This window comes from Ananas comosus, linkage group 3 (genome assembly GCF_001540865.1).
Source record: "Ananas comosus cultivar F153 linkage group 3, ASM154086v1, whole genome shotgun sequence".
Classification (NCBI taxonomy): domain Eukaryota; kingdom Viridiplantae; phylum Streptophyta; class Magnoliopsida; order Poales; family Bromeliaceae; genus Ananas; species Ananas comosus.
In genome coordinates, this window is record NC_033623.1 from 14,144,384 (window position 1) to 14,284,807 (window position 140,424).

General features: G+C 37.1%; 19 protein-coding genes and 1 long non-coding RNA gene across 36 annotated transcripts in view; 12 read left to right on the forward strand and 8 right to left on the reverse strand.

The window, feature by feature from the left end:
* LOC109706983 (phospholipase D delta-like) overlaps positions 1 to 3,928 on the reverse strand; it is a 13,919-nt gene extending 9,991 nt beyond the window's left edge. The window contains exons 1-3 of one of the 2 annotated variants that reach the window (XM_020228012.1): positions 3,823 to 3,928; positions 2,221 to 3,730; positions 828 to 944 (exon numbers count right to left, since the gene is read on the reverse strand). In XM_020228012.1, coding sequence (XP_020083601.1) covers positions 828 to 944; positions 2,221 to 3,132 — 1,029 coding nt within the window. In that variant the 5' untranslated portion in view covers positions 3,133 to 3,730; positions 3,823 to 3,928. Of the gene's footprint in view, positions 1 to 827; positions 945 to 2,220 lie in introns of both variants that reach the window. The other variant, XM_020228013.1, reaches the window with a different exon arrangement.
* LOC109706984 (hippocampus abundant transcript-like protein 1) lies at positions 4,076 to 11,906 on the reverse strand. The gene is made up of 14 exons (XM_020228014.1): positions 11,553 to 11,906; positions 9,741 to 9,852; positions 8,172 to 8,284; positions 7,794 to 7,916; positions 7,490 to 7,695; positions 6,512 to 6,587; positions 6,220 to 6,306; positions 5,985 to 6,065; positions 5,854 to 5,886; positions 5,606 to 5,659; positions 5,482 to 5,523; positions 5,071 to 5,149; positions 4,909 to 4,979; positions 4,076 to 4,569 (listed from the first exon to the last, which is right to left on the reverse strand). The coding sequence occupies exons 1-14, from the start codon at positions 11,715 to 11,717 to the stop codon at positions 4,480 to 4,482; spliced, it is 1,332 nt and encodes a 443-aa protein (XP_020083603.1). The 5' UTR covers positions 11,718 to 11,906; the 3' UTR covers positions 4,076 to 4,479.
* LOC109707988 (24-methylenesterol C-methyltransferase 2-like) lies at positions 20,240 to 21,676 on the reverse strand. Its single transcript, XM_020229543.1, has 2 exons — positions 21,102 to 21,676; positions 20,240 to 21,006 (listed from the first exon to the last, which is right to left on the reverse strand). Exons 1-2 carry the CDS (start codon positions 21,651 to 21,653, stop codon positions 20,437 to 20,439), a joined length of 1,122 nt encoding a protein of 373 aa, XP_020085132.1. The 5' UTR covers positions 21,654 to 21,676; the 3' UTR covers positions 20,240 to 20,436.
* LOC109708252 (24-methylenesterol C-methyltransferase 2-like) lies at positions 40,290 to 41,881 on the forward strand. Its single transcript, XM_020229922.1, has one exon. The coding sequence runs from the start codon at positions 40,331 to 40,333 to the stop codon at positions 41,450 to 41,452; it is 1,122 nt and encodes a 373-aa protein (XP_020085511.1). The 5' UTR covers positions 40,290 to 40,330; the 3' UTR covers positions 41,453 to 41,881.
* Positions 42,000 to 43,803, forward strand: LOC109708077. Its single transcript, XR_002215651.1, has 2 exons — positions 42,000 to 42,242; positions 42,467 to 43,803. It is a non-coding gene; the product is annotated as an uncharacterized LOC109708077 (long non-coding RNA).
* On the forward strand, positions 47,767 to 48,607 carry LOC109707965. Its single transcript, XM_020229515.1, has one exon. The coding sequence runs from the start codon at positions 47,980 to 47,982 to the stop codon at positions 48,364 to 48,366; it is 387 nt and encodes a 128-aa protein (XP_020085104.1). The 5' UTR covers positions 47,767 to 47,979; the 3' UTR covers positions 48,367 to 48,607.
* LOC109707940 lies at positions 53,361 to 54,354 on the forward strand. Its single transcript, XM_020229488.1, has one exon. It carries the CDS (start codon positions 53,630 to 53,632, stop codon positions 54,011 to 54,013), a length of 384 nt encoding a protein of 127 aa, XP_020085077.1. The 5' UTR covers positions 53,361 to 53,629; the 3' UTR covers positions 54,014 to 54,354.
* On the forward strand, positions 55,632 to 56,670 carry LOC109707119. Its single transcript, XM_020228211.1, has 3 exons — positions 55,632 to 55,968; positions 56,096 to 56,256; positions 56,347 to 56,670. The coding sequence occupies exons 2-3, from the start codon at positions 56,151 to 56,153 to the stop codon at positions 56,487 to 56,489; spliced, it is 249 nt and encodes an 82-aa protein (XP_020083800.1). The 5' UTR covers positions 55,632 to 55,968; positions 56,096 to 56,150; the 3' UTR covers positions 56,490 to 56,670.
* Positions 56,257 to 58,021, reverse strand: LOC109707117. 3 transcript variants are annotated; one of them, XM_020228210.1, is made up of 3 exons: positions 57,752 to 58,019; positions 57,408 to 57,538; positions 56,700 to 57,088 (listed from the first exon to the last, which is right to left on the reverse strand). In XM_020228210.1, the coding sequence occupies exons 1-3, from the start codon at positions 57,935 to 57,937 to the stop codon at positions 56,956 to 56,958; spliced, it is 450 nt and encodes a 149-aa protein (XP_020083799.1). In that variant the 5' UTR covers positions 57,938 to 58,019; the 3' UTR covers positions 56,700 to 56,955. The 3 variants fall into 3 exon arrangements, with proteins under 3 accessions (XP_020083798.1, XP_020083799.1, XP_020083797.1); XM_020228209.1 differs by lacking the exon at positions 56,700 to 57,088 and adding an exon at positions 56,257 to 56,392 and having other exon boundaries at positions 57,408 to 58,021; XM_020228208.1 differs by having other exon boundaries at positions 57,408 to 58,019.
* LOC109708156 (calcium-dependent protein kinase 12) lies at positions 60,041 to 63,212 on the forward strand. Its single transcript, XM_020229776.1, has 8 exons — positions 60,041 to 60,743; positions 61,143 to 61,286; positions 61,416 to 61,568; positions 61,957 to 62,072; positions 62,159 to 62,326; positions 62,429 to 62,556; positions 62,770 to 62,869; positions 62,961 to 63,212. The coding sequence occupies exons 1-8, from the start codon at positions 60,041 to 60,043 to the stop codon at positions 63,015 to 63,017; spliced, it is 1,569 nt and encodes a 522-aa protein (XP_020085365.1). The 3' UTR covers positions 63,018 to 63,212.
* Positions 75,381 to 89,570, reverse strand: LOC109707643 (15-cis-phytoene desaturase-like; the record flags this gene model as incomplete). 8 transcript variants are annotated; one of them, XM_020229072.1, is given in 15 exon segments in its annotated part: positions 75,381 to 75,595; positions 84,243 to 84,415; positions 85,175 to 85,338; positions 85,444 to 85,538; positions 86,452 to 86,605; positions 86,885 to 87,013; positions 87,094 to 87,184; positions 87,489 to 87,727; positions 87,906 to 88,063; positions 88,160 to 88,207; positions 88,344 to 88,398; positions 88,497 to 88,565; positions 88,784 to 88,890; positions 89,303 to 89,363; positions 89,459 to 89,570. In XM_020229072.1, coding segments are annotated over 15 exon segments (1,786 nt in total), but the record flags the coding sequence as incomplete, so codon positions are not given.
* On the forward strand, positions 80,520 to 83,542 carry LOC109707644 (NEP1-interacting protein 1-like). The gene is made up of 5 exons (XM_020229080.1): positions 80,520 to 81,000; positions 81,436 to 81,614; positions 82,652 to 82,735; positions 82,925 to 83,092; positions 83,173 to 83,542. The coding sequence occupies exons 1-5, from the start codon at positions 80,841 to 80,843 to the stop codon at positions 83,317 to 83,319; spliced, it is 738 nt and encodes a 245-aa protein (XP_020084669.1). The 5' UTR covers positions 80,520 to 80,840; the 3' UTR covers positions 83,320 to 83,542.
* On the forward strand, positions 92,368 to 95,346 carry LOC109707642 (CSC1-like protein At4g35870). The gene has a single exon (XM_020229071.1). It carries the CDS (start codon positions 92,601 to 92,603, stop codon positions 95,046 to 95,048), a length of 2,448 nt encoding a protein of 815 aa, XP_020084660.1. The 5' UTR covers positions 92,368 to 92,600; the 3' UTR covers positions 95,049 to 95,346.
* On the forward strand, positions 95,902 to 100,613 carry LOC109707854 (putative alpha-L-fucosidase 1). The gene is made up of 4 exons (XM_020229379.1): positions 95,902 to 95,921; positions 97,254 to 97,862; positions 98,371 to 98,607; positions 99,502 to 100,613. The coding sequence occupies exons 1-4, from the start codon at positions 95,902 to 95,904 to the stop codon at positions 100,274 to 100,276; spliced, it is 1,641 nt and encodes a 546-aa protein (XP_020084968.1). The 3' UTR covers positions 100,277 to 100,613.
* LOC109707640 (lysine-specific histone demethylase 1 homolog 3) lies at positions 100,991 to 105,151 on the forward strand. 2 transcript variants are annotated; one of them, XM_020229069.1, is made up of 3 exons: positions 100,991 to 102,776; positions 103,361 to 104,232; positions 104,810 to 105,151. In XM_020229069.1, exons 1-2 carry the CDS (start codon positions 101,030 to 101,032, stop codon positions 104,137 to 104,139), a joined length of 2,526 nt encoding a protein of 841 aa, XP_020084658.1. In that variant the 5' UTR covers positions 100,991 to 101,029; the 3' UTR covers positions 104,140 to 104,232; positions 104,810 to 105,151. The 2 variants fall into 2 exon arrangements, with proteins under 2 accessions (XP_020084658.1, XP_020084659.1); XM_020229070.1 differs by having other exon boundaries at positions 104,815 to 105,151.
* Positions 105,490 to 107,683, reverse strand: LOC109707647 (thioredoxin-like 3-3). Its single transcript, XM_020229085.1, has 3 exons — positions 107,333 to 107,683; positions 106,910 to 106,935; positions 105,490 to 106,010 (listed from the first exon to the last, which is right to left on the reverse strand). The coding sequence occupies exons 1-3, from the start codon at positions 107,489 to 107,491 to the stop codon at positions 105,791 to 105,793; spliced, it is 405 nt and encodes a 134-aa protein (XP_020084674.1). The 5' UTR covers positions 107,492 to 107,683; the 3' UTR covers positions 105,490 to 105,790.
* On the reverse strand, positions 109,200 to 113,295 carry LOC109707645. 5 transcript variants are annotated; one of them, XR_002215554.1, is made up of 7 exons: positions 113,192 to 113,295; positions 112,173 to 112,299; positions 111,714 to 111,969; positions 110,500 to 110,587; positions 109,919 to 109,985; positions 109,400 to 109,800; positions 109,200 to 109,319 (listed from the first exon to the last, which is right to left on the reverse strand). XR_002215554.1 is itself a non-coding variant. In XM_020229082.1 (7 exons), exons 3-7 carry the CDS (start codon positions 112,245 to 112,247, stop codon positions 109,747 to 109,749), a joined length of 540 nt encoding a protein of 179 aa, XP_020084671.1. In that variant the 5' UTR covers positions 112,248 to 112,299; positions 112,500 to 112,651; positions 113,192 to 113,280; the 3' UTR covers positions 109,211 to 109,746. The 5 variants fall into 5 exon arrangements, 4 of the variants coding, with proteins under 4 accessions (XP_020084671.1, XP_020084670.1, XP_020084673.1 ...); XM_020229082.1 differs by adding an exon at positions 112,500 to 112,651 and having other exon boundaries at positions 109,211 to 109,800; positions 113,192 to 113,280; XM_020229081.1 differs by having other exon boundaries at positions 109,211 to 109,800.
* LOC109707744 (probable xyloglucan endotransglucosylase/hydrolase protein 32) lies at positions 123,527 to 126,428 on the forward strand. Its single transcript, XM_020229259.1, has 4 exons — positions 123,527 to 123,853; positions 123,933 to 124,033; positions 124,124 to 124,341; positions 125,750 to 126,428. The coding sequence occupies exons 1-4, from the start codon at positions 123,637 to 123,639 to the stop codon at positions 126,105 to 126,107; spliced, it is 894 nt and encodes a 297-aa protein (XP_020084848.1). The 5' UTR covers positions 123,527 to 123,636; the 3' UTR covers positions 126,108 to 126,428.
* LOC109707745 (arsenate reductase 2.2) lies at positions 126,870 to 128,867 on the forward strand. 2 transcript variants are annotated; one of them, XM_020229261.1, is made up of 3 exons: positions 126,870 to 127,028; positions 127,135 to 127,273; positions 128,439 to 128,867. In XM_020229261.1, the coding sequence occupies exons 1-3, from the start codon at positions 126,946 to 126,948 to the stop codon at positions 128,604 to 128,606; spliced, it is 390 nt and encodes a 129-aa protein (XP_020084850.1). In that variant the 5' UTR covers positions 126,870 to 126,945; the 3' UTR covers positions 128,607 to 128,867. The 2 variants fall into 2 exon arrangements, with proteins under 2 accessions (XP_020084850.1, XP_020084851.1); XM_020229262.1 differs by having other exon boundaries at positions 126,875 to 127,028; positions 127,116 to 127,273.
* LOC109707105 (putative AP2/ERF and B3 domain-containing protein Os01g0140700) lies at positions 130,303 to 132,905 on the reverse strand. The gene is made up of 3 exons (XM_020228195.1): positions 131,532 to 132,905; positions 131,364 to 131,438; positions 130,303 to 131,205 (listed from the first exon to the last, which is right to left on the reverse strand). Exons 1-2 carry the CDS (start codon positions 132,634 to 132,636, stop codon positions 131,383 to 131,385), a joined length of 1,161 nt encoding a protein of 386 aa, XP_020083784.1. The 5' UTR covers positions 132,637 to 132,905; the 3' UTR covers positions 130,303 to 131,205; positions 131,364 to 131,382.

Sequence of the window (140,424 nt, forward strand, 5' to 3'; positions counted from 1 at the left end):
AGTATCAGGAAGCAAATCACAGTAAGCAGGGATTATCGAAAACGTAGTTTCCTAGTTATTTTGGTATCTACTATTAGGGAGTAAAACAAGTAAGAAATTTTCTATTTTTACTTGGTATTGGAGCAACAAATTAGAATGGTCCTTGCTTCAATGAAATATAGAGTTTATTCCACACGCTTCATGCCTGCTGTACTTCCTTGTCTGTAAAAACTCAAGAAATGCTTTATTGATTTTGCTAATAATTTTATTCTCCCAATATTGTTCTTGCTTCTTCATATTTCCATGTCAGGACTACCAATTTCTTGTCATCATTCATCTTCAAAATCTGAAATCAAAGACTCTTGCTTCTTTTAGTATATGCACACTGAACTAATCTATTTTCTCCAACACCTCTAAACTCTAAGGTCATAGCATTTACTGAATCCAGGAACAGTATAAGCACAGATTAATCTTGCTTGGATGAAGAAACAAAAGGAATCTTTTGACCATCCTATTCTGACGCTGCAACCAGTAAATGAGAAAATGGTCTCCTGATTGTCTTACAGCCTAAAGATCAACATTATGTAAACTGTAAAGCAGTAGCTCATGAACATGAGAAAAGTGAATATTCGAAGTCGCCAGCTGAATGGTAAAGCTAAGTTTAACCTGATATGAGTAATGATGGTAACTTGTCTCATAGGAATTGGAGTCAAATGCATGAGCATATTCTCAAGCAAATTGAGCACATTACTTCAGAATTAATGTAAGGATACACTGCCAGCTACAAACTATCTTGAAACAGTGAAATATTTCACTAGCATCAACAGAAAAGGTGTTGTCTGGCTTGCCTTTTGCTTAATTATGCTTAGCTTGCTGCTTGCAGAACGAGGTGATAGCACACAAATGACAGATGAATGCTTGAAATACTTTTTGGTCTCCTCGTCATGAGTTTGCATCACCCCTTCCTGCATAAAACTCGAAATATGTTAAACACACGGATCAAATCACTTGATTTGACCAGAGAATTATATTATATAGGGCATAAAACAGATTCTAATAATAAATTGTGCAGACAATATCCATCATTGGCATCACAAGAGTTCTACATACACTATTATGTAAATACACAAATGATAATTGGTAGCCAGAACATTTATCAAGGGGAATGAAGAACTAAATTATGCCAGAGGACAAGGCTACCATTGTTCAAAAACTTCGAATAACATTTTGAAAACACCTATTCTCAAATCTTAAGAAACTTTTTATACGCACCTGTAAAAAAGCCTACAAGGAACCCACTGGTGAATATTTCAAACAATATCTTCGGAATTTCAAGGAGCGTGAGGAAACCTTGTCTAAGAAATTATAACTCTACACAAGAACCACATAAAGAATTATAACCGTAAATGGCTAAATTGCACCAGCAGTCACCGCTTAGATCTCTAGCCTTTGCTTTCTCTCAGTCTTACCATTCCCATTATTAGATTCCTCCTTGAACTGGCCAGATATGTCCACAATCTTGCCATATGGGAAGTCCAAAAATCACTTACAAGCAGATACATTACAATTAAGCAGAAATTTTTGTCTAGTTTGATGGAGATGCTCAGCCAAAAGTCATTGGACTGCAGTACCATGCAAATTTTATCTACCGACTCACACTAACTACTAAATTAACTCTACTTTGGAGGAAGGTCGACACTTCTTAAAGCTCATGGTGAAGTATTCTGAACAAGGACCCTACTTTTTCTTTAAATAAAGAGAGAGCTACATGAGAGAGCTCTTTATAGAGAACTGATTGAATAGGAGGAAAGTATGGTGGCAGGAGAGACTATCTTATTAACAAAAGAACCTGCGAAATGTAATGACCATGAGGGGCAGTAAGATTTACAAAAGTGAAAGATAATACATGAAAAAAACGAGGAGCAAATGCCAGCTTTGTGACTGCCATAGAAGGTCACACGTGTGGCTAACAGAGCGCAAGCCAAATTTGCAAATTAGTCCAAATGCACTCAATAAGGTTAATCAGGGTTTTGCTCAGTCTATCAAAAGATCAGAATGAAACAGTGCAGAGGCCCGATGGCAATGCTGCAATTTACTCTTTCCCAAATAGTGGTCCTAGATTCTTAATAGCAAATACACAGACTAAGTAAAAAGTGAAAAGAACATGAAATTCAAAGAGACAACATCGAAGTACTAGCAAAGATCAATGAGAGAAAGCATCAAACAACAGAAACCTTTCACCTTCCTGAAAACATTAATGTCGCGGGAAGTCTTATCATCCCAAACCAGCATGCGCACCGGAATTCCCTGATCCGACTTGAACTTGAGGAGCTCCCCCAGTGTGAGATTCCCACCATTCGGCAGCGTGCTCGCCGACTCTCTCACCAGCCTGACCTTATGGTAGATCGACCATCCCACGATATAAATCAGATGGCGTGCTTCTAGTATAGCGCGACATATATCCTCCCAACATTTCTCGTGCTTGAACACCCTCTGATCATCCAATTTGATCACCGGGAGCTCCCCGTCCCGAACGTGCGCATCTTGGTAGAGCGTCACCATCCCGCCCTTCCTCAGGGGAAAGTATGTATCCCGCACGCCCAACTTCTCGGGGTCTCCCGGAATTCCCTGGTGGTAGAGAGCGTTTTCCCTGACCGGCACGAATTGCAACTCGACAAGAAGATCAGGACCGGGCGGGGGGCGCGAACGGCCAGGGGGTGGGATCACGGGCACCCAATCGCTGAAGGGTTCGCCCGAAGCAACCCTGGAGGCGGGGATGGTGGCGGTCCCAATGAGTTGCGCCCCGACGACGTCGTCGTCCTTGACGTGGAACTCGATCGTATCGGCGTAGTGGGCGAGGGGGATCTTGAACCGGGCGTGCCACCTGGGGTTTTGGACGTTGGGGATGACGTTGGTGCGGGCGACGGTGGAGCCAGCAACGAGGACAGCGACGTAGGGGTCGCTGGTGATGACGGGGGTGTCGCCGACCGAGCGGGGGGAGGACGGAGGGGAGCGACAGGGGAGCGGGAGGCCACAGAAGCCGAAGCAGCGGCGGAGGGCCTCGGAGAAGAGATCCATGTTGGGGAGGTTGCGGGCCTGGATGATGTGGAGTTCCAGGTCGCCATGGAGGAGGACGACGTTGGACAACGCCATGAGCTCTCAAGAGGTGGGAGATGAAGAAGAGGAAGTGCCATTGTTGATTGTTGGCTGAGGGGATATAAAGGAGGGACGAGGAGGATGAGGAGGGAAGAGGAAGGACGAGGAACAAGGGAGGAACTCGGTTCTTTTCTCGCCGGAGAAGGATCTTGGACCTTTTCAGGTTCTCTTGAATCTTGAAGGAAGAACTCGGGCGTTTCCGAGTACGCAACTAATTAATTGCGCTCTCGTTGGCGGTTACACATGTACAGCCCCGCCGTGAGGGTATATAATAATAATAATAATAATTTATAATTTATTTATTTGTGGGGTCCGCAGTGTCAGTTTACGAACCGGGATATGACCGTTGCGCTAGAGTCTGACGACCTTTGATCCGGTGCTAATGGGCGGGGCCCAGTGGGATTTTGCCCGCGCCTCGAACTCAGCCTTCAACACTTTATTCCACCGCCTTGTACCTTTCGTTCTGGAATAAAGTGATGGCTTTCATTCTCTGGCGATGTCCCGAATATCTTCTCTGCAAAAGCAGGCACAGAAATTGTTTTTCCAGCAATGATTCTTTCTGAGATAAATCCGGCTCAAAATAAAGGGAGTTCACCTGTAGTCAGCTAGTAATTATTTTCAAGTTAACTTTGAATGCACAAGGTTTCACAACTGTAGACACAATATGTAAACAGAAAGCCAATATACCAACGAGTGACTGATTTCTTGCAACACCCGAATGCCAGCAACTTTCCCACCAAATATTTTCCAAACATAAGCAGTGCACCGAAGGACTCCACTAGCATGATCAGAATTCAGAAACTTTGGTGTATGTTACCAAACCCTTCAATGGGAGCACGGATTGGTGCCGAGTTCTTGCAATAGCACCAATCCACACTCCTTCGACAAAGCTTTGCAAGTTTACACTACTCAGATGAACAAATTTGAAACAAAATGAACATTACGGTAAGTTTTATCAACAAAGTCTGCATATTTGCCTTGGGAGCTATTCTGTTTACAAAGACAGGTACATACTCTAAGATGATACGCTGAGAAAGCACTGAGACTAATTATAAAGGGTTTATAAAACATATTAAGGTACTTATAGCTGGGATTATCTAAACGGGAGAAAATTACATGAAGTGATAGGTGTGTATTGCCCTTTTTGGAGAAAAACTTCAACCATGGAGAGACTGCCTTCAAACAGGTGGACTCGAGCTTTCAGCACATCACAGCAGGCCCATCCGAATATAGGCATACGTAGATGGATAGCAGGATTTTCAACCCTCTGCGACTATCGTCTTTTCTCTTTCTTGTTTTATATGCTAACCGCAAACTATGTACAAGTTTCAGAGATTTACTTCATTAAACTTGCTCATGTCTGACATTGCTGAATTTCTGACCCGTAACAGAGTACTCTGCCCTCATTGTAATACTCATTGTGAAAGCTATCAACTGCACAATATGGCACTGGGTGTTGTCAATAACTAACCCCAAAAAATAGTCTATTAGGCATCTCACGTCATGAGCAACTTCTTACTTTAAAAAGCAGCATAACATTTGGCAAGGAAAAATCCTTGAAATTTTTCAGTAACTGAAAGCTGAAATGAGAATTTAGCCCAAAAAGCAGAAGTTGCAATTTGAAGCTTCTGCTGAAGCGAGGTGTAGGAGGGTTCTTTAATACAAAGTTGTTAATTTTTCTAAAACCTTTGTAGTCAAAGATCACTTTTGCAGAAGCTCCAATAGGACTAACCAAGCCCTAAATTGGAACTGTAAAAGAATGCAAGTGCTTACCGTTGCGAATCCAGCACACATGAGACTGAAACCTTTAAAGTCAAAAGGTGCAGCTTCCGATAGGAACCATGCTACAAGGAAGAGAAAAACATTGTCTATCAGTTTGTATGCATTTTGTAAATTCAAAGATCATTACACTGTTGTAGAATAACCAGTATCTACCTGTTAGAGGAGTAAAGACAAGAGGGGCAATAATGCTGGCAAATGAACTTATACCAGTTATACACCCTTGGGCCATTCCCTGATAAAAGTGTGTTGCAGTTAGAAAGAAGTAAACATTATATGTATAGAAGTGAAGCATCTTTATTTTCAGATGTGGTAAGAAAGCTTAATAGATGCATGCAATAAGTGGAGATTTTACGCTAGTTCTAACAACTTTTTGAGTACGCACAAAAGGAAAATTAAAGAAAGCCTAATTCATTTAACACTAATTGTGCAACCAATTCTAGAATATAGAAACTAAGGTAACAATGTTACAAATTTGTACGTCATTTTGTCTAGTCCACAACTATCGAACATTTTCAGCAGCAGATCTATGATAAGAAAGCATAGCGACAATTTTGAATGCATTACCTGCTCAGTTGATCCAACCTTCTTGGACACAATGCTTCTTATCTGAAGAAAGTGTTAAAAACTTTATTCTTTTCACTCCATATGACTCAACAGAGGAAGCAGAAAAGAAAAGTCTGGTACTCACACATGGGTTAACAAAGACACTTAGAATCACAAACATAGCAGCAAAATAAGGTACCTACAAGATCATGATAAACTGATATTAAGAAAGAAGCAAAAGACTAAAAAAATTCAGTGGTTCATTTTTTGGAAGGTACAAATTTAAAATCATTGCTCAACAGAATCAGCTACCCAATTAAACCAATTATAAATAGCATAATTCAATAAAAGAAAGTAGACAACTATGTAACCAGACGGGTGCTAAGAGAGTACCCAATATGACCAAGAGATGCTATATAGGAAAACCTGAAACATTTGACAAATTATTCAGCATCTGAAGAAAAATTATTAGCTAATTAGAAGGGGGAAAAAAATGATGATGATAAAAGAGATAGGGAAGTTACATGTGTGCAGCTTGCCAAAAGCCCTATAGTAAGCAGTTTCTCCTCGCCCACGCTGTGGGCCAAGAAGGGCATCAGAGTCAGCTGCATAACAAGTAAATCTTAGATGCAAATGGCAATTATTTTAACTGCAGCACAGACACCACAAGACACTTGAGTGCTGTGATAATACAAGTTTCAAATATGTTACAACTGCCAAGAGGGTGAAACAGCAATTGTGCTTCATGTAAAAGCGGACCTGTGAAAATGTGCCAGCAATCCCAACGATCAGCAACAAATCAGCAAATTGGTCCTTGTTAAAGTGGAACTGAGCCTTTAGAAAGTACTGCAGTAAAATCAAATCCAAACTGGTAACCAATTCAAGATCTGTACTTTGCAGTAAAATCAAATCCAAACTGGTAACCAATTCAAGATCCCCTCAATATAAAGGAAAAATTACATTCCTGAATAAAAGGAAAAAACAAATTTGTAATGATGCAATAGAAGATAAATAGCTGTCCGTTTATAGCACAGCGTTGAAAGAAAGGTACCAATAATGCAGTCTGCAGGCCACTTTCACCAAGACTGTAAAAAAATGCGACTACTGCTGCTCTCGATAAGGTCAAGCTGCAGGGAACAGCAGCCAAGTTAATAAAGCATGAGAGAGTTTATATTGGTCGACTAACATAACGTTGCTTTACTTGGAAAGTAACTGTTTGACGCTAATCTTCAGGCCAAAGCACTGTACTAGAACGAGTAAAAATTTTAATTGTCATATGAATAAAATTAATAGGAAAAGCACCACTAGATTTTTCATTTTCTATTATCAGAATGATGCCAACACTAGAAATATATTACATTTAGAGAGAGTATCCCTCGGAAACAGATATATAATAACATGGACGATAGCTATTATAAACTCCATTTCAAGACATCAACCAGTCTACATTGGCATAACACTTGGTCATCATTGATATCATAGAAGTTAAATAAATATGCTGTAAGTGAAAATGAACAAACAAAAGCAAGAGAAAAAAAAAGAAGCAAGACTGAGAAACATAACCAATTTATTGATCTGGGTTCACCTGCATAGTTAATTGCACAAAAGGAAGATACCAACAAAGAGGAAGACAATAACATGAGTACGGACCTCCCCATAGTTGATTTAAATTAGATAACTATTTGCATGTAACTCAGATGTCTCAGCGATTAATCTAGTTGCATGGGTCGAACAAGGATGTTATTGTGCAAAGCCACTGAATAATGTTACACCAATTCCAAGGCAAAATCTCATAGAAGCTCTCTTATTGTCTCCTTCAACCAGAAAAATCAGACATATACCATGAGTCTAACCTCAGATTGGCGACAATAAGAGTGCTAATAACGAATCTCATAAACAGCAAGAAAAAGTCATAGCAAACGCACAACAAACAAAGGTTCTTGATTCTTGAACAACTCCTCGAATCGACTCACGAATCAATCACCAATCACGAACTATAAGAAATTGATGCCATCTCAACACGCCTTACCTGCTCGTTAGAAGGCCGATCATGTCCGATACCGACGGGACCTTCCGCGTGAGCGACGGGAGCCGCGGCGACGAATCGCCATCGGAGGGAGGTGAGCACAGGGGTTGCGACGGATCCTCCTCGGAAACAGCTGCGACTCCATTATCGGATTCTTGTAGCAAGATTCTGAGATACGCAGCTGCGATCACGGCGACAATGGCGGAGACCTAGAAGAGGACAACAAGAATGGTGATGAAGCGAGAGAGAGAGAGAGAGAGAGAGAACGAGGAGGAAGGAGAGGAGAGAGAGAGAGTGTGCGTGTGACCTGGAACGTGGAGGAGGTGGAGAGGAAACGAGCGGTTAGGGTTCCGGAGACGAATCCCGCGGCGGAGACGCCGGAGAAAACACCGAACGCGGAGGCGCGACGCCGCTCGCCCACTTTATCGGCCTGAGAAAAGAGAGAGAGAGAGAGAGAGAGAGAGTCGGAAAGTGTGTGAGGTTTGGGTTCGAGACTCGAGTGGAATTGGAGGTTCGACGCGTCGTTTTCTAGAGCCAGTACCGAATGCAGTCCGAGTCGAACCAGGATTTATTACGTAGTCGACAAGTCCGACTCGAACTAGGATTTATCATTTTCTTTTTAAAAAAAAAAAAATGTTCCAAAAAAAAAAAAAAAAAACCAAATATTATAAGCCAAAAATTTTACCACATAAGCAAGGGAGAGGCATTGCATGCTTCCTTCGCAAAACATCCCTGCAAACATCCTGATCACGTAGTATGCATAGAAGTATGGCCTGGAGCGATTATATGCCAATATTGCTGCAAAATATTAGTATCACAAACGTAGCAGTCAAAATTCGAAAAAAGGTTTAAATGCCACTAAAAAAACAAATTAATTACGGTAGTATGTATAAAAAAAGCAGCGAATACTGATGTTAATTACATTTGTTCTTGTCAAAAATGGATACGGTTATTATATTGCTTTCTTAGCAAAAAAGTTAAAGTGCCTAAATCTCACCATCAGTCGAAAACAATTTCATTTATCACTCTCCTCCTGATCGGTTGATATGCGTCGAATCTCGCTCAGATTTTATCCTTCAAACTCAAATTTAATTGGTGGATTTGAAAGGTTGAAAAGTTTCGATATGGTTGGAGGGATGGTAGTTGGTATGAAAATGAAGTCGAGATGATTATTTTTGTCTATAGATTTTTTTATATTTTATTTTTTATTACGAGCTTGATTTATTCAGTTGTCGATGTTTAGACATGGGGACCTGTTAAAATATCTTCTCTTTTTTTTCTTTTTGGTTTGGAGGATCGTCGATCAATTCTTATTTTTCTTTCTTATCATGTTTAAAAAAATAAAATAAAATTTCCTTCCTTTGTGTAAAAATATGCTTAATTTATTTTTCAAAACTGTAAAATAATATAATCAAGCTTTGTTTTTTTTAATGAAATAGTATCTGACATCAATGCCTTGACTTGATTGATGAAATATTCTAGAAAACTAGAGAATTTTGCAGAGAAATCGTTTACTTTTTGACCCTTCGTACTCTCTAGTCTTTTTAATTCCAACAAGGATGGTCGATCTCATAGGTTGCACGAGTTATCCTCATTTGACAAATATTAGACATATTTATTGCGCCACATGAAAAGGTTTGTTTAGACCTAAATGGCCCCAGGTATTCAATTGCAGTTGTTTGCTTTGGAATAAAGGGTTTTTCCCCCTCTTTTTGACCTAATTCTGGGTTTGAGATATTTGTGACAAGGCAAGTGGTCGGTGGACACCATTTATGTCTCTGATGATGATATTCTTAAATTCTACACATCACTTTCGCAAAGGAAAAACATAAAGAAAAGATCTCCACAGGCACTCGTTCTAAATTTTTACCCTTTTCTTTTTTATTTTGTTTAGGATAACACCGTCGCTAGATTTATATTCATATATATCTAAATGAAGACCCGTTCCAGTATATTTAGTATGTTCATGAAAAATATCATCATGCATAAGAGAGTGTAACAGCACCGTTATATTTAACTCCACGTCTTCTAATAACCATTAAATTGTAACAGCACCGTTATGTTTAACTCCACGTCTTCTAATAACCATTAAAATTATAATAGTTCACTGGTAATATCCGTCACAGCTCGATTTTATGCTTCAGTGCTAGAATGAGGAGAGCGTGAAATAATGGCAGCTTAAATTAAATTGACTCTGCTATATCATATTATGTGAAAAAATAATGAAATAAATAGAATTCGTAAGTAAATGTACCTAACGGAACAATTGCAATTGTGGTGGGAAGTGTCAGCAAAGCCTTTCTACCATATTTGTCAGATAGATTACCAACAAGAGGAGTCAGCATGAGAGTTCCCAACCCTATTATCTGCAAGATGGAAATTACCACATTATACATGGAATACTCTCTTTATCAACTCCATCCATGAAATTATTATGAAATTATTATATAATTTTAAATGATTAATAATATTTCTACTTGTCGTTGTTGATCATATACTGATACCAAAGTGTGTCTAAAGCAGGCTTGAGAAAATTAAGTAAATAGCGATGCGATAAACCAACATCTTGAAAAAAAAATATGATAAGCGCACAATTCAACAAACGAATCAGATGTTACCTAGTCAAACCATATAAAATTGACCGTGTCAAAGCGCAGGTGTTACCAAATATGCTCAAGAGCCTCTAGAATTACAAGCTTCAATATTTAATCTCCAGTAAAAGAAATTAGATTCTAATAAAGATTTTAGCGCTGGATTCAGTATTCCGGCGTTGAAAATCACCTTCTTTACGCTTTCATAAATTATTTATTTAAATATTGCACAATTCTTTATATATACATGCTCATCTTTTCCCTACCAGGGGTCCCACGAGATACCACTTTATCACCGTCCCTATTTTCTTTTATTAGTATTAAAGATTTATTGATAAAGTGATAGATGGTAATAATCCTCATCTCACCGTAAATTTTATATTATATGTTGCTTATGTCGCAATATTACAAGGGTGCGTTTTGGTCGGTTTATCTTTTTGTGGCAGGTAAAAAGTTACATTAATTTTATTTGTTTATGTCTAACTTTAATTGCTCTTTTTCTTTTCAATTTTGCGATAGATATTATACATATTTAGTGGACTATGGATCCATCGCGACGAAAATAAGTAAAGATGAATTGTATTTTTCAATATATCTCTCACTCTTTCTATTTTCATGTTACTTAATTACTAATAAGAGATGAACTATTTTAACTTAGGATAACAAAGACAGGGCAAATTGAAAACTACCATTTCATAATACTATTTAGAAGTCACTGTGCGGATGAAAAATTTCCACAATTATACTACACGTATGTAGTACTTCTAAAGCTAAGTTTTTTTTTCTTTTTTTCTTTTTTTCTTTTCCTTCTCTTTGTTCTTCTTTCAATTTTTCTTTTTTTATTTAAAAAGGAGTAAACATTTTGCTCAACATGGAAAGAAGATCACAAAATGGATGTGGTTGTGAAGCAATGTAATGGCCCACAATAAAATAGTTGGTATATATCACTATATCGGTGATTTGCAAAACAGGGAGTGGATGGTGATGTTGTTGTCCTAAGACCAATACATAGTAAAATGTTCCACTTCAAGGGGGAAAAATAAAAAAAATAGTAGGTAACAAGCAAAAGTTAGAGTGTTTGTAAAAAAAAAAGAAAAAAAAAGAGGAAGTTTAGAAAAAAATAAATGTAAAGAATTGATCAAATAATTACAATTATATAATTCCATTAGCCCCATTCGACGCGGCATAAAGGGAAACGAACAAAGTTTAACAATATATTATATCATTAAAATAACCCATAATTGAATGATATATGTAGCATATTTGAAAAGTTTAGCAACAATATAACTATTACTCAGCTCGCATAATTGAACCATGCAGCAAGGATATATATATATATATATATATATACAATGTATGTGAAAGTGCAATAGCGCATGCACTTGATAAACCATGGTATCAAACTCTCACTACAGTTAAAATTATGTAGTACTTGAATTATTACTGAAACAAAGGGATGGGAGAGCGAGGCTTACGGCTTGTTGGAAGCCGCTGAGGTAGATGGCGAGGGAGCACTGGTCGTGGCCGGGGCAGAGCGCCTCTATCGTGATGTCGGTGATCGCGGGAATCACCATAAACGAAGAGAAGTAGAAGAGAAAAGCGCACACAAATAAGTGGCCCAAGGCATAAAGATCCTTCATTTTGATCTCTAGATGAGTAATTTTAATTGAAGTTCCTGCTCTATTGCGCTTGCGCACTCTCTCGGCTCAGTTGTGTGCACTAGAAGAGGAGGTACACTATGGAGAGCGCTGAGATGTTCCTCATATTATATGGTGGGATCGTCACTACTCACTAATGGGATATATAAAGACAAAGGAAAACATTACTTTGAAGAAAGGAGTGGAGTGTCGCGCCTTTACCTTTGCTTGGGGTGTTAGTTGATTCAACCCGGTAGGAGAAAATTGCATGGACCGCGGTCTATAGACCGGGACCACTGAAAAAAGCATACTCAGGGACATTAGAAATCAGGGGCAGGGACATTAGAAATCAGGGGCTTTCCTAATATACCCCTCATTACTCTTCAAAATATACCCTACTAATCCCCAATCCACATTATTGAAATTCTAAAGGGCATATTAGATATTTTTTTAAGTTTTGAAGGGTATATTAGCCTAAAAAATTTTGTTTAAACACTTCAAAGGAAAATAACTATTTTTTTGACTTTTTTACTGGTATAATGAATGAGGCCAATTAATGCCAAATTCAACAATTGGTAGATTTTTGAAACTGTCAATTGTCTTTCGCAACCGCTACTTGGCCTAAGATAATAGCCTTTCACCCTGTTTGGCACAGGGATAAAGGGGGATAAGGATTTATCCCCCTTTATACCCAACACTAAAGAGGCCGTTTAGTTGGGAGATAAAGGGGAAGACAAGGAGTTATCCCCTTTTTATACACAAATGAAAAAAAAAAAAAGAGGTGGTACAACAACCCCATCGCTTAACGGATTATTCCAGAATAACCTCTTAATGGATGGGATAGTTGTTCCCACTCCTTGTGGGAATAGGGGTGGTGTTCCCACCCCCTATTTTATTTTTAAAATTAAAATTAAAATTTGTAAATTTTAAAAATTTATAATTTGTAATTTGTAAATTAAAATTTATATTAAGAGTTTGTTTCCATCCCTATTTTTATTTTTAAAATCTAAAATTTAAAATTTTTATTTTTATTTTTATTTTTAAAAAATTTATAATTTGTAATTTCACAATTAAAATTTATAATTTTAAATTTAATATTTCAAAATTTTTAATTTTTAAATTTGATATTTTATATTTTCAAATTTAAATTTGATCTTAAATTTAAAATTTAAAATTTGAGATTTGAAATTTTAATTTTAGATTTTAAAATTTAAAAGTTAAATTTTAAATTTAAAAATATAAATTTAAAGTTTAAAAATTCAAATTCAAATATAATTAGAGAGGTAATACCATTATTTTCTATTTATAACTAGTTATTATTCTTCTTATTCAATCTTATTTATCCAAATACAATTTTTCTTAATTTCGAAAACAACCTAATTTTCATCCAAACGCAAAGTTTGTCTAATTCTTACTTATACCTAAGCTTTTATCTATTACTGAAATAAGCAGTTATTGCTTATATCCGAACCAAACGAAGCCTTTGAATATTTCTACTTTGTATGTGATAGTTCCTTAACTAGTACTACTTATATTTAGGGCGATGATGTGTATATATTAACTGATTAGATTTTGACATGGACAAATAAATTTACTGAATTTGGTTTCAATGCTGTTAAAGTTGATCAATGAAATTCATAATCTAATCCACACACACAAAAAAAATGTATGAGTAGCTTGAAGGCCCCTCACAAGCCTATTGATATACTAGGATACCTATTATGTGGAATTTGATTGCTTTACGTGTATACCTCAGAGCCCCAGGTGCATGTGCTAGCCAAATCAACAAGCTGGCCGTAAACACTGAAGATAGTTTACAACTTTAAATACGTTGAAAAGCATGTCTCTTTCGCATTTAAGATCTCTAACTTCGAGTGTTTCGAAGACTTTGGTCAGCCCATGGATGTAATGTATTGTTTCTGCTCCGCCGACTCTCCTAGCGCAAATATCAAAGAGCTTGAAGATGGGTGACTAAAATTTCAACTTCGAAGCCGACTCCTCCTTATTGGAAGTGCGTACAATGCCATACATTACACTATATATGTTTTAAAAGCCTCAGTCACCAATAGAAGAGCGGGATGGAATTTGGGGACAAGTAGTCGCTTGTACGCTGGGTTAAGGAAAGTGGCTTCTCATACACTCTACTGAGGGCATAATTTTTTATTTTTTTTTTTTTTTTTTTAGCTAGGTGGCCTTGGATGCTTCAGAAAGGATTGGGTACAGTTGTGGCGCTAATAATACAGAAATTATTATGAGGAGAGTTTGGATTTTTAAGGTGACAAGCTGTTGGTTGTCGCAGTCTATGATGTGATGTGTAGATATATATACAAAATGGAGTTTTCTCATCACTTGTACACTCAGTTTGAAAATATCATGTATGAATACCAGCAGAATTATGGCAATGTTTAAGAAACACAAGTATAAATTTGTTTTTTATATGTGAAATTGATATTACGTGGGCTTCAATAAATCCAATGCTCAATGCTCAAGTAGATTTAGTAGGACAAAGATATCTATAGAATATCATGAATTAAGAGTTCTTAATCCATGTGTCACTAATTCGACGGGGTGGGATGAGCCAGGTGGAGCTGCAGCGGGGTGGGATTTTTTTTTTTTTTTTTTTTTTTTTTTTTTTTNCCCGAAAAATTTGTGGAGTCTACGAGTCTGTGGACAAGTTTTTTTTTTTTTTTTTTTTTGTTCTTTATTTTTCTCTCCTTTCTATTTTTCTCTACTAATTTAGAGAGAGATTGATTTTTTTTTTATAATTCATATAATTTTTTCTTTCTCATTATAAAAATTTAAAACAGTTTTTCGAAAGGAGTAACATAAATGAAAAATCAGAGTTTACAATATTAAATGTTTATTTTAGAAGTTTGAGGGATAAAGTGAAACTCCGGTAAAGGCTAAGGGATAATAGTGCAATTTACCTATATTTTAGTTTTCAACTGGACTGCTATTATAAATATAATTTATTATTTCTATAATTTTTTTATTTTTTTATATTTTTCTTCAGTTTATTTATTTTTTTTATTTTTGACTCTTCTTTTTTTTTTGTTGTTTTCTTAATTTTATTTATTTATTATTTTTGCGATATTGACCCGCTACAATGCGCAGGTTCTTTCACTAGTAATTAAGAAATTAAGAATTTATTTTAGTACATATATAGAGAGAGAGAGAGAGTCTGGCTACAGTGCTATCGATAGCACCAGACACTTGATGCTATCAAGTTTTCTGCTGTTAAATCAACCTCTTTGACCACTTTCACCCATAAGATCATACTATTAACCTACCGCCCACTCTATCATCCTAACCGTACATCGCTTCATCCAAAGACAGAAAACTTAATAGTACCTATGACTTGGTGCTATTACTAGTATTCTAGCCTAGTTCTATACATGAGTTCGGCTACAATGCTATCGATAGCGCCAAGTACTTGATGCTTTCAAGTTTTTTGCCGTTAGATCAACCCCTTTGACCATTTTCGTCCGTTAGATCATACTATCAACCAACTGCCCACTCAACCCTAGGGGATAATTATCATCCTAATCGTACATCACTTCATCTAATGACTTGGTGCTATTACTAGTATTCTAGCTTAGTTCTCTCTCTCTCTCTCTCTCTATATATATATATATATTGTCAACACAAATATGTGAAGTTATGTAAATTATCACTCTAGAGTACTTATTGAGTGTGTACATTTGAAGTCGTATATTGTGCGGGCACCTCTGACTTCTCGTATATTTACATGTAACCCTTAAAAATTTAAGTCTCTTATGCATATGTAATCTGCCAGGGGGAGACAATTGCATGAGAACACGATCGTCAACAACGACTTGTGGATGATACTTATACAACTTTTCCATGTTCAGAGAGATAAATTATCTGTTCTTTTCAAAAAGCATGTACGCACACTATATAATCTCAAATTTGCATGACCATGAGATAGATTTTGGGACATTAATTAATTTGGGTGTCGCCAAGCAACAAGATGAGAGTTCATTAGGACTTTGTTTTCCGTCTGATACGTAGAAAAGGAGAAAACACCACCCACGTGATTCTTGAGAGTACTACATCTTAGCTAAAATTCTCGATCCGAACTTGAAGAGCAGCTAATTTATAGCTCTTCGAAGCATCATTTCAAATTGAATATTTCCAAATTCAAACTATTTTGCGAATTCGATATGATTAACGAAGCTGCAAACATTTTCTAGCTGCAATTGTAGGCACCTCACTGTTTCATGAGGTTAATAATTTGACAAATTAATAATAGTTGCCGTGGGCCTCCCAAAATTAAAAAAAAAAAAAAAAAGATGAGGCAAGGACCTGATTCTTGTATCGATGTGCACAAAACACGTGTCGATGTTCTTGACCTAGATTCCGGAAACACTGGGGCCTCGGTTTCTTTTCTTTCTTGTTCTTTGACAAATAAGAACATGGGAGCAAATTTTGGTGCAATGGGTCTTGTCCAATTTTTCTTTTTAGAGAAAAGTGATTTAATTGGGCCACCAGGGCCATAGCATTAAGATTAAGAAGATTCTTTTTCTTTTTTTTTTAAAAAAAAGGGCAAAAGATTGCAATTGTGGGGCCAAATCTCTTTCCTCGATATTAATTTAATCTAGTCTCATTGATGGAGCGATTGTCGTAAAGTTAAACAAAAAAAAGGGAGAAGCATTGGAGCCAAAAAAAAAAAAAAAAAAAAAAAAAATCTAATAGCAACAATCAATTCTGACTATTGTATAAACTATAGTTACCACCGGTAACTAGCCTAATTAAATGCGAATTCTATACTATTTTTCTTTTTAGAAGATCAGGTATAAGCTAATATTTTGATTTTAAGTGTATTTAGAAACAGAGCATACTCGAATAACCCATATCCTAGTGCATGTCATCCTAATCTGTAGTGCGCTAGTTGTTTCTTGCAATCTCACTTCTTGGAAGTGCGCCGTCCTTTTTATATCATTTTCAATCCACTAATAACAACAATCAACAAACACCACGAAGAGAAGTTGGCGGAAACAAAAAAGATGACTAGAAAATGGTACAGATCTATGTTTTTATTGATTAGAGCAAAATTCACCATTCAGTGCTAGGCTAAGTGGTGATAATATTCTTTCTCTGAAAGGAGTCGATACTCGATAGTTCTATTCAGAAGTGTAAAAGGTAAGACGTTACAATCACGGGGCTGTAGTTAATATGCTTTACGTACGTATGTATATATGGTAGTTAACATCAAGGGGCTAGGAGCGAAAATGATGCGGAATAAGCTAACCTATGAGAGTTGCCCAAAACTGTATATACTTGGCTATCTTGTGGCTCCGCGTTGCCACAAGCGTATGACTAGCTATTGAGATCTATTTTGTTCGACAATATCCTTCAACTTCAAAATTTGTCGAAATAAGCTCTGCAAAAACTCCGACTTAATTTGGAGCTATTGTCTACAATTAGTATCTCCGGGGGTCGGCGGCGCCTGTGTCAAAAAGTTTTGCTGAGTTGCTTGCTTTTGTGTTTGCAAACCACTATGGATAAAAAAAGTTAAGCCGAACAGGTCCTTAAGTGTGTCATAGATCAGGGGAGTCGATAGATAAAGAATTTCAAACACCCAAACCCTAGATTTTTGGCCTCTATAAAAACTTTCGGGCGCGTGCTCCATGCGATTAAAATGTAGCCCAAAAAGTCGAGCCCAAAAATGATATGAGGCCTTAATGGTCTTGGGCTGTACAAAAGGTTGACACAAATGGGGAACCGTGCCTAATAGTATTGGGCTTTATATGTTACTCCCTACCCTCTAGTCACTATTCGACTGTTATTATTCAAGCCAAATCCTTTAGGCATTGTTTGGTTGAGGGATAAAGTGGGAATAGACCACTTTATTTTTCTAATTCATCCAAACACTTCTAGAAGGCTTGATGAGTTTATTTAATCCCTCTCTTAACGGGTTATTCTAGAATAACCCGTTAAGAGTGGGGAATTGTTGTTCCACCCTTTTGGTGGAATAACAATTTCTTCTCTTTATATCTTTACTAATTTAATAAAAAATATTATTAATTAATATATTATATAATATTTTATTAATTAATTAACTAAATTAATAATTAACTTAGTAATAAAATATTGGCTAAATTAATAACTATTTATTAAAGTTTAAAATTTAAAATTTTAATTTTTTAAAATTGTAAATTTGAGATTTTAAAATTTTAAAATTTAAAAGTTTATATTTTAAATTCTAAAATATAAATATAAAATATAAAAATTCAAATTCTAATATAAAGAAAGGGATAATACCATTACTTTTTATTTATACTACCCACTTTAATTCTTATTCCATCTTATCTAACCAAACTAACCAAACGCTATTTTTTTTATTCCCAGGAATAACCCAATTTTCATCCAAACACAAAATTGATATAATCCCCGCTTATACCTTAATTTATACCTATCCCTGGAATAGCCACTTTTTGCTTATTGTATATATATAAATTCCAACCGACTGTCCCTAAAGTAAGTGGCAAAAGGCTTAGTAGTTGGTATCCGAGATTTCAAGTTCGAATTCTAATTGATTCACATTTCTAGCTAAGTTTATTTCTAAATGAAATAAACAAAGCGGGTAGCGTACTACCTATCTCTAAAAAATAAATTATATAAATTTCAAAAAAATATGAAATTATATTTTAAAGTTATTGATTCGGCCAATTTTACCAATTTTACCAATTTTTTTTTGTAATTTATTGATTCGGCCAATTTAGAATTAAAGTTTCTGGAAGAGCACCACTCAACCAAGCTGAGCCGAAAAGTTAGTTGAGTTCGGTAATTATTACAATCCGCGTGAAAAATATTTAAACGTCATAATTCTTTGCTCGAGCATCGGCAAAACCGTTCAGATTGAGTTTGAGACCTAAATTCAATTGTTACGGTCTCCATTTTTACATTTTCAGATTGTTTTAAAAAAATTTTATATCTTTTCTATTTTTAATCCGACTATCTTATTTTTGTTTAAATATTTTCATATTTAACGTTCCCCCTTATGTTTGGACTTGAGAGTCTTCGCTAGGCTCATAATATGAACTTGAATTAAATTAAAAAAATAATTAATAGTGTTACAAGGTTGTCGTGAGTTTCACGACTCGAACTCAAGACCTCCTACTTTATATCGTATGAAAAAGTCGCTGTACTCTAAAAACTTAAATTAATAGAAATTAAATAGTGTTCAGATATTTGTAATTTAACATGCATACATTAAACATGCAAATTGAGACAAGGAATCAATTTTTTCTTTCTTACTTCAATGAGAACTACACAATTATTTAAATTAACTGTAATGGCGGTGCTCATAGATAACAACAAAAGAGATGTGGGCCAATTGGAATAATCGTACTCTTTTATATCCAATTAGCGTTTGTTTGTTTGCACGGTAGTTGGATGGAAGTGGGGTGGAAGTGGGAAGAAAAAAGTGATTTTCGGTAAAAACTAATCACTTCCGTTATTTGGTTCACCATAATTTTCTTATGGCCGAAAGTCTAGTTTACCTAAAATACCGAAATTGACTTCGCCCTCTCATAGGGCGAAGCCAATTTCGGTGAAGTGAAAGGAGTGAAAGGAGGCAAGAGTGGAAACTCAATTACGGTTGATGTCTTAGGGTTATCCTCTTCTCAATTGTGGACGTAATTAAATTTTTTATTTTGATTATATGTCTAAAATATGATCAAATTTAGTTAGGTAATTTTCAATATATTTTTTATTTAATTTGTATATTTAGAAAATAATAAAAAATTAATTTGTTAAATGTTAATAATTTTTTAACTTTAAAATTTTATTTGTTGTATTATTATAATTTATATGCAAACAAATAATATAATTTTTTAAAATTTTATTTTATAATTATACAGATATATAATTAAATAGATATATAATTATATTAATTTTTTATTTCTTATAATTTATTATTCACTAAATTACAAAATAGACAATGATATCACTTAGGAGATAAGTATACCGGGGGTATAGGGATTATATAATTTTTGGTGAAACAAATGAAGAAAGTGCAGAACTGTACTTTTTACATTATCTACTTTCCACCAAACAAACAATAGAACCGGCAAATAAAACTGCACTTCCACGTTTAGAAACAAATATCAAAAGTGAATTAATTTTTACCTAAACTTCAGTTCAACCTAAAGTCTATTTATATTGAAACAAATATGTCCATTCAAACTATTACGAGATAATTAGAAAAAGTTAGATTTGACTGAAATATTTTATCTTGAAAAAAAAAGATTCTATTTGATAGGATAGCGAGTATAACTTTCATTATTCCAGCTTTATCCTCGAAATAAATGGTCCAATATGAATTGTGTTTCATAACTTTTCAAAATTAGTTTCTAGTGCTACCAGAATGGTACGTACTCTTCCCTGCCATGCAGCCATGCTACCAAAGTGGTACGTACTCTCCCTGCCCATGCACGTACGTAGCTTTGCTCGCATGCAAGCATACAGCCAACAACGATCCAATATAATTACGCGCCTCTTCTTAACACGATCTTAATTACGTATAAACTACGAGAAGTTCTTCTTAATTATTTGTAATAATACACGACCTCAGAAATTAAACAGCGAAATTAATCACTTCATTATAAAAACTAATCACTTCATTATAAAAACATATTAAAAGTGATCATCTTTGTCCCTCTTATTCGTAGATATTAAGACTCGCCTTAGTTTCCAGTTAATTTCCTGCACCATCGCGGGCCGCGGCGAGAAGCGGCTTGCGGCAAAGGATCATGTGCATGGGGGTGAAGATACCGGTCTCGCCGCCGCGGGTGAGGTGGATTGCGGTCTCGTAGAGCATATCGTGGACCTCGACGACGCCCCTGGGGGCGATGCGGAGGAAGGTGAGGACGGAGAGGAGGATGTGGTTCCGCCAGTAGGCCAGCCGGCCCATCTTGAGCCGGACCCACCAGGGCCCCGCCGGCGGCAGCGCCAGGTCCCGCTCCTCCACCACTTCAAACCCCACCTTTCTCGCCGTCCTGCCGATGTCCTCCTGCGCCCGTATTCCCGGCAGCGCGCTCCCCCTCTCGATCCCGTGGACGGTCTCGACGTGCCCCGCGTCGTCGGCCCGGTACAGCGGTGTGGTGACCCACTCGTAGGTGACATACATCCCCCCCGGCTTGAGCGCGCGGAAGATCTCCCCGTAGACGTCCTCGAGGTGCGGCGCGTGGCACGTCGCCTCAATGGAGTAGGCCGCGTCGAACGACGCGTCCTCGAACGGCATCTCCAGAAAGTTACCGCACACAACCTGCTCTCAAATATAAATACTCAAAACACCATTCAGAAAAAGAACATGTGTAATTTTTTGTAAGTTTTTAGAGAACAATGATTATTAATTAATACCTCGCACCGGCCATCGAGGCCGGCCTTGCGGTTGTGAGCACGGGCGCGGCCGACCTGGTACTGGTTGATGGTGATGCCGACGATGTGCGCCCCCGAGCGGGCGGCGATGGCGCGCATGGGCCCGCCGACGCCGCAGCCGACGTCGAGCACCCGGTGCTGGGGCCGGAGGGAGAGGAGGTCGGCGACGCGCTCCTCGTGGAGGCGGGTGGCGTCGCGGTGGGAGCGGGCGGGGACGGCGGGGGAGAAGTGGATGGACTGGCCCCAGCCCCACTCGGTGATGTCGGTAATGAGGTCGTAGTAGGTGTTGATGATGTTGGGGACGTTGGCGGCGGCGGTGGCGGAGGCGGAGAGCTCCTTGGGGCGGCGGAAGAAGGACCAGTACTGGGAGTACCTGGCGTGGACGTCGCCACGGGTGATGGATCCCATCTTCAGCTCCGCCGCCCGCTTCCCCTTCACCTCGGCCGCGCCCATCATGCACACGAACCAGTAACCCAACCCCAGCGCCACCACCGCGCCCGTCCATAACAACGTTGCACTTGTACTTGCCTCCATAATAATATTAATGTCGTCTACGTGCGTAGCAATATATATAGACGCACGTTAATTCCCGCAATGGACACACGTATATACAGAGTTGAGTTAAAATATTCTCAAAAGCACCAAACAGTAAGCGCTTTTGAGTTTTTAATTCTTTGATGGAGACATATAAGATTGAAATAATGGTGGTAGATGAAATAGTGTTTAATCCAATAGTTATTAGTAATCAAAGAGTGGATCCAAGTGCTAAAAATCTAGAAGCACCAAGAGATGATACTTCTAAAAGTATTCTAACTCTATATATATATATATATATATATATACAGAGAGAGAGAGAGAGAGAGAGAGAGAGAGAGAGAGAGTTGAGGTTGACGATGGATAATGAATAGGTGGTGGTAGGGTGGAATAGTATTTGATCCAAGAGATATTAGTAGATTATATAGTGGATTCTAAGCCGTTAGAACTTAGAAGTACCAAATGCAGTGGTGTTCTAAAAGGTTATTCCTAACTCCAACAGCTATATATATATATTATATAATATAAATATATATTATAATATATATATATATTAATAAGTAAAACTAATAAAAACGCTACTATATCTACTATGTTACTCGGACGCTCGTAACGTATATAGTGTTGTTCGATTTTCGGCGTTCAAATCAACGATCCACACCGTTAAAACTGATCTATGAGTATTTAAAGTTTTTAGAAATAAATTTTATATTTTTTTTACATGTTTACTTTATGATCAAAGCATTTTCAAAATTATCAATTTTCAATTGCTATTATAACGAGTTTGGAGTTTAACGGTGTAAAGAATCTAATTTCTTCAAATTTTGCATAGAGAAAATACTTTAAACTATATAGATTAAGGTTAACATTCTTGATCTTGAATTTAAAAGTCCTATACTCAAATTTTAAAGAGTATTCAATTTCCACCATCTATTTTGACATAATTTATTTACTAAGTAAACGATATTGAAAAAAACTAAAATTTTATTCCATTTCATATACCCTAAATCATATTTAACGGTATGGATCGTTGATTTGAACGCCCTAAGATCGAAAACAACACTATAGTACCGGAGCTCCGGTACTATAGATAATATAGTAACCTCTATATATATATATATATATATATATATATTGCAGGACTACTGTACTCTCAGGAGTACAGAGGTTTCCGTGCTCATGATTCGTTTTTTATAATTGAATTTTCGATTCGACGATCGACTCCGTTAGACTTGATTTAGCCTATTTGAAATTTCTAGAAAATATTTTTTGCAGCTTTTCGATATTGTTTATCTAGTAATCGAAATGGTTCAAAATCAATAATTTTTAATAGTTGATGTCTGCCGTTTTTCAGTTTAACGGTATAAAAATATTCTAATCAAATAAAAATTTGATATAAATTTTTTTATCTTATCCACAACAAAATTACTATTTGTAATAGAAAATTTTAATACTATATCACCACTTTTTATAGAATTTTTATTTTCAGCCGTTAAAAATTATTAATTTTGAATTCTTTCAATTGTTAGGTAATGATATTGAAAAATCGCAAAAAATAATTTCTAAAAACTTGAAATGTGCTAGACCAAGTCTAACAAGTCTAACAGAACTGATAGTCAATTCGAAAATTCTATCATCGAAAATAGCTCAAAAGTACAGAGTCTTCCGTACTTCTGAGAGCACAACAGTTTTGCGCTATCTCTCTCTCTCTATATATATATATATAATATAGAGGAGCAATGCTGATACACATTTAGGGCTTGTTTGGTTTATCCATTTTGGGTATAGAATGGGAATCGATTTGATCAAATCCGGTTAATTTTATTTGGTTCGCATGAATCGGTTTGGGATTCCTATTCCGGACTGGAATGGGAATGGCCCATTAGCCTTCAAGTTGATTCCGGTCTTTTAGCCCGGATTGAGATTTCATTCCGGAAGCCCACTAAGTTCTCGAAGCTCATGTGACCAACTCACCCTCCTTCTCTTCACCCTTTCTCATCAAAAAAAAAAAAAAAAATCTATCCTCTCTCAAAACTCTATCCCTAACCCACATCAATAAAAGTTTTTAAAAATAAATTTGATATTTTTTTTGAAAAACTTATTAGAGAATAGTATTATATTTTTTATAAATTTTAAATAATATAAATTTATATTTGAGAGTAAAATTAGTATTATAGTATCCTATAATTTTTTTAGTTTATACGAACCAAACAATGAAATGCGAATAACTTATTCCAATTCGCAATCCACAAATAAACCAAACATCTTGGGGGAGTGAGCCATTCCAATTACCATTCAAATTCATTATCATTCTATTATCCATTTCAATTCCACCCTTGAAACAAACAAGCCCTTACAATCATTTTATGATAATTATTATAATAAACTCATAGCAATGTCCATCCAAAAATTAAAATCAACGACATGTCCCTCGCCATACGCCAAGTTGCAAATGGGGACTTGTGAAATTATTTTTTTTAACAATTTTATTGACCTTCGTGTGGTTTTAATTTTATTTTTGTGGACAGATTATCAAAAGAAGCGTGTATTATTTTGATTGATTAAATTTTCGATTTTGCTGATGGCTTTATTAATAATTAATTGTTCCTTGTCATGAAAAGACCCACATTTTCTTGTTGAAATAAAAAAATGTTTACAACGTACAATAAAATTTGATGAAACTGATAATTAGTACAATTAAAATTTTACTTAGGTTAATTGAAAAAATTGAAATCAAAATAAACAAAAATTAAGAGAATGTTGTTAATAAAAATAAAATAAAATTTTAGGCGTAGAATTTTCAAAATTAAAGGGCTTGTTATAGAAAGATTGATTGTCGGCACGATGTTTCATGTTATACAATTTCTTTTCTTTTTTAGCTAATTTGATGTGACAAATGAAAGAGCTCATATATTACTATATTAGACGTGGGGCGTATATAGCATACACTCCATTTTGGGTAATATATCAGTGGCATTAATTTTTCTTTCCCTCTCATAGTAAAATGTACAAAACACCTCCAACTTTAGGTCTTTTCTAAATGTACGCCTAAGATTGTAATTTTGACAATTACATCTTCTAAATTATATCAATAATTCATTCGGTCCCTCTCGTCAAATGAACCAACTAACGTTTTGATTGATTATCATATACATAATTCTATAGGACTTCAAAATTAAAAGAAAATATTTTTTTTCTTCCAATTTTAATAATTAAGCATGATGAGTAAAGAACAGGGTGAACCAAAATTTGATTTTTAATTTTTTTACATGTTGAAATACAAGAGATACTTTTTGTTGTATTTCAAGGTTTACAAAATTATATGCAACATATACGACCAAAATAATTATTATAGTTAATAATTATAATTAAGAATAGCAGCCTATTGAACTATCTGATAATTTTTTTTTAAAAAAATAATTATCAAGATTAAAAATTTGAGTAATATTTTAATACACCACATAAATCTTGACTATTTATTTTTTAAAATAGATGGTTGAGAGGTAATATAATTCTAAAGCCGGCACATGTATCTATTTAAAGGTTATTTTAGTTTTAGAAAAATATTTGGCCTACAAAATCGATGTTATCTAACTAAGAATACTATAACCTTATTAAATACCTACAACAATAGTTGGAATTCAAATTACAACTAAACTGTAAATTTAAATACAAAGCAACATTTTTTTGAGTTGGATAACAAATTGGGTATTATCTAATTTGGTAAGTGACAAAACTAAATAAGACACATAATATTACAGGATGCTAACAAATTTAATATATACTGCTAATTTTTTTTTTCAGTATTGTCATATTAATTAATTCAAATCGATAATCTGTTCAATATGTTACTTTATGTAAAATAAAACTATACTCTTTATTAATTAAGAGTTTGATTTTAATACTTTAAGGCCTCGTTTGGATCGGGGAATAAGTCCCCACTATTTCTCCAAACGGAGTGATTTTTTGTACGGAAATTTTATTCCGATCAAACTTTACTATTCCCAGTTATTCCGGAATATCTTTAGATTTACTATTCCATTATTTTGGTGGAATAGTGCTATTCCAATACTTAATTTCAAACTTAATTAAAATTATAAATTAAATTAAAAATAAATTATATAAATATAATATGTTAAATTTCATAATAAAATATTTTTATTAAATTTAAGTTTAAGTATAATTTTAAAAAAATTTATAAGTTTATTAATAATAAAAATTATAAATTTAATAAAAAATTTATTTTTATAAAATTTATAAATATTATTTATAATAATTATTTTTATTAATTGTTTCCATCCCTATTCTTATTTATAAAAATTAAATTTATAATTTATAATTTGTAATCTAAATTAAAGTTTATAATTTTAAATTCCAATTTTTATTTTAAATTTTAATTTTTGATATTTTAAAATTTTGAAATTTTAAATTTGATATTTTATATTTTTCAAATTTAAATTTGATCTTAAATTTAAATTTTAAAGTTTAAAATTTAAAATTCAAATTTAAAATTTGAGATTTTAAATTTTAAATTTTAATTTCAAATTTAAATTAAAAGGTTTATTTTAAATTCTAAAATATAAATATAAAATATAAAAATTTAAATTATAATATAAAGTAAGGGATAATATTATTATTTTTTATTTATAACTACTCATTTTATTTCTTATTTTATCTTACTTAACAAAACGCTATTTTTTTTATTTCCAGAAATAACGTAATTTTCATCCAAACGTAAAATTAAATTAATTTTTATTTATATCTTAATTTATATTTATTTTTGGAATAATCATTTTTGTTTATTTCTGAACTAAATGATACCTAAAAACTTAAGTACTTGTTTGCAAACCTGCTAAAGTTTAGAGGGTGTCTATACATTTTGCCCTTCTTAATAGAAAATGGTTAGGGCAATTAATGCCTCACAGTTGGAGCAGTGGAGTTGAGTATGGGCTTCTACTGGTTGGCCTTATCCTCTTCTGTCATTTTCTTTGTTTTTTTTCTTTTTTATTTAACCCGTATTTAGAAATGTTTCGTATCGCTTTCGTATTTATTATGTATAGGGAAATTGTCTCAGAATTAAATAATTGGTTAGGGAGTAATCGCTGAATACAATAAGAGGTCCATATACCACCCACTTTTGTGAACTAGCTAGGGATAGCAACGGGGCGGGGCGGATCGGGGCGGATCGGGGCGGGGGGCGTTACCCGTTACCGTCACCGACCCCAGCAGTCTTTACACGCTCTCTTCTGATCCGGACCCTAATTAATGGACAGGAAAGTCTTCTCTTCTCCTTCCTCACGGCATTATAAAAAATTATTAAATTATTTTTTATTAATTTTTTAATTTAATATAATTTTAAGATTAAATTATAATTTTTTTTTGTAAAAGCTTTTTTTTTTTTTACTATTTTTTTGTTTTTTATAAATTTATATTTTGCTTTCTAAAAATTTTTAAAATATTTTAAAAAATGTACGGCGTTAATAGATCGAAGATGACAAACTGATTAAATTATTCTTACTTTTTTTATAAGAAAAAATAACTTTTAATACATTTTTATTATTTTCAAGAATATTTTTGACATAAATTATAAGAAATAAATAAAATAATAATAAAATTAATCATGACGAAGGCGGGTTAAATGCAACAACTTGAAATATTACGAGGATGAAATATAAGTTTAAAAGTTAGGGACAAAAAAAAACGAATAATTATAAAAATATTTCCTAACCCTGTCGAGGTCGTGACTCAGCCTTTTTTCTTTCTCTCTCTCCAACCCTCCTCCACTTCCTCCCTAGCAACGTCACGTTCTCTTCTTCTCATTTTTTTCTCTTTTTTTTTTTTCTCTTCAACCCACATCCACCACCTCGGCGACTCCCCACGACGATAACGAGTACAACGCCGCATTCTCTTCCTCCGCCTTTGTCGGCGTAAGCACCGATGTCAGTGCCAGAGAAGGATGACTTAGAGCGAGTGCGAGTGAGAGCAGGACCGAAAAAAATATATATAGAAAATAAAAAAAAAAATAAAGAATAAAATATAAAAAAATAATTATTTCCACAAGAAAAATAAAGAATCAAAGAGAAAAGAAGAAAATAATGAATTTACACTATTTCAGAAGAATGTTACACTGTTTTGGAGTAACGTTGTAATATTTTAGAGAAAATTTATACTCTTTGAGAGAAAGAATATACTTTTTTAGATGAAAGTTACAATTTTTAAATGAAAGTTGCACCATTTAAACGAAAATTGTACTATTTTGATAAAAATTATATTTTTTCTCTTCCTTCTCCTCTTCCTCTTTCTAGTCAAGTAGTGTAATTTTCGGTCAAATAGTGTAATTTTCAGTCAAAATAGTATAATTTTCAGCCAAATAATACAATTTTCATTCAAAAAGTGAAATTTTCGTTTAAAAAGTATAACTGTCATTTAAATAGTACAGTTTTCATACAAAAAAACTAGTTTAAATAGTACAATTTTCATACAAAAAAATATATTTTTTCTCTCAAAAAGGATAAATTTCTTCAAAAAAGTGCAACATTCTCTAAAATAGTGCAATGTGCAATATTCCTCTGAAATCGTGCAAATTCATTATTTCCTTTTTTTTTCTGATTTTTTATTTTTCTTATACAAAAAACTATTTTTCTTTATATTTTATTCTTTATATTTTTACTTTTTTATTTTTTGTATATTTTTCTTTTGGCTCCACTCTCATCCGCACTTGCTCCAAGTCCTCCTTCTTCGGCATCGGTGTCGATGCCTATGCCAGCAAAGGCGGAGGAAAAGAATGCGGCGTTGTTCTCGTTACCGGCGTGGAGGGTCGCAGACGCGGTAGAGGAGGGTTGAAGAGAAAAAAAAAAAACATGCAGAAAATAAAACAAGAATAGCGAAAAGAACGTAACATAACCCTCTGCTACTGTTGTAAAGAACTGGTAGAATGCGATGTTGGAGGGTCAGAAAAAAAAAAAAAAAAAAAAAAAAGAAGAGGGTTGAGGCGCGGTCTCGACGGGCTTAGAGGCGAGGAAGGCGAAGAGAGGGTGCACGAGCGAGGGCGAGGGCGCGCGGGACAGAGACGAGGCGGACCGCCTTTACCTTCACCTCCACCTCCACCTCCTCTCCCGCTTTTGCTTCCACCGCCCTCTTCGGAGAGAGAAAAAAAAAAAAAGAAAAAAGAAAGAGAGAGAGAGAAAAACAACAACGATATTTTGGCCAGTTTTCTGAAAATTCAGTCTGAATCTGTAAATTCCAAAAAAAGAGCTAATTTTGCGAAAACTGAAAACTAATGAATTTTTTATGCAAATTGGCAAATTATGAACTATATAATAATTAATTATCAATTGATAACTAATTAAGTTATTAAATTTGCTAAAATTTTTAACTTAACTAAATATGAAAACTCAAAGAAAAAAAAATTGAATGGTTTTTTTTCAAAATCGTCTATAATTAAGAGTTTTCATGCGTGATTACCAAATATAAATTCATTCAGATTAGATCCTGCAGGTTGACGGGCGCAGGAATTTTCTTTCTGCTGAAAGCTAGTAGAGATTGAATTAGATTAATTTGCATGAAATTTGGAGGGTAACGTCAACTTTTCTAAGTAAATATGAATTTAGAGGGTGATAGTTTTTAATAAATTTCTATATGATGATCATATTAAAATTTCTCACCTTGGCTTGCTCATCAAAATTACAAATAAATGAAAAAATTATGAAATCTCCTATTTGAGAACACTCCAACAAGCGAATCAAAAGAGCGAAAGGAGTCAACTGTCTCAGCCCAATCAATCAAACAATCAACGCCGGCCAGCGAGGTAGTAGTAAGCCGCTTTCAAGCCAATAATAGTAATCATATTTCTGTCTCTCCCTTTTTTCTCTTTCTATATTATCTTTCCCGATTTTGAACGATTCCACGCTCTTAGATGTGAACCCAAAAAAGAATCATTCAATGGCTCTCTACTCTAGTCTTAATGGTTGAAATATACCTCTAAGCAAGGTCATGATAATTAATTATATATCTATTCTAGTTATATTATTATTATATAAAAGAAGCTTCAATGAAAAGCAGGGCCACATGCGCCTACTCTCCTCTATCCGCCCATGCTTGGCACTAAATGCATGCATGCATGCTGAAGAATCAACCCTATTCTTTGTCGGGCTTTTTTTTTTTTTTTTTTTTTTTTTTTTTTTTTTTGCATTTAGCCTCTTTAAAAAATTTATTTTTATAAATAATCTTATCAAATTTATAATTATAAATTTGATCTTATTCCTGTCACACAGATGCCACGTAAGCATCACGCAAGTAAGAAAAAGTGCTGAAATAAGTTGAACAAGATAATTCATTCACCGTGTCTAAACACGATGAATGGTTCACCGTGTCTGAAAAAAATATAAATATATGCATTGCGAAAAATTATAAGTATTGAAAATGAAGAATATGATAAATATAAGTACGAAATAAGATGAATCATTCACCGTATTTGAACACATAAAACACGGTGAATGATTCATCGTATTCAACTTAACACCCCTCTATTCGGCGTGGTGGTGATGTGTCGCCTATGTAGCCGGGATAAAGCCAAACTTATAATTATAAATTTGATGGGACTATTTGTGAACAAAAATTTTTTTAGGGGAGCCAAATGCAAAAAAAAAGCCCTCCTTTTCTCTCTCTCTCTCTCTCTCTCTCTCTCTCTCTCTCTCTCTTTTTCTGAAAACAGAGGTTGCATTAGATTAATTCACATGCAGTTTGGAAGGTTACATTATTTTGTAACGTAAATATGAATTTGTAGGGTTTTTGTCGAATTTCTATGTAATTATACTAAAATTTCTAATCTTGGCTTGGTGATCAAAAGTACAAGCAAAAGGGAAAAAAATTGTGAAGCCTTGTGTGCAAGAGAGCAAAGTGATTAAAACTATCTACTACAATTAAGTTCAAAATTTGGTTAAATAGTGTCATTAGTTGTAAAACTTAAGCCAACCTCCGCTTAGACCAATAATTTTCTTATTTCACTTGGAACATAACTATTTATCTCTAAAATATTAAACCGATCACGTACATAAAATTTGAAATGAATAAAAGAAAAGAAAATAAGGCTAAAATTCTACGAAGATTCAAATTAAATTCATCATCCACTGCTCTAATATATACACCATGTTACTTAAAACACCAATTTTATTGAAAACACCGCAATATACTATATTCAACTGTGAGAGAAATAAACAGATTAATTTCATTTTGAAGCACATGATTCTATATATTTATTTTAATACCACATAAGCAAATTTTCAAAAACACAATGTGACGATAAAATGGGCCGCAATATGGGCCTTCAGGTCCAGTAGGCTTCAGGTCACGTGCCTGGCTCGCGGGAACTCCGGCACAGTCACGTGCCTCTGACACAGCAGGTTGGGGTCGTCGTGCTCGATCCGATCTAGGGTTTGTTGGTTATGAACCGCTTATAATATTTTTTTCCCCTTGCTTTTATGTGTCTACTATTTTGAATTTCAAATTTTCAATCGGAAATAAGTATGCAGTAGATTCGGATTGATGGAGATCACATCACCATTCGTTCCGAATGAAGCGCTAAGTAAAACTTAAAAATAAAAATAAAATAATTTATCTTGAATCCGTCCCAATCTATCAAAAAGTAAAGCTAGAGATTAAAAATCACTTTCTTCTTTTAATCTATCTCAATTCGTTAAAAATTCGTCAAAAATTAGTTAAAATCTGAAATGAAATACTAGGTGGGGATAAAAAAATAAAACAAAATTCAATTCGTTCCAAATTCATCATAACCCATCAAGAAAATTGGCCAAAAAGTGAGAGGCCCTTTTTGCTTCCAGATCTGTCTCATTTGTATTTCTAATTAGAAAAAAAAGGTTGTGCACAAATTACAGTAATTTTTTGAACATGGAACCTCGGGTACCAACCACCAAGTTCTTTACAACTTGCTCTAGCTTTGAAATAGCCTAGCCGGATCAACAATTTTTTACTTGACTACTCCGTATCATGTCATATCATGTGTAACCTTTATCAGTTTCTACCGACCGTCGCTAGCAGAAGTGATTCTAATTGATTGCCATTTTCAGTTAAGCTTATTTCTAAATAAAATAAACGAATCGAATAGTATACCATTTTTCTTTCAAAAAAAAAAAAACTTTTGTTTGTTATTATTACTACCATATATCATGCCATCTTTTAAGGCATATATTTTTTAAGATTACAATGTGTAATATTTTTCTAAACTATAGATTATTCTGATTTGACCATCCAATATTTTAAAATTTTAATTTTAGTGTCTAACCTCTCAATTTACTTGATTCAAGCCTTTAACTGCTCTTTCAATATTAAATTTAAGCCCGTTATTTTGATAAAGCTATAGTTGCATGAACTGTATAAACTATAATAATTATACTTGAAAAGACGAACCATATATTCAAATTTTAAAATTAAAAAGTCATTAATTGCTTCAAATCAAGTAAATTAAAAAGTTTGATTGCAAAATCAAAATTCATTAGATTGTCATATCAATATGGGTTGATAGGTGAGATAAATTTTATACATTTTTTTAATCTAAATATGAAGGTCTCAATGGCCAAGAAAATATGGGCTTTTGGGCCATCAATCACCAGATAAGGTTTTGGGCTTCATGTCATGTCTTAATCTGTCGAGAAAATTTTCACAAAACGCCGATCAAATCTTATTAGGCCTAGGTTGAGTTGGTTGGGCTTGTTTTTAACTCTAAGTCCTCAACTGAAATTGGTTGAGCCCAGTTGTTTTCTTTTTCTACTTTATTTTATAGGTGGAAACTAGAAACACAAGGATGTGCCTATGTTATTAGTTTTTAGAGTTAATTTCATACAATTACCTGTAAATATAGTGAATTATAAATTAAGTTCAACTTTTATATATTATTCCTACAAAAGTCTTGATATATGTTCCTATCGTTAGAATCTGTTAGAAGAATTTAGTAAACCATAGATTAAATACTTAACTCGGGTAGTTTTTAATACTTTTACTCCTCTTATATTATACTGGTACGGTTTTTGGAGGGACATATATGTGATGGCAAAATAAAAAAATATAAACATATTTCTAACGGTTCTCACACGGTACCAAACAAGAGGGACATATTTAAAAGCATCAAGAATTTTATAAGAACAACATATGAAAGTTGAACTTTGTAAAAATATATTTGTTATTCACTATGTTTCTAGGGGACCTGTATGAAATTAACCCCCTAGTTTTTAGTATACTCGGCGCAAGCCCAGGCAAATAAATATAAGCATTGTATAATTCTGAGTTGATAATGGGCAATATCCTTACAAAAATAATGCAATCAACTATTAAGCTAGGCTACTGTTTGACCATCGTGTTGTAAATGAAAAATCTAGATTGTAATATTAGATTTAACTTAAAAATTATTATTATTTTTATAAATTCAACTAATTTTCAATTTTAATTATTTTTAGGTGTAATGCATATTTGTCTCTTACTGTTATAGGGATCAGAGTCAAAGCGTAAAGTTCTAATAAATAAACAATCTAAATGCAGATAAAGACACGATTAGCGACGTTGGTTACAGCGTTGGTCTTCGACCGTATATGCTTGTCCTTGTTCTTCAAATCAAATACTAATTTTCTTTTTTAAGCCCCTAATTAATAATCCACCTCATGTGATCTTAACGTGCCTCCCTCTTACCCCAATGGGCCATGCACATTCGTTGGGTTATAAGTTCATTAAAAATTGATTTGGTTTGGTTTACATCACCTAATCTTTATCTATTCTAGGTTGTATATATTTATTACATTAATGCGACTAATTAGTTATGATTAAAACATACAAATGTTATTTGATTTACTATTACGGGACAAATTAAAGGGCTCTTCCCAGGAGACAAATTAAAGAGAGAGAGAGAGGGAGAGAGAGAAAGAGAGAGAGAAAGAGACAGATGCAGCTAAATAAATTTTACATACAAATTAAATTTTACTAAATAAATAAAATTTGTCTAATCAAAAATTTAGATGAAAAAATATTTTTACTCAATAATTAATGTAAAAAAATATTACATCTTCCTCTATTTATACTTATTTAACTTTTAATTATTTTATTTATATTATTTACGCAAATAGCTGACATTTACTAAATTTAATAGTAATTCAGTTAATGATCTAATTTTTTAATTTTTAGTAAATATAATTATGACGATTGATGACTATTAGCTAATGGAGCTATTAAATTTAATATAATTTTTAATTTAATTAAATAAAAAAATATCTAAAATTATTTAAATTTATGAATGTACTAAACAAAAAAGATAAAAATAAATTCATAATTGAGAGAGCACAATGTTAGTGCCCAAGATTTTTTTAAACAATGGATCAGTCGATCTACTTTTGAGATTAGCTGAAAGTATATCTTTAAATTTTTTTTATATATAAGGAACTGTTATGCAATTATGAAAAGTTGAGAGAAGAGTAGTATGCTACCCGCTTTATTTATTTCATTTAAAAATAAACTTAGCTGAAAATATGAATCAACTGGAATTCGAATTTGAGATCTCGGATACCAACCACCAAGCCCATTTCAATGTTACAATACATATATATCAGATGTACATATATCATATAATTAATCATTTATAAAATAAAAGAATGAAGCATAGAATTCTATTCGTAATAAAGAAATAATATTTACTATTTATTTTTTAGCATTTGGATGTTCTGAATTTAGTGAGAGTAGATTGAATAGTATTGATTTAAAAGAGTTAAAAGAATAGATAATCTATTTTCATATATTATTTTTTATAAAGTTTGTCGCGTAACAATTCCTCCTTCACCTCCCCTTCTCACTCTCTCATACTTCGCCTTTCCACCTCATTTCTATTCAATACTTCGTCTTTCCACCTTGCCATTTTTTAATTAATATATTCACATTATTTATTTTTATCTAAATAAATTGCTTAAAAAAAATAATATAAGATTTCTTCATACTATTTTTATCAATTTTTTTTTCTTTTTGCTTTTTCTTAGTGCACAAGTAGGGTTTAATTTTTATATTTTTCTTAATTTTTTTTCCTATTTTTTAAAAATTGTGGAAATTGAAATCAGGATTCCGAGAATTGCGTTGGCGCGGCGAGGTGAAATGCGATGGATTTGGAGTCAATGAGGGGGAATTAGCGGTGCGTGTGGGGGGATCCGTACGGTATCGATGTTGCCGTAATCAAGGAGAAGCTCGACGCCGACAAGCTCAATGCCGACAATGGCGGTAGAGGCAACACGGAGAACAAAAATCTCCAATATTGATAGGGCGATGAAGGTGTGTATGGAGTAGTAACTCCGTTACTACTTCTTTTATTATTGTCATATATAATTTATTTGTTATTATAACTTTTGCTGCATTTATACATATATGTTTTATATTTTTTATTTGCATATCTATTGATGTATCATGACAGTCAAAAAATTTTAAAATTTTAATTTTATTAATTTTTTTATCTTCTATGGTATTAGTTTACTGCAATGCGTAAATTATTCTTTTAAGGCCCAGTTTGGATTGGGGATAAGGAATGGAATAACCACTTATCCCCCTTTATACCCAAACGTTAATTTTTTATCTGAAAATAGTAATTTTCAGGTATCTAAAATAAGCTGATATAACTATCCCCACCAACACTTCTATTTTTCTATATATAACTACCAATTATTTTTTTTATTCCATATTATCTATCCAAACGCAATTTTTTTTTTATCCCGGAAAACAAGCCAATTTTCATCCAAACGTTATTTTTTTTATCCCCATATTTATACTTATTTATGTAATAACTAGTTCTTACTTATATCCGAACCAAACGGTAGCTTACGGTCAATAATATATAGTATTGCAGCCTGCAGGTGAGCTATTTTTTTAAAGAAATAAAAAGAAGAAAGGAAACGGCCGAGCAGGAAAATGGGCGGGAAAAGCCGATAGATCTGGAGCTGATCTCGGATCACGAGGTGAGGGGAGGGCGGTGGCCTCTTCTCGCTGTCTCTACCGTTCAACCCTCCTCCCGCGGGCCCCGCCGGTTACGCTGGACCACCACCACCACCACCAACGAAGCAGCGCATACATAATAAAGCCTTCTAGAAGCTCTTTAATCTCTCTCGGCGGAGGAGGAGGAAAATTTTACGCTCTCTAACGGTCGGATATGCGATTCGAATCAAGCATTTCATAAATATCTAACTTATCCTTTCACTGGGGATGTACATGTACTCGAGTTTTTTTTTTTTTTTTTTTTTTTTTTTTTTTTTTTTTTTTTTTTTNTTAAATTAAATAAATATAAATTAATTATGCTAGAAATGTGATGTTATCCCAACTCAATACTTTCTATTTTTATACTATATTAAATAATACAAAAATAATCATTATTTTTTTAAAAAAATTACACTAGTAAAAAAGTGCTTTTTTTATATATTTATAATTAAGATTGCTTAGGTACTTTCGGTGATTATATTACTTATTTTATATCTTGCTTATTTGTAATTGAAGGTTGGGCTAGCATAATTGTTGCAATAACAAAATAGAAATGAAGGCTCAATTTTAGCTATTTATTATATATCATGCCTCAAATAAAATTAGTATTTCAATATTTACACAGATGATGAAATTTTCAACTTTTTAGTAGACACTTCATATATGAAATCTGAATATTAGAATTTGCTTTTCTCACCGACCGTCACTAGAGCAAGCGACAAAGGGCTTGGTGGTTGATACCTGAGTCCCAAGTTTGAATCCTAGTTGATTCACATTTCCAGCTAAGTTTATTTCTAAATAAAATAAACGAAGCGGATAGCGTGCTATCTATCTCTAAAAAAAAAAAACTTGCTTTTCTCTGGTCTTATGTTTTTTTTTTCCACATAAAGAATGATTTTACCATTCATCTATCTATTAACCTATATGAATCCTTAATGTTTGTTGCCACGTGACAAGTTCTTCTACACCCTCACTAGCATGTGACCCTTCTTATTCTCTTCACCAAATCTTCAATATGCATTTTAACGGATTCACTGACTAAACTTTCAATTAGTATAATTAAATAGTCCACTACCTTCTACAATTTTATCGTTTCTATTTATAATTATTTATCATGACCATTTTCCTTTCCTCCATTATACTTTTAATTAATGCAAACGGTCTCATTACTAAATTTCTAATTAGTATGTTTAAATGGTCTCACTATCATCTACAATTCTAACCTCTCTAATCTCCAATTATTCATCATGGCATTTTCTTCCATCCGCCGGACTTTCAATTCTTTATTTTTAATTTACTCATCAATTTTCTACTCTCATATTTTGCTATACACCATCGCCTCCTTCCCGCGCTCCCTTCTTCTCTCTCACTAATGCGCGTCCACTTCCCCCCTCCGTCGCGGTTGGAGGGATCGTCGTTGCCTCGTCGTCGCCGTCACTATCACCATCGCTGGAGAAGTCATTATCAGACTCATATCCGGCGCCAACAGTGAGAAACCTTTGATGAATATAACAAATAAGATACAGAAGATAATGTTTAATATTTTTTATTACTAATTATTTTCTCAGGTTCTATCCGCTGTAGAACGCGGTTAGATGGTTCGGATTGTTTTATTATTATTATTATTTTTTAACTACGAAGCAATGGATTCGAAGGTGAAAAATTCTCCACCATATTGTACGAGAAAATGGAGCTCTTACTAATTAGGCTTCAAAATTGTAAAACAAAACACATTATTAGACAGATGGGTATTGTACAGCAAACACACATGTCATGTGGCAAAGTCCCCTTCCCTCTTAATATGGAAGCCCGTAAACGAGACAAGGACAAGAACAATACTGCACATTAAATTTAAAAATATAAAAATAATAATAAATTTTAAAATAACTACGCATTAAATTAGAATAACATGACAAATTCTAATAAAATAAGTTTAATTTTATTAACATACAATAACTTATTTTTTTAATTTTGTTTTGTGCGTAAGCGGAATGCGACAGATAAAACGAACACGTATTAATTTTGCTAGATTCAACTATTTATAACCTAGTTTAATATTAAAATCTGAAAAAAATAAGTTATGAAAAATATATATATAATTTTTTTACTATAGATAAAAGTTTGTTCCTGTTTGGGATCTCGCTGCGAAATTTTTTTTCGCGCGCGCGCGACTCCCAAAGCTCCGAAGCTCAGTTTCCCTGCACGTGACAGCACACGTGTCAGTACACTTTCTTTTCTTTTCTTTTTTTCGTTTCCCTTTCTTATTTTTATTATTACAAGGGTATTTATTATTCTGAATTTTTTTTATTAAGTAAAAAGAAAAGAAAAAGCAGACGCCTTTTTGCGGGTACCGGGTTCGGACAGCTTTGTGGTTAGCGGAAAAGAACCATTAGCGGGGGGCCCACCGCGTGACTCCCACGAGAAAAAGATCTGTCTTTTGGACTCCCACGTTCCGCTGCGGCCGCAGATTATTACTACATCCCGCCTATTTACCAGTAATTTTTTATAGGAAAAAACATTTAAATGTTACCTGAGTACTTGACCGATAATATAATAAACCATTTTGATTCACTCATATCAATTTTTTAAGAATTCTTTTTTGTATAAAAAATTTTCTAGCTTTGAAATTTTATAAAAGTAAATCGCTATTTTAAATTTTATAAATTCAAATTAAATTTTAAAAAAAATTTGATCAAGATATTTTTATTTCTTTTTCTCTTATTTCTCTCTCTCCAACTCTCATCGCTTCCTTTATCTCTTTCGCGGCTTTCGACAACGGTGACGAGGGCGGCGCCGCTTCCTCTTCTCTCGCCTGCCTTTGCCGGTGCCGGCACCGACGCGGGTGCCGAAGGAGGAGATTTCGGATCGAGCGCCGGTGAGGGTAGAGCAGACGTCCGTGATAAGGTCGTGACCAAAGCGGCGCTCGCTGTTGCCCGTGAGAGTGAGTACGAATACCGAATACGCGTCTGCGGTTCTCCAACGAGCAAAAAAAAATACAAAAAATTTAAAAAAATTTAAAATAAAAAATAAAGAAAAATTTTGTTTTTCTTCTTAAAATATCATTATGTATCGTCTCGAAGCCACCCTTCCTCGTCTCCCTCCTCACATTCCTCCACTGCAAAGGGCGGTTTCTTCTCGTGGGCGGTTGAGTAGACGGGGGTAGAGAAGGGCGAGTAATAGCCGCTTTGAGACGATGATCGGATGATAAGTCTTTATGGTAAAGAGGCTATATAGTGCAACTTTCATTCAAACAGTATTACTTTCGCCCAAAAAATATATTTTTTATTTTAAATAGTACAATTTTCATCTCAAAGAGTGCAACGTTTATCTGTAACGGTGTAATTTTTTTGAAACAGTGCAATTTTATCCTAACAGTGTAACTCCGCTGTCTTCTTTTTTATTCTCTGGTTCATGATCTTTCCTGAAGGAACAACGATAAACAACGATCTTTCAAGGAGAAAAAGATATTTTTATTTTTTTCGCTTCTTGAAGAAATGCTGGTGCATTTTTGTCCGCACCCTCACGGGCGATTGCGAGCACTGCTTCGGCCATGACCTCATCATGGCCGTCCACTCCCCCCTTGTCTACGCCCACTTCAAATTCTCCTTCTTCGGCATCGGCGTGGATGAGGTGGAGGAAGACGAGCGGTGGCGGAGGTGAATTCTCCTTCTCTCCATGACTAGACCTTTTTTATTTGTCTTATAATTTTTTTTATTTTTTAGCGAAAAGATTAACAAAATTTGTTAGATTATTAGAGGTTAAGAATGTAATATGTACATCTTATATAGAATGGACATAAAATATTTTCTATCTAACTACGAAGATTGATTGCTATCCGAACACTAAAAAATTGGATATAAATTTTAGGTATTATCTATTCAAGATCTAGTATTTTTACATTAGTTTCGTATGATATTGAATTTTTATTAGCCGATCTCTAGCATCTAATGTATAATCAATAATAATTTTTTTAATTAAAAAATTATGTTATTAAATTTGTATTTAAAAAAAAAAAATGATACATAGATATATCTAAATGCAACTGGTGCTGGTAATTATTTTTAATAACAAATCAAACTATTTGAAAAGTGAGGTAGTGAAAAAAGCCCAAGAGTCGTAGTTTAAGATATCTGCGCCCATGACAGATCGACGCGTTAGATGGATGTAACCAGTTTATACATCCGGACTCTGCATCGGATCCTCTGCAATGCCGCAACGATCCCCTGGTTCAAATGCTCAGAGTCGCAGTAAAAGAGGAACCCCAACAGTCCAATCGCGGTAGCGTACTCCGCCGGAACACTGTATTGAAGGTGTTATCTAAGCACCCCGCCCTTCATCAAACGACTACAATCTCTCGATCAAAGAGCTTATAGCCGTTCGATCCGATTGCCGTAATATTCGTGCGGTATTGTCACCGCTCGCACCGAGTCCCCTCGATAAAATCCCCCACCCCGGTCCCCTTCTCAATCGGCACTGATCCTCTCTCTCTCTCACTCTCTCTTTATCTGTCTCTATCTCTCTCCTCTCTGTGGTGGTGGTGGTGGTGGTGGTGTGTTTTGGTTAGGGGGGAAACGAAGAAGAAGAAGAGGAAGAAGAAGAAGAAGAAGAAGAAGAAGAAGGGGGGTTTGCGGAGGAGGAGGAAGGGTTTGAGGAGGAGGAGGAGGAGGAGGATGGAGGCGACGGCGATGGCGTGGACGGTGGGGGTGGTGGGGTTGGGGTTGCTGTACTGGTTCGTGTGGGTGATGGGGGCGGCGGAGGTGAAGGGGAAGCGCGCGGTGAACCTGAAGATGGGGTCGATCACGCGGGACAAGGTGAAGGACAAGTACACGCAGTACTGGTCCTTCTTCCGGCGCCCCAAGGAGACGGTGTCGGCGGCCGACAAGGTGCCGGCCTTCGTCGACACGTTCTACAACCTCGTCACCGACATCTACGAGTGGGGTTGGGGCCAGTCCTTCCACTTCTCCCCCTCCGTCCAGGGCAGCTCCCACCGCGACGCCACCCGCCTCCACGAGGAGCGCGTCGCCGAGCTCGTCCGCGCGGGCCCCGGCCAGCGCGTGCTCGACGTGGGGTGCGGCGTGGGCGGGCCCATGCGCGCCATCGCCGCGCGGTCGGGGGCCCACATCGTCGGCATCACCATCAACGAGTACCAGGTCGCCCGCGCCCGCGCCCACAACCGCAAGGCCAGGCTCGACGCGCAGTGCGAGGTCGTGTGCGGCAACTTCCTCCAGATGCCCTTCCCGAACGCCTCCTTCGACGGCGCCTACTCCATCGAGGCCACCTGCCACGCCCCGCGCCTGCAGGACGTCTACGCCGAGGTGTTCCGCGTGCTCCGCCCGGGGGGGCTCTACGTCTCCTACGAGTGGGTCACCACCCCGCTCTACCGCGCCGCCGACCCCGACCACGTCGACACCATCCAAGGCATCGAGCGCGGCGACGCCCTCCCGGGCCTCCGCGCCCAGGACGAGATCGCCGCCATCGCCGCCGAGGTCGGCTTCGAGGTGCTCCAGGAGAGGGACCTGGCGCTACCCCCCGCGGGGCCCTGGTGGACCCGCCTCAAGATGGGTCGCATCGCCTACTGGCGTAACCACATCGTCGTCTCCGTCCTCACCCTCCTCCGCATCGCCCCCAAGGGCGTCGTCGAGGTCCACGAGATGCTCTACGAGACCGCGCGCCACCTCACCCGCGGCGGCGAGACCGGCATCTTCACCCCCATGCACATGATCCTCTGCCGCAAGCCCCTTCTCCCCGCCCCCGCCCCCTCCCCTGCGCCGGAGGACGACGCGAACCAATAAATACCTCTCTCTCTCTCTCGAGCCCTAATCCTTACAATTATCACCGCCGCACCGCGCACAAGACGGAGACCAAGTGCTTGCTTTCGATCCGGAGGAGGAGGAGGAGGAGGTATGAGTTCCAATTTCCATTCCCGTTTCATTTTTTTCTTCCTTTAGATTATTAATTTTTGCTTGTTCTTGCCTTTTTTTTAAAATTAATTTTACTTTCCTGTATTTTGATCTCTGTACTGATCAAATCGACTCTCTGTTTCTCTATCGTCGCCGTTATTTCGATCTGGCTATTTACTTTTCTCAAAAAAAAAAAAAAACAAAAAAGTGTTCGAATCTGTTCCTCTTGCATTGTATCCCTTTTTTGTTTTTTTAATTGTCTTTGCGATTTTGAAATTTGTGAGATATTTAATTGTGCGAGATGTGCGAGATTTGCAGTGATTCTCTATGTTTCCTCTTTTTTTTTTTCTTTTTTTGTTTCTATGTCTTTATTATTATTATTATTATTATTATTGTTAATGTTAATTGTTAATTATGATGTGCCCTTTTATATAACAAAAAATATGCCACTCCTCTTTTATTCCCCCATTTGATTTAATTTAATTGAGTAATTAATCGAGGATAATAATTAACACTAACTACGCTTCGTTAGTGTTAATCCGGATGCGAACAACACTCTGAACCGAGGGCCGTTGTTTCTCGGGCGTCTGGATCGAACGGTTGAAATGTAAGGAGAGTAGGGCTGATAGTGTGTCTGAGGAGCCGAGCCTCGTTGGCGCGGTGCGTCGGGTAGCGAAGGAAGGTTCGCTCCGTTTGATTTAATTTAATTGAGTAATTAATCGAGGATAATAATTAACACTAACTACGCTTCGTTAGTGTTAATCCGGATGCGAACAACACTCTGATCCGAGGGCCGTTGTTTCTCGGGCGTCTGGATCGAACGGTTGAAATGTAAGGAGAGTAGGGCTGAGAGTGTGTCTGAGGAGCCGAGCCTCGTTGGCGCGGTGCGTCGGGTAGCGAAGGAAGGTTCGCTCCGTTTTAGATTCGAAGCACAGTGTGGGGTTTTTGAGGGTGCACGGCGACAACGCGAGGCCTCCCCCACCCTCCTACCACACCCCCCTCTCTCCTCTTCTGAAAACACTGTCGCATGCGAGCGTATGCCTCCCACTCACCCACTCACCCACTCACTCACTTTTGTGTGATGTTCCGCTCGTACATCGATCACACTCTGAGTCCGCACGATAGCCCATCATTTTTTCACCTTGTGATGGATCATCTCACCTTGATCATCAAACTTTTCGGTTGGAGATTATAATTTGAGACGCGATTTACTTTAGTCCTCGTCCAATTCGTGACGACTCAGTCGTCGATTGTAGGCTTTTTGTTAGGTTGTTGGATGCAAGATGCCAGATAGATAGAGGAGGTATGTAGATTCGATAGATTTGTACTGTAGAGGATATGCATTATGTATTAGGGTTATATCTTTCTCTCTGCTACTAAAGTGAAATTTGATCCAGATTAGGACCAAATAGGGGGGGGGGGGCTGTAACTTGCACAGTCGCCGATACTGCTTTTTTAGGGCTTTTATTATTTTTTTTTGGTCTCATTTGTGGCCTAACTTATGCTAGCTTGATATTTCTATCTTTCATCCCAATCTGAGACTGTTTGTTGAGTAGAATATTTCAATTCTTTCACACCAAATAATTTTCTTGTTTTAGAAAGGCTCTATTAAGATGGTAACCTTGGATTAATAAATGTAGGCAATCCCAATGATGAAATGGGATCATTCTAAAATAAGAAAGCTATTAGCTGTATCTTTGTGGATCTGAGCTTGCACGGATCTTTTTTAGTGGCTCTCTCTTTATAGCCCTCTTAATCACCAAGTTTATTGAGTCACTTTTGGCATGATCTTTTATTAGGTGATGACCTTGATTTTTTGTCCAAATATCATCTAGCTGTATGGACAGAGCTTTTGTTTGGCGTAAGTAGAAAGTATGATAAGGAAATTGTCGCTAATTGGCTGATAGTTTTGTTCTAAAGTTTGATTGGCCTGTGATTGATTTTATTGGAGCGGGAAAAATTGGTAGCAGTAAACAACTCTTATTTTGGCTTGGACTAGCTTAACTTTTGAAAATCGATTCACCTTTATTCTAATTACAAAACATGGTTAGTAATTGATTGGTGTTGACACCCGAAAGGATGTCATTTGGAGTTCTTGGCTAAGATGATCTTTTTTGTGGATTTTGTTATTGTTTGGCGATATTTTATCAACTATCAAAATTAGTTCTCGCGTGATTAAAGTTTTATGTAATAGCTTTTTTATAATTCAAGAATCATCTATGGCTTTCCATTGTGGCCAAAAAGTCCCTTTTTTAAGCTCTGGTTCTGCGGCTGCTGCAAGTTTACTTATGAGTCTAGTGAAAAATATATTGGTACTGTTTTAGATAAACTCTAGTTAAAAAATAATACCACGTCGGAAATTTAAAACATGCCAAATATTATCGCTTGTTAATAGCTTTTCTTGGGCTGGTCATATATTCTATGTAATGCATCACCCTGCATGGTGAAATGGTGCATTGTATTTGCTCCATAACAACATTATGTATCTCCATACCATGCGGTAAAACTCAGGGTTTTGAAAGATAGTTTATTTGCATTCGTGATTCCGAAGGATCTGCTTTAAGGAGAGGATATTGCCCTCACTCAGCATTCTAAAAAGGATCTGCTTTAAATACAGGAGATTGCTCTCATAAAACTAATTTACCTTTTTATGTTTGAATTTGTTTGTATACGACGGATTCGTGAAAGGCACCATATCAAACTACTTATTATTTATAATTTTAATAAATCTGATTAAAACTTTTACTTAAGTGGGAACTCTTTAACTTAACTGGAGAATTAAGAACACAGCTGGTCATTGGTCACAGTATATATGTTCCAAGCATCAGGATCTTGGATTGTCAAAACATAAAATAAGCTGAAAAACTTAAATAATTCCCATTTAGTAACGAAATCGACTTTGATCAATTTAAGCAACCAAATTAGATGGCCCTACCAGATCAAAGCAACCAAATTAGATGGCCCTACCAACTGCCAAGCCAATTGGGCAACTCATTTGCCATTGCCACTTTTAAAAAGTATTAAGTAAATTTATCAAACTTGAGCTTGTTTCTCACCACTTTTTTGTGTTGGCCCATTCGCTTATTTAATATGAACTTAAATTGGTATTAACTTTTGGGTTAATCATGAAATTTGGAAACCAACCTTACCATGTGACATTGTCTCTGTTTTGTGAGAGCGTAGTAAGGAAACGGAGAACAAGGACTTTTATCATCTTGGAAAAGATTTAACTAATATTTCCTTTTAGGCCTCTTTTGATGTTGATGTAAAAATTTTCTAGTATAACTGAAAGTAGAAAGTTTGATTTTTATTTTTTGAAAGTTCTATTTGAATGCACGAATATTTTATTCAATATATATTTTTTTAGTTTATTAAAAAAAAATTATACATTTGATAGGTTTGTGAGATCAAATATTTAATATGAAATATTGTATTCAACTTTCAAATTATTTTATTTAGAATAAAATAAATCATACCGTAGGAGAAATATGATATCATACAAAAAATCATGAATAATAAATTTATTTTAAAAAAAAGTGAAACTCCTTACTTATAATCATATTATAAAATTTTTATACTAAATAAGTTACACTTGAATAATTTATTCCGACATTCAAATAGGTCCGAAAGATGCTGCTATGCATGATTAGTAAGACAACATATTTCGCCTACGATGTAATTTATTTTATTTTAAAAAAATAATTTAATTGTTTAATATAATATTCTGTTCTAAATATTCAATCACACTTTTTATCGGCCAAATATACACATTTTTCAAACAAATTAAGAGATTGTATCGAATATTTATATATTCAAACAGAATCTTAACATAAGGCTAATTTGATAGTACACTTCATTAAATTGGTGGTGCATATCTGTGGCAAAGCTACCTTACTGCGTTTGTTGTGAGCTCACATTGCTGGTTTATTCTTTTGAGAACTTTTTACCTGTTTTCTATTTTTTCTTTTTCAGAACACTGACACATAAAATTAAGTTTCAATCCATAATTTTTTTTTAAAAAAATAAAAATAAAAATAAAGAGAGCAAATGGTACAAATCGGTAGGCTAATAAGCCACGATTGGGAGTCAATAACATAATCTAAATGTTACTTCATATCTTTCATTCGAGTGGCAAGTCTATCGCTTTCCAAACTTTTACCACTTTTCTCTGATGGGTTTGTACTTCGTAATGCATTATTGAACTAACACATCTGATTCGTGATGAATAATTGTAGGGAAGTGATAAACATAGTTTTGAGCATACAAAATTTTGAAAATGTTGATTATTTCAGTATAGTGTAATGTAGTATCTTTTGTTCTTTCTTTCGTAGCATATGTTTAGTACTCATAGTTTTATAATACATTGCAGATTACAAGACCCAACTCTCACGGCCCAATTTAACCCACTTATTTCATGGGCCCAAAAAGTTTTTTTTTTTTTTTTTTTTTTTGAGAGATAGATAGCACGCTACCCGCTTCGTTTATTTCATTTAAAAATAAACTTAACTGAAAATATGAATCAACTAGAATTCGAACTTGAGTTTCGGGTACCAACCATCAAACCCTTTATCACTTCCTTTAGGAACGATCGGTAATGAGCCAAAAAAGTTGGTAGGCATATTACACTTTTTACTGCTTTTAATTTCATCTCCAACCTTTTTCTATTAATTTCACATGTTTAATTAATGTGAATAGATTCTTCGGTGAATTAAATATGATATTGTTTCCTAAAAAAACTGTTACTTTGATATGTCAATATTTGTTGCATATGAAAAATCATAGCCCTCCCTAACCATGTGCAGTTAATAATCATGATTGTTTCGCCAATTAAGTATCAGATTCTAAAAGAGAGCGGACCCCTTCAACAGTTACAACTTTCATAATAATAAAACGTACCACAATCCTTTATTTGATAAAAAGGTTTTACACAATAAAAATATTTTCTATTTTCAGGGACCTGAGTGCTATACACACACTAATAAAAAATCAAAGATCTCTTAGATCACTGCTCTGAATATTGGACTAATTAGTAGGTATGAATCTACGAATAGGAGACTTTTTTTTTTAAAAAAAAAATTTCTTTTGGGGTGAAGATAAATAGCTACAGTAACACTTTATTTTCTATGCCTACCTGCTATCACAATACTTACATTAATAAATTAAGTGTTAAAGAACCGTTGTATTCTAAAAATTTAAGCTGCTCCTCACGTCTGTACTTGAGATTTTTTTTTTTTAGTCGGTTCATAACGTGGGCTTGAATTAGACGGAAAAAATCTAATATGCTAGAACTCTGGCATGACTCGAATTCAAAATTTCCTACTTGATACCATATTAAAAAATCATTGTAATCTAAAAATTTAAACGGTTAGAAAATGATTTTCATATATTTTTATATTTAATATTAAGTTAAAGAAAAAAATAATAATAATTGGCCATGTTGCGACACAATTGGCGAGCACTGCTGCACCAGAGCGCGTTCACACAACTGGCACACGCGCTTTTTGTGTGGATGGTGATCAAAGATGAACTTTTAACGGTCATTATTCGCGAGACCATATTCCCGTAATTATGCGGACGCAATATCCCAGTTGGTGTATGACACGCTTAACCATGTGAGGGTCGGTGGTTAAATTATAGTTTATTTCTTCGGATCATTACCTAAATTGATTAGATTCTAAATTAAGGATTTATTTATGAAGGTTTTACAGAAATGCAATGGATTATGAACATTTTGTTTTGCGTTTGTTCTAATCGAATTGCTTGATATACAATTAATGTCACGCAATTACAGCACCGCATAATGTCCTCAAATCAAACATTTTATATCTCTCTCTCATCGATAAATTGGTTTTGTTTTTCAAAAGATAAAGAATCGGATGCTTGGATCATGCATCTCCTTCATCCCAAATACTTTTTGTCTCGAACTCAAAAAGTATCAATCTGCCAAAATGTTGATGCCAAAATACACATGGATCTGAACTCCTGACCTAACCCGGTCTAATCATGATTCAGACCTGACCAATTTGTTATCCAATTAATGTCCCTGTTTCCAATCCACTCACTTTATTTATATTTATATTTATATTTATATCTATTTTATATATATATTATTCTTGGAAGCATGTGATGTAGGGACTCCTCTTGTTGTTGTTGTTGTTGTTGTTGTTGTTTTTTTTTAAGGATTATATATAGGGGACCACTTATGTGGTCATCTAACTCAAGTCACACTCTTTCTATTACACCCCTTCCAACTCATTTCTTTATCCAATGATTCGGTTTCCAACAATAAAATATTATCTTATTCTTAACAAATTAACATGAATGAGCTGGATCGACTCGATATATATAAAAGCCAAAGTCCCTTGCCGCACAAGGGAGCACGAGTTTGCTGCAGCTAAAGGTAGAGATCGAGCCCCAAAATGGCCAATGACATGAACCACAGCCAAAGGAGAGTCGACGGCCGGAAACTCGCGAGGTGTCCGAGGATCCAAATGACCCAAAAAACAGTCGAGGCGATCGAACAAGCGTGCGGCGGGAGAATCGTCGCGCAGGACGAGCTGAGTGGCGCGGTGCGGGTGAAGATTGTGCTGAGCAAGCAACAGCTGAAACAAATGGTCGCGATGATCGGGCGAGGGCGGAGCAATGCCGGCCCCCAGCAGAGCAGCCTAATTGCGGTCGGTTTCCCTCAGAATTTGGAGCAGCTGTTTTACGCGCTGCGGAGGCGGCACGCGAAGAAAAGTGAGGCCGCAAAGGGTCGACGGAATCGGTGGCGGCCCGCTCTTCAAAGCATCCCCGAGGAGGCCTAAATTAAAGCTAGTGTTCTGTTGTTCCAGTTGATAGTACAAAGTTGCAAGTAGTATGTAGCAGTTTGTAACTAGAGCTTATGTAGCTCTTTGTGTTGGTCTAATATGTTTTTTTGTGATTTGGGCCACCATACTAATTAACTTTTATTTATAAACACTTGATTAATGTTGAACAAGTGTACATTTTTCCCTTTTTTTTTTGGGTGAAAGAACGAAATTTCAATATTTTAATTTCATGCACTGAGATGTTATTTTCTTTCGTAAAAAAGGTTATGCAACACCGGTTAATGTGCCTTTTTTATTTCCTTCTTAAATTTAGGAAGTGTTACTATTACAGTTTTTTTTTTCAAAAAAAAAAAAAAATCTAAATGGAAGTACTTGCCTTAGATAAAATAAAATAAGATATACGCACAAGATGTATAAATTAATCTTGGATGGATCTTGTTTTTTTTTTTTGTTTTCTTTTTTTTTTAACTTTTTTTATTCTGGACCTTCAAAATGTTATGAAGAATAGTAATCTCATATTGGACCAAATAAAATTTCTTATTTGTGTACAATATCTAAGATTATCTAAGATGCTAAATGCCTAAGCCATTATGTAATAATATTTTTGCATTTCGCATACATACTAAGCAACTTCTAGTGATAAAGCATGAAAATAATAGATTAAGATCATATGTTGAAGATCCAGCATTGAAACTCGAGAATGAAAATATAAGCACCAAGGTCTCTTACTCCTAGGAAAGCATATATATATATATATATATATATATATAGTTGAGCTAGAATACTCTCGATAGTAAACGGGGCGTTTTACTATCGAGTTGTTTTCGATGATAGAGCTTCCAAATTNTTTTTTTTTTTTTGAGAGATAAGTAGCACGCTACCCGCTTCGTTTATTTCATTTAGAAATAAACTTAGTTGAAAATGTGAATCAACTAGGATTCGAACTTGAGTCTTGGGTACCAACCACCGAGCCTTTGCCACTTGCTCTAGGGACAATTGGTATTAATTCTGAAATGTTAAAGAGCTCAAATTAACCCATGATGCTAAATGCCTAAGCCATTATGTAATAATATTTTTGCATTTCGCATACATACTAAGCAACTTCTAGTGATGAAGCATGAAAATAATAGATTAAGATCATATGTTGAAGATCCAGCATTGAAACTCGAGAATGAAAATATAAGCATCAAGGTCTCTTACTCCTAGGAAAGCATATATATATATATATATATGAGTATAAGAACAACATCAACAACAAGAAGTAGTTGCATCTAATTGACCTGCTCAGAAACTTCTATAAATTTATTGTTGATACCTAAAAAAAGATCAATCAGTTAGTGAAGACTAGCTAGTTAAAGAGAATCCTGCAGGAGGAGATCAAAAGACCTAACCACATTAGTGGTCATCTGATATATTACATGTACTAGTTTACAAAATAATGGAAAAGCCAGGGTTAGGATTGGCTCCATACCATATTATTAAAAGATTGATCTAACTGAAAACAATCCATTATCAACCTTAGCTATTACAAAATAGCACTGACCGTACCTGGCGCAATTGACTAAGAGATTGATGGCTCAATTTAAATACGAGGTTTGAAGTTTTAGCTGATTCACATTTCGATATGAGTTTATTTCTAAAAAAATAAACGAAATGGATAGCACGAAAGTGAGATGAAAATTTTCGACAGAAATAAGTAAGAAACTCTTTTGGTGGTACAATATTTGAGCAATAATTTTGCAGTTTTCTTATAATTAGTTGCACGATTTTAGATGAAAAGCTACCGAATAGAACAATTTTAGGTGGGTTGTGAATGTTTCCCAACTCTGCGTGTACAAGGACATGAATGGGATGGAGATGGATTATGCGCGTAATCCGTACATAAAAAAGGCTCACTAACATACAAAAGAACACACCTCACATCCATCTACAAGATACCAAGTAATAATACCATTCCAATTCCAATTTAATATCCCATGACCACGTACGTCATCCTGGCGTCATGCTGACGTCACCCTATTTCCACAATCGTGTTTACGCACCAATTATTATTAGTAAAACCATGGGGATTGTACGAGATGTGTAGCACAGGGAAGGGAGAAATAGCATAGAGAAGAGGGAAATATGTATATTTTTTGGTAATAATGCACGTTTGCCGAGTTCTTAATTCTATGAAAAGCATTCGACTTTTCATCTAATTAAGTTTATGATCAAATTGTCAATCCCTTATTAAATTAACCAGGTGCTCGATCTGAGAGCCAAACAAAAAGATTGGAACAATAAAAATAAAATCGGCTAAAAATAATAATTTTATATCGTCTACTAAATAAAATAGTCACCTATACACGAATTTTTAGTTGCATCTGAATTCCCCTTTAACACAAGATAAGAGCCAGATATACATCTCTTAATTTGTACAGCACATTAAAAACGTAGGTTTAGTGTGATTGTATTTGGTTTAATGATGTTTTAATGCATAATACTTATGGTAACTCTTTTGTTTGTTTGGACCATCACTTGTGTGCGCTATATAACTAGCCAGGGCTAAGCCCAAGCAAAGTAAGGCCTAGTTAGGAAACGCCGTAGCTAAGAACATTCTTTTTAAAATTAAAATTATGTATAACATTTTCTTCTTTAATATTTTTAAATTGAGAATGCAACCGCAACTGGATGCTTATCTAACTGTGAATGTAATGACAATTTTAAGTATTGGAAGAGCAAAAATTTTAAGAGTTTTAATTTTTTTGGACCTTTTATAATATAAAAATAATATTTTCTGCTGTCATATTACCAAACTAGATGTAAGTATGCTGTGAAGCATATTTTGTATCGTTGTGTGCAAAATAAATGTATAACAGTACTGATCTAGAAATACCAACCGTCCTTAGAGCAAGTAGCAAAGGGCTTGGTGATTGATACCCGAGGTCCCAAGTTCGAATTACAGTTAGATTCATATTTTCAGCTAAGTTTATTTTTAAATGAAATAAACGAAGCGGATATCGTGCTACCTATCTCTCGATAAAAAAAAAACGCTGACCTAGAAATACCGACTATTCCTAACGCAAATAGCAAAAGATTTTATGGTTGGTACCCGAGTCCCAAATTTGAATCCTAGTTCATATTTTCAGTTAAATTTATTTCTAAAAAAAATAAATAAAATGGATAACGTACTATCTTCCTCTCTACTTATGAACATGGAGCTGGTGTTTAAAAAGAAATGCACTACTACTCAGTACAAGTACGGCGCATAAGAAAATTCCTTAGATCTTATTTATTTATTTATTTTATGAAAGTGCCTTAGTTCTTAATCGCATGTGCAGTGACCGATGACATTTTAGTGATAAGGTTATAGAGGATTATATTTATCAACTGAAAAAAAAAATATTAATAGCGAGTTTCTATCAGAATCCAATCCAACTGAGTCTCTGATACATTATTGAGAAATGCTAGGTTTATAACCAAAAGGTTTGGTGGTTGGTATTCGAGACCCAAATTCGAATCCTAGTTGATTCATATTTCTTGCTAAGATTATTTCTAAATGAAATAAACGAAGCGGATAGCGTGCTATCTATCTCTAAAAAAAAAAAAACTATTTTTCTGGTAGCCTTATCAATTTTTAATTTTTTAATCTGAAATATTTAAAAACCATCGTCTAATCCCAAAGAAGGGGATGTTTGTAAGATCACAAACACTTTTGATGGCAAACTTAGCAATTTTGTAGACTGTTATTCATCTAAATCCGATTTTGGCGAGTGTGAATTTAGTCAAATAACATCATATATTTTCATTTTTCACTCCTAATCCTTCTGACCGACCCCAAAACCTTCTGCTACAATTGTTACAGGAAACCATTTATCAAAAGCTTAATAATTTGGGAGGAAGTAATCATTGTGATTATATAATGTTAAGCAGAGACCAATTTGATCTAACAATTAATTATATTGTCATGCAACAGATCCCATCTGAGACCATAATATATATAGCACGAAATATAAAGAGGCCACCTTATATATACGCATGTAGCTCTAACATTGGAGATGGGATTAACACGAAACAATGCATATCATCATATATATATGCCATGTGCTCTTCCTTGTAGATGCATGAACACGAAAATTTTAGAGCATGATTAGGCTCCCATTATTTCGTTTGGTGCAGCGGCGAAGAAATCGCTTCTCCCATGTGAAAGGGAGCGGCCGTTTGAAGTCATATATATATATATATATATATATATATATATATATATATATAGAGGTTATGTAAATACACATTTTTAATTTGGGCCCTAATAATAAAGAAATATTTGATGAACAGTCACAGTCACCCCCCATGTTACACCTCCTTAATACAAGGGCAAAAAATAATTAATGCGTAATTTGATCCCCCACCTGAATAATTCTTAGTTCGTCATCTCATTACTTAGGTTCTGTTCCGGTGTCGAAATAAGTTATCCACAAATAAATTATTTGGTAAAAATTTTTCTTAATTATAGTGTATCTATTTTAGGTATTTAATGGCAATTCTTATCTATCAAATACAATAAAAAAAATAAAGAAAAATAAACTGCTATCAAGGCGCTCTCCCCCGTACTACTTCCTTGTATTAAGTTCACAATATCAAACATTGCTAACATGGGTGCCATTTAGAATTAGTGGTAGATCAAACGAACATATATAATTAAATTCGAGTCCAACCCAAACCAATAATAGGGTTGGTTGGTTCATTGTCCACGTTACCGTTAACTCGACCTCATTCATCATTGCTAATAACTGATCCAAAATATTGAGCCGTTTATATATTGACACATGGATTTAGTCGTTGTGTGATTAGTTTGGGGCATCTACTTCGTTTAATCATTTGCTTTTTAGTGAAATTGGTTTAGTAGTTACATATGATAATCCATAACTTATGGAAAATAAAAAAAATTAAATAAAAAAAATGTTATCGGTCAATTTAAGGACCACACTAACATTTGGGTTGGGAGCATGTTACGCGCCAAATTTTCTACATCAAACCATGTGAAACAAGGCCAATTCTATATTAATTTAGTAGCAGTTTACAACTTAGATCCCGTAACAATTCTTATTTATTTATTTATTTATTATTTTTTAATCTAGTACCCACTTCTCAAATTGAATTCAACTTCTACCACTAGAGATCTATAATTTGACTCCAATTCCTATATAAGCCAATGTACGTTAGCTCACAACGAAGCACACACATCGCGTCCTAAGTAAATAAGTTAAAGAGAGCTAACACCATGGAGATTACGCAATCTAAGAGGGATCACCACTTCTCGGCAAAGCGCTTCTTCCTGAAGAGCCAGGGGAAGCCGCAGACGGCGGCGGAGGCGATCGAGAAGCTCCACGGGGGGCGGGTGGTGTCGCGGGAGGAAGAGAACGGGGTGGTGCGCGTGAAGATCGTCGTGAGCAAGAAGGAGCTGAAGCAGATGTTGGCCGGCATAAGCGGCATCGAGAACACGGCCCGCGGTCACCAAACGGGGGGCGGCGCCTCCGCGCCGCAGTCCCTGGAGCAGCTGAGGCACGTCCTGCGGCGGCGGCGCGCGAAGAAGCTGGAGGAAGGCGCGAAGGGACTCCGCGGGGAATGGCAACCGCAGCTGCAGAGCATCCCTGAGGAGATTTAGGAGAGAATCCTCTTTCGCTTATTAGTAGTTAACATGGTTTTGATCTACATTTGTACAGTTTTGAGAGGGGTTCACTAGTTTGTCCTCCGTGAGATTTGAGGGATATAACAAATTTAGTAGCGTCTCCTAATCTCCCATTGTGTAAAGTGATTATTAATTGGTACCAGGCAGTGCTGATCTTTTTTGCACTCCTGATGATTTAAAGTAACGTGCAGTTTTTTTTTTTTGGAACTTCTTGTTTTTGGAGGTGAAGTGTTCTATGGGAAAGTAATTAGCCCAGAGGCCAGAGGTATAATCAAATCACTTGGAGAATGGATTTTTTTTTTCTTTTTCTGTTTTCATTTTTTATATTCTTTTGTAAGAAACAGAGTAGCAGTTGTTGTTGCTCTCCAAGGTTCCATTTGGAATTGGAGGTTGTCTAACATTATTAGATATGATGAAATTAAGGCGAAAACATATAAAAGAATATATATTTTTTTATTTTTATATAAAACCATAAAAAATAAATTGTAATTAGTTGATTACATTATGCGCAAGATAATATCATGTTAAAAAATAATATTTTTCCAGCAAAAGAAACCATTACTAGGAAGTACTACACAAAATCAATATATTTGTGAGATATATATATATATATATATATATATAAAACTAGGCTAATATACTATTAATAGCACCAAGTCATTGGTGCTATCAAGTTTTTGTCTATTGGATTAAGAGATGTGCGGTTAGAATGATGTAGGCCCCCTAGGGTTGAGTGGGTGGTTGGTTAAATAGTATGATTCAACGGATGAAAATGATAAAAAGTGTAAATCTAATGGCAGAAAACTTGGTAGTGTTGGCTTAAATGGGCCAGCATTCTGTCCTGTAGTGGGAGGCTATGTCAGCTGAGTCATGTTCGAAATGGCGTAAGGCTGGGTTGGGCCGAGTTATGTTCGAAGTGGCGTGAGGCCAGGTGCGCCGAGTCACAATCGAGACCCGTGGGCGCTGTTTATGTACGCTTTAAGTGAATTGGTTGCATATTTCTAACAGCTCGGGCTTTTAGGATTAATGGTTAGCGCCAACGAGCTGACAGGTAGCACTTCGTGCTATTAATAGCATAGTAGCCGGATTCTATATATATATATATATGAATCCGGCTACTATATTATCGATATTACCAAATTTTTAATACTATTGAGTTTTCTGTCGTTAAATTTACCTTTTGATTATTTCCACTAATTAGATTATACTATTCAGCCAACAACCAACTCAACCTTGTTAGGATAGTATAGTAGCACAAATTTGGGCTTGGTTTTGGCCCATTTGCAAATTTGAGCTGCTTGCAGTCTTCTTTAGCTGGCCGAACGTTGGACGCGGGGTCTAACAGTCTGTTTGATTTTAATATTTTATTATTGTAATCAAGCACACCGCTATCCACAGCAATAAAATCTGTAACTTAAAGTGTCAACGTTTGCTTCTATAGCTCAAAAATCATATCTCAATTACCCAAGGTCATAGATGTTGTGGATCTTTCTGTTCGCCATATGATATCATAACAATAACATGGATATCAAACAAAAGCAAATTTATGAACAAAAATGTATTGTTTAATAAAGTACCGATCTCTAGCGCAAGTGACAAAAGATTTGATAATAGATATTCGAGATCTCAAATTTAAAATCTAGTTACTTCACATTTAACACGCTACCTTTCTCTCACTCAAACAAAAAATAAAAAGAAGTATTGTTTAGCAGAAGCAGCAGCTGATGGAACAAGCACTTGTACATTCGGCCCAAAAGCACTTGGCCGGCCCTTGCTGCTTATATTGTACCCGGCTCGTTTAAATAAAGTTCGGCTCCGTCGTTAAAATATTTTCTGAATCTCACAAATTTGCCGCTTCTCTACAATTCTACGTTACGCCATCAATTGAAACTATCAGAGCGAGAAATCCGAAGATTCAGCCACTTGGATATGTAATTCTGAATAACCCTGCTCTCAAAATCTCGTTTTTATGCGTATCTACTGTGCTGTTTTAATTTGCTGTCCTTGGTTTCAGCCCTCCAGGTGTTTGTTGATTTGCTTCGCTCAATTTTTGTGCAGAAAATAGTTTGCAGCATAGTTGATTTTGGCGTTTGCGCAAATTAGAGAATCCAGGATGGCTCACTACATGGATTTGCAAGCATTCATCCTGCGCGCGCGCGTGTTAAAGCTTTATAGACAGGCATTACGAACTGCTCGCCGAGCCCCCGCCCATTCCCGCGGTGAAGCTTTTTGAAAATTTTCTTTTCTTGATCTGGTTCTCGTGCTAATATTTTCTACAGCAGTTTGTGACCGATGAATGATACGCGCAGCGGAGCTGAGACAGGCCATGCGAAACGAGATCGAGAAGAACAAGCACTGCAATGACAAGCAGAAGATTCGATTTTTCATTAGTGAAGGATTGCAGAGATTGAAGGGTCTCGATGAGATGCTCGATATGACGGGTCGCAAGTAGCTGAACCTAATGCCTTGGAATGAACGACAATTCCGAAGATTTTGAGTTCGTGATGTTTTTTTTCTTCCAATCAGACATGTTTATGTTCAAATTTCAGAGATCAGACATGTTTAGTTCGGCATGCATCTATGTCCCCGCTGTGACGGGATTTTGAATGAAATGAAGATAAATTTTTTAACCATATAACATCAGGTGGTATTCTTTGTTGAGTTAGCATTCAAAGGAGAGAAAAGCTCTATAATTAAATATCTAATACATGGGCACTAACTTTCCAGGGTCCTCTCAAATTTCATCAGCTGAAGTTCCTGCTGCCACTGCATTATTGACAATAATATTTCCCCCACAAATATTTACTCTAACAACAAATTGGGGTTCGCTGCAGCAGTTTTAATTTTACGAAAATACCACCAATTCCATGAAAGTGCACCTAAAATGTACTTGACATCTGTGACCCTGAAATTGGCATTCAGACAACCCTGAAGGATGTAGTGTTAAAGCAAGCCTTCTGTGGAATGTATGTGCTGTTCTGCTTCAGTGGCTTATCATCCATGGATTTAATGGATGGTTGATTTAGATAAGCATACTTGCTTTTGGTCCACCTGCAGTTAGTTCCACAGCAGAAAAAGCAAAAAAATTTAAAGATTATTTTAGTCTCTTTTCCATGGGAAAGCCTTTTATGTTACACAAGAATATTAAAAGGTAGCAAAATCTTTTCATGTTTCCAAAGTAGAGTACTGATTATAAAAAGCATTCAACAGGTCTACACTTAAAAGAAATTGCCAAGTACTAAATGGTTACTACACGCTTCACCTACTTTCAAGTTTCAACTTTTGAAAGCTAATATTAAGTATCAACAAAGCATAGTGGACTACATAACTAATATGATCATAGTAGTAAGAAGAGTGACTGCTAACCCACCAGTCCTTGATTCCTATTCGCGACTCCTTGTCGTTTGCGACGTCATCCTCCTTCCCTTCTTTATCACTATTATTATTGCCGTCGATAATAATCTCTTTCAGCAACGCCTGGAAGCGGTGGTAATCGTCTTCCTGCGCGAACAAAAATCGAATGGTTTTGACATCTGATCCTAATTCAATAGCACAAGAAATACTCAGCAAAGTTTCCCAGCAATTCCACCCTATGCGTGACAAAATTCGGCCGTCGTGAACACATATAGCAGAAATTAAGGAAAGAACATGTGTTCGATGTAACAAATAAGAAAGGTGATAGATATCTAGCCAATATAAGAATGAGATCCTTGCCCTGAGAGACTTAGCTCTGATTCTCGCAGCCGCCTTCTGAGCCGCGAGAAGGTGTTCTTCTTCATCCATCTTCTTCCTCCTCCAGAAACTGTCGATTTGCTCTCTCGTTATGCTGCGAACTGCAGCCATCTTTCGCGGTGGTCGTGGTGGAGTTGCGTCTAGTTGACTTGGTGGTGGTTGTGGCATAAAAAAGGTTATGTGACGAGAGGTGGTGGGCTCAGTGTCTTTTTAGTTGTCTTTTGATTCCTTTGCCATCAAAAATTTTCACCTCTACACTTAAATACTTTTGGCGGGCTCTCTTCTTTCGCTTTTAGTTCTTGTTCGGTGAATCCTCTATTCCAACCGAACGGTCCCAATAGGACTGGTGGTTTTGTTCTCTTCTCCTACTCTTCTCTTTCACTATTTCTTCCTAACGGGATAATCACGTGCTCCAATCCTACTTGTTATTCATAATCATGTGCTCCAATCCTACTTGTTATTCAAATTCTCTCTCATCATCAGCCTTAGCCCATGGCATCTTAGTGCGCTCAGCAGTGAAAATGGAGTGAGATGAAGGGTATATTAGATATTATCCGATAAAATAAAAATAGGGGTTACGGCGGGCACGTGTTTAAGATTATGTTCTTCCTTTCAATTCGGCCTATCTTTGGAATTAACTTCATTCAAAACCATTCAAATCCCAGTGAAAAAGGTATAAGGAGTTGGAGACCAACCATTGATAAGATACGAAGTCGCGATTCGAGCTAGGGGTATTAGATTCGAGTCTAAGGAGAGGGGGGACCAAAAAAGGGAAAGAAAAATTTTACTTTACATTATGTATGCTAACACATTAACGCTGCACTGCCCGACAACTTGAACAACACTCACAAATGGAAATTAGAAGATAAAGAGGATCATTCTTTCAGCTAGGATTCGTAATTAGATCAGATGGTGACTCAATTGTCCACTGCAAGATTCTGAGATGCATGTCCTTGAATGACTGTCTAAGCTAGTGAAATTACTATACATATTGCTCGTTGTAGACATATTCTACTCATACTTCAGGTGATTCATATTGCTTATTTTTCGGGTGATTCATATCGTCAAACGTATCAATTCCAAATTTCATTCCGATCGAATTATCTGCAGCAGCAAATACATCTCGTACATCGTAACAACTAACAAAAATGTATTTGTTCTGAGCTGAAGTGATACCCAAAAGCAAACGCTCCAGTAGTTAGCTCTTTAATTTGAAGTCAGTCTGAAGATAGACGAATCGAGGCAACAACACTTGTCCAAAAACTCAAAAGAATGTTCAACATGGGCTGAAATTATCTCAGTTGGGTTGACAATTAAGGGCCCAGGAACTTACGTATTGGGGCCATTGAAGTGAGAAAACAATGGGCCATGCACTTACATGTATAATAATCTCTATTTTCAGCTCGAAAAAATCTGAAGGGGGAATATAACAGAGCGATGAAGGAAGATATCTTTGATATATTTGTCCGCACGAACAAAGATGAAAGGGGAAGATCGTGCTGTATGCGAACGCATTCGACAATGACGTGGAATAAAGGCTGCACTGCAAAAGAAAAAAAGAAAAAGAAAAAGAGATGCTAACTTGTACTGTTCATAGCCTTCTTGATGTCATCTGATATAGGATAATTAGCACCGCACAAGCTTGCTTTATAGATAGTTTATAATAAAGGACTAATTCTGGATACACAAGCAGAGAAACCACTGTGGCGGGGAATTTAAATGTAGCGAGAGATTGTTCCCTGAACATTGTCCACCACATCAGCGGTGGACCGGCCAATCTCATCTTCTTTTTAATAATCATATAACAGATTAGAGAAGGGTGGAATATAGTGGGTCCATAGACGAAGTGGTGCACCCTGTCCAAGTATCAATTCCTCGTCCGGCGACCTACGAAAAGCGGAACAATCTCTTGCGCACAAACCCGGTGCTTCCACCATCTTCTTTTAGTCGCTGTCACTCGGGAGAATAAGCGCATAAGGCTCCCCTTACGCGACCCTGCAACAGGCAAACTGCTCACTTTGAATCTTCCTTTCCCTCGTTATTAGTGAAAGACGCCGTGAAAAATGCTCCAAGACATAGACAAGCCAGCGTAAACGAACATAGCAGGACTGCAGGAGGATCGAGGAAGAAGAAGACAACGACGGACGACGACGCCGACGACGACGAAGAAAGGAACCAAATCCTTTCCCCTTTTTAGCCACCTCTCAAAACCCTAGAAAAAGAACCCCACCTCCTCCCCCCCAGAATTAGAGCTCAGCCAATCTCTCCGCAATGGGCCAATGCCTCACCAAAACCTACGAAATCCCCATCACCACTTCCTCGTTCAAACCCCCTCCTCCGCCGCCGCCGCCGCCGCCGCCGCGAGCTCCGTCCCTCCCCAAGCCCGATCCACTGCCGCCGCGGTCCACCACCACCACCAAGACCACCAAGACCACCTTCTCGAAAGCCCCGTCCTCGGCCCGAATCGGTCCCGTGCTCGAAAAGCCCATGGTGGACGTGACGACGCTGTACGTGCTGGAGAGGGAGCTCGGGCGGGGCCAGTTCGGGGTCACCTACCTCTGCACGGAGCGGTCGACGGGGCTCGAGTACGCGTGCAAGTCGGTGTCGAAGAAGAAGCTGGTGAGCCGGAGCGACGTGGAGGACATGCGCCGGGAGGTGATGATCATGCAGCATTTGTCGGGGCAGCCGAACATCGTGGAGTTCAAGGGCGCGTACGAGGACCCGCAGAGCGTGCACCTCGTCATGGAGCTCTGCACCGGCGGCGAGCTCTTCGATCGCATCATCGCCAAGGGGACCTACTCCGAGCGCCAGGCCGCCGCCGTCGGCAGGGACATCGTCACCGTCGTCCACGTCTGCCACTTCATGGGGGTCCTGCACCGCGACCTCAAGCCCGAGAACTTCTTGCTCGTCAGCAAGGACGACGACGCCCCGCTCAAGGCCATCGACTTCGGCCTCTCCGTCTTCATCGACGAAGGTAAACATATTATTCTCGCCTTTATCAACTCATCAAATCGGAATGGATTACTGACTGATTGTTCATAAGAATTGGGTTGCTGGCTTAAATGGGCCGGCATCATCCCTCCCTGTGACGGGAGGCCGTGTTGGGCCGACTCTATATTCGAAATGGCGCGAGATTAGGTTCATGTTCGATGCAGCATGAGGCTGGTTAAGCCGAGTCACAATCGGAACTCGTGGGTGCTATGACTGTACGCTCTAATAAGTGAATTGATTGCGTATTTCCAACCGCTCAAGATTTTTAGGATTAATGGTTAGCGCCAACGGTCAGACATCGGTGATTATATATTGTGATGCAGGATATGAGCTCTTGCCATTTACATGTTGACATATGTATGCTAGAAATGCTTAAATGCAGGCAAACCTCTCCGTGATGTCGTAGGAAGCGCTTATTACGTTGCCCCGGAGGTGTTGAAGAAAAACTACGGGAAGGAGATCGATGTGTGGAGCGCCGGAGTTATACTATACATTCTTCTTTGTGGCGTGCCTCCTTTCTGGGCCGGTATGAGTAGAGCCATATATTTCCTTTCGTACCGCTAATCCGCTGAAATGAATAGGGATTGAAAGCATTTTGAGCTGATTCATCACTGCGTGGCTGATCTAACACACTGAAATTTCAATTAAAATGCAGAGACGGAGAAAGGTATTTTTGATGCCATATTACAAGGGAATGTCGACTTAAGCAGTTCGCCGTGGCCTTCAATATCTGCTAGTGCAAAGGACCTGATCAGAAAGATGTTGACGCGCGACCCAAAGAAGCGGATCACAGCTGCTCAAGCTCTTGGTTAGTAGATTGTCTCTGTTAGACATAGAAAAGATTTTGGGCCTTTCACATACATATACCTCCGAAACCGTTATTCAGAACTTTCATATATGGCCCTCGAAAATGTGTTTTCTTACAAGAATACCTTGAAAACTTAAAAAGTTTGGTTCTCTGTTTAATTTTGTATGATAAGTAGTTTCTTAGGAAGGGTCAAATTTGTAGAGGATATGATGAAGTGTAAATATCTCAGACCTGTTGTAGACTTGAATCCCTTCTTCTAGTTAAGCTAGATATTTCTGTTTCCTATGTTGTAATTATTTAGCTCTCAATATGCTTGGATGTCATTGTTCTTTTTTATTTTCTCTATTCTTTTTATCATTAAATTGATTTGAAAGCAATCAATGAGCAGAGCACCCATGGCTCAGAGAAGATGGCGTGGCATCCGACAAACCTATTGATAGTGCAGTCCTTTTGAGAATGAAGCAGTTCAGGGCGATGAACAAGCTAAAGAAACTTGCCCTTAAGGTCCTCTTTCTTAATACTCCTTTCATTGTTTCCTTGGTAACTCTTCTCCGGCTCCGGCTAATGCATATTGTTTGATGTTTTTCTAGGTCATAGCGGAGAATCTTTCAGAGGAGGAGATCAAGGGCTTGAAGCAGATGTTTAACAATATGGATACTGATCGGAGCGGTACAATCACCCTTGAAGAATTGAAAGTTGGATTGTCGAGGTTAGGATCGAAGGTTTCTGAAGCAGAAGTTAAGCAACTTATGGAGGCAGTAAGTTTGAGGAAAAATAAATAAATAAATAAATAAATATAAAAAGACTTTTGAGGTTTTCTGTGGTAATTTATGCGGTTATATTGAAGTATTATTTCGCAGGCTGATGTAGACAAAAGCGGCACTATCGACTACATTGAATTCATCACTGCAATGATGCACCGGCATAAACTGGAAAAGGAGGAGAACTTGCTGAAAGCATTCCAATATTTTGATAAGGATGGAAGTGGGTAAGCATAAACTTTGAGAAGAGCTATTCTCCAATGCTGACTTACATCATGCATGGTAGCTTTTCCGATTGTTTGAGAAACAAATTACTTAACTTTGTCTTTCCTCCGCGATCTTATGAGAAACAAAACAAACTTTGCAACTCGCTTATGGCCCTTTATCCCCGAAACAAACAAGTAGAAAGGTATTGATCACTATTGGTCGTCTTCTATCAGGTATATCACAAGAGAAGAGCTGAGACAAGCAATGACAGAATACGGAATGGGCGATGATGCTACTATAAATGAAGTACTCGACGATGTAGATACAGATAAGGTGAGCATATTATTCTTACATGCTACTCGCATATCGTACATGATTCTAATCTGATTCTGATTCTGTAAATTTCCTTCTTCAAAACCGGCAGGATGGGAGGATTAATTACGAAGAATTCGTGGAAATGATGAGAGGAAACCGTGCATAAAAGTAATGTTTCTCTTGCTTGGTGGTTGTGTGTATATTGCTCCATATAATCTGCTTAAATGAATAAACAAGAGCACAGTGCTCAGTGTGCAACATTTCTTCGCCGATAACGCATGTTGTGTATAACTTATCTATTAGAATACTTGGATTTGAGTTAGCAATATTATTAAAAAAAATTCAAAAATATCTCCTCAAATTGCGAAATGCCGTAAATTTTGCATATTTTAAATTTGTTTTGGGACTCCTTATTTTTGTAGATTGAGAATTCAATTCATCAGCTTGCATTTTGAAATAGCCCATAAATTAGAACATGGTGTAAAGTCCAATCCGCTTATGATACGAATAATGGGTGAATTGAGTGGGCCGTTTACGGCCGGGCCATTTGCATTTGTTCAAAGTTATTATTTGATTTTTGAGCTATTCTGTTTTTCCATCGGTTTGATTATACTTTTGACTTTTCTAAATTAATTAGTTTTGGTTTTGGTTGGCGACTTGGCTTCAATTAGTAGTCATTTAAAAGCAAAAAAATTTAATGTATTACAGAAATTTGTCTCTACATTATTTTTAGTGTAGAGCTATATACGATCGAGAAGTATAAATGACTTGGTGCTTCCGACTTTTTGACTTTTGGATTAAAAATTGAATGGTTAGTGTGATTGCGATCCCTCCAGAGTTGAGTGGTCCCCTTATAATAGTAATATTAATCCAAAGATTAGAAATAATCAAAAAAGTTGATCTAAAGGCTAAAAAGTCGAAAGTAGTAGGATTCTCTATATTTCCGATAGCATAATAGCTCTACTCTTATTTTTATATATTACTAGGGCTTGTTTGGTTCATCCATTTTGGATATGGAATGGGAATCGGTTTGATCAAATCCGATTAATTTTGTTTGGTTCGCAGAAATCGGTTTAGGATTCCTATTCCGGACTGGAATAGGAATGACCCATCAGCCTTCAACTTGATTCTGGTTTTCTAGCCCGGATTGAGATTTCATTTTCGAAGCCCACTAAGTTTTGAGGCCCAAGCAACCATCTTACCCTCCACTCTTGTATTATACATACGATCTCTTCATCCCTCTCTCATAAAAAAAAAAAAAAAAAAAAAAAAAACCTATCCTCTCTCAAAACTCTATCCCTAACTCACATCAATAAAAGTTTTTAAAAATAAATTTGATATTTTTTTTGGAAAAATTATTAGAGAATAGTATTATATTTTTCATAAATTTTAAATAATATAAAATTATATTTAAGAGTAAAATTAGTATTATGGTATCCTATAATTTTTTAGTTTATACGAACCAAATAATGGAATGTGAATAATTCATTCTAATTTTCAATCCACAAATGAACCAAACATCTTAGGGGAGTAAGCCAATCCAATTACCATTTCAATTCATTCTCATTTCATTATCTATTCTAATTCTACCATTGAACCAAATAAGCCCTTAATATGTCCGACAGACCGGAGAAAATGTCCCACATGGATTTGCTAACATTTTGATAACTTTATAAAACCCTGTTGCGGTGGATCCAAAGCTTGTGTGGTTTTTTTTTCCCCCTTAAATTTGAGTAGGACTATACAGAAGAGATTTCATAGATTTTTTTTAAAAGGAAATTGATATACTAAGAATAATTTCTGATATTGTTAAAAGAGACATATTATATCTAGTCACAATTCAAATCTTTTTTGTTCTCTTTACTTTAAATATGTCAAAAAAAATTTCTCTAACATGAAAAATTTTTCAAATTTTTATGAGTACGCCGACGCCCACCTGCTCCAAGTTACATATAAAGTAGAAACCTAACTTCATGAGATCAAGTGATGGCGACCCCATGAATTTGCTTCCTCCTTGTGCTTCGAGCAACCACAATATTTTATCCATTCCTTTATTTTTTAAAAATTTTTGTTTGTTTGTTAGTTTTTAGAGGCATTAAATCTTTCATCACTTGCATAATAACTTCAGGCAGAGAGAGCGACCATTCCCAAACATATATGGTCAGTATTTGAAATTTTAAGTTTGAAATCTAATTATTTTATATCTTTAATTAATATTAAAATTTTAAAATAAATAAAATAGATAAATAACATACTAATTTGGACTTTTTTCGAAAATAACCCTATAAAATTTCGTATTTATCAAACTAACCCTGCGAAATTTTTATTTGTAAAACTAACCCTCCTTTCGCCACGTGGACACCACGTCAGGGATTCCTCAAAAAAACGGTGAATCGTTCACCGTCTTTGTAATTTTTGTTGTAAAAGCGGTGAATAGTTCTCACCGCCTTTAGTGCAAAATTCTCCTTTCCGCCTTTTCCTCTTTCCGCCCTCTCAAGTCCGCCGTTTCTGTGCCCTCGAGAAGACGGGGAACGATTCATCGTCTTATCAAGTATACCATATTATGGACTTGAAAAGATTTGCACGGATTAGGAATTTGTACTAAAGACGATGAACCATTCACTGTCTTCACAACAAATATCAAAGACGGTGAACGATTCACCGCCTTTTGAGGAATCCCTGACGTGGCGCCCACGTGGCGAGAGGAGGGTTAGTTTCACAAATAAAAATTTCACAGGATTAGTTTGGCAAATATGAAATTTCACAGGGTTATTTTCGAAAAAAGTCCTACTAATTTTCTCAAAAAAATAAAAACAAGTTATTCATTTTATTCAATAATGTGGTATGAATTTAACTACAGAAATGAGATAATCAAGATCTCAAAAAATAAAAAGGAAACAAAAAATAATAAAAATAAAGATAAGGAAAGGAATACAAGAAGAGAGAGAGAGAGAGAAGGGGAAGATTAATTAAATTATAAGTATACAATTAATGACACTGTTCTGGCCAATTTTGTGCAAGTGAATGTATATTCGGAAGAAATTGAGGGAGGCTTGAGCCTCATACTATCTTTATCGGAAAAAATAAAAATAAAAGGTAAATAAAAAAAAATAGTAAAATGAAAATAAGAGATGCAGGAGATGTGACAAAGATGTTTAACTGAGAAGCCACGTGACAAATTCACGTGCGAGCCATATGAAGCAATTCAATTAGATGGACCCGACATGCACTTATTATGTATATCATGGCCAAGAGATTAATTCAAATTTTGTCGACGCATTAATTAGGGAACATTCTGGAATACAATAGTGTGACACTTTGCAATGCCAAAAAAATTTCATTAATGCGGATTTTTATTATCAAAAAAAAAAAAAAAAAAAACAACGTTTGGTTGGCTTCGCTTCTCAGCCTAGTTATCTGCTCCGAATAGTAGTAGTTTGGTATTACGAAGATGCTGTTCAATTAGTTTTTAGAACGAATACGTACGATTCATGCAGAGCAGAAGCAACAGTTCAAGTATCTAATTATTCTGGGAAAACAAACAGCAGATCATAACAATTTTAATTCTTTCTCTGCGAAGAGGAATATGGAGGTGGAATATAATTGTCAGAGGACTCGAATTTACACCTCTCCAAGTTAGGAGCAGGCTACAAGAGATGAAAAATTTAATTGAGGATATACGAATGGACAGCAACAGGCTAGATTCTGTGACACTTATAAGTCATGGACACATGTATTAAGCATTCTCAGTCGGTGGTTTGGATTCAACGTATTATTATTACTAGTAGGTCGGGACATTACAGATTCATAAAAAAAAAAAAAATCTCACAGCGAATAATCTTCTTAAACGGCGTTGGGAGGAAGAATAGCTATGTGTACTCTGCGTGAATAAATAAATTGAAGACATGTGACCATCTACTCTCAAAATGCATCTACTTCGATTTGCATTGAAGCATCGGATGGTGATCCATCCTCATCTCAATAGGCAGAAAACGTCGGAGAGATATGGACGAAAAGGATTAGACTGAATGAAACTCCTCCAAAAGAAAAAAAAATCCTCAAATTTTTTTTTTTTTTAGCTATATAATAGGCAATCTAGCTTTTTTTTTTTTTTTTTAAATAAGTAACACGCTATCCGCTTCGTTTATTTTATTTAAAAATAAATTTAGCTGAAAATATGAATCAATTAGGATTCAAATTTGAAACTTTAAATACCAATCATCAAGTTCTTTGCCACTTGCTTTAGAAACAGCCGATATAGGCAATCTAGCTTGAAAGAAGTAACGTAATGTTCAGAAGCGAAAGCCCGATCCATCTGAGGTTTATAATGGGTTTCGCGAGTCTCTGAAGTCTGAACTGACCGCTACCAATTAATGCCGCCCTCTGCTCTGCCATTTTTTTCTTTTCTTTTCTTTTCTTTTCTTTTCCTTTCTTTCTTTGCTTTGTTCTCTCCCTTCACCTTTTGTCGCTTCTTGAACTTTTTCTATAGAGATCCCTGCCGTCTTATCTCTACTGCTAAGTTTTTTTTTTTATTATATAAAAAAAATAGCTTGCTATTTTTTTTCCAAAAAAAAAAAAGTTCTTTTTGGCTCAAAAAAATTAAGACAACTAAACTAGGTATAAGCGTATATCAATGTGTGTTTTTTTTTTTTTGAGAAGTAAATAACACGCTACTCGCTTTATTCATTAGAGATATAAATTAAGCTACAAAAATGAGGCATATCCAAGACGAAAGAAAAAAACCCCGGAGACTAGACTCGGTTAGTCGAAAAGGCTTGTTTCCAAGAGTTCGTCAACAGTTTGATCTTGGGGACTAACAGCACGGGGTTCGGTAAAGCGTTACGAAAGATCGTATCGTTCTTAACCTGCTAGGTAATCCACGAACAGGCTACTAAACCAGTTGAATTAACATGAGATGGTCGCAGTCCACTCCCGGCCATCCATCTGTCCCAAACAGAGACCACATCGTCATCCAGATCCCTACAATGTGCATCCTCCGGTCCCAGACATCACAATAAAAAATCGAGTAAAAACACACCGTGAAAATAGATGGTCCATATTTTCAGCTTTAGCCCCACACAACACAAGATATGTTACTAGTCCAGCCTCTTTTTTACAAGGTTATCTGCTGTAAGGAGCCTTCTCTTAAGGACAAGCCAACAAAACGTCTTCACTTTTAAAGGGATTCAGAAGCTCCATATCTTGCTCGCTCGTCTATCCCTCATGCCCCCGTTATTTAGCGCTGAATAGGCCGATTTAACCGTGTTGGAAATAATAGGCAGCGGAAACTTACAAACCGGATAGCCAACGTATCCGGGAACCGGAATCGGATCGGGTTGCTTGTTTTACAAGCCTTCTTGGATCGTCCTTGTCTCGATGCTTTTGGATCTCCCACGTTTTTCGTCTTCTTCCACGCGTACGCCTTACGTCACGGAAAGGATCGCCTTACGTCACGGATGCCAATCGGAGAGGGCTACCAGAGTCCTCTCCTATGTCCACACCCTAAAACCCCGGGAACGTAGGTGGAAATCCCAGAGAGGAAGAGGAGAGAGAAGAAGGAAGATTTTGTGGATTCTCGAATTAGATCGTATTCAATCATCTCTCCTGCGGGAGAAAACGGGGCGTATATATAAAATAACGGAACCCCTAAATATCCTGAATCTCCTATAGATTAGGATAAGGATTGGAATATTTATTAACATATAATAAATATCTATTATAAGATATGTTTCTTAACTGATAAGAAACATATAATTCATACTTATCATAAACTTGTTAGGATGAATCATGATCCATAACTTATGTGGATCGGGTCAAATCATAACCCGCCAATGTGGACACACCATATGGCAACAATCTCCCACTTGGCCACATTGGCCAACTCTCTCTCACTCATTCGTCTCTTCATACGGGTAATAGAGCGTGCGACCTGACGAAAAGAACCACATGCAGGAGTGCTAAATTAAGTCACCACCCAACTAATATAGCACATCACTGACTTAATTCGTCTATGCCCTAGACGTTTCAACACACACCGGATCAAGCATCACAAAGTCCCTCTCCTGTAATGACAGGGCTCGACCCCACCGTTATTTCTCGTACTCATGATTATCTCAAGTAACATAACTGAGATAACCGCCCGGGCAATGAGTCACAAGACTTACGTGGTGTGTTATCGAAACATCTTCCTCAGCCCCTCACGTTAATCCATATTGGTCCAAGCACTTTACTAGACGTGCTCCGCGAGATCGTATTTTCTCATGACCCTGAGATACACGCTAAGTTAGTTACTTTTGACCTCCACTTCATAACGTAGTTCTAAGTCGAGGGCACAAAAGGGTTAGTGCTCACACAGTGACATGGAGGGAAGAGCTTATGTCACTCTACTAACTGGTCGACAAGCACATACAGTATGATATGTATGCTATGGCGGAGCTCCCACTCAATGGGACATGTCACGCTCTGAAAGAACGCCATACGAACCTTGGTCTAGGTACCACTAAGGTATCTAACCACCACAACTCAAGTCATCTCTCTAACCTGAGCACTTAGGTTCGGCTACTATACAGGCTCGATATGAAATTTCACCAAAAATTCATATCTGACTCTTGAGAGTCTCATCTTAAACTAATTAAGGCGACTTTTAAATTACGTTAACACTTTATTCATAACGTATATGAACAAAGCAATCATATTACAACTACTCAAGTTCAATATGATTATTTAGTCTCATCCTGCTCACCACCTAGGTGCCAGGGCGATCACCCGTGTGAGTGGGCTGATCTGAGCCCGGTGACTTAACGAATATGTGCCTACTAGTATCAATTACGCAATCACATTAAAAGAAAAAACACATTTTCATTAATAAAGCGTAAAATACAAAATAATGTCCATAAATCAAAACCTACGAAGACCCAAACTCCCAACGTGGGTCTGGAACACATCCCTAGCTATCGGCTTGGTCAACGGATCAGCCACCATCCTAGTGGTGGAAATATGTTTAAGAACGACCTCGCCTAGCTTAATCATATCTCGAATGTAGTGAAATCGGATATCAATATGCTTGGTCCTGCCATGATACTTGGGATCCTTCACATACGCCAGGGCAGCCATGCTGTCAGAGAACATCTCAACAGGTTCATTTGCTCGAGTCACGATGTCGAGGTGTTGGAGAAATCTCCTCAGCCAAACTGCCTCCTGTACGGCCGCTGAACAAGCAACGTATTCCGCTTCCATGGTTGACAAGGCAATGCAGCTCTGCTTCTTACTGCACCAGGAAATTGCCCCACCTCCAAGCATAAACACATAGCCTGAGGTGGACCTGCGCTCATCTCTATCACCGCCCCAATCAGCATCACTATATCCTTTCAATCTCAAGTCCCCTCCTTGAAAACAGAGAACGAGATCACTGGTTCCTTTTAAATATCGAAGGATTCTCTTGACCGCTTGCCAATGAATAGGTCCTGGGTTGCTCTGGTAACGACTTACCAAGCTAACAGCGAAGCAAATGTCAGGCCGAGTACACATCATAGCATACATCAAACTGCCAATTGCACTCGCATAAGGAACCCTACTCATTTGCTCCTTCTCTTTATCCGTTTTAGGGCACTGATCAAGACTCAGAGTTTGATTCTTCTCCACTGGAGTATCAACGGGTTTACAATGATGCATCCTAAAACGCTCTAGAACCTTTTTAATATAAGATTCTTGAGACAAACCAAGAAGTCTTCTAGAGCGATCACGGATGACCTTTACTCCGAGCACATAGCTCGCCTCACCCATGTCTTTCATTTCAAAGTTGAGAGACAACCACTCCTTAGTGGTATTGATTAACTCCATGTCATTTCCAGCCAATAATATGTCGTCGACGTATAGAGAGAGAAACAAAATCCCATTCTCTGTTTTCTTGATATACACACAGTGGTCCTCCTCTATCATGGACATACCGATAGAGGTGATGGCTTCATGAAACCTGAAATACCACTGTCTCGACGACTGCTTGAGACCATAAATGGATCTTTTAAGACGACAAACTTTGTCTTCTTGACCTTTGAGTACAAAACCCTCAGGTTGATCCATATAGATCTCCTCTGCTAATTCTCCGTTGAGAAAAGCTGTTTTGACATCCATTTGGAACAATTCCAAATCTAGGTGTGCCACTAAGGCTAGAATCAAACGAATTGAGGCAAATCTCACAACGGGAGCAAACGTCTCGTTGTAATCTACCCCTTGCCTCTGAGTGTAGCCCTTAGCCACGAGCCGAGCCTTGTATTTATCGATTGATCCATCCGCCTTGCGCTTAATTTTTAAAACCCATTTATTTCCAATAGACTTGCGCCCAGGCGGAAGGTCAACCAATTCCCATACTTGGTTCTTGCTCATGGAGTCCATCTCATCTTTCATAGCAGCCATCCACTCACTGCAAGCTGACGTCTGCAGAGCTTCTTTATAAGAAGAAGGTTCATCGTCATCGAGCGGAGTACACATGAAAATATCCCCTTCGATCTCAAAATGTCGACGGGGAATATGTCCACGTTCACTTCTACGCAATGGAGGGTCCGAATTGCCGACTTCCAAGGGTATGCTCTCATTCAACGAAGCACTCCCACTAGCCGGAGGATCGCTACCACTTCCTTCAGCGACTTCGGGAAGTGATCGATCACCCTCAACCGCAGATGGGGTAGCGTCGTCCTGTAACTCATACAATCCGACGTCTCTTCGCATTTCACCAATGCTTGGAAAATCCCTTTCTAGGAATTCCACATCACGAGACTCAATCTCGGTCATACCACCATCTGGGTGTTCACCATACATCACATAACCCTTCGAATTTTCAGGGTATCTGATGAACACATGCTTGCTCGCTTTGGGGCCGAGTTTTCCGAATTTATGTGAGGGGCTGTGAACATATCCAGCTGAACCCCAAGGGCGTAAGTAGTGTAAACTTGGCTTTCTACCGCTCCATAACTCATATGGGGTAGTAGGCACTGATTTGCTAGGGACTCGATTAAGGATGTAGGCTGCAGTCAAAAGCGCATCTCCCCAAAAATTTATAGGAAGTTGCGCTTGCGCCATCATCGACCTAACCATGTCTAATAGAGTACGGTTCCTTCGCTCTGCAACACCATTTTGTTGCGGAGTACCAGGAATAGTGAGCTGTCTACTAATGCCCTTTTCCTCACAATAAGTCTTGAACTGATCAGACAAGTACTCACGACCTCGGTCAGTGCGAAGCGCCTTTACACTTCTTTCTATTTGATTCTCAGCCTCCGCAACGAAGCGTTTGAAGCAATCTAAAGCTTCAGATCGGCGAGAAAGCAAATAGACATATCCATAACGGGAATAATCATCAATGAATGTGAGAAAATAGCACGCACCATGCCGGGCCCTCACATTCATTGGCCCACAAATGTCAGAGTGGATTAGCTCTAAAGGATGAGAGGCACGAGTAGCCTTACCAAAAGGCTTTCTACATGCCTTTCCAGCCAGACAAGGCTCACACACAGATAGGTCAACTTTGGCGAGAGACCCCAAAAGGCCTTCTCGAGCCAGTCTATTCATTCTGTCTTGACCTATATGGCCTAATCTGGCATGCCATTTAACGGATTCATCACAGAGATTAGAAGAAGAAGAAGTAGAAGTAGTAAATGCAAACGAATCATCCTCCAAATCTAATTTAAAGAAACCATCAACTAATGTACCATAACCAAATAAAGTACCATGAAAGGAAATGTCAAGGCGGTTTCTGTCAAAATGAAATGAATATCCTAGGTGCAACAAAGCTAAAACTGAACATAGATTACATCGAATTCCGGGTGCATATAGCACGTCCTGAAGAAGTAAAGTGCGGCCACCACGCAACTTGAGTTGGTACGAACCGACTCCAAGGACTTCTTCCTTCGTGCCATTCCCAAGGGTGACGAATTGTGTGCCAGACGGTACTCGATGGTAATCTACGAACCCCACTCGGTCACGAACTACGTGTTTGTTTGCTCCTGTATCCACAATCCAATCGGGAAGAGAATGAGCTACTAAAGCATGAGAGCAAACAAAACAGTGTGAGTTGAGTGGTCGGGTTACCTTTTTCGGCTCAGGACAATCCCGAACGAAATGACCCTTCTTCTTGCAATTGTAACATTTTAGCTTTGTAGCATCCTTATTGCCAGCGCGTTTGCCTCTGTGGCGCTTTCCAACTCCACCCTGAGGAGCTTGATTCCATTTCTTCTGCGCTCCATTGTTGTGACGCTTTTTGCGCTTGGGTACAATCCCACTGCGCTTCTCGGAGCGTGCAACAAGAGCGACAGAACGGTTCACTTCCAAGCGCTCTGCCTCGAGCTCAAGATGGCGCGAGATGTCATTAAACGTTTTAATGTTCTCGCTGTGCGTCATCAGGAGCTTCATCTGGGACCATTCAGGATCAGGCAGTGAACGAATCACCGCTAGAACTTGTTGCTCATCAGTGAGCTCGTTTCCAGCAGTCTTAAGGTCCCGAATCATGGCGCTCATCACACGAAGGTGCTCAGCCATTGAATGCTTCGGGTCTTTAATGTACTGTAGAAACTTAAGATTTAGGGCACGTAGCCTTGTAGATGAAGTTTGACCAAATGTAATCTTCAAATTGTCCCACATATCCTTGGCAGTTTCAAAGATCTCAAACTGTCCAATGAGGTCGTCTTGCATGGCACTCAACATAGTGTACCGAGCAGTTCGATCCTCCTTGATCCATTTGTTATAGATCTCCTTTTCATGCTCAGAAGCTGTGCCTTCGGCAGGCAAGACTCTTTTGACAGATAGAGTTTCAAGAACCCCTTGTTCATTAAGCAGGTATTGCATTTTCCTGTGCCAAATATCATAATTCTTTCCATCTAGCTTATCACCCCTGGTGAGATCAGCTATGATGTTCTTGGAAGTCATTTCACTACATTCAAAATTAGGTTTGGACATTAGGCACATATTCCCAAAAAAATTAACAAGATTGAAACTTTATCCTCGACACAACGGGATCGAAAACTTCGCTATGCTCGTAATCATCACCCAGTATCGATTCAAAATATTACAATCTTATTAATTTTTTCTACTAATTTTGAAACTTATTCAAAATTGAAACTGATCCATTTTGAAAGAACACATCCTTAAAAAATTTTATACATGAAGAACAAATCACATGATGTCATCACACAGATAAAAAAAATAAGTACTTATGCCAAAATTTAATTTGAAAAACGTCGACGCTGCGCAAAACACATTCCTTTACATGGCCTTAATTATTACATCACCTTTTTCATAATTAAAACCTACTACATCACTACAAGATGTACATCAGAAAATAAATATTCTACAGGAATGCTGCACACGTCGAACCCGTCTTTCCAAAATTAAATTTTGTTAAAAAATCACCGAATAACATAAGTACTTATATGCCAATAAAATATCATGCTACATAAGCAAAAAAACACCCACATAGGATAAACAACACATGCATATTCTAAAAAAAAGGCATAATAAGTATCCAAAAATATTACGCAGGAAATATATTTATCAAATATCATGCAGGAAATAAAAATATCCACACAGGATTTTTATTATTATTATTTTTTTTTTTGAACTGCGTGCAGCGAGCTAGGCCGGCTACAGAGCCTGCTCGGGCTCACGCAGGCCCGCCGCACAGGGCCGAGCCCAGCACAGGACTCGTGTGCCCACAGCGGCCGGGCTCGCACGGTTACCGCGGGGCGGCCCTGTGCCCGCAATAGGCGAGGCCCTGCGCGGTGCGCTGGTGCAGCCCGTGCCCGCAGCGGGCCGGGCCTGCGCGGAGCGCATGCGTGCAGAGCCCCGCACCCACAGCGGGCCAGGCCCGGCGGTGCGGGCGGTTGCGCTACGCTCCCGCAGCGGGCCGGCCCGCAGGGCGTGTGCGGGTGCGCTCCGCACGGCAGCAGCGGGCCGAGCCGCGCCGTGCGCGCGGTTGCGCCCGCGCCGCCGCAGCGCGGGCCCGCTCGGAGCAGCGGGTAAGCCCGCTCCGCAGCGGGGCGGGGCCCGGGCGGAAGCGGCGGGTGGGCTTCGGTACCTGCAGCATGCAGAGCCCTGCGCTGGTCGTAGGCCTGCGTCCGTGCCTGCAGCAGGCGGGCCCGCGCAGGTGAGTACCGACGCCGCCCACAGCAGGCCGCTTCATGCCGCTCCCAGTAAAAAAAATTGCACGAAAAAACAACATATGTTAAAAAAAGTTCACATGTTCCTATGATGATCAGAAAAAGTAAAACTAATTTAATTTTTTTCGATTTCACAAAGAAACAAAAAATGCAGAACGGATCTACATCAAGAATTGATCAAGGAAAAACATGCGATCTAAAATATAGCATCACAAGATATCATATAAGCGAAAACAAGCATGCTGGCTCTGATACTAATTTGGTGGAAATAATAGGCAGCGGAAACTTACAAACCGGATAGCCAACGTATCCGGGAACCGGAATCGGATCGGGTTGCTTGTTTTACAAGCCTTCTTGGATCGTCCTTGTCTCGATGCTTCTGGATCTCCCACATTTTTCGTCTTCTTCCACGCGTACGCCTTACGTCACGGAACGGATCGCCTTACGTCACGGATGCCAATCGGAGAGGGCTACCAGAGTCCTCTCCTATGTCCACACCCTAAAACCCCGGGAACGTAGGTGGAAATCCCAGAGAGGAAGATGAGAGAGAAGAAGGAAGATTTTGTGGATTCTCGAATTAGATCGTATTCAATCATCTCTCCTGCGGGAGAAAACGGGGCGTATATATAAAATAACGGAACCCCTAAATATCCTGAATCTCCTATAGATTAGGATAAGGATTGGAATATTTATTAACATATAATAAATATCTATTATAAGATATGTTTCTTAACTGATAAGAAACATATAATTCATACTTATCCTAAACTTGTTAGGATGAATCATGATCCATAACTTATGTGGATCGGGTCAAATCATAACCCGCCAATGTGGACACACCATATGGCAACAAACCGTATAAAGTCCGCCAGAACTCCATCGTCAAAGCACCCTGTCAAGTCTCTGTACAAGATGAAATACCGAGATTCTGTCCCTAAGTGCTGGGAGGCTAGGGCTCGAACCATAAATGTTCGAGTTGGTATATCAATGTGTTGAAACTTTCTTTCGAATGATAATACCGACCGTCCCTAACGCAAGTGGCAAAAGACTTGGTAGTTGGTACCCGAGCTTCCAAGTTCAAATACTAGTTGATTCTTATTTCCAGCTAAATTTATTTCTAAATGAAATAAACGAAATGGATAGCATGCTATCTATTTCTCAAAAAAATAGAAGACATAATTAAATTTATTAAATGATCATACTTGTACTTATTAGATTAAATAAAGCTTATCTTTCCTTCGTTTTCTCCTTTTCTTTCCAACTTAAATTAAAAAAGAGAACGAAAAGCTTCGCCATACTATTTTTTTTTGAAAAAAAAATAATTTGTTATCTGTTTCATTCATTAAAATTATGAATTAGATTACAGGGGTGAGGTAATGGACCTAGCGCAGTTGGCTAGGTCTCATAGCTTAAATGGCTTCACCATACGAGTGATCTGAACATTTCAACAATACTAAATTTCTAGTATCTCTAATTGCTGGGTAAATTATGAACATTTACGTAAACAAAACATTTACCCTATAATTCACGATTGGATTTTTAATGGGTGTATCATCTTCTCTCGATTCATTTGCTCCACAAGTCTAAGATACCAGCATCATGAGAGATTGTTTTCTTTGACAAAAACTTTATTGTTTGGTACCACATTCCTATCTTGGATACACTTGAGGGCAATCGTTTGTGAATATTCCATAATTAATTAACTCTTTTCTTTCGTCTTTTGCTAATCCAAATACTTTGCATACCGTTTGAACATTTTTACGTGTTATGTGTTATGTTTCGCCTGATTTTTTAAAACGACTATTTCATTATAAAATGTGATAATTTAAGAGCCGTGAAAATGGACTTATGGGTGATATGAGATGATTTCCATTAAAAAAATGTCGTTACTTTGTTGAACAACAGTACATTTACACGATACTTCATCAAACAACGCTTAATTTTTCGCATTGGGAGGTCTCGAATTCAAGTTCCGGTGCAGTGTATCGCGCCCTCGATTCGCACAATGCGAAAAATGAATATACTAAACAAAAAAATATAGTTATATTTCACATCTTACTGGCCCTCTTAATACGTCATTTTCAACCAAATAATCAATAGATTTGTTTAGATTATCGTAATCCACATGTTTATCGGGCACGCCTGCAGGACGGCTAATTTTAACACCGGCTCAGCGCGACCGCGACGTTTATTAGTGTTCTCCAGTGATGCAAAAATGTACCTACAACTTTTGGCCTTTTTATGTGAATTTGGTTAATGAAAATGAGAGGTTTCAACTTTTCTTTTCTTTTTCCTAATTAATTAGAAGAGACTTGATTTTATTAATTCTTAGAGTTAGTACAAGTGAAAGCGATAAAAGTGGGTTGCAAATTTATTCAAACTATTATGTCATACAAGGAAACATATGTACATCTCTTTGTCACCTTTATTTTAGCTGTAGTTGTCATCAGAAGGAGTTTGTTTAAGCTTTATATGCGGAATAAACTATGAACTAATTAGCCATAGAAGTTTGATTCCATTTTGATTACATCCTCGAATTTCAATTATAGTAATCATGGACACCTTTTTATTAGTGCAGGTAATATTAAAAAGAGGGGCTATAATTTTGGTTAGCACAACAACTGTATTTTTTTATATTGGTTTAAACATGTAGGACACAACGTACATCATGTTTTACTGTTTCCAAACTTTCGAAATTTAATCTTACTTTAAAGTAAGTGATTTGAATTATCAAGAGCTTATACAATTTCTCTCTTACTTCAAATTATATAATTACATTGTCTTGAGAGTAAATCGAAGTAAAATTTGGGCACTAATAGTTATATAATCGAAAAAAAATTATATGAATTTAAGAGTGGTGGACTTCATGCACTATGCTTAAAGAAAAAGTTAATTATTTCTGCGTCGAACCATTCGACTCTTTTCTATCCTTCAAACGTGTTCTCAATATTATTGGTTTTTTTTTTTTTTTTCTCGCTTCTTTCAATGCTTTGACCACTCTTAACTATATATTTACTTATTCATGTACATAATTTTATTTTTGTGCAGTACAATTTCTACCTCTATTTATAGAGTGTAAATTTTACAATTCATTCATTCAAAAACTATTATTTTCTTACTACTTTTAGCAATTTTTTAATACTAAAAACTTGTAACCTATTTATTGGTGTAATAGATAGCATTTTTTTTGCTTTTCTTTGTTTCCTCCATGTAAGTGTTACATAATGGTAAATATATCAGCTCTTATCTCCATGAGCTGTCCAATTAAATGAATACACAATTGCCATTTTCTTTTCCTCTCAATGATTCTCTTTTGTTAAACTTTTGTCCATGTATGCAATATATGTATCTTATTTATGGTATTTAATGCCCCAGAAGATTTTTTTTTTTGGATATTTATTTTCACTGAGGTGCTTGTGCCCATATCTCTCCCATCTACGTATCCACAGCAAATCGTATTTGTAGCAGTTTGGGACAATACAACTATTGTTTCTATGGGCTTTAAAAAACAGGGTATTGTATTTAAGGTAAATAGGTTTCTCTGAGATTGCACAGTGTCTAGATGTGCTATGATAACGACTTCTAGTGTACATAGGGTATTATGATGTGACTCACCAGGAAAAAAAAAAAGAAAAAAGAAAATATAGAAGAGATAAAGGAAAATTACAAGTAATTTTTTTGCTACGGTTTTGTAACAATTAATGCAAGTTCACTTGATTAAACTAAATTATTTTTAATAGATTATAAAGATTGCCTTGTAAATAAAAAAATAGTTTAGTAGTGTAATAGCTTTAGAAAAAAAATAATAGGTTAGTTGCTATACATATTTATAATTTATTATTAGAGAAAAAAATATTGTGCACGCATTTGTACATTCCTGTATTGTCCATTTAGTGACTTTTTTTTTTTTTTTAATCATCTCATACATTGATCCTACTACTCATCAACATCAAATTTTAACCTTTTTCTTTATATAACAATGAGACAATCAAATTAAAAGTACGAAATTGATGCAGAATTAAGAAACTCGTGATGTACAAGACTATTAGTATGATAAGAATTGTCTGCAAATAATAATGTCTGTTATATCATAAAGACTAAAAAGAAACACGGTTGAAGATTTAAGAATTAAAATAAAATTTTAGGATTCTGATTATCAAATTTGAAATTTTGGGACCAAAAATGAAACTTATTACTTGTCTTCAAGTTTGGGGATCAGTAATGCAATTTACTCAAGCGGCTCAAAATTCTTAATTAACATAAAAAGGATTAATTGCAAAAAGCTCCATATAAATATATCAAATAGCAAATATATTCCTATAAAGTCCAACTTTTTATTTTTATTTCTACAAAAGTCCAGTGATACTAATTTTCACTCCTCTGGTTTGTTACCGTTAAAATACTATTTTTTTTTAACGGTAGATAAATGAAATGATATTTTTGTCATTATATATATATCCCTTTGAAAGTCCCAATTGTTAGAATTATATAGAAATGTCCTCCCTAAAAAGTATTTAACCTGATAATATAAGAGAGGAAAAAGATCAATTTAACTCATTTACTAATTAGAATTAAGTATTTTACTTATAGTTAACTAGATGTTTTTTAATAAATCCTAACAGTAAAGATATATGTGAAAATGTTAAAACTTTTAGAGAAAACTTCAAATACCCCCCTTGTGATTTCATTTTTTTTCATTTTAGTATCATGTGGTTTAAAGTGTATAAAATTAGTATCCTGTGGTTTCTCACTATATCACTTTAGTACCCTGTGGTTTAAAGTGTATCAAGTTAGTACCTTGTGGTTTCGCACTTTATCCCTTTAGTACCCTATGGTTTCGGACTTTATCACTTTAGTACCATGTGGTTTAAAAACCATAGGGTACTAACTTGATACAAAAATAAAACCACAAAGTACTAACTTGATACACTTTAAAACACAGGGTACTAAAATGAAAAAATACGAAACCACAGTGGATTTTTTGAAGTTTTTCCATACTTTTATAAGAAGAAAAATAAAAAATTAAATTTTATGAAAATATATCTGTTATTGGATATACTTATAGTAGGAGGCTGTATGCAATTAACCCTAAAAAAATCGGTTATGGTATGCCTACCTCCATTTGGTTGGAGGTTAAGGGGTGGAATAACCTCTTAACCCTCATTTTATCCCCAAACACTTCTAAAAATGGGTGGGGTTAGGTAACCTTACCTCAAATGGGTTATCCCGGATTAGGTAACCCCACCTAACCGCACCAAACCCCAATCAAACACTATTTTCTATTCATAATAACCCACTATCTTTCTTATCCCACATACTCCAACCAAACACTATTTTTCACTATCCTGGACTAACTCCAACCCCAACCAAACACAAAAATACTCTAACTCCACCTTAACCCTAAACTTAACTCTATTCCTGGAATAACTAATTTTTTCTTAACCCCGAACCAAACGGTATAAAGTCCAACACAAGGCAAAAGCTTGTGTTATTAGTACTCAGCAGTAGTAGGGGAACTCTGAATTGAAGTGTTCCCAGGGACTACACAAACCACACAAACAGAGAGAGGGAGATAGAGAGAGAGAGAGTGCTCCCACAGTTTTTCTTTGTTTCCAAAAACCCACACTCCTCTGCTGCTCATTAATTACACTCCTACCCCTCCTTTTCTTTCCTTTTCTTCTACCTCCCCTTCCCCTTCTCCTCCTCCTCCTCCTCCTCCCATCCTTTTCCAAAAATCCCTCCTTTACACTTTGATTATTGGTTCCACTACTTCAACACTCCCCCCCTCCCACCCCTTCTTATTAATACCCATCTCACCTAACTATATTTACACTGTAGTGCAACAAATGGATTCCTATACTTCCTCTTCTTCTTCTTCTTCTTCTTCTTCTTCTTCTTCTTCTTTTGATGAGTGGGTTCGGAGGGGATGTGGGAGCTATGGTGCCATGGCTTCTCAGGTGGCTGGGAGGGTGCTTTGCGCCACCATCACATGCATTTTTGCTATAGGTTTGTTTTGTTTTGTTTTGTTTTTTTTCATCTTTTTATGCTTGATAAACTTGTTGGTGAAGTGCTACATGAGAGTTTGTGGTGATTTGGGATGTGGGCTTTCTCTAGCATTAGTGCTAGAGCATGATTTGATGAGTTTGGTGTTTGATTCCTGCATTTGCCATTGGTGATTTGAAATTGGTTTTTTTATTTTTTTTCCCTTTCGTTTTCAATCAATGGTTCATTCCCTTTAAGCCTCTGCTCTAGAACAGGATTTGATGAGTTTAGTGCCTTTTATTTTTTTATTTGTTTGCATCAAATGTTTGATTTTTAACATACCTCTGCTTCTGTAATCATCTGATGCATAATTTCCTTGTTTGATCCTGAATCACTGGGTACCATTTTGATTAAATGATATGCTGATGCTTGTTTCTGTGCTATCTCATTTGGGTTCAGTGGGCTCATTTGTCGGCGCCGTCACCGGTGCTTTGATCGGCTTAGCGACCGAAAGCGGGATGTTCCGAGGGGCCGGGATTGGGGCTATTTCCGGCGCGGTCTTCTCGATCGAGGTCGTCGAATCATCTCTCGATCTGTGGAAGTCGAATGAGTCTGGAATATGGAGCATATTGTATGTGGTAAGCTTTGAAAGAGCCTAATAGTTCTCTCCAGAAGAAATTGCTATGTTACCATACAATTGAAAACCTTTTTTGGGTTAAAATGTGATAGCAGTAGTTAACTCTTCATTTTAGTTGAAGTTTACTCCAGGGTTTAGTTTTGTCCTCGTAGTTCCATTTGTAGCTATGTAGTCCCTTCCTCGTAGCTCCGTTTATGTCATGATAACACCATTCTGAGACTAAACCGATTGTTAAAATCAAAACTTTGAGGATGACGTTAATAGCCGATATTGAACTTTTAAGGGCGAATTTTGGAATCGAGGTCAATTTCTGACGTTAAGCCAGGGTCACACTTCAAGACTAAATTATCATATTTGCAACGGGTCGAACTTCAGGGACTGAATTTGTGATTAACTCTATCGAAAAACCCTCAGTTAAAATGGATGTGAATGTCTATTCAAGTACCAATTCACCGACTTATCATACCATTTAAATAAAAGTAGAGAAACCTAGCATTCTTGCAATAGTTATCTGTCTCCTCCTCGCTGCCTGGGGCCTGTCAGTTGTGAACATGCTATGCTTTTATGAACATTTTTGTCCATCTTAAGAGAGGTTTCTATTGAAATGAACAAACTTCGTACCTTTTAAAGAGGTTTGGTACCCTGTTGCAACAATTGACTGACTTAAGCTAATGAAATGTTGATGACGCTGGTTTATTTTAGTTTACTCTTGTCTAAGGGAATGCCAGTGGGTAATTTCTTTATACTCGGCCAACATTACAGAGTTAAGCACAATAAACCTGAAACAGTACAAGGTACACATTTGAGCATGTGGGGTGGTACATTTGGAGAATTGTGTTAGCTAAACTATGAGCTTTAACGTTGCACCTGCGGTTAGCATAAGAAAGAGAAATATTTAGATGCAGCTTAAAAATCCTAGGTAAGTGCCTGCGTTCTTATAGTTGTAGTGCATTACATCTCTACTTACTATTCGGCGGCTAAGAAGTTGACCTCTTCTAAGTTACAGTGCTCACTATACTTCTAAACTCATTTGTTCAGATGGACATCATCTGTAGTCTTCTGAGTGGGCGACTTGTAAGGGAAAAGGTCGGTCCTGCAGTGCAGAGTGCTGTACAGAGCCAGGTATCAACTCATGTCCTCTTTTCTTTTTTTTCATATAAGTTGTAGCAAGACTCGAATCAAAATAGAAAATATGCATTTCCAATACATTGTTATCTATTTTACTGGTGCATGTTGACATCTTTTGCTAGCAATTTAAAGAAGATTAGTAGTACAATGCTTTGGTAATGATTCAACCGGTTCTGATTACAGATGAGTGCTTTAGGCTCATCGTACATGGAAGTTCCTGATTTCTTCGAAACTGGAGGAACGAGAGGCGTATCAAAGGATTCAATTGACAATATCCCAAAGATTAGAATTACCATGGGAAATAAAGTCGACGAAACGGGAGAGAACATCTGCTGTTCTGTATGCCTCCAGGTTGGTTTCGGTTTTACGTAAATTTCACGTTGGTGATTTCCAATAATAGTAGTATTGCACTAAGTGTTAAAACTTTTCAGGATTTCCAAGTTGGAGAGATTGTAAGAAGCTTGCCTTATTGCAGACACATGTTTCATTTGCCGTGCATCGACACTTGGCTCACAAAGCACGGTTCCTGCCCACTGTGTAGACGAGATGTCGAAACCACTAATGTATGCAAACTATAGGCGCATATAAATGTATATGTAATCGTCCAACGAACATTGGACTTTGTAATCCATCTATAATTATACAGAGTTCTTCGCCTTTTATGGGGCTACATCTTTGCAGAATCGGCAGAGTTCTATGACCCCTGTGTCATCCATTAATCTCATGCAAAGGACTAGTCAATTTCTGACGAGCTTAAACAAGTATAAACAATTACCCTTGCAAATACGATGCATTTATTCATCGTTTCGTGTTTTTGTTTCTGTTTACTTAGCGCAGTAAATGAAATATCTACATCATTGTTCACTTAATTATGGTTTGTACTATAGGGTTAGGTATTGAATGGTTTATGGTAGAGAATGTGTATTAAGATGAACCACTTGTTGGACCTATTAGTACATACGCCCGTGCATCTGTGGCTTCCACTGGTGTTTGGTTCTGAAAAAGGGGTTGGTAACCGCTTCCAATGTTAGGTAAGAACCGACACGTAACTAACATATAGCTATAATTTGTACGGGGATCGTTGAATAGCCCCGTGTATTCGAATTAAATTAGGATGGTTTGGGATAATGTGACGTGGTTAAATTGTAAGTAGGAATTTTTCGTGGTTCAGCTCCGAAAAGATGAAATCGCTTTTGTTAAGGTTTAGAATGGCGGTGAACCGCTCAAACTGGTCTTGCTTTTAGTGCGGATATCAAACAACAATGCGTCCTAATGAGGTACATTATCCTTCCATGCTCTTACGTTGCTACCGATTGATGATTTCTAGAAGTTACTACTAGGGGTGGTGTTGGTTAGATTTTGGAGGACTCGGTGAAACCTAACATTTTGTCAACACAGTTATACTTCTGTAGAGTGGGACCATATGTGATTTAATTAAGTGGCAGTTTGATAATTTGCTATAGTGGGAATTAAATATAAGATTTTGAAAGCGGAAGCTTACCTTTGTTTCTTCCAATTCTGCCACAGAGAGAATCAACTAATAAAGAACTCGGACACTGTTTGTACTTCAGAGCTGGGCCAAACAGGTTGGTGTAGTCTTCCCTGATTTTATACGGAAGAAACCTTGTCTTGAAAAATACCCTAATTAAAACTCCATTTCTTGCAGGTCTTGCCCTGTTGGAAATGTAGCAGCAATTCTGTCACGAAATATTCTGAGATGTTTCTGATAGCCCGTCATTCAACTAGAAATAATTCACCGTTGATATTTCAGGTAGTGTAGGACCTTCATAATAATATAATATCCTTTCAAAAACCAAGATATATCCGCAAAATTAAGAATCACTTCAAAGGCTCTTACGTAAAAGAGTAACTTTATATCAAGAATTTTTTTATATAAAATGGAGTGTGAGATAGGATATTTACATACTAAAGACATCAAAGAGAGGGCATAACATAATTTTCGGGGAAATTGCACCATTGGACCCTGAACCTTTAGTCAAGTTTTCACTTTGGTCTCTAAACTTTTATATTGGGCACTCAACACTAAGGAAACAACATTCCCTGAATCCAGTGCGCTTATACTTTGCACCACAAATCCATTGTCCCTCTAGTCATTCCTTTCTTACAATTCAACTAGCCAATTTCCAAGTAGAGATCAAATATGAGATCAGATCTAAGGCCGATGGAAGCATGACGGACAGATGTACAGATGCGCCGGTTTTTTTTCTTTCTTCTAACAGTAACCAAGCCTAAAGAGAAATGATTTTCAAAAGTTAAGAGTTGCCCAATATTCAACTTAAAAGTTTGAGAACCAAAGTAAAACTTGGCTATAAGTTCGACGTTTAATGGTGAAATCTACACCTTAATTTTGCATAAACGAGCATTACAGTGCCAACGATAAATAATAAACGCCATTAGAGAAAGAAGTCGGACAGTGGAAGCTGAGATCTTATCTCGTTAGCTCTTCTGTTGAAATTTCGTAGTGCTTCAATATGAGGCTCATCTTCCTCAACTGCTATTATTTTGGCAAAGTTACCCTCACCGAGAAAATCCACTACCCTATTAGCAGCTTCTAGTCCAGTCACATAGGCTTTTTCCTAGTATGGGAAAAAACTTACAATGTGTATTTAATTTCTCACAAGAACCAGCAATCGAGAGAGAGGGAGAGAGAGAGAATCTGCAAAATAGTTTCAAGTCCTTACCTTGGACCAGGACCCATGTCGATTAACAATCCAATCACCAGCCATAAACAAGTTTGGGAAGGAAGTCGAGCCTCGCATCATGTACCTATAAGAACCTGCAACTTATATGCTTGTAATTAGAATTCAATTGGGGCCATCCTTGGAAGAATCATATAGATAAGCCCATATATCAGCTCAAAGCAAACAAAATCATGGCCGACATACCTTTCAATCTAATCTATTTGATAACACGTCAAATTAACTAAATCCCTGCAAGAGTGTAAGTAGTTATACATTGGGCCCATTCTTGTATCTCATTTCATAACCTGACTTAATGGTATGAACACTAAAATTGTGTCCATTAATACATGCCACGTCTAAAATTGCATTAAACTTTCCCCAGTTTTCTCTAGTCTCTTTCTGTCTCACAACTTTTTTCTGCATAAACATGGCAAAGGTCCATTCTCTTTCAAATTTCCAAAATGATGCATGTGTGTCCTATTTGATGGACTAGCAACCCTCTTTAGACAGGGCTTACTAAAGACTCTAGAGGCCAATATTTCTTGAAATTGTGCTTCACTTATATGAATATTAGTAAGCACAAGTAACAGTTTATAAGTTGTCTTTTTTCTTCCCCCCATAGCTTCAGAGAAACAACTTAACATCAAACAACCACAACAGAATATCTTCAAAAATTTGCCCAACAATCATAAAATAACCTCTCAACAAATTTGCATATATAACGGAAGCAGATCATCATGTTAATTATATATTTCAGAGAAAATTGGTAAAAAAGAGGCCCACTTTACGCTGAGCAATGACCACAGCAATCATAAGCATGAGGTGTAAGCATTAAATATGAAAAAAAAAAGACCATCAAATGCATAGTTTGCCCCTACAAACACCAGATAGATGAGCAAAGCTTGTACAATGATGCTACATTATCATACTATGACCTACAACTGTTAAATACAAAGCTGACAAAGATCTGAAATATGCATCAGCAAACTTATAATCAGAAAATGCTACCTGGAGAAAAATGAGTTGCAGACATGGGGCATCTTACAACCATTTGCTGCACTATAACGGCCTCTTGGAATTCTGGTATGCATTTCCTTAGATATGGCATAACATTTGCAACAATCTGTTCATCTTTTAGCGGCAATAATTGACTGGCATTGTACTGCAGCAAGTGAAAATTCAGATAGATGGATTCTAATAATAAATCTAACATTCAGGTTTTTCGCATAGGTGCCCCTGTAACTATGCAAAATTGTGCGAATTCAGTGCAAATTTGGCATTTGTGTGTAGCCCTGACAAACTTGTTATTTGCACATATGCATTGTCAGGAGTATCCACGCGGGCATGCGGGAAAATCAACAAGGTTCACACATACCAACTATGCAAAACATCTTTTTTTTCTATTGCCAAAGATAGTCAACAAAGAAACAATAGAACTTACAATCTCGGTCTCTAAAACTGTTGCTGCTTCATTGTCATAATCATCATAAATTGAAGAGAGATCAAAGAAAGTCCATCCAGCAGAATCGTCGAAGCCATAGCAGACATTGGCTGCATTCGGAATTTTAACCTGATAGCTTTTAAAATCAGCACTTGAACTTGAAGATGCCTTCTGACTCGACAAAGAAAAGAAGATTGCATTTTGCTTACCTTTCTATCAAGCCATAGTTTAACAGAGACCACATCAATGGTATCCAATTTAAGAACATTCATAAATTCCTGCCGTGTCTGTAGCAAAGGACTACATGAAACTCAGTTGTCAGCAAGCATGCTAAGGAAAGGCATTTTAGTAAGTACCTGAAATTCTCACAGATTATTATATTTAAAAAGGATGATTCTGTTGCATATATATAAGATTTGAACTTCCACATATTGTTATACAGAAGAAGAACAGTACTAAGTTTGCAGTAAATAGATTTCAAGTAGATAGGTTAGACATGCGCAGATAACTATGAACCCAGAAAACCATTTGAAAAATCTATTAGGCAGGCTGTGATTTCTAATAAGAAGAGGTTGATGCTGTCACCAATTTCAGAAAGTTCTACCTGCTGGTAATTATGGACTGAAGAGCTGAGACTCCAACAGCTAAAATAAATGCATCAGCCTTGTGAATCTCCTGCCCACATGCAACCCCTGAAATGCATCCACTCTCTTCGTTTATGATAAAGTCTGTTGGTTTTCTGTTTCCATGGAACTTTAAGCCTTTTAATTCCAGTGATTTGAGCCACGGAGACAAAATCTTTTCTTCAACTGTCCCACGACACCATACGACATCAAAATTTTGCTGTACAGGCCAAAAGAAGTGAAGTAACCCACAAGATCATAGTGATGGCTTAGTCTCTGTCAAAAATGGCTACCGCAAGACTTTAGTGATGGCTTAGTCTCTGTCAAATATGGCTAACACAAGCCATATGATAAGCAATAAACCAAAAAAATACTTTTAATCAGTGGAAGGAACGAACCTGATGTGAGAGAACGTAATAATACAGCATCCCCAAGGTTGCAGCTGCACTACACTGCTCTCCTGGAGCAAACAAGCCAACCTGAACTACTGGTCCAAAAACTTCTTGATAAAGCCGCCGAGAGCAACCAAATTGTTTAAATAGTTCCCTTGAAGTCACTGCCATTAAAAGCTCCTATCAAACTTTAAAATGTGTCAAGTTCTGAGGCTTCATTAAGTACCATGAGCAATCCGCTATCAAGATAACTTCCTCACTTGCATCATATTTCCTCCAAGCCATGTCAGTGTTGTCAAAGTCAATGACTGCATTCCATAAGCATACATTAGAGTGTTGATATAATGGAAAGATCTAACGTGAACAGTAGGACCCAAATCAAAAACTCTTTTGGGTTTCCAGAAGTAATATTCTAAGGAAGAAATCAATGTCTTGAATCAATACCTGCAGCCATAAGAGGAATTGGAGTCAATCGATCCACCAAAGGAAGGCGAGGAAACTATATAAAAGAAGAAATAAAGGCCTGATTCAAACAAGAGCAAAAACAGAATAACGCTGATGATTTCAATGGGGTGAGGAATGCTGTTATGAACATACTTGGGGATATATAAGAGCACCAAGAGGAGCCGGTAATCGAGGCAAATCCTGAAATATAGGAAGCTCAACCTGCATAGTGATTACCAACTGACATGCTCAGGATAGATGATCACCACAAAGCATGACGAAGATCAAGAGCCTCTTTTCCATGCTCTTGCTTTGCCTGAAATTCCTTTTGTGTGAAGAAGTCATGGAAAAGAGCATTCGGCCACTCAACACGCTCTGCTTTTGATACGAAAATAAGCAAAAATATGTTGACTAATAATGTGCATACAGAAGTACTTCACCTCAATGCCTTCTGGGGAGTAAAATGCCGCTTTAGTCCACTTAGTGAACGGTTCAACACCAAGCTCATCAACAACAGAGAATATATTACGATACGGATACCAAAAACCTACAGTTGCATTCCGATGATTAAGGTCACCGCAGAGAAGGATAACACTACGAATCTTCTTTTTTAGTTTAGTAGAACAAAGATTAAGGTGTTGAATTTACCTATATATCAAAAATTGTCAGCATCAGCGTTTCTAAAGTAAGATTTACACTACCAAATTACATGCGCCTCGAATCCTTAAAGAGTTTCAAAGTAAAACAGATTTCAAACAACTAAACTATTGTTCAACGATCCATCGTCTATCCCTAATCATGATCATGCATTCTTCCAACTGTATATTATGAACAAATTTCCAACAAACAACGTACAAACCCAGGAATTACGTGATTACACGCTCAACATCAGATCCCAAGAATCAAATATAATCGCAAAAAATCCTCAATAGAAAGAGGGGGGGGGCGGAAAGGCACACCTCTGACACCGATCTCCTCGGCGGGCCCAATCCCTGCTTCAAGAAGCGTAACATCGAAACCCTACAATCATGTAGCAAAGTAGAAGATCGAGAAAAACACATCAGGAAGCATTCCTGGAACTAGAGAGAGAGAGAGAGAGAGAGAGAGAGAGAGACCTGTTTGATGAGGTGGTGAGCGGAGGCGAAACCGGCCCACCCGGCGCCGAAGACAACGACCTTCTTCGGCAGAGGCCCATGGGGAGGTGGGGAGAGCTCGGCTCGGCAATGGCTACTACGCACGGTTTCTCCCACGCCACGTCTCGCGCTCCCCCTTCTTATATAGTTTCGGTTGTGGTGGAGAGCGAAGCCGCGTTGGATTGGATTGTAATGTGTGGCGAATAATTGGACTCAGCCTACGGGCCTAAGTAGGCCGTAAAAGAGCTAATCTCTTGAATTAGGTTAAAATGGGCCGAGGCCCAATGGCTGAACCGTCGACCCGGTCTAATACACTGTCAACTGAAAATATGCTCCAACAAATGTTTACTTGTTACCGATCGTTTCTAGAGCAAGTGGCAAAAAATTTGATGATTCTACCCATCTATCAAAAAAAAAAAACAATTGTTTACCTTTTTTTTATTATTTCCTGTGTAATTATGCAAACATAAACACATGGCAAAATTTAACTTGTAAAGGAAAAAAAACAGTCTAATGAGTGGGAAGCTCTAGTAGGCATAGTTTTAACTATTACAGTCACCGACCGTCACTAGAGCAAGTGACAAAATGGTTGGTGGTTGGTACCCGATATTCAAGTTCGAATCCTAGTTTATTCACATTTCCAACTAAATTTATTTTTAAATGAAATAAACGAAACGAGTAACATGCTACCAATCTCTCTCTTTAAAAAAAAAAAAAAAACAAAATAGTCACAGATAAAACAAACCTTTCTAAAATATGTATAGCAATATATTTTGTTTGTTACACAAGTCTACCATAGATATATCAATGTGAACAATCAAAGAACAGCACATCTCATGTGTCTCGAAATAGGAAAAGCAATATGTATACCCCCTTATAAATCATATCTCCAAACCAACCTCAATAGTGTTTTGAATAAGTCGAGAAGGACTTCACTAATAATAAATTTATAAGAAAAACTTGAAATTTACAAAACTTTTAGATTTTTACAAGAAATCTTACTCGAGCTTTGATTTTGTAATATCAAACTACTTTTGTTAGCGTAGCCTCCTCCCTCCTCCAGTCAAAATTGATCGATCCCTAATGCAAGGTCACTTAAATCTGTATATTATGAAACAAATAGTAAATCATATGGTACACTGTATAAGTTTATATGATAAATTTTATAAATAATTAAAATTAAAATTAAAATATATAAAAATGATGATATGGTCGGAAATAAAGTACTGTACTTACTGCGCCACGTGTTGTTTTTCCAAATGTTGTTGCCCAGAGCAATCAGCAAAATATGGGCCTTTTTTTGCATTTAGCAAATTTTTATTTTAAAATTTATCCTGCCAAAATTTAATTTGCAAAAATGATTCTGACTTGCCACATCAGCACCAAGAGGGTAGGGCGGGGGCCGTGTGTTAAATTGAACACGGTAAATCATTTACGGTGTTCAAATACGGTGAATGGTTCACCGTATTTAATACGTATTTTTTATATATTGAAAAGTGAAATAGGAGGTAGGAATGTCAATAGGTATGAATATCCGAAATATTATCTAAATTCAAACCCGAATAAATTATATATATATATACATAATTTATTTTTATTTATTTATACAATATATAAAATATTTAATAATTTTTATTTCTTAGATCTTTATCCAACGGTATAGATTTTTAAAACCCGCTGGGTTCAGTTTCGGATTTCCAGTTTTTGGTCGGATATAGATATGGATATGGATATGAATTTTTAAAATCTGTCGGGTTCGAATCCGGATTTGGATTTTAATTTGATTTTCGGGTTCGGGTTCGGATTTTTGAAAATGAGAAGAAAAGGAATACAAATTCCCTATTCTTCTTTTCAATATACAAAAAAATACGTACTAAATACGATAAACCATTCATCGTGTTTAGACACGGTGAATGATTTATCGTGTTTAACTTAACTACCGCCCCAGCCCCGCCCACGTGGCGCTGACGTGGCGCCTGCGTGACAGGCTAGAGCCATTTTTGCAAATTAAATTTTGACAAAACTATTTTTAAAATAAAAATTTGTCAGGGAACTAAATGCAAAAAAAGCCCGCAAAATATATGTATACATGGCTAAATTACAGAAAATTCTCCTGTTAAAATCCGCTTTTTCACTTCCCCTGTCATTTAAAACCAATATTTTGCCTCCTTGTAAAATAAAAAATGTGCACTTCACCTCCTACCGTTAGGGTTCCGTTATAACATTTTTTTTATGCCAAAAATGCTCTTCCGCCCCTCTTCCCTGTTGATTCGATGGCTTCTGGGACGGCGCTCTCGTCGGCCTCACCCTCCTCCACGAGCTCAACCTCCTCTTCGACCGCCCCCTCAACGCCATCTTCCTCAACTACAACCGCCTCCGCCGCTGCCGCCCCATCCCCGCCAACCTCGACGACTCTCCGGCCTCCATCGTCGTCCTCGCCCACAACAAACTCGGCGACTGCATCCCACTCTCCATCAGCCGCATAGCCGACACCCTCAACGAGAACGTCCTCCTCGACGACGACCTCGCTGCCTGCGTCCCGCCCGGGGTCGGCCTCCTCCGCTGCGAATGAGGAGGATGAGGGAGAAGACGAAAATGGCGAAGGGCAAAAGGGTCATTTTGTCACACCGTACCCCTCGTAAACATTTTTTATTTTACAAGGGGGCAAAGTGTAGGTTTTTAAATGACGAGAGAAAAAGTAAAAAATCGAATTTTGACAGGAATTTTCTGTAATTTAGTCTATATTTTTTTATTTGTTTATTTACATTTTCCGAGGTAGAGTCGGTAAGTAATAAGAGGTTAAATAACTCGGGTTCTTAATTGCTGAGGCGCAAAGCAACTTCGCCTCTCATTGCTTTAATATAAAAAGTCGTCGATCAAATTAATTGTCGCGAAAATTTAATAGGAAAAGAAAAGGAAAATATTTTAAAAAACTTCCACGTCGCACCGTCTCCGGATCCGTGCCGTCTCCCTCACGAAGGTATCGCGACCCGCATCTATTCCCGCATCCAAGCTCCCCTCTTTCGTCTCTTTCTCCTCCTCCTCCTCCTCCTCTGGGTTCGGGTTAGGGTTAGGGTTAGGGTTTTGCTTCCTCGATGAAGGTGATCTCTACGTCCCCTCCTCGATGATCTCCTCCTCTTCCGCCGCCCTCTTGGCACCTTTCGCGACTCCCATGGCCTCCGCCGCGGCGGCTCCTCCCCCCTCGGACGCGGGCGACGACCCTGGCGCCTCGTGGTACGGGAACATCCAGTACCTGCTCAACATCTCCGCCGTGGGCGCCGCGTTCTGCGTCGTCCTCTTCCTCCTCGTGAAGCTCCGCAGCGACCACCGCCGCTTCCCCGGCCCCTCCGCCCTCGCCGCCAAGCTCCTCTCCGTCTACCACGCCACCGCCGCCCAGATCGCCCTCCACTGCGGCGCCGACGCCGCCCAGTTCCTCCTCATCGAGCGCTCCAGCTTCGCCGTCCTCCTCGCCGTCGCCCTCGTTGCCCTCGGCGCTGCGCTCCCCCTCAACCTCTCCGCCGCATCCGGCCCCGTCGCCGACCAGTTCGCCGCCACCACCATCTCCCACGTCCCCAAGGGCTCCCCGCTCCTCTGGATCCACTTCCTCCTCATGGCCGTAGTCGTCGCCATCGCCCACTTCGGCTTCTCCAAGATGGAGGACGACCTCCGGATCACGCGGTTCCGTGACGGCAACGGAAACCCTAGTGACCCCAATTCGAACTCAATCTCCATTTTCACCATGATGATTCAGGGAATTCCCAAGACCCTCGCAGCTGACAAGGCCCCTCTCGAGGAGTATATCCAGCATCGGTACCCCGGGAAGGTGTATCGAGTCATCATTCCCTTCGATCTGTGCTCCTTAGAACATTTTGTTGCAGAATGGACAAAGGTCAAGAATAAAATCTCTTGGCTGGAGGCTCGAATGAACGCCCGAAGCCTATTTGGTGATGATGATGATGAAGATGGTGTGAATAGCAACCAGCAAAGTAATCAAAATATGATTTTTACTAGAATTAAAGAGTTGTGGGCGATGGCTGCTGTCAAATTGGGCTTCACTGATGAAGAGAGGCTAAGGAAATTGCACAATAGAATGTTGATTCTAGAGAGCAAACTGATGGATTACAAGGAAGGTCGTGCGCCCGGTGCGGGAATCGCATTCGTGGTCTTCAAGGATGTCTACACCGCCAACAAGGCCGTGAGGGATTTCAGGTCCGAAAGAAAGAAGAGGCCCATAGGGCAGTTCTTCCCATTGATGGAGCTTCAGCTCGAACGAAGCAGATGGAGGGTGGAGAGGGCCCCGCCGGCTTCTGACATCTACTGGAACCACCTTGGTTTGAACAAGGTCTCATTGCAATTACGGCGAGTTGCTGTGAACACTTGCCTTGTTCTGATGCTTCTGTTCTGTAGCTCACCTCTGGCCATTATAAGCGGGATGCAGAGTGCGGGGAGAATTATTAATGCGGAGGCTATGGATAATGCTCAATCTTGGCTAGCCTGGCTAGAGAGCTCCAGCTGGTTTTGGACGGTGATTCTCCAGTTCCTCCCCAATGTTCTTATTTTCGTGAGCATGTACATTATCATCCCTTCGGCGCTTTCTTATCTTTCCAAGTTTGAGTGCCATCTCACTGTTTCGGGGGAGCAGAGAGCTGCATTGCTAAAGATGGTCTGCTTCTTTTTGGTAAATCTCATATTGTTGCGTGCCTTGGTGGAGTCTTCTCTAGAAAGTGCAATTCTTCGCATGGGGCGGTGTTATTTAGATGGCGAAGATTGCAGAAGGATCGAACAGTATATGAGCCCATCATTTTTATCCAGGTCTTGCTTATCATCTCTTGCATTCTTGATTACATGCACCTTCTTGGGGATCTCTTTTGACTTACTGGCTCCGGTCCCTTGGATAAAGAATATGTTGAAGAAATTTCGGAAAAATGACATGCTCCAGTTAGTTCCAGAACAAAATGAGGATTACACATTAGAGCATAACAACGAAGAAAATAATCTAAGAGCCCCTTTGATGTCTGAGAGACAAGACAGTTCGGTTTTGAATGATATTGAAGGACACAGTCTTTCAGTATACCCAATAAACAGGAGTTTCCACATGCCAAAACAGAAGTTTGACTTTGCACAGTACTATGCGTTTAACCTCACAATATTCGCACTCACCATGATCTACTCCTTGTTCGCTCCGCTAGTGGTTCCTGTTGGTGCCATATACTTTGGCTACCGATATGTAGTGGACAAGTATAACTTCTTGTTTGTCTACCGAGTTCGAGGATTTCCTGCTGGTAATGATGGAAAGCTGATGGATAGGGTGCTATGCATCATGCATTTCTGTATAATCTTGTTTCTTCTGTCTATGTTACTATTTTTCTCTGTCCAGGGTGACTCTATGAAGCTTCAAGCTATTTTTACTCTTGGCTTGCTAGTTTTCTATAAGGTGCTCCCTTCAAGAAGTGATGGGTTCCAGCCATCTCTCTTGGAGGGTATGCAGTCTGTTGATAGCTTTGTAGATGGGCCTACGGATTATGAGGTTTTCTCCCAACCTCAATTTGATTGGGATATATATCAATCTTGAAGCAAAATTAAGTCGAGTCGTTTTAGTGTATTCTCAAAATTGTTCCCTGTGATGGTTAACATTTATTTATGTAGCACTAGCATTCCTTTGTATAGTCATACTTGCCATTTCTTAGCTTTCTTTTCGGGGTACTGTAATTTGGGTAGGTTTATGATGTTTGTCTATTAAGTTACACTCAAATTCTTGCCTGAACTTGCGTGATAGGTGGAGAATGTACAGTTTTATCGAACATTGTTTCAAAACTTAAGCATTGGAATCTTTGCATTCCTTTTTAGTGCCATGATTTGTTTATTTGTTAGTCACCGTTGGCTTTTGTTCAGTTGAAAACCTGTAGTCTGATTGCAGGCCAGGGCTAATGCCTTGCAAGAAGTATCTATCAAAGTTTCATGTGCATTTGCACTACAGTAATCTAGTGTGTAAATATTTTTGCTAATACAGATGGTTAGTCTTGATCATTATCCTAGTTCACAATGTGCAAATGGTATTTTCGGTTGATTATGTAACTTTTCCCTTACAGAGATGTTATGATCAGCATTTTTGCTTTGGTTGAAAAGTAGTAATGACTTTCCTATTTTCTCTTGGTCGCTTACCATAGTGTTACTAAAGTTGTGTGGGCATTGCATTGTCTTGCAAGTCCTTCCTGCTTGTAGGCTTGTAGCCTCTTCAGGAGAGTCCCTTAGGCAGTCAGATATTATGAGTCCATCAAACTCACTCCTGAACCTCTTCGACATTCATGCAATGATGAGGTACTGCAGAAGAAAACAGTGAAACCTAATTCGATTGATTGTAATATACTATTTAGCATGTTTGTGAACTGTATAATGAAGCTTTGAATATGTAGTTCTTTGCAGCCATGAGCTGTTATAATGAGAGGTACTGCTGTGGCACTTCCAAGATCCTCAACTTGCTCTAAGGTAATATTGACTCCTTGTAAAGATTCAGTAGCATTAAGCTGTACCATTATAGTGTTGTAATTTGTCATTATCTGAAAGTATCTTGTGGGAATTGGTTGTCTTATTGGTTCTCTTATTCCCTCTTCATAAGGCAACTTTCTTCAATGAAGTTTCTAATCAGTGGATTGCTAGTTGGTAGGAACTAGAGACTTTGTCCATCAACCACAATACTTTATGTGAAAAAGGTTTTGTCGATTTCTCCGCCATGCATAGCATTTGAATAACACCATTTAAATGAACTTTTGTTTGCAATATATTAATCTTGTACGGTGAATCAGCTAACTTATTCTAAACATTTAAATACCTTCTCCTCTAACTTGTTGTGCTTTGTTAGACAGGTTTGGAAGGAGGATTATTCCTGAAACTCTGGAAGTATCATTGCTCAGTGCTCTCTGCTTTACCTTTCACTTTATCATATTTGGCAAATTTTTTTTACTGTTTATAAATAATATTTTTTTTACTAAATTATTTTAAATAATGTTAAATTTTGAATTTAACTTTTAAATCTGAAAAAAATATAAAATTTAATATTTTAATTTAAAATATAAATATGAATTTTAAATTTTAAATTTTAATTTGTAGTTTAAAATTTAAAATTTAAAATTTTGGTTTAGGGATAGATTTGAAATTTGAAATTAAAATTTAAAATTTAATATTCAAAATTTTAAATTAAAATTTTAAAGGTAATGTATTGAAAGAGTTTCGAGGGTTTGAGGGTAAACTTGCAATTTTATACAACATGCAATATAACTTGTCATCTATAATATGAGATATCCATCCTCTACTAGATAATATTTTTTAAGTAATTCTATATTATTTATAATATTACATTATCAATCAGATTCCAGACCGAATGAGCAAAACTATATTTCACATAATTGCTTCCAATGTTGGTTAGTTTTATTATTATTCTGTAAACTGCCATATCCCACAAACAAACTCAGTTCCGTGGGTAATTTCTCCATTTAGATTGCGACAATGCTATTGCTATGTATTCCAAAAGCAGAAAGAATGATTGGGCTTTTCCTCTGTACTAAACAAAAATCTCTCTAGAAAAAAGAAAGAAAAATTAAACGTTTTTTACAGTTTTGTAACCGAACATAACGATACTTTACAATCACGTGATAAGAAGTACTTAAGTAATTAAGTTCAAAGCAACCTGAGAGGAACTCTAACTACCTCGTTAGCGTGACTTTTAAAGTCACCTCTCTNACTTTACAATCACGTGATAAGAAGTACTTAAGTAATTAAGTTCAAAGCAACCTGAGAGGAACTCTAACTACCTCGTTAGCGTGACTTTTAAAGTCGCCTCTCCTCCACTCGTCGTCGTCGTCTTCTTCTTCCTCTTCACACTCCTCGTCCTCCCCCCACCCTCCTACGCTTCGTTCTCTGTTCTCCCTCCCACTCCCCCTCTCCCTCTCCCTCCTCTCCCCTCGGCGTCGCAGCTCTCATGGCAATTGGGGGAGATGGCCCTCTTCCTCCACTTCGGGCCCAACACCTTCACTGACTCCGAGTGGGGCAGCGGCCGCGCCGACCCCTCCGTGTTCGCCCCCGAGGCCCTCGACGCGCGCCAGTGGGCCCGCGCCGCCGCCGCTGCCGGGTTCGCCCGCGTCATCCTCACCGCCAAGCACCACGACGGCTTCTGCCTCTGGCCCTCCGCCTACACCGACTACTCCGTCCGCTCCAGCCCCTGGAGGGGCGGCGACGGCGACGTCGTCGCCGAGCTCGCCGCCGCCGCTGCCGAGGTCGGGATCGGGCTCGGGCTCTACCTCTCGCCATGGGACCGCCACGATCCCTCCTACGGCAAGACGGTCCAATACAATGAGTATTACTTGGGGCAGATGACCGAATTGCTCACTCGGTATAGCCGCTCTTAGTTTCTAGGGTCTTCATTTCTAGGGTGTTGGAATTCACCTAGGATTTTGCTCAATTTGAGATCTAAGGTCGCAATAAGATGCAATCTTCGGATCGTTTTCATGAACAAAATCATGCCTTTTAACTAAATAAGCCATGTTGCCTAGGTGTTTCCTATCGGATCGATCTTTTACTTAACATGGTATAAGAATCGGTCCTAATCCCTTCCCATTCTGTGAGGGCATGAGTTCAATCTCCACTGCAACTCACCTCACCTGTCGTCCATGTGTCTCTCATACTCTTATGCATGTAAAGGAGGGGTGTTAAGACGGTTCCGAGTCTTTTTCTATCAGATTAATCATCAGCTCTGAAATGCATGGTTTGGATTGAGGGTTATAGTATTCTAGAATTGAAGAAAGAGTGGTTTGGATTGAGGGTTATAGTATTCTAGAATTGAAGAAAGAGTTACTTGCTATCGAATTGTTCGTCATGAATTTTAACGTGTCTTGGGACAGGTATGGGAATGTTCAGGAGGTATTTTTGGATGGTGCGAAGGGTGAGGGCGAGAAGGATATGGACTACCTGTTCGAATGCTGGTTCGAGGTCATTCATCAGCTGCAGCCCGGGGCTGTCATTTTCTCTGATGCTGGGCCGGACAGTAGATGGGTTGGAGATGAGGCGGGAGTAGCCGGTTCCACTTGCTGGTCTCTTTTCAATAAGAGTTCTGTCACTATTGGCCACAATGATTATCAGTGAGTGCTTCCTTGGCATTGGCCTCATTTGACTCTCTTTATGCAGTAATTTTGCATCTCAATCTGTAGAAGTTTTGCAGTGGACCTGCAGAACATGAACAGAATTCATGGTTACCGTACGACTTAATAGCAAAGAAGTTCTGGTTGTGTTAAATCTCGTGTGTGTTTTGGATGCTAAAACTTGAAGTAATATCAATTCCAACAAGACTGTTATACTGGCCATACTTTGGTGGTCTCTTGTTAAGTAATTTAAGAGACATACAAACCCACACGCATCAGGTAACTGTTTCTTGAATTGCAGAAACTCTTTTATCAGGATTGAGTGTGGCAAACAGTGCACAATTTTGCAGCAAAATTACTGTTTGCGAACCATGGAAGATCCTTTTTAATGTTGCTTCTCCTACTTCCGACACAACATGTGAGTTCAGCAATGGCAACGTCTGCTGCGCTCACCTACTCTTCCTGATTATATGAACATAATCCCAAATATTAAGGTCTTCCAACTCTTGTGTCCAATACCTAGTGTGATAACAATTTTATGGAAACATTTCCCTATCAGTAGCTAGTTATCAGAGGAAGTTCATTCCCTTTTGTCAATTATGAGCACCCTGTGGGTGAATTTTTCCCATTCGCAGGTGACATAAGACAGTATCCTCTTTGCCTATCTATTTGTATGTTTATTTACAAGTGCCTTTAAAATTTTCTTTAGCTAGATCACGGCAAAATTTCTACACTGAAATTACTCTCTAATGCAAGAATGTATCCAGAACAGATGATACCGTATGTTTATGTTTTCTTATCTTGTATTACATAAATCAGCATGCTACCATAATTCTATCATGTAATCATATGATAAATAGATCCAGTAATCTCCTTTTCAACTGTACACAACAGATATTCTCATTCAGGAGATCCTCATGGACGCGACTGGGTCCCTGCCGAGTGCGATGTATCCATCAGACCTGGTTGGTTCTGGCACGCATCAGAACATCCAAAGTCCGCACAAACCCTTCTCGACATTTACTATAACTCGGTCGGTCGGAACTGTCTCCTAACACTAAATGTCCCTCCCAACTCATCAGGCCTCATATCTGATGAAGATCTCCAAGTGCTTCAGGAATTCACCACAATTAGAAACGCCATATTCTCTCAAAACTTTGCTAAAAACGCCACTGTTACTGCAAGCAGCGTACGTGGAGGACATGGCGGTCTTCGTTTTGATCCCTCGAATGTACTCCAAGAAGGTATTCATTCTTACTGGGCCCCGGATGAATCGCAGTCCGAATGGGTGTTATACCTCAACTTAAGCCAGTCTACATCGTTTAATGTGCTGCAAATCCAAGAGCCGATTCACATGGGCCAGCGTGTGATTGAGTTTCACATGGATGTTTTGATCGACGGAGTGTGGGAAACTGTAGTCAATGGCACGACCATCGGATATAAGAGGCTGCTGCAGTTTCAAATGGTAGAAACCCAATACTTGAGGCTATTTATTGACAACTCGCGTGCTGATCCGTTGATTTCCTTTATTGGCATATTTGTGGATCCCTTTTCAGTCACAGTAAAATTAAAAGATGCTCCAAAAGCATCTGCCGCTAACAGCAGCAGCCAAGCTATAATGGTAACAAAACAGGATTATTCCGGCAATGTGAGTATCGCAACAATCTAGTATTGGGGTATCCTGTTCTTCACTTCAGTGATGTCCTGAGCTGTGCCAGTTATAATCTTGATGCAGGCAATGGAAACAGCTTCCTTTGAAAGCCCTGGGGTCTCACTTTTTTAACTTTGGCTTACACAATTTAATCCATTTGCCATTTTCTTATATTTTCTGTATATATATTTTGTCAAAGTTTATAATCTTAGCTATTGTGTTTATCCTGCAAATTTGTGAAGCTCCATCATTTGTGGAAACTATTTCCTCTGCTTTGTTTTTTCCTCCTGTATGTTAAATATTCATGTGCGTTACTGTCGAATGACGCAAAAATAATTCACAGCTCTTCTCTCTCTCTCTATTTCTCTCTACATTCGGTTGCTTTGTTGATTTTATTTTAGCCCAAATGATACTAATTTTACGGTTTTGTTTCTTTGGCTTTTTAACAAAAAGTAGTTAGCTCACTGGATTACAATTTGCTGCTTGTATTATTAGATGAACGTGACATGTGAATTAACGAAAGATTAAGGTATTTTTACAGGCAATCTTCATCACAGTGCATTAAAGAATAAATAAATAAAAAAATTATATTTATATAGTTTCTTTCTAACTTTGACTGTTTAAGTAGTAACTTAATATCATATGCGTTTCGGCGTAATACTAAAATAAAATAGAATAATAAGTGAAACTGAATTAATTGAACTCTAATTACCTTTAAAATTTTCTCTATTCTTTTAATTTACACAACCACACGACGAGGTGAGAGAAAGTATGGCGGATCAAACCCCACAATTCCCTCCTCTCTCCACTCCGTACGCTCCTCCTCCATTCTCCTTCCCCCACCTCTCTCCTCCCCTTCCCCAACCCATCCCTAGCCCTAACCCTAACCCTAACCCTAACCCTAATTCCACCTTCCACCTCCAAATCCCCTTCCAAGGCAAGCGCAAGCGCACCGGGTTCCGCCGCAAAGCCTCCCACCCATCCACCTCCGAGGTTACTCCTCCTCTTCCTCCTCCAACTCCTCCTCCTCCTCCTCCTCCTTCGCTCCCCTTCTATCCCCCACCCAGCGGCCCCAACCCCATCAAGAACCCACTCGAAAACCCTAGCCTCGACCTCTCCGAGGAGATCATCGTCATCAACAAGGAGCCCACCGCCGAGGCCCTCACCGCGCTCACCGCCGGGTTCCCCGCCGACTCCCTCACCGAGGAGGAGATCGAGGCCGGGGTCGTCTCCTCGGTCGGCGGCATCGAGCAGGTGAACTACATCCTCATCCGGAACCACATCCTCTCCCGATGGAGGGAGAACGTGAACAATTGGGTCACCAAAGAGAGCTTCACCTCCGTGATCCCGCCGCACTGCGAAACCCTCTTGAATTCGGCGTACAATTACTTGGTCTCTCACGGGTTCGTCAACTTCGGAGTCGCCCCGTCGATCAAGGAGAAGATTCCCGCAGAACCCTCAAAACCCAATGTGGTTGTCATCGGGGCTGGATTAGCCGGTTTAGCTGCCGCGAGGCAGTTGATGCTTTTCGGGTTCAAAGTTGTCGTCTTGGAGGGTCGGAAGAGGTGCGGGGGCAGAGTGTACACGAAGAGAATGGAGGGGGCAAATAAATCTGCGGCCGCGGATTTGGGCGGTAGTGTATTGACCGGCACGCATGGAAACCCTCTGGGAATCATAGGCAAACAGTTGGGTTTGTCTCTCTACAAGGTGAGAGACAAGTGCCCACTTTATAGGCCGGACGGTAATCCCGTTGATCCAGATATGGACGGTAAAGTGGAGAACGCATTCAACAAGCTTCTTGATAAAGCGAGCCGGCTGAGGCAGTGCATGGGAGAGGTTGCTATGGATGTCTCCCTTGGCGCTGCTTTGGAGACCTTCAGGCATGTTTACGGTGATGCTGTTACTGATGACGAGGTGAACTTGTTCAATTGGCACTTGGCAAATTTAGAGTATGCTAATGCCGGGCTTTTATCAAAGCTCTCGTTGGCGTTTTGGGATCAAGATGATCCATTTGATATGGGTGGCGATCACTGTTTCTTGCCCGGAGGCAATGGGCGGTTGGTTCAGGCTCTATCCGAGGGCGTTTCAATTATTTACGAAAAGACCGTGCACACGATTCGGTATGGTGTGGATGGCGTGCAGGTTATTGCAGGCGGGCAGGTTTATGAGGGGGACATGGCCTTGTGCACGGTTCCGCTCGGCGTTCTCAAGAATGGGAGTATAAAGTTTGTGCCTGAGCTGCCTCAGAGAAAGCTCGATGGGATTAAGAGGTTAGGGTTTGGGTTGTTGAACAAGGTCGCAATGTTGTTTCCGTATGTCTTCTGGAGCACAGATCTTGATACATTCGGGCATTTGTCTGATGATCCAAGCAAAAGAGGGGAGTTTTTCCTGTTCTATAGTTATGCAACGGTGGCCGGTGGGCCGTTGTTAATAGCATTGGTTGCAGGGGAAGCAGCACATAAGTTTGAAAGCATGCCTCCGACTGATGCTGTGACCCTAGTTCTTCAAATTCTAAGGGGTGAGTTTATTTCTTATTACTTTTGCTCATCAGTTTTGCTAGTTCTTTTTAGCGATGATTAAATGTTTAGATAGGTAGATAATTCTTCTAGCATCATATTATGCATTCTGTTGTTTTCTTAAATTACCAATATCTTGGTTTTATTCCCTATTTGTCAGTTCCGCAATTCTTGGTAACTAATAAATAAAATTGTGAATCATCACTACTAAATTTTTTTTAAACTCTGTTAGATACTTTTGTAAAACATCACAACTTGTGTTTTTAAACTCCAAACGATACTTTTGTTGGGTATGTTTTTTGACAGATACTGATAGTCATCAGGAAATTTACACGCACATAACATTAATGATGATATCTAAAGGTTCATTTAACTTGTCTGTCTCAGCTTGCAAAAAATTGGATTGCCCACCTGTTTGGGCATAAAATTCATCAAGTTTGCTAATGGCCAAATTGGTGGATCTTCCCTTCATGATAAAATCTACCATCTGGATTTGAACTTTTTAAGTGTTCTTATATCAGATCTACAAACCTTTGTTATTCTTTCACATTTCAGATTCAATCTAATCTCAGACTTTCGCTAATAGGAATTTATGAACCACAAGGAATTGAAGTTCCTGACCCTCTCCAAAGTGTTTGCACTAGATGGGGAACTGATTCATTCAGCTTAGGCTCATATTCTCATGTCGCTGTGGGAGCATCTGGCGATGACTATGATATCTTAGCAGAAAGTGTCGGAGATGGGCGGCTTTTCTTTGCCGGTGAGGCCACCACAAGGCGCTATCCTGCAACAATGCATGGTGCTTTCATTAGTGGCCTAAGAGAAGCCGCTAACATAGCTCATCATGCTAATGCTCGAGCTTTGCAAATAAAAGTGGAAAGAAGCCCCTCAACGAACACTCAGGCTTGTGCTTCTCTACTAGCAGATTTATTTAGAGAACCTGACTTGGAATTCGGAAGCTTTTCTGTCATTTTTGGCCAAAAGACCTCTGATCCCAAATCTGCGGCGATCCTTAGGGTGGCATTAGGTGGAACGCGAAAGAAAAGTAGCAGCGACGGGGTGAAGACGGATCGACAGCGCTCAAATAAGCTACTGTTTCAGCAACTCCAATCGCATTATAATCAGCAACAACAGCTTCATGTGTATACCCTGCTCACTCGGCAACAAGCTTTGGAGTTGAGAGAAGTGAGAGGAGGAGATGAGATGAGGTTGTATTACTTGTGTGAAAAGTTGGGTGTGAAGTTGGTGGGTAGAAAAGGCTTGGGACCAGCAGCCGATTCTGTTATTGCTTCCATTAAGGCAGAGAGAGGCAACCGAAGGGCGAGTTCTAATTCCACAGATCGAATGGTTGATACAAAGCCATGAATGTGTCTGTTAGCTTTGGTCATGAATGAAGCATAATCATCATCAGCTGGAGGGTGTCCTTTTACGGCACTCTGTAAAGTTTCAAGCTTCATGGTAAAGTTATTAGCTGCTTTACTTCTTTGGCTATGAATTACAGTTTTCTAGTCGCATGTTTCACGTAGTACAGTGAGGGCTTATGTTGACTTCACTTATCAAAGAATGCCTAAAAAAGGTCTTCGGCATTTGGTTCGTAATTTTGATCGGTTTCTCAGTTGACGTGCATACGTACATTAGGTGCTTAATATAAGGCATTATTAGTGTTTCAGAGTACAGATGCTGGTATGCTTCGAGTACGCCAACCAAGCAGCATTTTTCAGTAGGAAAATGCCCCAAAACATTCTGTTTTTGCTTGGAACTTGATTGACATTCTCACCCAAAGTCAATTGTGCTTCGAGTACGCCAACCAAGCAGCATTTTTCAGTAGGAAAATGCCCCAAAACATTCTGTTTTTGCTTGGAACTTGATTGACATTCTCACCCAAAGTCAATTGTACACATGCGCTAATCTGTAAGGAAATACTCATTCTTTGGATTGATATGCTACAAATAGATGCATTTCAGCTTTTCGAATAACTAGAATGATCTTATGTTAGCTAAGTTTTGCTGCTAATCAACACATTATTGCTGGGCAGGGTAGGATGGTGCATGTTGGCAACAAAGTCCTGAGATCTATCCAAGCAAGATTGATTTATATCAGATCATGGCATATAGTGCTATCATGTTAGCGATATGCCTCTCATGGTTTTGCTTCAAAGGCATCATATAAAGTTCAATGTTGGTAGCGCGATGGAGCTTACCGCGAAACTTTTTGTTATTATTTTATTATTTTTCCCAGAACGTAACATTTTACTTGTGGAACTTAACAGTTTACTTGCGGAACTTTGTCACATAGTGTATTTTTGTTCATAGGAGATTATTTTTTCCACTGAAGTGGGAGATGATTTTTATTGATTTGGCAATTATTCAGCAGTATACTTTGTTGTGCCTCGCAAACATAAGCTCTCTCAAGAAATCAAGGTCTTCTTTTCTATAGAGAATGCATGCGCCAACGTTCTAATTTTTCTAGCGTGAACTTCTCAGATTTTGAATTTCAATTAAAGTCTGAAAAAAGATTTATTCTTTTCCCCCTTTTGGAATCTAATGCCCCTCGCAGAATGGTGTTTTAAACTTAACGCCGTATTAATGATACTACAATCAGAGAGAGAGAGAGAGAGAGAGAGAGAGAGACAGAGGAAAAGAAAAACGGAGAGCAACACATCACACAGTCCGCACCCGCATGGCACACAAGGAAACAGTAACAGCTCAAAAATCATGCCTCAAAGTACCAAAGAGCTGAAATAATTACCTAAAATCGACAACAAGATTCAAGAAAATAGCTTCTCAATTTGCTACATGATGGTATGCCAATCCATATGGAAAACGCAAGAAAGATACCCTCAGTTAGTAATCTGCAGCAATACCAACCTTGGGTGCAAACAAGCAATTACCAACTGATGTGCCATTTACCCAAGTAATGAAAACCCAAACAAAATTTCATTGGGAGACCTATAAGATGGTTGCGCATCAGATGCATGAGAGGAATTTCCTTATATATAATGACAGTCGAGTTTTTACTACGAATGCAACCATAAGCGATCGTGCAGCCTCTGCTCCCCGCCGCCAAACATCTCATCGACCTTTTCTCCATCCCGAAAGAATTGGAAAGTCGGGGTGTATCGTATATGCTGAGTTGTTTCAGGGCATTCGTCAATGTCCGCATAGACGAAAGAAAGCTTTTTGAATTTATTGCTCAGCTCGCAGAAGGAAGGAAGGATCTGGCTACAAACACGGCACCTGCAGTCATGGAAGGTAACTCAGAATAACCAGTTTGCAAAGCAGTGAGTTTTACAGCAAATGCAGAAAAATTAATCAGAGGAAGAAATCAAGTATTTCGTAAAACAACATGCTTCATTTCTAGTTGTGAGAGACCGAGGCATACATTTGCTACTTTTATCTTCATACTGTCCTTCTGTGAATATTTTGCTTTATATACTGCAGTGTATGTAAGAAGTTAACATAATGAAGGTATCAGTATTCGGCATCGCACTACTTACATTCTGATATGAACTTTTGCACAATAAGGCGACATAGCCTTACTTCTGTTAACCACTATTCACAAACCACGACAAGGCGAGAGATCCTTATCTGCCAATTCATTGCAGAACGCTGCACTAACTCCTTTTGCATTTCAAAAGTATCACCATATCTCTAATATTTCCACAATGTTTGTCTGTCCTCTAAATCAAGAAATAACTCGCAAAACCGACAGACAAGAAAGGGGTTTGTATAACTGTCTTCTAAACCAAGATGTAAGGCATTAAAAAGCAACTCGAACGACATGTTCCTCTGATGGGATAAAGATCATGACGAACGGCACCAAATGCTCGCTCCACCTTATGTATAAGCGTTAATCAAGCTAAAGCTTACACAGAGAATACATCGTCTGCTGCCTCGCAGTTAAGCAATTTTGAAGCAATGCTCTCCCTGTCTGGGAATTGTACATACAGTTAACTAGAGTACACGAATATACTCTTTTGAGAGTAAATGCATCTGTCACATATGCTGAAATATAACAAGCTACAGATGAAATATGAATCCCAAAACATGCATCTCAACAGATATTAAACAGCACAAATATGTGAATCTAGAACATGAATGTAAAGGATAAGGGAAGGCGAGAGATAACTACATACCATGAGGCGCCATAGTTGATAACCACCTACGAAAAACAAAAGCAATTAAAGCAAGAAAATAACGAAGTGATAACCATCTTTTTATTGAATAACAAAGTTTGAATCTTTACAGCTACCTAACAAACAAATTTGTAGTAAGGAAATAAAAACAATTCCAATTTCTTCGGCTGAGCGAGTGCGCGCTAAAGGAAGGACCTTTTTTTATTTAAAAAAAAAAAATGAAGTTTCGATTTCTCCGATACTAAAGTATCTGTTTCTTCTCTCTACTTTCTTGCAGAACCCCCCCCACTTGGATTGGTAACAAAACCAACAATAACCGCGCAGATTAAAGATCAAAACTTTAAAAAATAAACACGAAATTATGCACAAATACCGATCAATAGATCAAAAATCTGAGAAAAGGGGGCGGGGGATTGAACGAACGGGGGTTTTGGATGTTTTGATCTCGTCGAGGATCTCCTTGAGTTGTTGATCGCTAGAGGCGCTGCGGATGTGGCAATGGCGATTTGCGGGGAGGGAGAGCTCCCTCGTCCCTTCCAAACCCTTCCTCTCTCCCTGATCCTGCTCACCTTCCTCGGCCATGGCAACGTCCTCCTCCGCCCCCGGAGAAGAGAAAGGGACAAACAGAAAAACAAGGGGAAGGGAGGGAGCCGCTTCGCAAATTCTTTACCCCAAAGTGCGAACGATATAAAATTTATTAAATAACTTTATTAAATTTAATTATTTTTTAATAAAAATAATTAATTTATTATTTATATATAGTTATTAAATTTGATAGAATTTTCTTTTTCAACTTAACTAAGTGAACAAATTATGATAAGATTCTGATCACAAAAAAGTTTTTCTTTTTCAGGGAATGATGGCATGTTTTTTTTAAATTAACTTTTGTTGAAAATATGAAACTGTTAAATTTTAAATTTTAAATTTTAAATACTAACTATTAACATCTTTTTTTGCCATATCCAGGGACAGTCCGTCAAAAAGCAAAATTTTTTAAGAGGCCATGTTGAGAATGGGATAAAGTTAAGATCTGCTACCTAGCATTACATGTTTATAACTGACCGTCACTAGAGCAAGTGGCAAAGGATTTGGTAGTTGGTATTCAAGACCCAAGTTCGAATTCTTATTGATTCACATTTTCAGCTAAATTTATTTCTAAATAAAATAAATGAAGCGGGTAACGTGCTACCTATCTCTTAAAAAAAAAAAAAAGCATTACATGTTTATATATAACGGTAATTTTGTATAGTTCTCTATAAATATAATAAATAACAAATATATTCCTACAAAATTTAATTTTTATATCTTATTTCTACAAAAGTCCATATGTTGTCGCTACAAAAATTAGGATGTTTTCAAATATATTCTTACCATTAGAATTCATTAGAAAATTTTATTTAACTATAAGTTAAATTAACCTTGGTTAGTTTTTACTTTTTAACATTTTTATCTGTGATAGCAAAATTAAAAATATAAACAGTTCTCTAATGGAACAAACCAGATGGACATATTTGAAAATGTCAAAATTTTTGTAGGGACAACATATAAAAATTGAACTTTGTAGAGATATATTTGTTATTCATTATATTTTATAAAGACCTGTATGAAATTAACCCCTTATATATATAATCAAAAATTCAATTTCGTTGGTTGATTTATAATATATCAAAAAAAATCATAAGATTATTTTCTTTTATTTTTCCAAGAACTATAAAATAAATAATCCAAAATTTATAATATTTTAAATTTTTAAATATTATAAGACATATTTCATTAATTTGAATTTTAATTTAAAACTATAGATCGTTCAATAATTATGATATTATGCAAGTAAAATCTAAAAACATTTCATCGGTATTTTTTAAATTTTATTCTATTTAGATACATGAACTTAATAAAGGTTGAGGTATTCATCGGTAGCCATAGAACTATCAAGGGACAGGTTAAAAATATTAAATAACTATTATTATTATGCCTTTTAAGAGAAGACGCTTAATAGAGACTTATACGGAATAAATACTTGATAAAAATTTGAAAGATAGAAAAGTTAAGGTGCTTAGAACACCAAATCATTAAAAAGTATGGGACTAGAGGAGAGGCGTAAATGATTAAAAAAGGGTGAAATTAGTGCGATCATAACATGCACGAAATTTTTTTTTTTTTTTAATAAAAGCACTACAAAATGCAACGCTCCTTTTTTTTATTTTGAAAATGAGCGTAAAACATTTCAAATTGAATAAATTTCTAAAGCAATGGGCTGCATCAACTGGGGCTACCGCACTGGTCATTATTAATCCAGGGTTAAAAAGACGCTAAAATTTACCACAATATAGCTCTTACTAAATAACATCAAAGTTTCAGAAGGCACCTATTATCTCCACATTGTTTCGGCAAAAGATGGAGACCTGAACTGTAATACAATGAAAACAAACCGTGCCATCTTTAAACACCAAAACCTTGTAATCAAGAAAGTATCAGTCAAGGTCGAACCTGATGTACAGTGAAATCTGTTGTTAAAACTTCCAACAATCTTCGCGCTGCCACTAAATTTGTGACCAATTGCAGTGAGACTGATGATTAACTTCTGCTTATCGCCACCACCAAGATAAAACCAAGCATGAGCGACGAAGTAACCAAGTATTTTTCTCCACCGAATAATAAGCTTCCTCGTGCCCAATACTAAATGTAAAGAGTATTTTTGAGTTTCTACCACGATAAGCAGCATCATGACAATAACACTAACTGCTGCTCAATTTGCTAACCTTGGACAAACAACATTACTACATCTCCAAAACAAGAAAAGAGTGGCAAGTGCAGTTGTCTTACAGGACCTCATTCTAATCGTATAGCCCTTCCTCATGCCAGATGTCAACCAAAAAATCTACCATCTCCTGTTCAAGATTTTAAAGTAGGATACCAGTAGGCAATAAAAAATTATAATCCCAACATGAAATTTTTTTCAAAAAGCTAGTGGGAAGTTGTGTGGTGTGCGTTGCAATGAGATCTTACAGCTAGTGGGATCGGCTGTGGAAAGCGCTGACTTGTTGAAAGCAGATCATCGTAAGTTGTGCACCAGCTGCAAGATAAGATCATTACCACATTAGGGAAAACAGAAACAGATCACAGCTAAAAGATGGTTTTGCGCAGCCGGTGTAATTCAAATGGTAAAGATGAACACAGCCAAAGCTTTATACTATTTTGATCTGTTTTATTAAGGTTTTAACTATTGTGAAATCATATGAAATACTGAACCAATACTAGATAGGTTGATTGGATGGGATGTCACTTCTACAGCAAAGTGACCTAACATAGAATCAACATATGATAGGATGTCACTTATACTCTCTTTTTTTTCCGTTATTACAACTAGACAGACAGCTATCCCAAAATGTGATATATGAGAAATGACACTGTATAGTAATGAGGTACAAGCAAACTAAAAGAAAATAATGCAGACGCAAGTGTAAACCACCGTAAAAGTAAGAGTGACGCATGGACATAAAGGCAAGTATCATCAAAACCAGAGAGGCTTCTGCTCTTGATATGAGACAACAAGACACGGGGACAATATATAATAAAACATGCCTAACCTTATAATTGGTTCTTTTGGTGCTCTGTGAGATTTTTTTGAACGATCTCCAATCCACTCTCTTCTCATTTCATTCCAAGCTATAGCAGCTGCAGAATAGAAATTTAATCTTAACCTTCAATTAATTAAGAAAAAAATTTATTGTTGAAGCAATAAACCAATAAGACAGTACATTATTCTGGTCGCCAAGTTAATAGAAAAAGATCTTCATGCATGAAATTTAAATTGATGTCTCCATATTTGTGCATGTTAATCCTCTACAAGATATACGACTAAGCCATAGCTTCACAAGATACAGGTGAGTCTACCAAGGTAGATAAATAGACATAGTAATGATTATAGGCAACTAAACGAGCAAGTCTTTGCCATGACTATACAAAATTGAAGATTAAAGATAGCTTTATATTTTGATTAATCAAAGTTAGGTTGCCATAACGCTTCATCGTTAAACCTTAGGCAAAAAGAATGTGATACTTGACATGCCCATATTTATTGCATATTCTACATCATCTATGCACCATCAATGAGAGCTTCCAAAAGAAACTATACAACTATGAGAAGCCGTGGAAAACAAAAACAGACAAAATTAGATGCTGCTATTATTGACAACATGTGCTGTTCTCACCAATTTACACAGGCACGTTGGTAAATAGGAGTTTGATGGGTATTAGGATGGTTATGGAGTTCCAAAACCCATAACAGAACCCACAAGTGGAGAAATTAAAGAGCTTGAACGGTTCTCAAAAAGTTATTAAAATAATATAAACAAAACCAAAGTTCCAGGTGTAAAAAGTACTCACGATTTAGTTTGCCTGGAGAAATTATTCAAACTACGGAAACAATAAAACACTTCTGGCAAAGCACTAAACGAGAAAATCTAACGGTTAGATTGGTCAGAAACTCTCGGAAAAACCTGCACTGAAGAGTAATAATAAACTGCTGTAGTCTCAAAAATAAATAATTATCATAGGATTTTCACACACTCTACTAACCGAAAAGCACATGTATTAGAGGATTTGGTGTATAATTCTACTTGGCAATAAGAGGTGTCTTCTCTTTGATTGTCAATTTAATGAAGTCCAAATCATGCAGATGCAACAAAGATTACAACCAAAGGTATAGCCGAGCAGCGTAGCAGCAAGTCAATATTTCTTCAGATCTTTATTTATCCATACTGCACTACAAACACCAAACACAAACTAGGAAGACCCAGACCTTGATTCACAAATGATGAACTGTTCCCATTTTCCTCCGAAATCGTTGCGTCCTCATTAGCAGTAGCAGGACCTGAAGACACGTGTGCCTGGAGTGAGTGGGGTATGCTAGTGTTATTTTCCATCTCCTCTGGTCTGGATGACCATCGCCGTCTCTTGCTTTTGGATGATTGCGCAATTGAACTCCTCTGGCCTATTCTCAGAGATCTATTAGGAACCGACTTTTGTTTTGCTAAACCTCCAAGACAACAACTGTTCTGTACAGTGGTGAAAAGATGAGAGGTGAAACACATGTAAACAACTCCTGAATAGACACATAAACCACAACATAAATTTTTTTTAAGAAAAAGGAAACAAAAATAGTAGCAAAATAGCACAGATATACTTCTACTTCTTACGAGAAAATGAATCATGCAGCAAATGTTAGCGCCTCCTTTATTCGCTCATAAAAAGCACCTACCCCATAAAAGCTAAGAGAAAGCCCCTTCAACAAGATCAGCCATTTAGCAGGACGAAATAGCCACCTTACAAACATATAAGGTCGGTTTTCTTGCCTCGAACGAACACATAGTATAACATTCCTCTTCCTGTACAATCAGAATCAGCACGAAACACTGAGCTATTTGAGCATATCATAAGACATATCTTACATATATTCGACTACTCGTAAAAACATCGACTTTTTGGGTATGACGATAAATAAATTACAAAAACATACAAACAAGAGGAAAATGTTACAAGAGGAAAATGTTAAATATTAAATGAAAATCAGAGTCTTCTCTCTCACCACGAATCTTCGATTCCTTTGGCTTTGGCTTCCAGACATTTACATGCATAATGAAAACTTATCCAGCGATCAATCAAGATCGAGGAGATCGAGAAAATTATCACGATTCATTCAGAAAAATTAACCACGACGATAACAAGTAAACATCTAACCTGCATTCAGATATTAAATTCATAAAATTGCTGTTATACCAGAAGATTAAATCAATTCAGAGTAAATTCTCCTGTCACCACCTAGGGTTTCACACCAATATTTGCATATCTAACAATCTTGCAGTGGCACACCATATAATTATAAACAAAAACTATGACACTTTCTTTTTGTTTGGCACACTTCTATTCCCACCAAGGATTCAAAATGACGAAAATAAAGCATTAATTATTAATTAACACATTAAATGCACCATTCCTAATCTTGATTTCAAATAATTCCCATGAAGTACCCAAAAGAATTCAAAAATCCCTCACAAAACAAACTCAGAACATATCCAAGAACATCAGTTCCATAAAAACTAAACCCATCTCAAAAACTAAACACTAAATCGACATTAAAACAAAAAAAAAAAAACAACAAAAACAAAAACAAAAAAAATTCTTCCCATTATTCAGCTCGAAACATGAATGATCCGAATGCTACGAAATCAGAATATTTGTTTTCGATAAAAAAAAAATAGGGATATTTTTTTTAAATACCTTTAGCGCGGCGAGGGACTAGGTTTTTTTCTTCTTCTTCTTTTCCTCGAATTCGTGGGGAAGAAACCGGCGAGGGGGGCGGATAGAGACGACGAATTGACGAGAATTTAATTCCGAAAGCTTATTCGGGGAAGGGACACGCGTGGGGACCACGTGACGGTGAAACCGCAGAGGGTCGACGGCCCATGTAGCCCAAAGGCCCATGTAGCCCATTAATGAAAAGCCGGTTCGAACCGATGGGTTCGGTTTAATTTTTAAAGGAGCGGTTTAGCTACGGTTCACCCGGTATGACGTGGTGAACTACGTTTACCGGGCTAAGAACGCCCAAGAGCTGGCCCAAGCCCATAACAGCCCAATTTTCCACGCTGCGGATCTTCTAGCTTTCTCTTCGGTGTCATTTTCTATCAGATTGACCTCTCATTGATCGTATTTATGTGATTAGATCCAGTTGTAAGTTTTCTCAGTTAAGTTAAAAGGAATGGCAGTGAATTTTGCAGTCAATTCTTTGTCATTCATGGGATGTGCGAATTTTCAATGTGGTCTAAAAAATTAGTTGCAACTCAATAAATTTCATATTAACAAAATTATGCTCTAGTAATTTTAAATAATAAAATTAGAAATTTTGTTACAAAAGTAGTAAAATTTTGTTCTACAAAAAATGCTTGGTGAACTATGCCAACCCCAACATATGGCAGATGTTACTTCACATCACAAAATTATTATTATTTTTTTTAGAAAAAGGTGGCAAACATGTTACCTACTTCGTTTATTTTTTTTATAAATAAATTTAGCTGAAAATTTAATCAATTAAGATTCGAACTTGGAATCTCGAATATCAACCATCAAATTTTTTGCCAATTGCGTTAAGGACAGTCGGTCGCATCACAAAATTGCTGCATGTAGAATCGACACCTCTACCATCCTTTGAGTGCTCACATTATTGCTAATAGAGAACACGCCCATCTCCAAAACGATCAACTTCTTCATTAATGCGATAAATCAATCATACTATGACATATTTAGATACTGAAATCTGATCTGAATATCGATTACGGCGTAGAATTACCCATGCATAGAAGATATTCTCTTTTTCATGGCACAAGCCTGAAGGGTCTTTAAATTGTCGGTAGGGTAGCCCCCCCATGGAACAGCAAGTAAAGGCATTTCCTGAAGCTCATTCAATGGGAAGAGGCAAAGTTGTTGAGGTTGTTCTCCCTACTCTCTTTGTATGCGGCCGTACAAATTATGAGGGGACACAAATTAATGCGCTCGGAACAAAAAGTCCATGGCATGTTTCATTTCCTTAAAAGAAAATTACAAATATTTCTGATTGGAAAATTAATTTCCGTCCATTTCATCATTTTTTTTTTTTTTCCTTCGTAAATTTTTTGTTCGAAAACGAAAACTATTAAGAACAATTGCTCCTCCTTCGCAGCCGACAAACCCCTGAAAAGCTTCATCCTCCTACTCTTCGGGCCCCATCAATAACCCACACTACTCCTCTTTGGCATGTTCCCATTAGACAATTCTCTTTGCAATAATACTTAATCAAGATGAGGGCCCATTGTTTTAATTATAGAAGGATATGTAAGACATAAGCTGAGGAATTTCTAATGTTCATTCATGAGAGTGCGCAAATAAATATAGCCTCATAGATCTTAGAGTGCAAAGGTACCGAATCCTAGCCCAATAATGGGGGCTTTGCTTAGTTTGGATATGATGCAAGCACGCACCTCCACATAGCATTCATCCGACTCATTTGGCATAGAGTTTAAGATTTATAACTTTACATCCATTTTCTATCCACCTTAGAAAATAATACAATATTTTAATTAATGCCAAAAGGTACTTATCGACTTATCGTTATTCACCAAAATTTTGATATTTATAGCGATGGTAATTTTTTCAGACCAGAACCACCTACGGCCTTGACATTTTATGCTACACTGATATGCTAGTAATCAGTTTGTTAAATGGTTATCGGATGAAGTAAATCGAATCCATTACTGGACGTTATGGCCTAATATCAGGCAATCATTCTCTGTTTGTGTGGTTTTGCACTATAACTTGACATGTACGCAATTGTGACTTGAAAAGGAATATAGATGATAAGAAATGGTCTTGGTATTCAATTTCACTATCTAATCTCCCTGTTTGGCCTAAGTTTGGAAACAATCCCCTCTTTTGGCTATCTGATTTGGTTTTGTACCAAAATAGTGTACATGTACACTCTTTCAGTAGGCAAATCCCCAATATACTGAATGGAGAAAATCACGCCTTAAGAACACTTGTAATATAATTCAGTTGAAAACATAAAATAATTAGCCTTTGAATTTAAAATCTTCAATATCAACCATCAAATTCTTTCTTATTTGTCGCTAAAGGTCCGTTTGTTTTGGTGTAAGTCGGGTGATGGAACTCAAGTTCCATCACTTTTGTTATTTGTTCTGATGTAAGTCAATAATATAATGTAACTCAAGTTACGTTAAACCTCCACTTCACATATTCCCGACTTCTTCCTTTAAAGTGCCGAACTCGACTTCCACCACACTCAACCTCCTCTAAAAAATTTATTAAATAGTAAAACCTAAACTCTACTTCCTTTATAATGGGTTAGAATTATCTTATTTATAATAAATTAGAATTAACTTTAAATAATAAAAAAAAATTTAATTATATAATAGGTTAAAATTTATAGTGCTAAATTTACAATTATATTTAGGAGATAACAGGACCCACTTAGTTATATCAAAATAAACAACGGAATTCAAAAAACTAATTTTATCAGTACCAAGTTACATCAAAACAAACAGAAGAAATAATTAAATTTAATTTTTAGTCTGTACGAGTTGCGTTAAAACAAATAACAGAAAAATAATCACACTTTAGAAAAAGGGAAAACTTCAAAAAACCCCCTGTGGTTTCGTGCATTCTCACTTTGCTACCTGTGTTTTAAAACGTATCAATTTACCCCCCTGTGGTTTCATTTTTATCTTTTCGGAAGCTTTTTCGTTAATATTTCGTTAAATTATATACAAAAAACTTCAGATAACCATCTATATTTATCGAATAGTCACTTTAGTATCCTTTAATTTTAACTTTGTCACTGATTTTTAAAAAAAATAATAATAAAATTGATAACAAAAAGATAAAAACGAAACCACAGGGGGGCAAAATGATACGTTTTAAACCACAGGGTAGCAAAGTGAGAATGCACGAAACCACAGGGGGGGTTTTTGAAGTTTTCCCAAAGAAAAACTCAAACACCACTGCACTTGACTTACGTTGGATCTATAAATTCGTTAATCCAAACGTCCCCTAATTGTAACTTTGCTGTAACTTTTGTTTGTTTTTTTACTTTTTTTTTTTTACTTTTTTGCTGCCATTTTACTGTAACTTTTGCTTTTTTTTCTTTTGTACTTTGTGACTGTTTTGCTCTTTCTCAGGCCTTAACTGTTTTATTTTTATAGCTAAATTTATTTTACTTAATAAATGAAGCTAGTAGCACACACTTAATCTTCTATCTAAAGTAAATAAAATAAAAATTATTATGGATAAACCAGATTATATTGATTTGGTCAAAGTGATCTTAAACAATTCACCAAGTTGCTAAAGCTGATCTTAATTAGAAGTAAACAATAGAAATAACAATCAAATGTCAAATACTTTACAGTGTCAAAATTTTGGTCAAACCACTGCCTCCATATTAGACAAGCAAACCCACCAACTTTTTTAAAAATAAAAATAAAAAATAAAAATTTGATTTCATCACAATGCATTAAATGAATCGTTACTTGAATTTCTCCATCAACCTACCCTTCCATTGAAGATCTTTTACTTTTAACAAATATTCTTTTCTTTTTATTGTCGGCCAAAGAAGCCAAAATCCAACGAACACTCCCCTGTCACGGGACCTGTAGATGACGATTCAATAACCCTTTTGCGGAAAAAAAAAACCATGTGCACATTATTAAGTTTAATCTTTTTTTAATTATGTTATAACATTTTTTGTCCTGTTTTGAACAATGGCCTTATGTTCATGAGTGTGCATATATGTCCACGTAGAGATGGAATTTGGTGTGTGTATAGACTATAGAAAAATAAGTATAAAATTAATTGATTTATATAAAAAAAATTAAATGGGGATTGGGTTATCACTTTCCTTATCTATTCCTTTGCATGTGTGGATGGTTTTAATTGCATGGGCTTTTTTTTTTTAAGAGGAAACAGTTTGAAAGATTTAATAAATCTATCACTAGGTCCAATGCTTCTCAATGTGTATGATTGCAAAATGGGTAGTGGAGACCCTTCATGTTTTTTATTGAAAAAAAGGACAGGGTTGTGGGGGTAGTTCATAAAGTTGCATGAACTTATTATAGCAAGATTGATCTTAGTCAATAAAATATTTAATTTGTTATGTAATTGATATTTTTCGATAAAATTTCTCATTAAAGGCTTAAAGTACTGGACTGTTTAGATTGAGCATTCAAATTTTATTATATGGTTGAGCTTCATTTTGTTTTTTTTTTTTTTTTAAAGATAGGTAGCACGCTATCCGCTTCATTTATTTCACTTAAAAATAAACTTCGCTAGAAATGTGAATCAACTAGGATTCGAACTTGGATCTCGGATACCAACCACCAAGTCTTTTGCCATTTGTTTTAGGGACGGTTGGTGTTGAGCTTCATTTTGTTAGGGAAGGGTGATAAAAACCTTATATTACTTTCGCACTAATTATTTTTTTTTAAAAAATACTCTCTCTCTCTCTATATATATATATTTGAAGAGAAATAAATGGTATATACATAGACACAATATCAATCAAATGTACTTTTTATGGGTTTTTTTTTAAAATAGGGAAATGACAATAAATTTGGTAGTTGAGCTCTTATCTTTTGGACTTTGGAGTAGAGGTAGGTTGTAACAACCAAAAGTAATAAAACTCTTTTTAAGCTCAAATTAGGGCTAATATTCAGTAGATAGTGAGATCATCTGTACGAATTAATAATAGCATAGTTTCTTTTTCTTAATTGTAGGTTGAATCATTTCTCAAAATAGATCTAGCTATTAAATAAAACCTTTTTCTTCTATTTATCTTTTCTTTTTTTTTCATTCAAGTTAGGGGTGCAAACTCCCAGATTTCTCTGTTTCATTCTATTAGACTATCATAAATATTTATATCATAATGAGGTTGATTAAATTACTATTTAATGCTTTCTCCTTTAGAATTCGTTAGATCATACTCCAGGCGTGTTTGGTTGGTCGTTTTTTCACCCAGAAATCAAATTCGGAATTGGCAAATTTTGTAAGTATTTGATATGCGGAATTTTCATTCTGATTCTAATTTATGGATGATTGAATCCTCTAATCCCCCTTTTTTTTTTCAATTTGGCCTAAAAGGAAAGAATACACTTTACGAAAATATCTCAATTATATTTTATATTTTGGTGGCAATCTGGTGGCAATCCTGGTGGAACGAGGTTTCGGTTCGACCCGCTTTCCACCTATCTCTTCATCTTGGTGGCTGACTGTGGGTTGTCTGGACGGAGCGTAATAACACTATCTTCCGCGAGTATCTTTCCAATGCCACCCGGGCCCTTGAACGAGTCACTACCTTGACAAAAGCATGGGCCGAGTCCCTCTGACCCCTCACTGTTCTTCCTGCGTTTGGACTCTTCCCCATGATCGCTCTCTTCCTTCTCTCCCCCCTACCTAGCTTTCTAGTTTTCTCTCCCTGTTTTACTGTTTTGTCTCTTCGCCACGTTTTTTAGCTTTTTTTGATATATTTTTCTTGCTTTTATAAGGAGGCCCTAGCTGCTTTCATCATGTACGCTAAGTTCATCTCGCTTAATGAATGAAGCAGATAACTCGCTACCTCTTTCTCAAAAAAATATATATATTTTATCTTTTTAATTAAAATTTAATTTCATTTTGTGACTTTAATTTTTAATTAAAATTTAAATTTAAATTTAGAAACTAAATATTTAATTATAGATTTTGATTTAGAAATCAAATTAAAATATAAATTCCATCAAACATTTTGAATTTGATCTATAAATTTAAATTTGAATTTAATTATAAGTCTGAATTTGAATCAAATCAGAAATTAGTTTTATATTTTGAATTGTCCTCTCAATTTTAAATTTTTAAAAATTACATTTAAAAATTTTGGCTTATCATTTTAATATTTTGATGTAAATTTTCAATATTTAACTTTTAGTTTGAATTTAAATTATAAATTTAATTTTATATTTTGATGCGCAATTTTAATTTTAAATTATTTTTATACTTTATATTTTATTTATATTTTATTTTAATAATCAAAACTTTTTAAATATTGAAAGTATGAATCAACTATACCGATTCCGATTGTTATTCTGAATCAAACATATTGGAGGTTTTATTATTTCGTTTTCAATTCCTATCTACTGAGACTCTCAATTCCATTTTTTACTTTAAATCAAACGTGCCCTATAGAGTTATTTGAGAAAAAAAAATGATTAGAACGATTCAAAAATACATTATACTCAACTAATTTCAACACGATTTTTTTTTTCCTGCAGTAGAATCAAGAACGCGAAATTGAAGCTTCTGTTTTATAAACTTAAAACATCCTTTCTCTGCTCCCCTGCTTCAGAATCCTATTTTTTTCAACAAATATTATACTACCACTAAATTGTTATTATTTCTCTATCAATAATTTTTGTTATTACGTACCGATCGTTTCTAGCGCAAGTGGCAAAGAATTTGATAGTTAATATCTGAGGTTTCAAATTCGAATCCTAATATTTATTTCTAAATAGAAAAAAACGAAACGTGTAATATACTACCTATCTCTCAAAAAAAAAAAAATTTTTGTTATTAAAAATCACTGTAACCAAAAGCGAAAACACGATACATGGCCCGGAAAGATCTAAAAGGTAACAGTACGAGTCCAATTGAGGTCACATGATTGCATATAATTAATCATGCATATTTTGGTGGTTTCCTTTTCACAAAATAATATTCCGGTACACAACAAACCGTTGGGACGTTCCTTTTACGTGGCACCGAAACTCACATGCCGAGCACGTGACGTGAGGGGGATGGATCAACCAGCCACGTTCGCACGTGCGAACCGTGCTCCGAGCAGGAAACGCGGCAAACTGAGTCCATGCTCCATAATCGAAACAAATGGAGCTTAATATACATGCGTATGAAGGGCTTGATTAGTTGGTGCCCGGTAGGACTAGAAATGTAGCTCGTCGTTTGTGAGTGTGTTCGTGTTCGGCTGAAAATAAGTTCGAAATGGAGCTTAATGTCTATGCACGAAGGCCCTGATGAGTTGGTGGCTTGGTGCCCCATATAACTTTAAATTTTAAATTTTAAATTTTAATTTTTAATTTTTAATTTTTTAAATTTAAATTTTAAAATTTAAATTTTTTTAATTTTTAATTTTTAATTTTTAGATTTTTAATTTTAAATTTAAATTTAAAGTTTAAAACTTTGAATTTTCAAATTTGAGATTTAAAATTTAAAATTTAAAATTATATATAAATTTTAAAATTAAAATTAAAATTTTAAATTTTAAATTTAAATATAATATAAAGGACAATATTATTATTTTTTATTTATAATTACCCACTATTCTTCTTATTCCATCTTATCTATCTAAACGTTATTTTTCTTATTCTTAAAAACAACTCAATTTTCATTCAAATACAAAATTGACCTATCCCACACTTATACTTGAACTTATACCTATTCTTGGAATATGCACTTCTCACTTATACTCGAATCAAACGAAGCCATAATAAATAAGCGTACACAAGCAAGTCCCAACTTGCTCGTGTTCGGCTCATTGATAGCCCTGGTAGCCGAAGTCTTAAGTTTAAAATTTAATTGCTTCATATTTTCAGCTGAATTAATTTAATAAAAATAAGTGAAATAATAAAAATAAATGGAAGAAAGAGGGATAGGAATAATGACGCACCAACTGCCTCTGAAATCCTGAACCATGCAAGGACTATGTGTGAATGAAGAACGTCCGGTTTGATGCCACAGGGAAGAGTTGTTAGAACATCTATTCTTTGGGAGTACTAATGGGCAATTACTGCTAAAGGAATCTTCCAATTTGTATGAATGTAAGATAATGGTTATTTTTATTTGTGAAAAAACAGATCCAAAATAGTTTTAACATTCATTTCTACTTACATGCATGCATGATTAAGATCAAAAAAATCATGCAGCCACTCACACTGATAGGAGATTATAAAGATGTGCAAATGCGGTTTCATTTATAACAAATAGAAGAGTTTATTTTTACGTATGATGTAGTAGGATGGCTTAAAATTCAATCTAATTAAGTTATAGAGATGTTTGATAAGAATTTCTAACCGCAAATGATGCATGAGTCATATTTCAAATGTGATAATTAAATATGACACTAGGTATGAAATCTTAACCACATATAAGTAACTGTTATATTATAAAGCTAACTTATCAACAGTATTTTAAGAGTACATTTCAAAAAATGCAATATTATTTTATATATTTATTAATTAGACTAGAGGAATATAAACAAAGTTTTTTGCGGTAAAAATCAGAATGCATCTCATTTATCTGCGGATTGAGAACCAATCAAATTTGCACATGAGAGCAAATAAATTCCTACTCTCTCACCTTAACAAGAGACAATTTTTTAATTTATTTTTCTAAATAATAAACTTATCTGAAAATGTAAAATAATTAGATTTCAAACTTAAAATCTTAAGTATCAACCACTAAACTTTTTATCACTTATATTAGGGACAGTCAGCCTTAATAAGGTGACAATTAATACCATCTATTAAACATTCCGGAAGATACAACCAAATGAATCAACATTAACACGTAAGTATCAAGCTGCTGTTGCACATGTATTTGGGTACGGATCTGATGAACTGTCCCAGATTATATGGATTTAGTAGAATTCCTACACGGAAGGTGCCAGCATTTAATTACTTGCACCAATCATTGCACTATACATTTTGTGCTATTTAGTTTTTTTGACCGTACATTTAGTTTTTTTGTGCTATGATTAAAAAATTGTAATAAGTATTAGGGAAAAGTGTTGCCCCCTCAGTCCCTCACAACGAGTTTTCTTAGCAGATTCATGTGGTCGAAAACTACAAAGTTTAGTTCCCAAATTTCTATTCCGAATTGTAAATAGTAACTGGTTGAAAACTAAAGTATAATATAATGAGAAACTCAGAAACTATACTTACTAAATGAAGTTCGCACAAGAATCTGCTTATTAGTCAAAGTGATGCTTTAATGGGGCCTATACACCTTATTAGTCCAAACTGTTTCCGCCTAATTCCCATTGCCAATGATCGCCGTAAATATCGGCTTGATCAACATTATTAAATTAAGCTGATCAATCCAAGCACCAAAGTTGACCAAAAGTGTGACTCGATATTTGACCAGTATCTGTATATCATGGATTGTAATTCATACGAGATTTTTTTTTTTTTGAGCGACATTAATTAGCTATTCATCATACATACAGTAAGGTAATAATACGCTTAAATAATAACCTGCTTAATAATGAAAAAGGGGAATAGATTAGATGCCTTTGTTGACTGAAGGGTCAACTAGATTGTTTGATAGTTAGACAGATAGACAGACAGACAGCCAAAACCAGATAGATAGATAGATAGATAGACAGCGAGGTGAATTTATTTTTGGCGCGCTCATTTAAGGTCTTTATCATAGTGCTCAAAACAGAAAAATTTCAGAGCATCATAACCTAACCAGATAAGGTCCATGTTACATCTCGGTGGTCATTTCATTCCTAGCAACTAACGTTACATCTTTGGAATTAATCATATCATCATTCCTAGCAATTAATTAACTTCAACCCTCTTAATAAAGGCCAATTTCCTCTAAAATAATGACTCCTCTAACAATCAAGCTTCAACAAGCAATCAGAAATAATGGAAGTGGTTGGTTCTACGTACACTTCTACTTGCTACACACCCACACTATTTCCTGATGAGAACCTCCCAACTCCCTCCCCAGATCAATCACAGATCCCTAAATTTTAATAGTGTGGGTAATTTTCACTATCAGAATCCAAAGTAAAGGCCATTAATTGTTGCTTGTTTAAGCACTACAAGTTATAAATATTGTTCTTGGTCTCTGCCTCTTTTCTACATCACTATAACACCCCCATTTTTTGTGGCTCATAGAGCCTACATAGCACAGCTTGGCTCCTTCTCTAACTTCCATCAACTTCCTCATCAGTTACTATTTATCCTCTTTGTGATGGGACCAAACACTCCCCCTCTAGCTATTTATACCACATGCAAACCCCCCCAACACCCATACACCACCCCCACTACTACTGCACATTACTCCGGCCCCCACTCCTTTTGGCCTCCCCTATTAAGTTTGAACAATCCCTTTGCTTTATCCTCACCAAAATGTCTCGTCTCCTCTTCTCCTTCTCCCTCTTTCTCTTCTTCTTCTTCTTCTTCTTCTTTCCCTTTATTAATGCACAACCCTCTCCTGGGTATTACCCAAGCTCCAGGTTCAGGCCTATAGAGTTCTACAAAGGTTACAATAACCTTTGGGGCCCTCAACACCAATCTGTTTCTCAAGACCAATCTTCTCTTACAATTTGGCTTGATCGCTCCTCAGGTTTTAATCATTGAAATTACCATTATCTTGTATAAACTTTACGTCGGTGCATTACTAACTCACTAGATCTGTGTACTAGGAAGCGGGTTTAAATCGATACGCCCGTATCGAAACGGATATTTTGCCGCGTCGGTCAAGCTACAAGCTGGCTACACTGCTGGTGTCAACACGGCTTTCTATGTAAGAATAGTTTAGCCACTACGAAATTCGGAGCGAATTTGTAAAATCTCTGTTAATTTTATTTGATTTTTGGGGCGTGTGTGCTCGTAGCTCTCGAACAATGAGGCGCACCCGGGTGACCATGATGAAGTGGACATGGAGTTCCTGGGCACGATACCGGGCGAGCCGTATACGTTGCAGACGAATGTGTACGTGAGGGGGAGTGGTGACGGGCGGATCATCGGAAGGGAGGTGAGGTTCCACCTCTGGTTCGACCCGACCGCGGACTTCCACCGCTATGCCATACTGTGGAACCCTGATGAGATCATGTAAGTGACATGCTGTGTATAGCCACTCTTACTACTAGTACATATTTAAGAAAACAAATTAAGGCCAAGATAACAAAGACTAATTATTCTCTTTTCTTCGATGATTAACGCAACAATAATATCTAATTTTTATAAGATAAAGTTCTTTAGGATTCAAATTTGAAAAGTTCGAGCACCAACCAATAAGTTCTTTACCTTATTTATGATAGAGACGGTTGGTTATAAGATAAAAGTTTCGGGGACACTTTAAAGAAAGTGTGCGTAATATATTCAAGTCGTGTCAATGTATCCATTTGAAGTAACACCATATAGTAACAGGACAATAGAGAATAAGGTCATTTTTATTTTAAGTAACGCTCACCGTCAACTGTAAAAGCCATGGCCCACGAGGGTCCACGAGGGTCAATTATTAGACATGCATGAAATTAGCGCGACTTTTACGACACCCATCTCCTTCTCGAAATAGTTTTTTCTTATAATATAATCTAAACTAATCATATTATATCAAGAAATATAGAGAATAATTTGATAGCCTGAAAATGTTTAATTAGATGTTACAAATTTTTTATAAAATAACTGTGTCAAAAAAATTTGATTTCAATGGAATCTTATACTAAATTATAGTTTATGATGATGGAACATCCTAAGTGGTTGGATCGGGCGTGCAAAATGGTCCAACTCGCGGGTTAAATATCCATTTGGGTCAAGCAATTGATCCGATCCCTTGGAAAATTTTGTAAATGTCATGCCCGTTTAATAGCCCTAGGTAGGACCCTTGTCGGTGCAATTTCAAACTTCGAAATCTGACTAATTTTTACACCTAAAGACCAAGATTTTATTTTGTCAAAAATATATGTCACATCCTACTAACGTTACCCCGATTACACTTAATCAGAGAAACTTTAAAAACAATATAAATATATATTATATATATAAAAACTATATGAACTTAATTTCTTCCAGTTAAGTACCCGGCTTCAAATTCTATAATATTCTATAACTAATCTATTGTTCATAACGGTCGATGCTCCTTAAAAAATTGATATTCGTCTATTTGTTTTTTAAGTGTAAACATATATATAGAGGTATTCGAGACATTTGATCATTATATTACTGTTAATTATCCCAAAATTAATAAAATTTGAAAACAAATTTACAGTATTTAAAGATAATTTTTTTGTATATATTTCGGTACTCTGGGAAAGAAATCCAAATACTTAATTAAAAACATAAACACTATTCTCTAGAAAATAACAAAATTCGCGAGCATTCAAATTGAGCCCAAATTCAAAGCCTTGTTGTTCATCTCTTTTTTTTTTCTTGGGGGAGAGAAGAAACAAATTTAATTAAATATTAATTAATTAGGCAAAGGGCTAAAACCTGCGACCTTTATTTTCCATCAATGCAGATTCTTTGTGGATGATGTTCCAATCAGAAGGTACGAGAGGAAGAGCGAGGCCTTGTTCCCGGACCGGCCCATGTGGGTCTACGGGTCCATCTGGGACGCGTCGTCGTGGGCCACCGACGACGGCCGGTACCGAGCCGACTACCGGTACCAGCCGTTCGTCGCGCATTTCACCGGGTTCATGATCGGCGGCTGCACCGCGTTCGCCCCCGAGAGCTGCCGCCCTGTCCCGGCCTCGCCCGCCGGCTCCGGGCTCAGCCCTCAGCAGTTCACAGCAATGCAGTGGGCCCAGAATAATTACATGGTCTACAACTATTGTCAGGATTATAAGAGGGACCGTTCCCTGACTCCTGAGTGCTAAGTTTGCTTGCCACATATGGATCAGGTCAAGCAGGGCAAGGACAAAAAAACGGTTTTCACTTCATCTGAGTGTTGATTTCTTGAGATGATCTACTTCTTCTATTATTTACTATTTGATGATCGAGTATTATTAGCAGCCCTTCTACTCTGTGTTTGTAGTTGAGGCGTTTTTGTGTGCGCGTCTGTGCTTTTTTTTTTATTTTTTAATTATAATTGTATGATGATGGTGAAGGTGTGGTGCAATGGTGTTGGCGTCTCTTATTTTGCTGTTGTTGAGAAGAAAATAAAATAATAATACAAGAGAGCTCTTAAGTGTAATGAATGTTGCAATTCGCGACGTAGTCACAAGCATGTGGTGTTTGCTTTCGTAACTTTGTCCTTTATTCATCTATCACATCATCTATTAGAGATACGTGCAAAAAAATCAATTCACAATAAATTGGCTGATATGACTTTGATGGTTTCTTTTTAGTGTGGCAATTGAATTAGCTATTTTTTAAATTATACAATTCTTTTATTCGAAATGCCAAAGAAACTTGATAGACACTCTTTCTTTGCAATTAATACTTTCTCGTCTTATTATATCCGATTCAATCTAGTGTGTCTGTGACACACAAAAATAGTTCAAAATATATTTCCGAAAATGCACGGATTTAACCCAGGCCCAGTTTGATCTAATCAGTCGAGCCCAAAGCCTCCATGTCATGGACTGGGCTAGGTTTGGGCCGGGCCGGGCCGACCAATATAAATGTAATCCGAACCCGGCCCATCTAAATGTGAGAGAGAGGGGACTTTGTATAGCGTGGGGGAGGCGAGAGGGTTGGTAAAAGCGAGGAAACATGGCGAGGAGCCTCTCCTACATCACGCCCTCGCAGCTCATCTCCATCACCCGCAACCCCAAGATCGCCATCATCGATGTCAGGTATATATATGTATGTACAATTGTGATGTCCCCTTCGGGTTAATTTTTTGTTTGTCGACCATGTGTTTGTTGATTTGCTCGTGTGAGATGTGCTGTGCCAACAAAGGGATGAGGAGAGGAGCTACGATGCGCACATCGCGGGGTCGCTCCACTTCCCCAGCGACACCTTCTCCGAGAGGCTCCCCGATCTCCTCCGATCCGTGCGGGGCAGGGACACCCTCGTCTTCCACTGCGCCCTCAGCAAGGTTCGTTTCCGATTCCTCCGATGCCTTTGTTTCTAGGCTTCTTCTGAATTGGGACTCAAGAGTTTTCCTCTCGATTATATGTTGTTTATGCTCTAAATTTGCAATATAATGAATTTGATGCTATCTAGTGATTTGAAGAATTATTTGTTTAAGCATCCATGCTTGTTAGTAGTTGTCACTTGGTAGAAGACTACAACATTGCGAGTACCTGCGCAAATGTCGAGGATTTATTTATGTTTTCTGAGAAGCGTTAGGAGTCATTGACATTTTTTCACAATCTGTTAGGTTCAAAATGGCGAGGGACATCCCTGTATCTCAAAAATCAACATACTATTGCTTCACATTCGAGATGAGTTGATAGAATATTTATTGTCATTAACAGATTAATATCGTAGTATGAAAATAACCATTATCAGTGCAAAAATAAGTCTTATTTCAAAAGCAAATTTGATGAATGAACTATTTACCCTTCACTTTTACTTTTTAGTTCTTAGAAGGTATGTTTCTGGTAATGTTTGTTGATTTTTGAGCGGTTTTGTGGGTTGAACGTCTACTTTGGGAAGAGCTGTTTATATTACTGTGGAGAGAAGATAGAAATGGTCGCTTATTGGCTGATCTCTTTACGCAGTAGGCTCGTACTGCAAAACTTTTGTATTGAAATCTACATCTCGCTAATTCCTTTCGTTTTACAAGCTGCCGACTTGGGTTATGAGTAGAATGAAAAATTTGCTAATATAAGTTTTCCATCCGATTTTTGCTTCGTTTATCTTTAGCCCAGAATAAAGCTCTAAACTTTAGAATAAGGAGCCGCCGATTAAGCAATCGATTGTAATATTCTGTCAAATTTTCATGATAGCTTCTCGATTTGCTTCTAGCTTGTCCAACCAATATTAGCAGGAAAAGGCTTGGACATTGACGATCCTTTACTTGATCCTTATTCAACTTCAGAAAAGGACGGTTATGATGACTATTTGACTAATGATGTGCACGACAAAAGATACTGCACTTACCAAAAACTAGTCAAGTTATCCCTGGTTGGGGCAGACTATCTATTAAATTCCCTCATTATCTCTAAGTTATCTTAAATCTGTCGCTCAACTTGTTTGTTTGTTTGTTTTCCTTTTTCTTTTTGGGTCTTTACTAACATGATCTCGTTTCTTTGAAGGTCCGGGGACCATCATGTGCGCGATTGTTTTTGGATTATTTATCAGAAACAAAAGATGCTGGCATAAAAAATGTCATGATTTTGGAACGCGGATTCAATGGATGGCAGGCTGCTGGCAGACCTGTTTGTCGCTGCACCGACGCTCCCTGCAAAACTCATGACGTTTGAAAATCAAAGCAATATTCATATACAGATAATATTGGTTGATTGAGTCGCACTATTGTCTATCGCTAGCCCATAATCTCTCCTTGTGGGGATGCACTATCTGTTATTGTGATTGCTACATACGGAAGATTTTCCAGCTCTCAATTTGCCTGAGATTTCTTTTTTGTAGCTTGAAGTCTACTTGTATCGTTTATAAATGTCATCGTTCTCTTATCGTTTGCTCAAAGCTTTTAGCTCAGTTAGAAGCAGGCTGTTTGGTTTTCACATGAAGTCGTGCTATCTCGTTTACGAACATCTCTATTCTGTTACGGAATTCGTCAAGCTTTCATATGTTATCTTCGATCTGATCCCTGAATGGCGCTTTTCCTCTTTCCAATTTATAGTTTCACAATAGATTGAGTTGGCAGAGATGATTCCTTGTCTGATTTATTCTCAGTTTTAAATTCAGGAATACAGTTTGCCTCTTCTCTTACTTTGGAGCTGTGTCCTTCCTGTGCGGGTTTCTTATATCTTACTATGTTCAGGGCTCTTCTGTAAGTTTTTTTTTTAAATTTTCTGCTCCTTTCGTTTTTCTCTCATTAGCTCGACTTATTTTCCTTTTCTCAAGGAAAAGTTTTATTCAGGTGGTGACTGTACGTCTTTAGCTTTTGTATCGTAATTATACATTTGTCGCTAATAAATAAACCTGGATCTATCTTCATATTTTTGTGAATAATATTTCACGGGCGACGAGATGGTGGAGGGAGGATACAATAATCCGAGAATTAATGGATGCTCCCTTTTTTTTTAGTTTTTAATTTTACTTGGTTTTTGAAAGCTGGTTCGGTTAATGACTTAATGGTGTGGGGCTGGGGGACAGGGAATGCTTGGGATTTATTGATGGGTAAATGTGTCATTGCAACATTGCAAGTTGAAACTGTACTGTTGCCGTATGTTTCTGGGCAACTAGAATTGGTGAATGAATAGTTTGTTGGAGGTACCACATCACATTGCTCCTGGCCCTGGGTCATGTTATCTTGGATTGTATTAGCATTCTTAGCTACTAAGATTTTATTTAGAATTGCGAGAATTAGAGCGCATTTATACATGGTTTTTTTTAAAAAAAAAGTACAATAAATAATAGTTTATTTTGTGTCATATCGTGGAGATGGCGACACCTTAAAAGGCATAATTTTATATATTCTTTTATATTCGTGCTTCTGTTGCCTATATAGGGCCGTAAACATAGGAGTGTAGGACTGGTCCAGCGGTAGGTGGGTGACCCATTAAGCCACCTTGAATGTGGCCCGGTATGGACCAACCTGAACGTCACTCGTTTGGTGCGACTTGTGAGAAATTGTTAAGACTTTTCTTGCCTCAAACTCCGAACAAGGACCTGCTCGATCCAAACCCATCCCAAATTTTCACATTGAACCCGCCCCATCTAAATAGTTATAATTCATCATTATAAATACATAAAATATCTAATAGTTCTAGTGATGTGAATGCAAACTCATGATCTACGGCTTACCCTACTCATTGCACAACTGCAACTTACGCTGCTTGCCATGGATCAATATAAAATCCACGCTTCGCATGCATGTCCTAAAGAATATTATTTAGGTTATCTTTGTCAGATTGCCGGCGCCAACAATTAATTTCAAAAGTTCGAACTATTAGAAATACACAACCAATTCACTTACAGCATACAGTCACAATGCCCACGGATTTGATTGTAATTTAGTCCAATCAATCTCTCGTTACATTGAACATAATTCGACCTAACCCACCAGCACACTATTTTACATGTGATTCGGTCCAACCCTATCTCCTGCCACAGGATAGGATGCGCTGGCTCTTTTAATTAAGCCAATAATCTTTTCCGTCAATTGTCCTTACTTTTGAGTACAAATATATCCCACGGTAGACACACCCTAGTTGAATTGACGGTTAAAGTCATAGCTTAAAGTAATAAAGCAACAATAATGCTTTGAATATAAGAATTGACAGAACAATTTAAAGCTTTTGAAAAATAACAATTATTTTATATTCCTTAACATAATAACAGAAAAAGAGAATATAAGTATTATTAATTTTCTTTCATTTAATTTAAATTCACTTCTTCAACCTATCAAAATATTTTGTCTTCATGTGCCAGAAAATATTGAATATAAATATTAATATTACAGATGATCGGTAACCCCTTTAGCACACCCCAAATGTATAAACTTCACGAAAGGGCTGGGCTGATGCAAAAAGAATGGTCTAAATTAACTTGCATAAAACTAAAACCTGCATGAAAGCTTTACGCAAAATATCCAAATTTTGAAAGAGACATCCACGAGAATATTATATATTATATATATTATATATTGTATATATATATATATATATATATATATATATATATCCACATTGTAAATGGTCCTCGATCGAGAAGGCATGCAACACATGCAGGGCTGAACCTACCACCGGAAGAATCGATCGTATACCAGCGGTTGAGGCATCCACTATTGGTCATGGTCACCAACCACGTACGACAGGTTTAAGCAGCTACAGCAACACACATGCAATATTACATCCTTTGCAAGTTGCTTCCCCCTCCAACAGAGTCCCCACTCGCCTGTAATATAATTACACCATTACATGTGCCCCGTGCAATGTTAATTAATGTTTATAATTAAACCGTTTCCCTAACATAATATTCGACTTAAAGTGGCCATACACTACATATCAAAAGAGCGTTTAAAAATCGAAAACCATTATGAGGTCAAGAGATACCTTCAATATTAATCTCTCTTTAATCGACATAGCTTTGATCTCCTCCTCCATCAACAAAATGTACACTTGCATCATCTACCAAAGCAAAAAATAAAAAATAAAAAAAAAAGGAGAGAGAGAGAGAATTAATATACAAAAAAGGGCAAACATATCATAGAGGCTTCTTACAGAAAAGCTGCCGCGGAAATAACTCTATCTCTTTGCTTCTTATATGATATCCGTCGCCGTCGCCATCGCCGCCGCCGCTGCTGCCGTTGCCACCTCTGTCGAGACCTTCACCCCCGCCGACTCGGGTATTATTGAAGATGTTCACCCCAAAAAGCCTAACCATTTGAGCATCCCTGACTGCAGCCGGCGGCTGCATGATGCGACCGCCTTCCGGCATCGCAGCCCTCTGTTTGACATCGATGTAGAGCTGCTGCTCCAGTCCGCTCGACGACCTCCAGAAGCCGACGACATCCCTGGGTTTCAAACCCTTCTCCTTCACGAAGCGGCTCCATCCTTTCGTCAGCACGTAGCTTTCGCTACTCTTCCAGTAAGAGTACCGGAGCCGCCACACCTTCCCGTCGCCGTCCTCGAAATTTAGCAGCACCCCCTTTCCGGCGATGTCTTCGCTCTTCAGAGCGAAGTGCCTTTCCGCGTGCTGCTTCGGGATGACCAGCCGGTTCAGCTTCCCGACGTCGCTCGGCGTCACCGCCTTATCGAACAAAAACTCTCGCACAAACCCTAGCAAATTATTACTCGAATGCGCCGTCATCGCCTTTGGCCCGTGCCTGCGCCTGCTTTGTCGGAGCTCGTCGAGGTAAGTGTGCTTACGCAGCATGTCGACGATCTCGTCTTTCGAATGCGCTGCGAGGAACGCGAGCTCGGCGGTTGGGCCTTCTTCGCGTTCCGATAAGGGCTTGAAGTTGGTGACGGCATCGCTGCCGCGGAAGCGTAATGCGGCGACGTCGTGGGCGCGGGCGGCCGCCGCCTCGTCGCCGAATGTGCCGAGCCAGACGCGGCAGTGCCGATCGTAGATCTGGGCGCCCCACCGGCCGTTCGGCTGGGGGACCACCCCTTTGTAACGTGACGACGGGAGCTTCCGGTGCTCGGCATCGGCCCCGACACTCGACTCCGGAGCACTCAGATCGAGCGCTGCACTCGCGCCGGCGCTGCTCATCCACCAGAGCACCTCCGACTTCTCGGAGAATTCCTTTCCCATGCAACAACTGCTATCGGCGCTCATGTTATCTGCAGTTTGCGATTTGCAGGACGGATTACGTTGGAACATATATCTATATCGACGTAATCGGATTGAGGTGAGAGGATTTGAAGCAAATATATATACATATATATATCTATATATAGTGTTGATGTATTATTGATCATCTGTTTTGGCTTTGAAATTATGGTGAATTTGGTACGAGGGAACTATATGGAAGAGAAGGTTAATCGAATACGCTTCTTTGAGGCGTAAAAGAGAGACGCAGGGGGGGATGTTGCATGCGGACAAAGGAAGTGGGGCCGCAACACGGGCAAGTTGTGTTGGGGACAATGTATCCTGAAGCCAATCAGATTATCTTTTTCTCATTCACTCATTCCATCGCAAATTAATAAAAACTATTTCTATTATAATTTTTAAAAATTATTATAATTAAATAACTATTATATTACGATAAAGTATTATACAGTAAACTTTCAGGGAGTGTGGGAGTTCACAAAAGTGAGTGGACCTGTATGTACGGTAATTATTGAGTGCATCCCCCCTAGAGCGTTGGTGGTTCTGATCGAGGACTAGTTTTGGTGATTGATATAGCTGAACAATCACATGGAATTTCTCTCTCTCTCTCTCTCAACATGCTTTTGTTATATATCATATTCTTTTTTTCTGGAAAAATTTAATGTATACCATTATAGACTTTATATTTACACCCATATCCTTAGATAGCGTTAGGTTCGGATATAAGCAAAAACTAACTATTACAGGAATAGGTATAAATATGGGGATATGAAAATTAGCGTTTGGATGAAAATTGAATTGTTTCCGGGGATAAGAAAAATAACGTTTGGATAGATAATATGGAATAAGAAAAATAGTGAGTAGTTATATATAGAAAATGGAGGTGTTGGTGGGAATAGTTATATTCGGTTATTATAGATAACCAAGAACTACTATTTTCGGATAAAAAATTAACGTTTTGATATAAAGGAGGCCCCTTATCCCCAATCCAAACGCTGCCTAAACCATTTAGTTTCGAATTTATAATATTCAGAAAAAATTATATATTTTTTATTTGGAACGACGAATTTGTTACTGACTTATTAAATAATTAAATAAAAAAAATTGTTATGAACTAGCATATTTATTGATAGGTCGGCAAAGACTCCCATCAAGTATGGAAATGAAAATATTTCTTATCTAATCAAGATAATCTAATATTTCTATCATCTAGAAATTTATAATGAATCTATTTCTTTACTAACACTCCTTTTTATAATTATTCAACTTGAGTTGAATAACAATAATTAGAATATTTTCAATAAAAACATATAAATATTTATTGAAATATTACAAATTTTGAATCAAATTGTTGCTTATAAGAATAAAAATATCCTACATATTATTTCAAGTTCGAAAATCTTTCAAAAATACCCTTGGTGGTGACATTCCGTTTCATTATGACCAGACATAAATCAACTATCTATTATATACGGCAAAATTTAATCTATCAAAAATAAATTGATCTTGTGGTGATTCCACAAACACCCATTATGCGGATGGATGGCTTACACGATCGATTTCTTTCTAGATTGAAAGGATTATAATTCTTTTTCGGTTAAGATTCAGCATTTTTAATGTAGAAATTAATACTTACAATGCTAGTCCTAGACAAGAATATTTTTCCTGTAATCTTATAACTTCATTTTTTCATTACTCTTATTTTTTTTTATTAAATTTGTTTTTTTTTTAACTTAAATCTTAAAAAATAGAACTACATCTCTTGGATCAAGTAATGTAATCGTAGAACTTTTTTTTTTTAGTTGAAGAGTAAGCATTTGTCAAATCAAAAAAAGGCAAAAAAAAAAAAAAAAAAAAACTGGCAATATCAGAGAGCTGCACTGCGCTGCTGCTTAAAGAAAAACTGCTGCGGAAACAATTCGATTACGGCACTTTTCATTTCATATCTGTAGCCACTACTATTGACACCTTCACCCACACCAACTTGAGTGTTATTGAAAACCTTCACCCCAAAATGCCTAACCGTTTGAGCATATCCCTGACTGCAATTGGCGGCTGCGCGACGCAACTGCCTTCGGGCATCGAAACCCCGACACTCGCCTCCGGAGTAGGATCGAGCCCCGGACTCGACGCCGCTGCCCATCCGCTGCAGCGTGTCCGAACGCCTTTCAAATAAGTACAGCTATCAGCGACCAGTGTGTGATTTACCAAAGGGATTACATACATCGGAACATGTCAATAATCTACATTTATATCAAAATCTATATCGATATTGTTTTTTTTTTTTTATCTTTAGAGAGAAAGATAGTAAGTTACCGCTTTATTCAGTAAGAAAATAAATTTAGCAACAAAGTGAAGCATCATGGCTTCGCGAGAGAGAAAAAAAACACTAAACATAATAAAGATCCCCACATATTTCTAAGTGCGCGAAAGTTCACCAGCAACTGTCTCAGCGATAACTTTTTGTGGTAAAAAATTCTTCTATTCTGCTCCAACCATGAAACCCACCAAGTAGAGGAGATGTATATAAATATTGTTGAAAGCGTGATTTGCTTTGATACCACTTGTTGTATGGAAAAAAATATTACAGCGAATTAAACTAAATACTTTATTAAATATTTTTACACTAAATTTCGATAGTAGATAATTTTTCATATATTTACAGCAGTCTATTTATAGGCATAAATAAAAAATCCTAATAGCAATAATAGAAAATAAAATAAACTTACTTTTTATATTCAATTAATAAAATATTAAAAAATAAATCTGACGGAAATAAATCTAATCTTACAGATATAATAGGTTGAAAAATGAAAGAGAAAGGGCATGGAGAAGTACAGATCCGTTTTGGAATAATATATGGCCCGAGTTTCGTGCAAGTGAATTAATTACAGGAGAGAAGGTTCGTCGAAAACCTGTTTTTAATTGAGGTGTAGATGAGAGAAGCGTGGGGTTGGCAATGGACAAATATATAGCTAGAGTGGGGCTCCAACAGAGGCAAGTTGGAGATGGATGGTTTTTTTTGTTTTTTTTTTTTTAAGAGAGTTCCATTTATTTTATTTAGAAATAAATTTAGCTAAAAATATGAATCAACTAAGATTCGAACTTGGGTCTCGAGTACCAACCATCAAATATTTTGCCACTTGTTTTAGGGACGGTCAGTTTGGAGAGAGAGAGAGAGAGAGAGAGAGACCATGCCAAGATACGTAAACAGTAGCAAGCGCATCCCACTTGAACTTCGGGGGCGCAGGGGACTAATTTTGGTGGTTGGGACTGCTTAACAGTTTCATTCCTCCCTCTTCCCCTTTTCTCGATCTTATTACAATTTCTCTTGTTACTTCATACATTGTGATTTTTTTTTCTAAAGTAGTGCACGTAGTTTAGATGGTGCATGGAGAGTAAAATTTCTCATATGTGAGAGGTTTGGATCCACGACTCAAATTATTTTTTAAATTTGATTAATATATATTTGAATTATAATTATAAATTTGAATTTAAAATATAAATTAAAGTGTGATTGTTTTTTGTAGAAAGATAAAAAGAACACACACACACACATATATATATATATATATAGTCGGGCTACTATGCTATTAATAGTACGAAGCACTTGGTACTACCAAGTTTTCCACTGTTAGATCTACCCTTTTAATCATTTTCATCCGTTATATCATACTATTCAACCAACCACTCACTCAACCCTAGAGGGTCCATATCATCCTAACCGCATATCTCTTAATCCAATGGTCAAAAACTTGGTAGCACCAATGACTTGGTGCTATTAATAGTATATTAGCCTAGTTCTATATATATATATATATATATATATTATAGAGGAACAAGACAATTTATTGNATCTCCATCTCCACGGCTCAATAAAACACACGGGCTAAAGCGACCTCTATTACGCCCTAGGCCACTAGGACGGCAGTCCCTAGTGGATGCTGGCGGTCTCGTAGCTCGCGACCTAGAAGCGGCTGCCGTTCTGCTGGACGGGGCAGTGGGCCGACGGCGAGGGCGACGGCCGGCTGCCCTCTACCTCTACCTCTACCTCTACCTTCTCCATTAGTATTAGTAAAAGTAAAACCAAAGGCGATCGAAAAGCGAAAATTATTATTGATTGATTCTCAAAGGTGCGGTTTCAGTGGAGATGGTGGAGTTGAAAAAGTACTTGGTCATATATATATATATATATATATATATATATACACCACACACACAAAGGAAGAGGAAGAGGAAGAGGAAGAGAAAGATGAAGATGACGGTGATGAGGGATTCAAAAGCGCTTATGGATGTCCACGCGGTGGTCGTCGTGGTGCGGGTGGGTTTCATTTTGAATAATAAGTAATAATAATTTTTGAAAGCGCAAAAGGGTTGACAAAGTATTATACGGGTATTAGAAAATTAGTAACGCCCCAATTACGGCTGGCGCTATACTGTAATGTCTTACTTTACTTTTATTATTATTATTATATATATATAATAAAGTAGAGCTACTATCCTATTAAAAGTATAAAGAACTTAGTGCTTTCAATTTTTTAGTCTTTAAATTAGTTTTTTTAATTATTTCTAACTTTTAGATTAATATTACTATTATGTAAAAATCACTATCTCTAGAAGTATTATCCAATCCTAAGAAGGACTGTAATCACCCCAATCATATAATTCTTGATTTAAGAATAAAAAACTAAAAGTATCAAATTCTCTATACTTTCGATATCATAATAATTCTATACTATTATATATATAGAGAGAGAGAGAGTCTGACTACTATGCTATTAATAGCACAAAGCACTTGGTGCTATCAAGTTTTCCGCCGATATATCTACCCTTTTGATCATTTTCACCCGTTCGATTATACTATTCAATCAACCACACCCACTCAACCCTAGGGGGCCCACATCATCCTAACCGCATATCTCTTAATCCAATGGCCAAAAACTTGGTAGCACCAATTACTTGGTACTATTAATAGTATATTAGCCTAGTTCTATATATATATATATATATATATATTATAGAGGAACAAGACAATTTATTGTGTTTTTTGTTTATTTTATTATGAGCTTTATATGAAAATTATATCTATGCTTGTTAAATCTTAAATATAATTAAATAATATATGAGTATATAAACACGAATGTAAATATTGAGTTTTATTATTATTAATTCTACTTCACATTCATATGTGTGCATATATATTATTAAAATAATATACGAATACCAATTCAATTCTAATCAGAATCTAAAAAATTTATTTAATCGTACTCTAATCTGTTTTTATCGAATATGATAACGAAAATTTAATATTTAATATATATTCGCATGCGAATTTATACTCAAAAATATAAATATAATTTTGTTAAATATTCTATAGTGCATATTCGACCATTTTCATCCTAATCATGTCGTCCTTTTAGTGGTACATTAAATACTGTGCCAATTTGTTATTTGTACATCTTGAGGTATGTCGAGTAGGTTCCCAATATTGAATGCGTGCAGTAACAAATTGCATAATAAAAGCTTAATTTAATGCAAAATATTTTAGTTTTTCAAAAGGCTAACGTTCGAAAAAAAATAAATAAAATTCTTTTTTTCTTTTTTAAAATTTCATTTTATTTTATTTAAAAAAGATTAAGCTGTAATACTTAATCCAATACCGTTATATTATATTGGAGTTATTCCTATCCTATATCCGAGTAACTTATTAAGATATTTAAAATATTCTTAAAAATGATAAACATGTAACATTCTTTTTTTTAATATTCCCAACATAATTTGCACTAAGTAGCGTCAGGTATATAGGACTAAACAATTATTAATGCACCCTTGTTGCATGTTATGGACAAAAAAATTTAGTACTTACCGATTATTTCTAGAGCAAGTGGCAAAAGGTTTGGTGGTTGGTACTTGAAGTCCCAAATTCGAATCCTAGTTGATTCACATTTTCAGCTAAATTTATTTCTAAATAAAATAAACGAAACGGGCAACGTACTATTTATCTCTCTCAAAAAAAAAAAAAAAAAAAATAGCACTTCGGCTGTTTAATTACATTTTTGTTTCTTGTGTTTTACGATCATAATTGGTCACGTTAATTTCTACAGGCACCCCAGGACTCATTAGATGTACGCACAAGTACTGTTCTTGGACTTAATGAAGAATGATCGTAAGCGCCGATTCAATGGATGCTGGGTTGTCGCAGATTTTGTTTTTTTGCCACTACACGGACACTCCGCATTCAAGAATATTCTTTATTTTTCTTATAATTTTGTACGTCCTTAGATTATTGTCGCACGGAGTTTAGGTCCTTAGATTATTGTCGCACGGAGTTTTGGAGTGTTCTTAGTTTGGCATCTAACCCGAAGCCAAATCGAACCTGATCAAATAAGATAATTTGATTCGATTTATATAATTTTTGGTTTGGTTCCGTTTGGCTCAGTTTAGTAAATTAAATTTTTTTTATTTACGTAATCAAACCGGTAATCGAATTTCTTGTAGAATATGATATATAAGAAAGAAGAAAAGGTGATAACTGAACTTAACCGAATTTCATACGGTTTGATTTAGTTTGGTTCAAAAGTTATTTTTATTTGATTCGGTTTGAACAAAATATATATAAACTTAAAAATTTCAATTTGATTTGTAAAATGGTTTAAAACCGAACAAAATCGAACTGAATACACCCCTAAGCGCGCGCGCGCCTTACACAAGAACACAAGAGTGTGGTTCAAATCCCAACTGCAGAAGTTACTAACAAATACGTTACCACCAGATTGCCAGTGGCTTGGTTTCGTCCAAAAGTTAAAACTTATCATACTTCTGCTCGGATGCTTTTTTTGGACCGAACCATGCCGACTTCTTCCAATCCAGCTCGCTGTTGTAGTAGCACGGAATCATCTCGCTGCTGCCATCTCTTTTATTGAACACCGCCACATCATAGCCACCGAAAAATTAATGGAACTCCCTTAAATCAAATGCAGTTCGCCCTGCAGCCAGGGGAACTCGCTCGCCTTCACCGACATGCTATGGTTTCCGCACAAGAGCAGCGCACAATCGCCCATGTCGCTAACCCAATCCCATGCACTTGGGTTCCTCTGCGTTGACGTCGCACAGCCCACACGTCAAAGTGATCCTTCTGGCCGATCATGTAGCCTTCGTGAATGTCACGACGTTATCTTCTGATTAAGAGCATGTTCCCTGCGTACTCATCATCAACTAGATAAAACTGGCTGTCGAAGATCCTCGTGAAGCACGAGATTATTGTCGCTCTGAATTGCACCGCCTGTCGAAGCTCTGCTTGAAGGAGGCACGTATAGTAGCCTGGACCGGTGACGCAAAAGGGTCGCATACTGCCCTCCTCCTCTCGCCTTCCATAGTGTAGAACTTGTTGCTGCTTGGAGTATAGGGTAAGCAGCGGTATTCGTCGGAGTTGTGGTGGTGTGGGGGTGGGGGAGGCGGTAGATTCTCCGATCAGCGAGGCTGAAGAATCGGTGTACGTCGTCGCTGCCATCGCATGAGAATTCTGGAGGGAACATCAGCCACGGGAGGTGAGGAGGGAGGTCGGCAGGCTTTGCGGCAGAGCGCCACGACGCGCAGATGGGACGCTGAAAGAGCTTCCGAGCACGAGCAGTTGCAGGGAAAGAGATGGAAGATAGGACCAGTCTGGACTCTGAAGAGGGATTAGGATTGGATCGGCGAGTTGTGGGGGACGACATTTCTTTATTTGGAAGGTTTGGGGCTTCCGCGGCCGTTATAGGAGAGTGTTATGTAGTTCACTCTGTTAGAATTTCAAAAATCACCTACGAAATTCTTGGAGGGAGGTCAAAATTTAATTCTGCA

Coding starts and splice junctions, on each gene's coding strand:
- LOC109706984 (XM_020228014.1), bottom strand. CDS start 11,717: ATGAAGGATCTTTATGCCTTGGGCCACTTATTTGTGTGCGCTTTTCTC. Junction 8,285..9,740: donor AATTGCAATTGTTCCGTTAG/GTACATTTACTT, acceptor AATATTTTGCAG/CAATATTGGCATATAATCGC. Junction 4,570..4,908: donor TGTGTGCTGGATTCGCAACG/GTAAGCACTTGC, acceptor CATATTGTGCAG/TTGATAGCTTTCACAATGAG.
- LOC109707988 (XM_020229543.1), bottom strand. CDS start 21,653: ATGGAGGCAAGTACAAGTGCAACGTTGTTATGGACGGGCGCGGTGGTG. Junction 21,007..21,101: donor GCCTCGATGGCCGGTGCGAG/GTATTAATTAAT, acceptor ATTTGAGAGCAG/GTTGTGTGCGGTAACTTTCT.
- LOC109708252 (XM_020229922.1), top strand. CDS start 40,331: ATGGAGGCGACGGCGATGGCGTGGACGGTGGGGGTGGTGGGGTTGGGG.
- LOC109707965 (XM_020229515.1), top strand. CDS start 47,980: ATGGCCAATGACATGAACCACAGCCAAAGGAGAGTCGACGGCCGGAAA.
- LOC109707940 (XM_020229488.1), top strand. CDS start 53,630: ATGGAGATTACGCAATCTAAGAGGGATCACCACTTCTCGGCAAAGCGC.
- LOC109707119 (XM_020228211.1), top strand. CDS start 56,151: ATGGCTCACTACATGGATTTGCAAGCATTCATCCTGCGCGCGCGCGTG. Junction 56,257..56,346: donor AGCCCCCGCCCATTCCCGCG/GTGAAGCTTTTT, acceptor TGATACGCGCAG/CGGAGCTGAGACAGGCCATG.
- LOC109707117 (XM_020228208.1), bottom strand. CDS start 57,937: ATGCCACAACCACCACCAAGTCAACTAGACGCAACTCCACCACGACCA. Junction 57,089..57,407: donor CGAATAGGAATCAAGGACTG/GTGGGTTAGCAG, acceptor AACTAACTGCAG/GTGGACCAAAAGCAAGTATG.
- LOC109708156 (XM_020229776.1), top strand. CDS start 60,041: ATGGGCCAATGCCTCACCAAAACCTACGAAATCCCCATCACCACTTCC. Junction 62,073..62,158: donor TAAAGAAACTTGCCCTTAAG/GTCCTCTTTCTT, acceptor ATGTTTTTCTAG/GTCATAGCGGAGAATCTTTC. Junction 62,870..62,960: donor ACGATGTAGATACAGATAAG/GTGAGCATATTA, acceptor CAAAACCGGCAG/GATGGGAGGATTAATTACGA.
- LOC109707644 (XM_020229080.1), top strand. CDS start 80,841: ATGGATTCCTATACTTCCTCTTCTTCTTCTTCTTCTTCTTCTTCTTCT. Junction 82,736..82,924: donor AGAGTGCTGTACAGAGCCAG/GTATCAACTCAT, acceptor TTCTGATTACAG/ATGAGTGCTTTAGGCTCATC. Junction 83,093..83,172: donor GCTGTTCTGTATGCCTCCAG/GTTGGTTTCGGT, acceptor AAAACTTTTCAG/GATTTCCAAGTTGGAGAGAT.
- LOC109707642 (XM_020229071.1), top strand. CDS start 92,601: ATGATCTCCTCCTCTTCCGCCGCCCTCTTGGCACCTTTCGCGACTCCC.
- LOC109707854 (XM_020229379.1), top strand. CDS start 95,902: ATGAGCTGTTATAATGAGAG. Junction 95,922..97,253: donor ATGAGCTGTTATAATGAGAG/GTACTGCTGTGG, acceptor TAAGTAATTAAG/TTCAAAGCAACCTGAGAGGA. Junction 97,863..98,370: donor ATGACCGAATTGCTCACTCG/GTATAGCCGCTC, acceptor GTCTTGGGACAG/GTATGGGAATGTTCAGGAGG.
- LOC109707640 (XM_020229069.1), top strand. CDS start 101,030: ATGGCGGATCAAACCCCACAATTCCCTCCTCTCTCCACTCCGTACGCT. Junction 102,777..103,360: donor AGTTCTTCAAATTCTAAGGG/GTGAGTTTATTT, acceptor TTTCGCTAATAG/GAATTTATGAACCACAAGGA.
- LOC109707647 (XM_020229085.1), bottom strand. CDS start 107,491: ATGGCCGAGGAAGGTGAGCAGGATCAGGGAGAGAGGAAGGGTTTGGAA. Junction 106,936..107,332: donor TCAAAACATCCAAAACCCCC/GTTCGTTCAATC, acceptor TGTTTTTCGTAG/GTGGTTATCAACTATGGCGC. Junction 106,011..106,909: donor ATCAACTATGGCGCCTCATG/GTATGTAGTTAT, acceptor CCATGACTGCAG/GTGCCGTGTTTGTAGCCAGA.
- LOC109707645 (XM_020229081.1), bottom strand. CDS start 112,247: ATGTTTGTAAGGTGGCTATTTCGTCCTGCTAAATGGCTGATCTTGTTG. Junction 111,970..112,172: donor TTTCTCTTAGCTTTTATGGG/GTAGGTGCTTTT, acceptor ACCACTGTACAG/AACAGTTGTTGTCTTGGAGG. Junction 109,986..110,499: donor CCAAAAGAACCAATTATAAG/GTTAGGCATGTT, acceptor CTTATCTTGCAG/CTGGTGCACAACTTACGATG.
- LOC109707744 (XM_020229259.1), top strand. CDS start 123,637: ATGTCTCGTCTCCTCTTCTCCTTCTCCCTCTTTCTCTTCTTCTTCTTC. Junction 123,854..123,932: donor TTGGCTTGATCGCTCCTCAG/GTTTTAATCATT, acceptor TCTGTGTACTAG/GAAGCGGGTTTAAATCGATA. Junction 124,342..125,749: donor TGGAACCCTGATGAGATCAT/GTAAGTGACATG, acceptor CCATCAATGCAG/ATTCTTTGTGGATGATGTTC.
- LOC109707745 (XM_020229261.1), top strand. CDS start 126,946: ATGGCGAGGAGCCTCTCCTACATCACGCCCTCGCAGCTCATCTCCATC. Junction 127,029..127,134: donor ATCGCCATCATCGATGTCAG/GTATATATATGT, acceptor GTGCCAACAAAG/GGATGAGGAGAGGAGCTACG. Junction 127,274..128,438: donor TCCACTGCGCCCTCAGCAAG/GTTCGTTTCCGA, acceptor GTTTCTTTGAAG/GTCCGGGGACCATCATGTGC.
- LOC109707105 (XM_020228195.1), bottom strand. CDS start 132,636: ATGTTCCAACGTAATCCGTCCTGCAAATCGCAAACTGCAGATAACATG. Junction 131,439..131,531: donor ATTTCCGCGGCAGCTTTTCT/GTAAGAAGCCTC, acceptor TTGCTTTGGTAG/ATGATGCAAGTGTACATTTT.